Source organism: Ranitomeya imitator, chromosome 3 (assembly GCF_032444005.1).
Source record: "Ranitomeya imitator isolate aRanImi1 chromosome 3, aRanImi1.pri, whole genome shotgun sequence".
Lineage (NCBI taxonomy): Eukaryota > Metazoa > Chordata > Amphibia > Anura > Dendrobatidae > Ranitomeya > Ranitomeya imitator.
This window is the reverse complement of record NC_091284.1, coordinates 27747008-27864115: the sequence shown is the minus strand read 5'-3', so window position 1 is coordinate 27864115 and position 117108 is coordinate 27747008. Positions and strand designations below refer to the sequence as shown.

The window sequence follows — 117108 nt, the reverse complement described above, 5'->3', positions numbered from 1 at the left end:
TCACCATTTTGCTGAATTCGTGCAGACCTGTAGTACAAAAAATCCACATTCTGAAGAAAAAAATTTTTTTTTTTTTTTTTTTTAAGATTAAAGTAAAATTCAATTCCAATTAAATAAATTTGCCGGTCTCTTATTTATAATGAAACAAGAATTAAAGATTGTACCGAAAATTCCATTGATTCCTGACCAGCGATTTTATAAATGATCGACACTAAAAGAATTTACAAATCTTTACTGAAGAAAATACAAATTTACAGGTAGAGAAATTAAAGAAAAATAAGTAATGATGAGAGTTTCAAGAAAAGATCATCCGGGATCATTTAACCCTCCGTCACATACAACTGATCTGACAGGCGCTTCTCTTTTACTTTCATTTCTCCTTCCTCACCAGATTGTGAGGAAACCCCCTCCCTCCAGGTAGTCTCCTGTCTCTTGAAGGTCTGTGAAACCTGATATCACAGTTGGATTTCAAAGCTTCAGGGGAGAGGATATAGCTGAACAGATCTCTCAGGCTCAATGTATGTGAATACGTCACATTCAGTAAGGTTGGTATTTTATGTTTTTATTCATCACAATAGTTTATTTAGCTTGTTTTATGAATGTATAGCACAAAATGTGAGGATATTTCATAGAAATAAGGGAGATTTTATAAAAGAAAGTGTGCTGCTCAGGCATATACAGTAGTTCCCTAACATATTCCTTCTCTTGCTTCAGATTATCTGCTGAAATGGAGAGGAAAATGTACAATTTATCCAAACAACTTGATGTTGAGGAAGTAACAAACATGCTGTTAGATGATAGAGACCTCACACTTCATGATGATGCTGCCATCGATCCTGGGACTGGGGCAGAAAAAAAACCGGAGATAATTACATTTTACAATGCCACCAAAGGGGGTGTGGATACAGCAGATCAGATGTGCTCCACTTTCAACGTCAGCAGAAACATCAAACGCTGGCCAATGGTCATATTTTTTGCTATGTTGAATTTGGGTGGTATAAATTCACAAGTAATTTATCTTGAAAACAAGCTTGAACCACTCCGTAGACGATTGTATCTGAAAAAATTGGCCCATGAACTAGTACTTGGAGAGCTACGCAGGAGAAGCGTGAAAACAATCGGTATCCCCTCTCGCCTTCAAGTTCAGCTCAAAAGGTTCCGCCCAGAAGATGATGGTGAAAAGTCACCATCTGCACCACCTCACAAAAGAAGGAGATGCACCACCTGCCAAACGGAAAGCGGAACCAGAAGGCTTTCAAATTATGAATGTCTCAAATGTCATAAAGCAATTTGCCTGACACATGCAAAAATGGTGTGTAATTCTTGCTATTTGCTCTGCAAGTGTGACTTTTCTGGGGAAACCTCAGCATCTACTTCTGATTGAATATGTTTTTAATAGTACTTAAGGTACCTTAAAATTAAGTTTGTGTTCAAAAATTTTCTTTGTACATTTTTTTGAGAGAGTCGAACTGGGGACTATTTGGCGGGAGTTTTGATAAGTTTGTATTTCATAGTTATTAGTTTTACGTTAAGTAAATGGTTTTTTTTTGCAACTGATTATGTGTAGTCTCTTTTATTACATCCCTATGAAGGTCACTGATCACTTTTAGAGCACTAAAATTGCAAACATTAGATATTATAGGTATTTTTCCAGCAGGCGCCTGACAGGCACATTGTATGTGAACTCGTTAGTCCGAATATTGTATGTGACGGAGGGTTAATGTCTCGATAGAATAGATTTCCTTATTTCTTATCATCAGTCTTCATTACTTTCATCTCCAGGAATATTTTATCCCTTTAAAAAGAAAAAAATATATAATTTACTCAATGTAATAGTAAGAAAGATTTTATGAAATGAGAAGAATGGTAACAACATTCAAATTTGCGTACAATAATAGATATCGATGAAAAAGTAAATTATGTCAGAAATATCTGAGCTCTGAGCACTCTATATGAATAGAATAGAAGATCCGCAAGTATGGAGGCAAGAAGACGTGTCAAAATGAGGCTGCTGAGGTCACCGTCTTCCCCAGCCCCCAGTGTCCCAATGGGACCCAGCGGTCACTGCTCTAAAAATTAATGGAAAACATAAATCACACGTTGGATCTTGATAAACGAAAGATTAAAGTTGAAAATCTTTCCCGATATAACTTGTGTAATTCATTATCAGAGGTCAATAAAAATCAGGAATTTAAATCATCAAAATCATTCAATTTACGAGAATTTCATCACGGCAATTTATCACGTGTATTGTGTATGGCCCCCACATGGCTATGTGAATGTTTGTGCATGCTCCTGATAGGACCTATGATGGTGTCCTGGGGAATCTCCTCTGAGATCTGGATCAGGACGTCAGAGGCTCTTGATCTGTGGTCTTACATAGTAATATTGGATGAACTGATGCATAAAGTCCTAGAGGTTCCCAATTGGATTTGTGTTTGGGAAATCTGATCAACAGTACAAGGTATCAATGCTTTCATCATCCCTCACACATGAGCCCGGGCATTTTCCTGAACCAGGAGGACCCAGGCCACTGCACCAGTGTAAGTTTTGACAATGTTTCTGTTGATTTGATTACATTTGTCAAGGTATGGTTGGCCACGAGATGGAAGTTTATGTGACCCTACATGAATGTGGCCTGCGTCATGTATTTTCTCCTTGCTCTTGAGATTGTCTGAGTCAGACAGTCTTCTTATGATGCCACTTATGGATGGAGATGGACTCGAAACTTGAGCAACAGTCAATGGCATCAATATTTCAATCATCCTTGAACTGCCTAAACACTTTGACCACATGAGGCCGGGCATTGTCCTGAACCGGTAGTGTGAGATGTGACAATGGCTCTGTGGATTTGATTACATTTGTAAAGGTACCGTCCTCCAAGAGCATCAGAGAGGAAGCTAGCTGACAGCTCCAGCTCCAAGCCTTCACAAGGAAAAAAGTGAATATCACCGGCGACTCCTTGAAGCAGGCTGGGAGTTTATAAACACCAAGGTCCAGGTGTGTCAACTAGAGCCAGAGGGAGGTTGCCGCTGGGTCCAACAGTCAGAAGGATTAAGAAGGCGTCTGCAATGCCAAATGCAGAGACCTTCTGCAGCCAGATATAGAGCGACTGCCTGTGGCATCTGACACACCCGTGACATTAGTAGATAGTCTTGAAGATTAAATTATAGTCTGATATTTTCAATCAATGGGATGACAATCAAATGTGAGTGGGCGACCTGTTTTATTTAAAGAACTAGAGAAATTCAGAATACACGTTTGTGGAATTGTATCAGGGCTGGTTAGAAAGCCATCGCTAAAGAGTTTCGACTCCAGCAATCCACAGTCAGAGGAAATTAAAAAGGTTGCCCAATAAATAAAATGCCCTTACTAAATATCTATATTTAAGCCCAAAGACTTATGTAATTTGCATTATTATAAAATTGCAAACAGTTCTCTTTGTACAGCTGAACCTTATGTCTATAGTTTTTTCTTTACAAGTCAATGTGCCGGACTAATCAACAATTACCGGAAACATTTAGATTCAGTTATTGCTGCACAAGGGGTCACATCAAACACCGAGAGCAAAGGTTCACATACTTTAACCACTCATAGACACATAGACATTTGATTTTGGATCCTTTTCCTCATTTAAAAAAATTTCATTTGTTTGAATTTGTTCTCTTTGTATAGTTTTCGAATCTGATGTAATTTTGGGACAAATTTGTGCAGAAAAATACAAAATTTTGAAGGGTTCACAATCCTTCAAGCATCACTGTAAGCATTAAAGCATTCCCCCTAGACTGTGATATTATGTTGGGTTGTTCCATCATTATATCAATACTTAGTATGATAATATTAGTACCTGGCACGTGATTTTCAGGTACAGAAGAATTCCCGCGGAGAGTGCGGTGATGACAACTGTGACGATTATTAACAAGATGTTATCAAATCGAAGTTTATATCCTAGAAGCCAAGAAAAAATGCATTTATATATTGTGAGGAAAGACAGTGTGTGGATATCTGATGATTTTTCTGATTTTACTCTAAACGTATCATTAAGGTTGAAACTCGAGTCAGCAGCCCTAAAATTATTATGCTCCTGCACTGACGCCTGCAGCAGTCAGACACACAAAGATGGCGCAGAATGGTGGAGGAGAGGAGGAGCTGTGCAGCAGGGAAAACTGCCTGAACCATATCTAGGTAGCAAATGATGGTATCTAAATGAGCAAATCCTTGAAAATTTGAATTCAGCAGACTCTCTCAAAATGGGCCAGGAAATTTGCAAAAAAAAATATTCTATGGAAAAATTGAATAGCCATTAAAAACAGCAGTTTGTTAAGCTCTGAGGGCTGGAAAGCATAATAAAGAGATAGTCTGAGAAGGGGTTAAAAAACACTAAAAATTAATTCTCCCCTAGTTCCTCACCTGTCGTTACCGTTCCTCCACTGGTCTTCTCTGCCCCCTAGTGGGGCAGTACACATCATGGTGTCAGAAAGTGCATCATGACCTAGCCGGCACCTTCAACACCAACGGGGGACTCGAAGTCCAGCACAGCAGATAGGACACGTAAGAGGATGGCTGACTATGAACTTTTTGTTCTTTAAAGGGACACTGTCACCTGAATTTGGAGGGAATAATCTTCAGCCATGGAGGCGGGGTTCTGGGGTTTTTGATTCACCCTTTCCTTACCCACTGGCTGCATGCTGGCTGCAATATTGGATTGAAGTTCATTCTCTGTCCTCCGTAGTACACGCCTGCACAAGGAAATCTTGCCTTGCACAGCGCAGGCGTGTACTATGGAGGACAGAGAATGAACTTCAATCCAATATTGCAGCCAGCATGCAGCCAGCGGGTAAGGAAAGGGTGAATCAAAAACCCCAGAACCCCGCCTCCATGGCTGAAGATTATTCCCTCCAAATTCAGGTGACAGTGTCCCTTTAAAGGGAAGGTACCGCGTTTGTAGATCATTAATTAATCAATGTAATGTAGCATAACATGCTGTTATAACCCAGATTTGAATGCATGTAAAACAGATTCCGTGTGTTATATGAGTAGAAAGAATGCACTCGTGGCTGACATCTTGGTTTTGCAGCAGTAGCACGTCACTATCAGTGTCAGATTACGGCACCCCATGGACATAGGGTCCGAGCCGGTCTATTATCTCCTATCTGTAACATTGCAGCAGCATTAGCAGTGAGCTGGGCATGCCACTGTGGGCTGCACAACTCACTGCTGTAGGTGTGACTAGCTGCCATTTTATTAGAGCCCTGTGCTATCTGCCGAGCTCCACTTACTCTCTATCACAGGAGAGAAGAAGCCCTGACTGCTCCTCTGTACTCCAGGCACTGCAGGTTCTGGGCAGACATCCTCTGCTCTCACACTCTGCCATGTGCTTCCCCCTGCTCTGTCTCCGCCTCCCCACTTGCACAGAGTCCCAGTGATCTCCGGTAAATTGCACTCTCCCCCTGTGTCGCTCTCCCTCTCTGTGCGGCGTGGGGGGGTCTCTGTGCGGCGTGGGGGGGTCTCTGTGCGGCGTGGGGGGTCTCTGTGCGGCGTGGAGAGGTCTCTGTGCGGCGTGGGGGGGTCTCTATGCGGCGTGGGGAGGTCTCTGTGCGGCGTGGGGGGGTCTCTGCAGCGTCGGGGGGTCTCTGTGTGGCGTGGGGGGTCTCTGTGTGGCGTGGGGAGGTCTCTGTGCGGCAAGAGGGGGTCTCTGTGCGGCGTGGGGGGTCTCTGCGGCGTGGGGGAGTCTCTGTGCAGCGTGGGGGGTCTCTGTGTGGTGTGGGGGGTCTCTGCGGCGTGGGGAGTCTCTGTGCGGCGTGGGGGGATCTCTGTGCGGCGTGGGGAGGTCTCTGCGGCGTGGGGGGTCTCTGTGCGGAGTGGGGGGGTCTGTGCGGCGTGTGGGGGTCTCTGCGGCGTGGGGGGGTCTCTGTGCGGCGTGGGGGGATCTCTGTGCGGCGTGGGGGGGTCTATGTGCGGAGTGGGGGGGTCTGTGCGGCGTGGGGGATCTCTGTGCCGTGTGGGGGATTTCTGTGCGGCGTGGGGAGGTCTCTGCGGCGTGGGGGGGTCTCTGTGCGGAGTGGGGGGGTCTGTGCGGCGTGTGGGGGTCTCTGCGGCGTGGGGGGGTCTCTGTGCGGCGTGGGGGGATCTCTGTGCGGCGTGGGGGGGTCTATGTGCGGAGTGGGGGGGTCTCTGCGGCGTGGGGGGGTCTCTGTGCGGAGTGGGGGGGTCTGTGCGGCGTGTGGGGGTCTCTGCGGCGTGGGGGGGTCTCTGTGCGGCGTGGGGGGATCTCTGTGCGGCGTGGGGGGGTCTATGTGCGGAGTGGGGGGTCTCTGCGGCGTGGGGCAGTCTCTGTGCGGCGTGGGGGATCTCTGTGCGGCGTGGGGGGTCTCTGTGCGGCGTGGGGAGGTCTCTGTGCGGCGTGGGGGGTCTCTGCGGCGTGGGGGAGTCTCTGTGCGGCGTGGGGGGATCTCTGTGCGGCGTGGGGAGGTCTCTGCGGCCCAATTGAAACCAACAAAATGGCGGCCAGGTCTTCACTATTTTATTAGATTCATGCAAATCTAATACCCCAAAATTTATTTTGAGAAATTCTAAATGAATTTGATTTGTTTAGAATCGATTCACTGACTCTTGGTAGTGAGTAGCACTTGATATTATGGAGCACTCGTTTGGGCTAAGTAAGGGCCATAGAAGCTTGTTTAGAAGTCCATCCTGAGCTGAAGCCAGTCCACCCCTCCTACATGTGAGTACCACCATTAGAAGAACTGCCACAGCCGAGGGGTGTATTGCGGCTTATTATGACTGTACATCAACTAGATAAGAAGTTGGATGCCCATGAGTGAGAACAAGTCATTAGAGACAGGTGGAGACTGATGCCTGAGTGTGAAGGACTGTCATGCAGCATCTGTGCTGAGTAGACCACAAGAGTGCAAACAATCCACAAGGAAGATTGCTTGTAGGTGGCCTAAATAAAAAGTAGGACCAAAATATGAAGTATTTCATAAAGAAATGGTTCAATAAAAAGGAGTCTTATGTTATAAGAAACTATCAAGGTATACAACCAATATCTATCCTGAGACAAATTTGTTAAAAAAGAGATTGTACGTTCAGCATACTTTATGTCTTATGAGAGTCATAGGCTTCTTTCTCCACTTAGCAGCCTCCCCCCTGTCTCCTTAACTCCTAAACTCCCCATCCACTCATAAACAGCTCATGTGTATCTTGCTCAAGGCAAGACAAGCAAATTGGACTGCCACGTCAGTGAAGTGTCATGGGAGATTATTATACTGTACTAGATGGTGGCCCGATTCTAATGCATCGGGTATTCTAGATATGTATGTAGTTTATTTATGAAGATTTCAGAATAATGCAATGAATACACAGGATTCAGCCGGCCGGGTGCGACCAATTAGCGAAGCGTGGTTCAAATCCCGCGCCAATTCGCGGCCGGACTGCGTCTGTCGCTGATTGTTTGCGGCCGGCCACGTAGTATATAGCACAGTTACATAGTATATAGCACAGCCACGTAGTATATAACAGCCCACGTAGTATATTGCACAGCCACGTAGTATATTGCACAGCCATGTAGTATATAGCACAGCCCACGGAGTATATAGCACAGCCACATAGTATATAGCACAGCCCACGGAGTGTATAACAGCCCACATAGCATATAACACAGCCACGTAGTATATTGCACAGCCCATGTAGTATATTGCCCAGCCCACGTAGTATATTGCACAGCCCACGTAGTATATTGCCCAGCCCACATAGTATATTGCACAGCCCACGTAGTATGTTGCACAGCCCACGTAGTATATTGCATAGCCCACGTAGTATATTGCACAGCCCATGCAGTATATTGCCCAGCCCACGTAGTATATTGCACAGCCCACGTAGTATATTGCACAGCCTACGTAGTATATTGCACAGCCACATAGTATATTGCACAGCCCATGTAGTATATTGCACAGCCCACGTAGTATATAGCAATGTGGGCACCATATTCCTGTTAAAAAAAAGAATTAAAATAAAAAATAGTTATATACTCACCTTCCGTTGGCCCCCGGATCGAAGCAGTTACCGACGCTCCTCGCGCGCTCCGGACTGAAGAGTGCATTGCGGTCTCGCGAGATGATAACGTAGCAGTCTCGCGAGACCACTACGCCATCATCTCGCGAGATCGCAATGCATGGAGCGGTCACCGGAGAGTTGCAAGGAGCAGGAAAGGCCTGTTCTGGATCCGAGGGGCTGACGGACGGTGAGTATATAACGATTTTTTATTTTTTTTTAATTATTTTTAACATTAGATCTTTTTACTATTGATGCTGCATAGGCAGCATCAATAGTAAAAAGTTGGTCACACAGGGTTAATAACAGCGTTAATGGAGTGCATTACACCACAGCATAACGCGGTCCATTAGCGCTGCCATTAACCCTGTGTGAGCGCTGACTGGAGGGGAGTACGGAGCGGGCACTGACTGCGGGGGTAAGGAGCGGCCATTTTGCCGCCGGACTGTGCCCGTCGCTGATTGGTCGTGGCTGTTTTGCCACGACCAATCAGCAACTTGGATTTCCATGACAGACAGAGGCCGCGACCAATGAATATCTGTGACAGACAGACAGACAGAAAGACGGAAGTGACCCTAGGACAGTTATATAGTAGATTGGTGGAGGAGTGAAGAGCAGGGTAAGAAAAAAAGCCAGAAAGACACAGAAAGATGGTGTTGAGCTTTCTAACAAGTCTTTTACCTCTGCTTTCAAATCTATATTGCTTAGTACTTGAATAATCTTCTCCATCCCTTTGTTGCTTCTCTCTATGTGTCAACTAAGGAATTAAGATCAGGAATTTCTCTCTGTGTGTATTGTGCGGCAGACATTATAGTAGTTTAATCTCCACCCACCAGCTCTGAGTTAACAGCAAATGAAGAACCTACAGAGTAGAAAATGCAGGATGTAAAGTGATATCATGGCCAGAAATAGTGTTATTATTACCCATGCCTAACAGCTTATTCTGAAAACTTACTCATAAGTACAGTTACTTTTTAACTTTACTCCTCACATTATGAACCTCACATTATGATTCAATTCCCAAAAATTTTCTGATTTTTCTTTCCTGTAATTTTTTGTTATAGATGTAAAATGTTATAAAGTGGAGATTTGCTATAATCCACACACCCACACACATATATATATATATAGTATATACTTACCACTTAGTGTAATGTCTGCTTTATGTGGAATTACAAATGTTGGATGAGACACAGCACAAGTCACTGACGTCTCGGACACTCTCCTAATACTGATTGTGCTGATCACTGACCACGTCCCGTCCGGATCTTCCAATTTTGTAATGTTTATATCATCTGCATTTGGGATCCAGGAGATTTCCGCAGGTGGATTCCCACCGATGGCTCCACATTCTGGAGATCCGTCACTGCTTAAATTTAGGTAAGTAGATGGCTGAGCTGGAAAAAGGATGAAAGGCTCTTTTATTAAGCTGTTAGAGACTATATGTCACTAGAGAGCAGTCATGGAAAAATTGTTCATAATCTCAGTGCTTCAGGTATGGGTGAATCCAATGGGAATCACACCCAGAACTGACTCATTGCTTGGTCAATCTTGGAGTAAAATCTGAACAGTACAGAGTGGTGATATTGTTAGGGTTATTTACGTCACCTCTCACCAATGTCTGCTTTACAACCTCCTTCCCCTCAGCAAGCAATCTGTCATGATCCGTTCCGGAGTTTAGTCCTGTCTGCTCTTTCTCTGGTTGGATCAAGTCAAGGGTTAACTTTGATCTGCCTCATTCTGGGCTCGGGTTTGCTACTTAGCTCCCAGGTATCCTGAGGGTGGTGTCAGCTATAGCTCTGTCTTTGGCGTGTGAACCTGACTCTGGAAGCCCTTGGTTTGTCCTACTGTGAACCCTGACCCCTACTGTGCCCCTGTCCTGTGTCTGTTATCTCCCCCTGCCTGCCCTTTCCCAGTGTCTCTTTGTTTGTTTGTATATCTGCTTGACTCCCTGGTTATGATCTTGGCTTGACTCTTTGACTCTGTTTCAGTTTGTCGCTATTGTACCGTATTTTGCCCATCCTGGTTTACTTATCCCTTGCCATGTCCTGACTATTCTTTCTGTCTAACTCCATTTGTACTATTGTGCGGTCTTGTAATCTGACTCGGCTTTCCTGACCTTGCTCTCGCCACTAGGTGGCGTCTGTTCAGTTGCTCTGTATGTGCAGTCTGGCTTCCCTACCAAGCTCCCCCTGGTGGAGGTTGTGCTGTACTGCACTGCAGCTGCATGACACAATCACCTGTGATGTCAGGCATTAGGTTCTTATAGGCTGGCTTAGGCGCCACTACCTGAGTATTCAGGTAGTTTGGTATCTGCGCTAGTACCATATTGTTGGTCTCTACGACCTGACATACCCAAACCTGCTACAACCAAAGGGATCTACTACAATGTTACCATAGCCACACTCACTTGTTACTGAGGTAGATTTTAAAAAGATTTATTTCAAATATAACGTATGAAGGAAACCCAGAGTACATTGTAACTGAGATCTGTGCCATCGCTTAGCTGCCAAACATTTCAATTTCTCACCCACAAACAGACAAAAAAATGCTATTTATTTATAAGAAGCATTGCACCTCTTGGAAAATGTCTGTAACTTCATTTACACTATGCTTTAGGATTTCATTTACTACATTTATGGGAGCACGTGAGAGGCACAACATACAGTGGGTGCGGAAAGTATTCAGACCCCTTTAAATTTTTCACTCTTTGTTTCATTGCAGCCATTTGGTAAATTCATAAAAGTTCATTTTTTCTCTCATTAATGTACACTCTGCACCCCATCTTGTCTGAAAAAAGAGAGAAATGTAATAATTTTTGCAAATTTAAAAAAAAATAAAAACTGAAATATCACATGGTCGTAAGTATTTTCTTATCATTCCACCAACAATTGTCTCCTTCCCACCCAGCGTCTTACTTATGGTTTTGTAGCCCATTCCAGCTTTGTGCAGGTCTATGATCTCGTCCTTGACGTCCTTATAAAGCTCTTGGGTCTTGCCCATGTTGTAGAGGTTAGAGTCTGACTGATTAATTGAGTCTGTGGACAGGAGTCTTTTATGAAGGTGACTATGTAAGACAGCTGCCTTTACGCAGGCAACGAGTTGAGGGATCAAATATCTATTTCCTTCACTGTAGTGTCCGTGCATGGGCCATGAACACAAACTTCTCCTGGAAGTCTGTGTTACTGTTTGGGTTCGGCAGCTCAATCATCAGGTGTTTTCCACGCTTTAATCTGTGTGGCAGCGCAAGAAACACCGACTCTGATCAGCAGTAATTTAATACCGCCAGTCAGAGAACTGCTGTTCCTACACTGTCATACAGATGACAGCATGTGAGTCAGAATTCTGATGGTCGGTCACAGGCATCAGCCAATGAGAGTACTACTCTCATCATGCTCATCATCAGCCATTTCTTTTATTATTTATTTAAATTATTTTAAAAAGCGACATGGCGAACAACCTTATTTTTGACAACCAGCCAAGATAACACTGACAGCAGAGGGCTTTTGGTTTTGCCTGTGCTGGTGGTCAAAAATCGAGGGGTCAGCAGATAATATTTTTTTATTATTTATTTATTAAGTGCCCACGCGCCGGCTGGTGAATACTCCCATTATCGTACACCTGCTCTCGCTGTTATCAGCGAGACCAGGTGTAGCATGATGAAAGTAGTGCTCACATCAGACTCTCAGCCAGCACTTTTTACTGCTGGTCACAGCTGTTGCCTCACACATTGTCATCTGTGTGACAGCGTGGGAACCGCAGCGTTCTGACCGGCAGTAGCGAACTAACCACCGGTCAGAGCCTGTGTTTCTTCTTCTGTCACACAGATGACTGAGTGGTAAGCACCCGATGTTCATTTGAATGGGGTCCGGGTTCAGGTTCGAGCTCGGGTACCATTCTCAAATTTTTTTTAAATTTTCGGCCTAACCCACCAGACCCAAACATCCAGACGTTCGCCCATCTCTAGTCCTCACTGGCCTCCCAGCCACACTCCAGAGATGCTGCTCTGAGTGCCACCCTGCTGTGAACACAGCTGTTCCTCCTCCTCCTTATCCTCCAAAACTGTGCCCTGGCTGGACACTTGTGTTCCTGTCCGCGATTGGTATAACAACCCACCCTCCGAGCCATGGGTGGAAAACAATGAAAATGGTCACTGTTCCTCTTTCTCCTTTTCCTCCTGTGCCACTACCTCATGCATCGTGGCTTGAAGTGACGTTTCCAGTAGGCATACAAGTGGTATTATAACGTTGAGGATGGGGTCATCAGCGCTGGCCATGTTGCTCGAATATTCCAAGCAGCGCAACACATCACACATATCCTGCATGGAGCCCCACTCATTGGTGGTGAAGTTGGGTTTTCGTGCTGGAGCTAAAACTCTGCTATTGTCTGCTGCTGCTCACACATTCCCTTTTAATTTTCCTAACCAGCTGAGGTAAAGTCGGCAGCGGGGGGCTGGTGTCATTATTGGGGCAGAAGGCCTGAAGCTTTGTAGGATATTAATATTAGATAACAGCTGTCTGCATAGCCTTTACTGGTTATTAAAAATGGGGACTCCACTGTTTCTGGGGTGGCTGCAGGCTGCTATATTTAGGCTGTGGAGGGCCAAATATCCATGGACCTTCCCAGCCTTAGAATACCAGACCCCAGCTGTTTGCCTTAGCTTGGTTGCTTATAAAAAATGTGGAAACTAAACACTGTTGTTTTTAAATTTATTTAAATAAAACAGCATTGGGTCCTTCTTATTTTTAATAACCAGCAAAGGCTAAACAAACAGCAACAAGCTGATGTTAAATGGCTTGGAAGGGGCCATAGATGTTGGCCCCCTACCAGTCTACTAACACAAACCTTCAGCCGTCCCAGAAATGGCGCATTTATTAGATGCACCAATTCTGGCTCTTAGCCTTGGCTCTTGTCACGTGCCATAGTGCGTTGACAAGTGTGGGAAATGGTTTTGGGAATCGTCATGGGTCATCAGCATTATGGATTATCGGCAGACAGGTGAATATCAATGTGATGTTTTATTTTTATTTTTACATTAATAAATGGGTAAAAGAGGGTGTGGATACACAGGGGGTCAACAGGTGCCCTAGTCCACTAGCCGAAACCACATGGACCATCCCACCTAACGCCGGCTCTCCTTTTACTGAGGGCGTAATACTACTTAAACAATACAGGGTAAGGGTAAAACAGTGTGGTAATACTTTATTGAACCATAAAACCGGCAAATAACAGATAGAACAGTCCCAGCTAAATGTCCAAGATGGTGCAAAATTACAGAGTCTGAACCTTCCGCTGACTCAAACATCCATTGTTCAATGACACTGCATCACTGTCTTACAAAGGCAGCAGACGATAAGTTGTAGGAGCTTACTTTTGATTATGAGGTTAGTAATGGGGGTGTCTAATGGACTCCTCTCTATTACTAACCCTTGGGCTTGGTGTCAGCGGACATAAAACAGCTGACATCAACCCCAAAACTATTACCCCACTTGCCAGCGCACCAGGTCAAGTGGGAAGAACCAGGCAAAGTGCCAGAATTACTGCATCTTATGGATGCGCCTTTTTTGGGCTGCAATTTTTAGGCTGGGGAGGGCCAATATCCATGGCCCATTCCCAGCCTTAGAATACCAGCCCCCAGCTGTTTGCTTTCGCTCAGCTAGTTATCAAAAATTAAGGTGACCTCACGACATTTTTTTAAAATTATTTATTTAAATCATTTTAATAAAACGTCATGGAGACACCTCTATTTTTGTTAACCAGCCGAGATAAAGCTGACAGTTGCAGGCTGCAGCCCACATTTGTCGGCTTTACCTGTGCTTGTTATCAAAAATAGAGGAGACCCCACGTCTTTTTTTTTATTATTTATTTTTTTACATACTGCGTCAGCCAATCACAATCATGCTAATACTTGACAAGCTTTGTTTGTGCTGCCGATTCTAAACAGGAACGCAGCGTCCTGGAAAAGTCTGTGTTCGGACTCTGAGTATCGAGTACGGACCCCGAACTTTGCCGTTTGGGCTTGCCCATCATTACTAAAGAATACTCACACTATTCTCATGACAGTGGGAAGTTTCCATGGACAAGAATTATTATAGAATATTATTTACACAGCGGATGATGATGTATTCTGCGACGTGTACAGGAATGATCCTATCAAAGGCAAAATGTGCGACAGCCTTATAGTACAAGGAATGGCACCAGGTCTTACTCACCTAATACTTGTAGTAAAAAGTATTGGGTAATTTTGGCAAAATCATTCACCACTTGACAAGTGTACGTCCCTTCATCCGATATCTCAGTGTTATTTTTTTTTTAATTATTTTTTTTTTTTTTAAGTTTCCCAAACAGCATTTTTTTTTTTTTGCTCGTTTGTGCCTTTCTCCCTTGCATTCAGATGCCACAGCTCCAGGCGTGGGTACATATAAGATACACTTCTTGCTGTGTCAATTTTCAAGTTGCCGCAATTCCATAATTCCCTGTGCTGGATCTTAAGCCGATTATTTGCTCCTTTCATCCCACCGCACTGCTGCCTTTCTAATCCCCCCCACTCCCCCTCCAGTTACTCTATGGCGCCGGCACAAGATAGCGCCTCTTTATAACAAAGGTATCACAGGAAGTGTCCAAAACTCAAAGTTCTCAGACAACAAGACCGAGAAAAATGTTATGGTGGGGAAGAAAAAAAAAAGCTTGAATGGATTTTTGGAGAAGAAATAGAAAACATCTTTATAGGTAAACCCTATACTATGTAATGAAACCTCTAATCAGTGTGTTGTGTGATTAAATGTCATTATAAAAGGCAAAGGAGGAGGTGAGCTGTGACATCACCCAATGTGAATGGTGGATCCTGTGTTATCTACTGTATATAGAGGTGTTATGAGTGATTATACAGGAGGAGGAGGTGAGCTGTGACATCACCTATTTTGAATGGTGGATCCTGTGTTATCTACTGTATATAGAGGTGTTATCAGTCATTGTACAGGAGGAGGAGGTGAGCTGTGACATCACCTATTATGAATGGTGGATCCTGTGTTATCTACTGTATATAGGTGTTATCAGTCATTTTACAGGAGGAGGAGGTGAGCTGTGACATCACCTATTGTGAGTCGGGTATCCTTTGTTATCTACTGTATATAGAGGTGTTATCAGTCATTGTACACGAGGAGGAGGTGAGCTGTGACATCACCTATTGTGGATGGTGGATCCTGTGTTATCTACTGTATATAGAGGTGTTATCAGTCACTGTACAGGAGGAGAAGGTGTGCTGTGACATCATCTATTGTGAATGGTGGATCCTGTGTTATCTACTGTATATAGAGGTGTTATCAGTCATTGTACAGGAGGAGGAGGTGAGCTGTGATATCACCTATTGTGAATGGTGGATCCTGTGTTATCTACTGTATATAAAGGTGTTATCAGTCATTGTACAGGAGGAGAAGGTGAGCTGTGACATCACATATTGTGAATGGTGGATCCTGTGTTATCTACCTTATATAGAGGTGTTATCAGTCACTGTACAGGAGGAGGAGGAGAGCTGTGACATCACCTATAGTGAATGGTGGATCCTATGTTATCTACTGTATATAGAGGTGTTATCAGTCATTGTACACGAGGAGGAGGTGAGCTGTGACATCACCTATTGTGGATGGTGGATCCTGTGTTATCTACTGTATATAGAGGTGTTATCAGTCACTGTACAGGAGGAGAAGGTGTGCTGTGACATCATCTATTGTGAATGGTGGATCCTGTGTTATCTACAGTATATAGAGGTGTTATCAGTCATTGTACATGAGGAGGAGGTGAGCTGTGACATCACCTATTGTGAATGGTGGATCCTGTGTTATCTACTGTATATAAAGGTGTTATCAGTCATTGTACAGGAGGAGGAGGTGAGCTGTGACATCACATATTGTGAATGGTGGATCCTGTGTTATTTACTGTATGTAGAGGTATTATCAGTCATTGTACAGGAGGAGGAGGTGAGCTGTGACATCACATATTATGAATGGTGGATCCTGTGTTATCTACCTTATATAGAGGTGTTATCAGTCACTGTACAGGAGGAGGAGGAGAGCTGTGACATCACATATAGTGAATGGTGGATCCTATGTTATCTACTGTATATAGAGGTGTTATCAGTGATTGTACAGGAGGAGAAGGTGAGCTGTGACATCACCTATTGTGAATGGGGGATCCTGTGTTATCTACTGTATATAGAGGTGTTATCAGTCATTGTACAGGAGGAGGAGGTGAGCTGTGATATCACCTATTGTGAATGGTGGATCCTGTGTTATCTACTGTATATAGAGGTGTTTTCAGTCATTGTACAGGAGGAGGAGGTGAGCTGTGACATCACATATAGTGAATGGTGGATCCTATGTTATCTACTGTATATAGAGGTGTTATCAGTCATTGTACAGGAGGAGGAGGTGAGCTGTGACATCACGTATTGTGAATGATGGATCCTTTGTCTTCTACTGTATATAGAGGTGTTATCAGTCATTGTACAGGAGGAGGAGGTGAGCTGTGACATCACCTATTGTGAATGGTGGATCCTGTGTTATCTACTGTATATAGAGGTGTTTTCAGTCATTGTACAGGAGGAGGAGGTGAGCTGTGACATCACCTATTGTGAATGGTGGATCCTGTGTTATCTAATGTATATAGAGGTGTTATCAGTCATTGTACAGGAGGAGGAGGTGAGCTGTGACATCACGTATTGTGAATGGTGGATTCTGTGTTATCTACTGTATATAGAGGTGTTACCAGTCATTGTACAGGAGGAGGATGTGAGCTGTGACATCACCTATTGTGAATGGTGGATCCTGAGTTATCTACTGTATATAGAGGTGTTATCAGTCATTGTACAGGAGGAGGAGGTGAGCTGTGACATCACCTATTGTGAATGGGGTATCCTGTGTTATCTACTGTATATAGAGTTGTTATCAGTCATTGTACAGGAGGAGGAGGTGAGCTGTGACATCACCTATTGTGGATGGTGGATCCTGTGTTATCTACTGTATATAGAGGTCTTATCAGTCACTGTACAGGAGGAGAAGGTGTGCTGTGACATCACCTATTGTGAATGGTGTATCCTGTGTTATCTACTATATAGAGAGGTGTTATCAGTCATTGTACAGGAGGGGGTGAGCTGTGACATCAACTATCGTGAATGGTAGATCCTCTGTTATCTACTGTATATAGAGGTGTTATCAGTCATTGTACAAGAGGGGGAGGTGAGCTGTGGCATCACCTACTATGAATGGTGGATCCTGTGTTATCTACTGTATATAGAGGTGTTATCAGTCATTGTGCAGGAGGAGGAGGTGAGCTGTGACATCACCTATTGTGAATGGTGGATCCTGTGTTATCTACTGTATATAGGGGTGTTATCAGTCATTTTACAGGAGGAGGAGGTGAGCTGTGACACCACCTATTGTGAATGGTGGATCCTGTGTTATCTACTGTATATAGAGGTGTTATCAGTCATTCTACAGGAGGAGGAGGTGAGCTGTGACATCACCTATTGTGAATGGTGGATCCCGTGTTATCTACTGTATATAGAGGTGTTACTAGTCATTTTACAGGAGTAGGAGGTGAGCTGTGACATTATCTATTGTGAATGGAGGATTCTGAGTTATGAGCGAGGTATAGAGGTGTTATCAGTCATTGTTTTCCCACATGTTGTGATAATGATACTGTTAAAAACAGGAAGCAAAGATAAAAATAACTCCCAATGGTCGATATTTCTTCCTTCGCCTCTCAGACCCCAGGAAATTGAAGCCAGTGACCACAGAAAGGCAGAACTCTGTAGAGAAGCGAGGACAGTGACGATCTGCACATGTCTGTAATTTCATGTACGCAGCCTGACATCACACACGGAGGATCAAGGAGATCGCTTTACAAACAGAGGTGTTGTGACTCGCTAAGCATTAAAATAAGCTGTGGAGGCGCTGTTTCTCTCCCAGGACCGGAGGGCATGTATGAGTTATACATACCCCCTACCAGTGGGTGTAGACTCACTCTGTTTATGGAGTGAGGCAGCACAGTCTAGTCAGACACGCCCACTGGCCAGCGATGCAGTGCACTCTAGTCAGACATGCCCACTGGCCAGCGAGGCAGTGCACTCTAGTCAGACACGCCCACTGGCCAGCGAGGCAGTGCACTCTAGTCAGCCACGCTCACTGGCCAGCAAGGCAGCACACTATTGTCAGACACGTCCACTGGCCAGCGAGGCAGTGCACTCTAGTCAGACACACCCACTAGCCAGCAAGGCAGCGCACTCTAGTCAGACACGTCCACTGGCCAGCGAGGCAGTGCACTCTAGTCAGACACGCCCACTGGCCAGCAAGGCAGCACACTATTGTCAGACATGCCCACTGGCCAGCGAGGCAGTGCACTCTAGTCAGACACGCCCACTGGCCAGCAAGGCAGCACACTATTGTCAGACATGCCCACTGGCCAGCGAGGCAGTGCACTCTAGTCAGACACGCCCACTGGCCAGCAAGGCAGCACACTATTGTCAGACACGTCCACTGGCCAGCGAGGCAGTGCACTCTAGTCAGACACACCCACTAGCCAGCAAGGCAGCGCACTCTAGTCAGACACGCCCACTGGCCAGCGAGGCTGCGTACTCTAGTCAGACATGCCCACTGGCCGTCCACGTCACTAGATGGGCCGGGGCCTTGGCTCAATACAAGTGTATGGAACAAGGCCACACCCACTGGCGGGGGATATGTATACCTCATACATACCATCCGGTCTCTGGTCTGAAACCAGCGAACAGTGCCTGCACTGGGGGGATTCTTAAGTCTGCAGTCACACAGAGCGACTGCAGTCTTATCAGTTTTAACGGGACAACCCCTTTAGGACCGGATTTCTGCACACCTGCCTTGAAGAAGAGCGCGCTGGAGTAAGAAGCACAAATTAATTCAGAATGAAGCGCCACTTAATGAATTTGCTGCATCTTTCAGCAGCTGTGAGTCCAGGTCTGGAGAACATTTCTGTTATAGCTTATGTCACATTTTTAACATAAATTCTGATGGTTTGATGGTTTTGTCAGCTGGAATTAGGCATTGCCCATCTCACCAACTTTTATAAAACCAGTAAAGGCGTATAAATGGCAAAAGTTGTTATTTTTTGCATTTTTGTGACATTTTTAGCAGTTTTTCACCTGAAAACTCCCCAAAAACAGTTTGACGAACACGGGCAAAAAAGGTCTAATTTACTAGAAGAATAAAATAAGGACTATATCAATAATAAGGAGAAAAATTTACAGCAATAAATGTTCCCGCGTGTGAGACACAAGTTTTACCACCTCCCATCCGCACATAGAGGACACTTACCGGAGGAATCAGCTCCCGGATACAAGAGAACCAGAACCATCAGAGGACGGACTGATCGCAGAGGCTCCATCTCTGAAATCTGCGGTGGGAGGAAAGAGAAAAGCAGCAAATACGGTAACTGAACTTCCTGTCGAGCAACCTTAATATAAAGTACAGCAGCCCACAAATATCAGGTATCCGGCTCTCGGTTCCTCAGTTGCATTTAAAGGATGATGCTGAAAGTATTTCCGAAACTTTTTGACATTTTCATGTAGTAACTTTAGTAAGTGGGACATACACCCGATATAGGGCCCAGCAGGACAGGGTAGCCTTAATGGTCGGTGCTGCGGGGATCTGGTGCCGGATAGTCACAGTAAAATCCTGCCTAGAGGGTTTATTCATAAGGCAATTCTCCACTTCATAAAGTGTGACAAGGACCATATTCTCACGCAAATTTCATAGGATGTGAAACTGTCACTCAAAAGGCCTGTGTGTACAGGTGGAGAGAAAACTCAACTTTAGTGACCAGTGTCAGGCAGCTGCTGCCAAGGCTAATGAAATAATGGGATGCATGAAAAGAGGCAGAGACGCTCAATAACATATTGAGCACTTACTTAAAACTGGACATAGGTGAAAAAGAGCTGGTGCAGACCCAAAACAGGTTGTCGAACTTGGTGTTATTGAGTTTTTTGGGAAAAAACAGTGTAAGTGTCACCTAACCTATATATGTATATATATCTATATATATAATTGCCTAAGGGGTACTTCCGTCTTTCTGTCTGCAACTTCCGTAACGGAAATCCCGCATCGCTGCTTGGCCTCGCCAGCTGCCTGTCATGGCTGCCGCGACCAATCAGCGACGGGCACAGTCTGATTAGTCCCTCCCTACTCCCGTCCAATCAGTGCCCGGCGCCCGCTCCATACTCCCCGCAGTCACCGCTCACACAGGGTTAACTGTGGGCTCAATGTGACTGGATTCCTAACTGTACGAGCCTTCAAACTATAGATCCTTTATTGTACAAGGAGTGAGACTGTCAAATCTCTTACAAAAATTGATGTATTAACTACTGTGCAAGTAGTGAGACAATGGATTCTTTACTTTACGAGCAATAACACTATGGAGCTCACTGTTACAACATAATGTAATAGTCGATTCACTGAACAAGTTCAAGAGTGCCCGGACGCCTTTCTCAAAAAATATAATAGCGATGGTTAAGAGGATCTGATTGTGTGATACGGTGTTGATTCAGGGATTTATTCTGTTTTCCATATCTGGAAATGGGAAGGAGTTTTTCCCTCAATATGTGGCAAATAATCTCAGCTTCATGCTATTTATTTCCACATGTAGTGGAGCATACATGAATATACAGGTGTAATACAGCTGTGCTCAAAAGTTTACATACCCCGGCAGAATTTTTGCTTTCTTGTCCTTTTTTCAGAGAATATGAATGATAACACCAAAACTTTTTCTCCACTCATGGTTAGTGGTTGGGTGAAGCCATTTATTGTCAGACTACTGTGTTTTCTCTTTTTAAATCATAATGACAACCCAAAACATCCAAATGACCCTGATCAAAAGTTCACATACCCCATTTCTTAATGCCGTGTATTGCCCCCTCTAACATCAATGACAGCTTGAAGTCTTTTGTGGTAGTTGTGGATGAGGTTCTTTATTTTCTCAGATGGTAAAGCTGCCCACTCTTCTTGACAAAAAGCCTCCAGTTCCTGTAAATTCCTGGGCTGTCTAGCATGAACTGCGCGCTTGAGATCTCCCCAGAGTGGCTCAATGATATTGAGGTCAGGAGACTGAGATGGCCACTCCAGAACCTTCATGTTCTGCTGTAGCCAATGACAGGTCAACGTGGCCTTGTGTTTTGGATCGTTGTCATGTTGGAACATCAAAGTACATCCCATGCGGAGCTTCCGGGCTTATAAGTGCAAATTTTCACCCAGTATTTGCTGATAATGTGCTGCATTCATTTTTCCTTCAACTTTGACCTAGTTTCCTGTGCCTTTGTAGCTCACATGTAACACTCCAGGTTCCTGGTTGTTACAATGGCATTGCTTTCCTTATAGGGAGAGTGATGTCATGCCAGGAAGCGAAGAAAGATCTCTTTTATGAGGTAATCACAAGCATACGACATGTTCTTACTCCAGGCCAGAAGGGGGAGCTCTGATCCAGTTTATATCCCCTATATATATGTTCTGGCTGGAGGGAAAGTATGGTCAGTCAGTCAGTCAGTCAGTCTGTCAGAGAGACAGAGGAAAGGGGGCGTGCAGATGAGAGGATCTGCAGCTCCTTTGAGGAAAGTGTGGGGCCGTGCAGCCACGTGAGGTGCTGCAGCTCCTAGAAAGCAGAGAAAAAAAGGAAGGAACGAGCTGTAGAGAGCGTGAAGGAGGAAAAGAAGCAAAGGAGAGTAAGGAGCTGGAGGAGAGCTGCGAGTGGGCTCCGTCCGAGCTAAAGCGCAGATACTGGTAGCCGGAAGACCGAGGTTGTGCAGTACATCTCACAGCAGAAACCGGCATGATAGCAGGACTTCAAGTCACCTGACAACCTCAACACCCAAAGACACAGTGGCACAGAGAGCCTGGGTCGTGTTAGAGATTCTGTAAAAAGGCTTGAGCCACCTGTCATAAGGGTTAGTGTCCTACCTGCAAGGGGGGCAGAGAGAAACGTGAGGACCTTGAGAGAGGCCTAAGGCACCAAGGGACTACACCACAGCACTAGTAGGAAGGCTTCCAACCCCACCTAGTAAGTGAGATTCCCAACTCGCTTCCAAGCCGGCCGGCCCATACCAGCACCTGTGATCCGGTACCCTGGACTGTGGCTGCCTGAATACTACAGTAAAGAGGTAAAGAGACTGCAGCTTGGGTCCTCCGTTTCTTGCTACACCATCTACCATCTTACTACTAAAAAGTTCTATCCACGTATCTTACAGTATATAAATATGCAGTTGGATGAAAATGTGTTTGCCCCCTTTCTGATTTCCTATTCTTTTGCATGTTTGTCACACTTAATCAGTGGCAGTAATCACTCAGGTCTGTGTATGGATAGTGAATTGGAACTCAGCTTTCCAAAGATGTGATAAACCACAGTTAATTCATGGTTTAAGGGGGTGGGGTGGCAAGTACTTTTTACACAGGGCCCTGTAGGTTTGGATTTCTTTTTATCTTAATAATAAAGGCCTTCATTTATAAACTGTATTTTGTGATTGTGTTATCTTTGTCTAATATTTACGGTATATATGTTTGGTGATCTGAAACATTTAAGTGTGACAACCATGCAAAAGAATAGGAAATCATCAAGGGGGCAAAAACTTTTTCCCACAACTGTATATTTGTGAGTTATTCTGTTAGAGGAAGTGATGAGATCCAGTAGAGATCTTCTTGCTTATTGGAGGTGTTGTTGTCATTGGGGTTCTTTGGGTAGAACCCTCAGGTCATTAGCGCGTAATTTTTTAATTTCTCTGGGCAATGAAAATCTAGAACCATTCAATATTTCATCAAGAATTTAAAGAAGGACTAAAAGGATAAAATCCGACCAAAAGAGTATGAGAAAAACTTTACTAAAAGAAAATAAAAAAATTTACAACAAAAACAAGAAAAAGACAATAAGATTTAAGAAGTTAAAAAAAATTGTAAAATCCATTTCTGATAATCCAATCAATAGAAACATCATCAATCCGTGTTTCTTGTTATCGGTCTTCAGTCTTTTGCTCTCCGGGAATATTCTGTCAGTTATAAAACATAAAAATATTAATCATTCAATGCAATAATAACAGAGTTCTTATAGAATCAGGAGCACAAGAAAGAAATGTTGATTTTTCTAGTACATCAAATATTAATTGATCGAAGGTTCTCTGTGTTGTTGAATAGAACATAAAGCAGTAAAATAATCCTGTGTGATACATAATTACAACATATCGGATCGGTGAGCTCGAGACTAACATTGGGGGATGCCGAGACTGCAGTCACATCCAGGACCTGGAGTCTGATGGTCTCACCGACCCTCTGGAGTCTCACAGACCCTCTGCCTTATCTAAGGACACCAGTATTATAGATGGTCCATAGTCTTATTTTTACTCTTGCAATAATTTCCAGGATCTTCTATTTTTGTCTGGAGGCGTTTACTATAGTACACGTAAAGAAAGTGAATAAATGCAATAATAGCTCCCTCCAGAGTCTGAAGAGAGCAGTGCATCTGCAGCGCCCCAGAGATCTGGTCGTTGCAGTAATGTCGCTCTGCCGCTAAGGGGAGTGATGGTACGTCTGATGGCACTAAAGGAATTCTCCTAACCAGGTATCACCAGAACACATTACACTTCACACTCCGGCCACTAGGGGGAGCAAAAGGCTTTATTTATTGGGCCACTCCTCACACTGGTAAAACTAGAGGTTGGGGAGGAAGTTAGTCAGAAGCTGACTGGGTTGGATTCAGGCAACATCCTGTGGCAGGGGGTGTTGCAGGGAGAAGACACAGGGGGGTCCCTGTCAGGCATGGGAACCTGGCAGGTGCCTAGCGAACAGAGCAGAACGTAATGGAACCGCGCCTGCACTTCCTTGCGGCGGTATCCTAAGAAAGAGACAAGAAGGGAAGGATATTGTGGAACAGTGTAAACGAGATCAAGCAAAAAGGAGAACCAGTAGGAGTCGTGCCGTGAGACCGAGGCAACATCCTACTGAGGCGCGTAGCCGGTGGCCGGAACACCGCGGGAGTAACTGACTCTAGGCCTTACTTCGAACTCCGCAGGACAGTTAATTATAGGTTGGCTATCTACCTTAAATTTCCTAAGAAGACATAGGGGGCAACAGTGGGAGAGGGGTGTCTCTAGGGTCCTGGAAGACCTCCTGGCCTTCCCGTCATACGGGTGCGTCCTAGCAAAAAACATACTGGGGGACGAGAAACTAGCAACATCTGGAACTAAAGAGAGAGAGAGAGCTGTAGAGAATGACAAACGAGAACAGCAGTTGTGAGGACTATTCCGAATGCTCAGCAGGGTAGGACTACAACACACAGGCGCTAGTGGTAGGCACTGATTTCCATCTGCGAAGGAAACTCTGGATGTGCCCATCAGACCGGCCGGTCTCAGATAGCCCTGTTAAACGTGCTCTGGGTACTGTTGTGAATTCTGCTCTTGGGCTCCCTCCGGTGGTTATGAGTGGTAGTGCTGCGGTAGTTGGATCGCAGCATTTATCAGGTGTATCTATTTTTTGCAATTTGGGCTGGGCTATATAGCCTTGCTTGATCCTTTAGTCAGTGCCAGTTGTCCATTGTTTTTGGAGGATTCACATCCCTTCTGGTCTCTCCTGTTTGCTGTGCTTTTCTTCAAAGATAAGTTCTGGCTTTGTTTTTGCTGTCCACCTGCTGTGGACCTTATAGTTCTGTGCATTTTCATGTTTTTGTCTTGTCCAGCTTAGTCTGTGAAGGATTTTTTGCAGTCAGATGTGGTGTTTTGTATTTTCTGTGGTGGATATTTTCTAGTGTTTTAATACTGACCGCATAGTACTCTGATCTATTCTTTCTTTTTAGCTAGTATGGCCTCCTATGCTAAATCCTGATTTCATTTCTGCGTATGTTATTTCCCTCTCTTCTCACAGTCAATATTTGTGGGGGGCTGTTTTTCCTTTGGGGATTTTCTCTGAGGCAAGATAGGTTTCCTGTTTCTGTCTTTAGGGGTAGTTAGATCTTAGGCTGTGTCGAGGGGTCTAGGGAGTGTTAGGTACCCCCCACGGATACTTCTAGTTGCGCTGTTAAGTTCAGGGTTTGCGGTCAGTACAGGTTCCACCTTCTCCAGAGTCCGTCTCATGCTGCTCCAAGGCCGCCAGATCATAACACCCGTCCCCACACATCAAATTGTACCTGGTAGAAGTCAAGGCAAGATCTTTGAAAATGATGAAAATGACCATACATTTAATTGTGTTTACAGAGAACTTTTAACTTAATTTATGTTTTGTTAGGATATTTGTTTAGATGCTGGAATGAATAAACAATGACCATCTTACTGAAGTTTGTTTTTGATTTTACACTGTGAATAAGCGTTAGCTGGCTGGAAACACCTAGTATGAGTATAATATAAGTACCTGGCACTTGATCTTTAGATATAGAAGAAATCCTATGAAGAGTACAGTGAAGATTACGGTGACAATCAATCTCATAATGTTATCAAATCGAAATTTATATCCTAGAAATCAAGATAAAAGGTTATATAAACAATGAAGTACGACAGGTGGCCGGTATCTGAAATGGCGTATGAGAAGCTATTTGATTGGGAACTGGAAGGTTTTGTGCAGCAAGGAAAGTCCAGAGGCCCACTACGGTATGAGAAGAGTCAGAAGAATTTGTGAGAGGTGTTAGTTGGCTAAAAAAAATGCGTGAATTAATACTAAGACTTGCTCAGCAGGGACACTGGGGTAAGCTGCTGGCACAACATTCTCCCGATATATCGCATGCAGGCGTGGTAAGCGCCTTACCCCCTACTCCGCCATTATTGTTTGTGTCCCACACAGAAGAATAAATGTATGTATACATAAGAATGTACAGTCAGTACGGAAAGTATTCAGACCCCTTTAAATTTTTCACTCTTTGTTTCATTGCAGTCATTTGGTAAATTCAAAAAAGTTCATTTTTCCTCATTAAGGCTACGTTCAGATTAGCGTTGCGCGCCGCTGCGTCGGCGACGCAACGCACGACGCACGCAAAAACGCTGCGTTTTTTGATGAAAATCGGACGCAAGAAAAATGCAACTTGTTGCGTTTTCTTGCGTCCGACGCTAGCGTCAAAAACGACGCACGTGTCGGAAAACGCAACAAGAAAAACGCATGCGTCCCCCATGTTAAACATAGGGGCGCATGACGCGTGCGTCGCCGCTGCGTTTCCCGACGCAGCGTCGGGAAACGCTAATCTGAACGTAGCCTAATACACTCTGCACCCCATCTTGACTGAAAAAAAAACAGAAATGTAGAAATTTTGCAATTTTATTGAAAAAGAAAAACTGAAATATCACATGGCCATAAGTATTCAGACCCTTTGCTCAGACACTCATATTTAAGTCACATGCCGTCCATTGCCTTGTGATCCTCCTTGAGATGGTTCTACTAAACTGATAGGACTTGATTTGGAAAGGCGCACACCTGTCTATATAAAGGTACCTTCACACTGAACAACTTTACAACGATATCGCTAGCGATCCGTGACGTTGCAGCGTCCTGGATAGCGATATCGTTGTGTTTGACACGCAGCAGCGATCAGGATCCTGCTGTGAGATCGCTGTCGGAGCTAGAAGGCCAGAACTTTATTTTGTCGCTGGATCACCCGCTGACATCACTGTTATGTCTGCTAATGAAAGGTGTTATGAAGGCAATCCAGAGACACAGTGCGCCTAGCGATCAGAGCGCACACAGTGATCTGACAAATACCCAAAAACAAAGAAACGAGCTCTGAGACGTGGAAACTCTGTAGACCACACACCTGATCCTATCCTAAACACAACTAATAGTGGCTGTGGATTGCGCCTAACAACTACCTAGGCAACTCGGCACAACCTAAGAAACTAGCTAGCCTGAAGACAGAAAAATAGGCCTGACTTGCCCCCAGAGAAATACCCCAAAGGAAAAGGCAGCCCCCCACATATAATGACTGTGAGTAAGATGAAAAGACAAAACGTAGGGATGAAATAGATTCAGCAAAGTGGGGCCCGATAATCTTAGACAGAGCGAGGACAGTAAAGCGAACTTTGCAGTCTACAAAAAACCCTAAAGCAAAAACCACGCAAAGGGGGCAAAAAGACCCACCGTGCCGGACTAACGGCACGGCGGTACACCCTTTGCGTCTCAGAGCTTCCAGCAAAACAAAAGACAAGCTGGACAGAAAAAAAAACAACAAAATAGCAAAAAAGCACTTAGCTATACAGAGCAGCAGGACACAGGAACAATCAGGAGAAGCTCAGATCCAACACTGGAACATTGACTAGGAGCAAGGATAGCAGCATCAGGTGGAGTTAAGTAACGAAGCAGCTAATGAGCTCACCAGAACACCTGAGGAAGGAAGCCCAGAAGCTGCAGTACCACTTGTGACCACAGGAGTGAATTCAGCCACAGAATTCACAACAGTACCCCCCCCTTGAGGAGGGGTCACCGAACCCTCACCAGATCCCCCAGGCCTACCAGGATGAGCCGCATGAAAGGCACGAACAAGATCGGGAGCATGAACATCAGAGGCAAAAACCCAGGAATTATCTTCCTGAGCATAACCCTTCCATTTAACCAGATACTGGAGTTTCCGTCTAGAAACACGAGAATCCAAAATCTTCTCCACAATATACTCCAATTCCCCCTCCACCATAACCGGGGCAGGAGGCTCAACAGATGGAACCATAGGTGCCACGTATCTCCGCAACAACGACCTATGGAATACATTATGTATGGAAAAGGAGTCTGGGAGGGTCAGACGAAAAGACACAGGATTGAGAATCTCAGAAATCCTATACGGACCAATAAAACGAGGTTTAAATTTAGGAGAGGAAACCTTCATAGGAATATGACGAGAAGATAACCAAACCAGATCCCCAACACGAAGTCGGGGACCCACACGGCGTCTGCGATTAGCAAAAAGTTGAGCCTTCTCCTGGGACAAGGTCAAATTGTCCACTACCTGAGTCCAGATCTGCTGCAACCTGTCCACCACAGAATCCACACCAGGACAGTCCGAAGACTCAACCTGTCCTGAAGAGAAACGAGGATGGAACCCAGAATTGCAAAAAAATGGAGAAACCAAGGTAGCCGAGCTGGCCCGATTATTAAGGGCGAACTCAGCCAACGGCAAAAAGGACACCCAATCATCCTGGTCTGCAGAAACAAAACATCTCAGATATGTTTCCAAGGTCTGATTGGTTCGTTCGGTCTGGCCATTAGTCTGAGGATGGAAAGCCGAGGAAAAGGATAGGTCAATGCCCATCCTACCACAAAAGGCTCGCCAGAACCTTGAATCAAACTGGGAACCTCTGTCAGAAACAATATTCTCAGGAATGCCATGCAACCGAACCACATGCTGAAAGAACAAAGGTACCAAATCAGAGGAGGAAGGCAATTTAGCCAAGGGCACCAGATGGACCATTTTAGAAAAGCGATCACAGACCACCCAAATAACTGACATCTTTTGAGAAACGGGAAGGTCAGAAATGAAATCCATCGAAATATGTGTCCAAGGCCTCTTTGGGACCGGCAAGGGCAAAAGCAACCCACTGGCACGAGAACAGGAGGGCTTAGCCCTAGCACAAATCCCACAGGACTGCACAAAAGTACGTACATCCCGTGACAGAGATGGCCACCAGAAGGATCTAGCCACTAACTCTCTGGTACCAAAGATTCCAGGATGACCAGCCAACACCGAACAATGAAGTTCAGAGATAAGTTTATTAGTCCACCTATCAGGGACGAACAGTTTCTCCGCTGGACAACGATCAGGTTTATTCGCCTGAAATTTTTGCAGCACCCGCCGCAAATCAGGGGAGATGGCAGACACAATGACTCCTTCCTTGAGGATACCCGCTTGCTCAGATAAACCCGGAGAGTCGGGCACAAAACTCCTAGACAGAGCATCCGCCTTCACATTTTTAGAGCCCGGAAGGTACGAAATCACAAAGTCGAAGCGGGCAAAAAATAACGACCAACGGGCCTGTCTAGGATTCAAGCGCTTGGCAGACTCGAGATAAGTCAAGTTCTTATGATCAGTCAATACCACCACGCGATGCTTAGCTCCTTCAAGCCAATGACGCCACTCCTCGAATGCCCACTTCATGGCCAGCAACTCTCGGTTGCCCACATCATAATTACGCTCAGCGGCCGAAAACTTCCTGGAAAAGAAAGCACATGGTTTCATCACTGAGCAATCAGAACCTCTCAGCGACAAAACCGCCCCTGCTCCAATCTCAGAAGCATCAACCTCGACCTGGAACGGAAGAGAAACATCTGGCTGACACAACACAGGGGCAGAACAAAAACGACGCTTCAACTCTTGAAAAGCTTCCACAGCAGCAGAAGACCAATTAACCAAATCAGCACCCTTCTTGGTCAAATCGGTCAATGGTTTGGCAATGCTAGAAAAATTACAGATGAAGCGACGATAAAAATTAGCAAAGCCCAGGAACTTTTGCAGACTTTTCAGAGATGTCGGCTGAATCCAATCCTGGATGGCTTGGACCTTAACTGGATCCATCTCGATAGTAGAAGGGGTAAAGATGAACCCCAAAAATGAAACTTTCTGCACACCGAAGAGACACTTTGATCCCTTCACAAACAAAGAGTTAGCACGCAGGACCTGAAAAACCATTCTGACCTGCTTCACATGAGACTCCCAATCATCTGAGAAGATCAAAATGTCATCCAAGTAAACAATCAGGAATTTATCCAGGTACTCACGGAAGATGTCATGCATAAAGGATTGAAACACTGATGGAGCATTGGCAAGTCCGAACTGCATCACTAGATACTCAAAATGACCCTCGGGCGTATTGAATGCAGTTTTCCATTCATCTCCATGCCTGATTCTCACCAGATTATACGCACCACGAAGATCTATCTTAGTGAACCAACTAGCCCCCTTAATCCGAGCAAACAAGTCAGATAACAATGGCAAGGGATACTGAAATTTAACAGTGATCTTATTAAGAAGGCGGTAATCAATACACGGTCTCAGCGAACCATCCTTCTTGGCTACAAAGAAGAACCCTGCTCCCAGTGGTGATGACGATGGGCGAATATGTCCCTTCTCTAGGGATTCCTTCACATAACTGCGCATAGCGGCGTGTTCGGGCACGGATAAATTAAATAATCGACCTTTAGGGAATTTACTACCAGGAATCAAATTGATAGCACAATCACAGTCCCTATGCGGAGGTAGGGCATCGGACTTGGGCTCTTCAAATACATCCTGATAATCAGACAAGAACTCTGGGACCTCAGAAGGGGTGGATGACGAAATCGACAAAAATGGAACATCACCATGTACCCCCTGACAACCCCAGCTGGATACCGACATGGAATTCCAATCCAATACTGGATTATGGGTTTGAAGCCATGGCAACCCCAACACGACCACATCATGCAGATTATGCAACACCAGAAAGCGAATAACTTCCTGATGTGCAGGAGCCATACACATGGTCAGCTGGGCCCAGTACTGAGGTTTATTCTTGGCCAAAGGTGTAGCATCAATTCCTCTCAATGGAATAGGACACTGCAAGGGCTCCAAGAAAAACCCACAACGTTTAGCATAATCCAAATCCATCAGATTCAGGGCAGCGCCTGAATCCACAAACGCCATGACAGAAAACGACGACAAAGAGCATATCAAGGTAATGGACAGAAGGAATTTGGACTGTACAGTACCAATGACGGCAGACCTAGCGGACCGCTTAGTGCGCTTAGGACAATTAGAAATAGCATGAGTGGAATCACCACAGTAGAAACATAGCCCATTCAGACGTCTGTATTCCTGCCGTTCAACTCTGGTCATAGTCCTATCGCACTGCATAGGCTCAGGTTTAACCTCAGGCAATACCGCCAAATGGTGCACAGATTTATGCTCGCGCAAGCGTCGACCGATCTGAATGGCCAAAGACAAAGACTCATTCAAACCAGCAGGCATAGGAAATCCCACCATGACATCCTTAAGAGCCTCAGAGAGACCCTTTCTGAACAAAGCTGCCAGCGCAGATTCATTCCACTGAGTGAGTACTGACCATTTCCTAAATTTCTGACAATATACTTCTATATCATCCTGACCCTGGCACAAAGCCAGCAAATTTTTCTCAGCCTGATCCACTGAATTAGGCTCATCGTACAGTAATCCGAGTGCCAGGAAAAACGCATCGACACTACTCAATGCAGGGTCTCCTGGCGCAAGAGAAAATGCCCAGTCTTGAGGGTCGCCGCGCAAAAAAGAAATAATAATCAAAACCTGTTGACTAGGATTACCAGAAGAATGAGGTTTCAAGGCCAGAAATAGCTTACAATTATTTTTGAAACTTAGAAACTTCGTTCTATCTCCAAAAAACAAATCAGGAATAGGAATTCTTGGTTCTAGCATATATTTCTGATCAATAGTATCTTGAATCTTTTGTACATTTATAACGAGATTATCCATTGAAGAGCACAGACCCTGAATATCCATGTCCACACCTGTGTCCAGAAACACCCAAATGTCTAGGGGAAAAAAAAAAAGTGAACACAGAGCAGAGGAAAAAAAAAAAAATGATGTCAGAACTTTTTCTTTCCCTCTATTGAGAATCATTAGATGGCTCCTAGTACTGTTATGTCTGCTAATGAAAGGTGTTATGAAGGCAATCCAGAGACACAGTGCGCCTAGCGATCAGAGCGCACACAGTGATCTGACAAATACCCAAAAACAAAGAAACGAGCTCTGAGACGTGGAAACTCTGTAGACCACACACCTGATCCTATCCTAAACACAACTAAAAGTGGCTGTGGATTGCGCCTAACAACTACCTAGGCAACTCGGCACAACCTAAGAAACTAGCTAGCCTGAAGACAGAAAAATAGGCCTGACTTGCCCCCAGAGAAATACCCCAAAGGAAAAGGCAGCCCCCCACATATAATGACTGTGAGTAAGATGAAAAGACAAAACGTAGGGATGAAATAGATTCAGCAAAGTGGGGCCCGATAATCTTAGACAGAGCGAGGACAGTAAAGCGAACTTTGCAGTCTACAAAAAACCCTAAAGCAAAAACCACGCAAAGGGGGCAAAAAGACCCACCGTGCCGGACTAACGGCACGGCGGTACACCCTTTGCGTCTCAGAGCTTCCAGCAAAACAAAAGACAAGCTGGACAGAAAAAAAAAACAACAAAATAGCAAAAAAGCACTTAGCTACAGTTAGGGCCAGAAATATTTGGACAGTGACACAAGTTTTGTTATTTTAGTTGTTTACAAAAACATGTTCAGAAATACAATTATATATATAATATGGGCTGAAAGTGCACACTCCCAGCTTCAATATGATAGTTTCCACATCCAAATCGGAGAAAGGGTTTAGGAATCATAGCTCTGTAATGCATAGCGTCCTCTTTTTCAAGGGACCAAAAGTAATTGGACAATGGACTCTAAGGGCTGCAATTAACTCTGAAGGCGTCTCCCTCGTTAACCTGTAATCAATGAAGTAGTTAAAAGGTCAGGGGTGGATTCCAGGTGTGTGGTTTTGCATTTGGAAGCTGTTGCTGTGAGCAGACAACATGCGGTCAAAGGAACTCTCAATTGAGGTGAAGCAGAACATCCTGAGGCTGAAAAAAAAGAAAAAATCCATCAGAGAGATAGCAGACATGCTTGGAGTAGCAAAATCAACAGTTGGGTACATTCTGAGAAAAAAGGAATTGACTGGTGAGCTTGGGAACTCAAAAAGGCCTGGGCGTCCACGGATGACAACAGCGGTGGATGATCGCCGCATACTTAATTTGGTGAAGAAGAACCCATTCACAACATCAACTGAAGTCCAGAACACTCTCAGTGAAGTAAGTGTATCTGTCTCTAAGTCAACAGTAAAGAGAAGACTCCATGACAGTAAATACAAAGGGTTCACATCTAGATGCAAACCATTCATCAATACCAAAAATAGACAGGCCAGAGTAAAATTTGCAGAAAAACACCTCAAGAAGCCAGCTCAGTTCTGGAAAAGTATTCTATGGACAGATGAGACAAAGATCAACCTGTACCAGAATGATGGGAAGAAAAAAGTTTGGAGAAGAAAGGGAACGGCACATGATCCAAGGCACACCACATCGTCTGTAAAACATGGTGGAGGCAACGTGATGGCATGGGCATGCATGGCTTTCAATGGCACTGGGTCACTTGTGTTTATTGATGACATAAGAGCAGACAAGAGTAGCCGGATGAATTCTGAAGTGTACCGGGATATACTTTCAGCCCAGATTCAGCCAAATGCTGCAAAGTTGATTGGACGGCGCTTCATAGTACAGATGGACAATGACCCCAAGCATACATCCAAAGCTACCCAGGAGTTCATGAGTGCCAAAAAGTGGAACATTCTGCAATGGCCAAGTCAATCTCCAGATCTAAACCCAATTGAGCATGCATTTCACTTGCTCAAATCCAGACTTAAGACGGAAAGACCCACAAACAAGCAAGACCTGAAGGCTGCGGCTGTAAAGGCCTGGCAAAGCATTAAGAAGGAGGAAACCCAGCGTTTGGTGATGTCCATGGGTTCCAGACTTAAGGCAGTGATTGCCTCCAAAGGATTTGCAACAAAATATTGAAAATAAAAATATTTTGTTTGGGTTATGTTTATTTGTCCAATTACTTTTGACCTCCTAAAATGTGGAGTGTTTGTAAAGAAATGTGTACAATTCCTACATTTTCTATCAGATATTTTTGTTCAACCCTTCACATTAAACGTTACAATCTGCACTTGAATTCTGTTGTAGAGGTTTCATTTCAAATCCAATGTGGTGGCATGCAGAGCCCAACTCGCGAAAATTGTGTCACTGTCCAAATATTTCTGGCCCTAACTGTATACAGAGCAGCAGGACACAGGAACAATCAGGAGAAGCTCAGATCCAACACTGGAACATTGACTAGGAGCAAGGATAGCAGCATCAGGTGGAGTTAAGTAACGAAGCAGCTAATGAGCTCACCAGAACACCTGAGGAAGGAAGCCCAGAAGCTGCAGTACCACTTGTGACCACAGGAGTGAATTCAGCCACAGAATTCACAACACATCACTGAATCAGCGTGTGTGACACCGATTCAGCGATGTCTTCACTGGTAACCAGGGTAAACATCGGGTTACTAAATTTGCTGACTCTTCTGAGAGTTCAGGTCACCTATTTTTAGGAATTTTTTAGTGGAATTTATCAGAGCAGTGGAAAACATGAAGATATCTACTGCTCCCATTGTGTTCCCTAAATGCTGACTACAAGATACAGCTAGCTCCTCCTTGTGCTGGTTGTCTACAGTGGTCAACATAAATGATTACACCCCTTTAAAAAATAATATTTTAATAAATATGTCACTAAACATAAGAATAATTTCCAAATTATTGACAAGATTGAGTTTCATAGAAAAATGTTTAACCCATAACATGAGAGTAAGGTTAATAATATAACTTTCATTAGAAAATCTTTAGTTTTACTCAACTTACTTGATGCCAAAAATGAGTACAGCCCAGATCAAAAACTACCACATCTACTATTTTGTAGACCTCCATGATTTTTAAGGACAATGCCAAGTCTTTTAGGACTAGAAGGAACAAGTTGGTGATGTATTGCATTCTTCAAGAGTGACCTCTTTTAGAGCTTGGACGCTGGATGGAGAGTGATGATGACAACTTGTCTCTTCAGAAATCCCCATGGGTGTTCGGTTGGGGTCAGATCAAGAAACACTTGACCACTCAATTTCATTGATGGTATTGTAAAGTCACAGATGTACTACTCCATATTGAATGAGAAGATGCCACCAACACTCTGGGCCCTTGGTAGATGTGCACATTTCCAACATGACAATGAAAACATCTGTTGCATCTCCGAAGAAGAATGAGGTGAAAGTGATTCAGTGGCCAATTATCTCCTGATCTGAAACCAATTGAACATCTATGGAGATCCTGAAGAGACAAGTTGTCATCACTCTCCAGCATCCAGGCTCTAAAAGAGCTCATTCTTGAGCATGAAAAAAGATGATGCAGTATGTCACCAACTTGTTCTTTTCACATCCAAATAATCTAAAAGGATCTAAAAAGAAAAATACTAGAAGTAGTTGTTTTTTTCCATTAACTAATTTCAGTAAAACTAAAGGTTTTGTAATGAAAGTTATGTTATTACCTTAGTTTCACTCTATGGATTAAAAAATGTTCTATGGAAAATCAGTCTAGTCAAAGTTTTAGAAACTCTTCTTGCTTCTTAATTTTCAAAGGGGGTCTACTTATTTATGCTGAGCACTTTTAGATATTAGTTTCCTAAAATAAAGAAAAAATATGATGTAAATACTTACCACCACTCAACGAAATGTCTTCCTTCCATGGATTTCTTAACGTTGGATGAGACACAACACAAGTCACCGACGTTCCATTAATTCTCTTTTTCATGAATGTGCTGATCACTGACCATGTCCGATCCGGATCTTCCAGTTTTGTAGTGTTTATATCATCTGAATGTGGGATCCAGGAGATTTCCGCAGGTGGATTTCCTCCGATGGCTCTACACTCAGGAGATCCGTCATTGTTTAATTTCAGGAATGTAGATGGCTGAGCTGAGGAAGAACATGACATTTGGGTATTACTACAATGAGATTTGTGAACATCAGATGAAGGGGTTGTATCTTTGCCCTGTTTCTAAAGATCTCCATGAATAAGTAAGCCATCCATTGGATGTGCTGCAAAATATAGGTTATAAATAACCAGGGTACCGCTGAAAACGTGATCTTGTCCCGCAAAAAAAGAGCCGCCATACAGCATCATAAGCAAAAAAATAAAAAAGTTATAGTCCTCAAAATAAAGCGATGCCAAAATAATTATTTTTTCTATAAATAGCTTTTATTGTATAAAAGCGTCAACACATAAAAAAAATGATATAAATGAGGTATCGCTGTAATCGTACTGACCCGAAGAATAAAACTGCTTTATCCATTTTACCAAACGTGGAACGGTATAAACGCCTCCCCGAATAGAAATTCATGAATAGCTGGTTTTTGGTCATTCTGCCTCACAAAAATCGGAATAAAAAGCGATCAAAAACTGTCACGTGTCAGAAAATGTTGCCAATAAAAATGTCAACTCGTCCCGCAAAAAACAAGACCTCACATGACTCTGTGGACTCAAATATGGAAAAATTATAGGTCTCAAAATGTGGAGACGCAAAAACATTTTTGCTATAAAAAGCGTCTTTTAGTGTGTTACAGCTGCCAATCATAAAAATCCGATATAAAAAAAACAATATAAAAGAAAATCAAACCCCCCTTCATCACCCCATTAGTTAGGGAAAAATAATAAAATTAAAAAAAATTATTTATTTCCATTTTCTCATTAGGATTAGCGTTAGGGTTAGGGCTAGGGTTAGGGTCAGGGCTAGGATTAGGGTTGGGGTTAGGGTTGGGGCCAAAGTTAGGGTTAGGGTTGGGGCTAAAGTTAGGGTTAGGGTTAGGGTTGGGGCTAAAGTTAGGGTTAGGGTTTGGATTACATTTACGGTTGGGATTAGGGTTGGGATTAGAGTTAGGGGTGTGTCAGGGTTAGGGGTGTGGTTAGGGTTACCGTTGGGATTAGGGTTAGGGTTGTGTTTGGATTAGGGTTTCAGGTATAATTGGGGGGTTTCCACTGTTTAGGCACATCAGGGCTCTCCAAACGCGACATGGCGTCCGATCTCAATTCCAGCCAATTCTGCGTTGAAAAAGTAAAACACTGCTCCTTCCCTTCCGAGCTCTCCCATGCGCCCAAACAGGGGTTTACCCCAACATATGGGGTATCAGCGTACTCGGGACAAATTTGACAATAACTTTTGGGGTCCAAGTTCTCTTGTTATCCTTGGGAAAATAAAAATATGGGGGGCTAAAAATCATTTTTGTGGGGAAAAAAAGATTTTTAATTTTCACGGCTCTGCGTTATAAACTGTAGTAAAACACTTGAGGCTTCAAAGTTCTCACAACACATCTAGATAAGTTCCTTGGGAGGTCTAGTTTCCAATATGGGGTCACTTGTGGGGGGTTTCTACTGTTTGGGTACATCAGGGGCTCTGCAAATGCAACGTGACGCCTGCAGACCAATCCATCTAAGTCTGCATTCCAAATGGCGCTCCTTCTCTTCCGAGCTCTGCCATGTGCCCAAACAGTGGTTCCCCCCCACATATGGGGTATCAGCGTACTCAGGACAAATTGGCCAACAACAGTTGGGGTCCAATTTATCCTGATACCCTTGTGAAAATACAAAACTGGGGGCTAAAATATCATTTTTGTGAAAAAAAAATTTTTATTTTCACGGCTCTGCGTTATAAGCTGTAGGGAAACACTTGGGGGTTCAAAGCTCTCAAATCACATCTAGGTAAGTTCCTTAGGGGGTCTACTTTCCAAAATGGTGTCACATGTGAGGGGTTTTAATGTTTAGGCACATCAGGGGCTCTCCAAACGTGACATGGTGTCTCATCTCAATTCCAGTCAATTTTGCATTGAAAAGTCAAACGGCGCTCCTTCCCTTCCGAGCTCTGCCATGTGCCCAAACAGTGGTTTACCCCCACATATGGGGTATCAGCGTACTCAGGACAAATTGTACAACAACTTTTGTGGTCCATTTTCTACTGTTATCCTTGGTAAAATAAAACAAATTGGAGCTGAAATAAATTTTGTGTGAAAAAAAGTTAAATGTTCATTTTTATTTAAACATTCCAAAAATTCCTGTGAAACACTTGAAGGGTTAATAAACTTCTTGAATGTAGTTTTGAGCACCTTGAGGGGTGCAGTTTTTAGAATGGTGTCACACTTGGGTATTTTCTATCATATAGACCCCTCAAAATGACTTCAAATGAGATGTTGTCCCTAAACTAAAATGGTGTTGTAAAAATGAGAAATTTCTGGTCAACTTTTAACCATTATAACTAGGGTTGAGCGAAACGGGTCGAACATTTTCAAAAGTCGCCGACTTTTGGCTAAGTCGGGGTTTCATGAAACCCGATCCGACCCCTGTGCGGGGTCGGCCATGCGGTACGCGACTTTCGCGCCAAAGTCGCGTTTCAATGACGCGAAAAGCGCCATTTCTCAGCCAATGAAGGTAAACGCAGAGTGTGGGCAGCGTGATGACATAGGTCCTGGTCCCCACCATCTTAGAGAAGGGCATTGCAGTGATTGGCTTGCTGTCTGCGACGTCACAGGGGCTATAAAGGGGAGTTCCCGCCGACCGCCATCTTACTGCTGCTGATCTGAGCTTAGGGAGAGGTTGCTGCCGCTTTGTCAGAAGCAGGGATAGCGTTAGGCAGGGTCCATTAACCACAAAACCGCTTGTGCTGCAGCGATTTGCACTGTCCAACACCACCCTCGGTGTGCAGGGACAGTGGAAGTTTTTTTTTTTTTTTTTTTCCCCTCAGCGCTGTAGCTCATTGGGCTGCCCTAGAAGGCTCCCTGATAGCTGCATTGCTGTGTGTACGCCGCTGTGCAAACCAACTGCTTTTTTCAAAGCACAAATCCTCTTGTTCCTTCCTTTCTGCACAGCTATCTTGTTTGTTTGTCCACACTTTTTATTTCATTTGTGCATCAGTCCACTCCTTATTGCTGCCTGCCATACCTGGCTGAGATTACTGCAGGCAGGGAGATAGTAATTGTAGGACATTCCCTGTTTTTTTTTTTTTTTTTTTTTTGGTGGGAGATTAAGATTGGCAATTTGGCATTTCTGCTAGAGTGCCATCCCTGTGTGTGCCATCTCTCTCACATAGTGGGCCATAGAAAGCCTTTTCATTTTTCTGTATTTTTTTTTGTGGGGTGTATAAATTCTCCCTGATAAAAATACAGTGGGAGATTAATATTGGCCTTTGGGCTTGTGTGCCAGTCCTGAGTGTGCCATCTCTCTCACAAATAGTGGGCCATAGAAAGCCTATTTTATTTTTTTTGGGGTTTTATAAATTCTCCCTGAAAAAAAGGGAGATTAATATTGGCCTCTGGGCTTGTGTGCCAGTCCTGAGTGTGCCATCTGTGCCAGCCCTGAGCGTGCCATCTCTCTCACAAATAGTGGGCCATAGAAAGCCTATTTATTTTTTTTTTTGGTTTTATAAATTCTCCCTGAAAAAAAGGGAGATTAATATTGGCCTCTGGGCTTGTGTGCCAGTCCTGAGCGTGCCATCTGTGCCAGCCCTGAGCGTGCCATCTCTCTCACAAATAGTGGGCCATAGAAAGCCTATTTAATTTTTTTTTTTGTTTTATAAATTTTCCCTGAAAAAAGGGAGATTAATATTGGCCTCTGGGCTTGTGTGCCAGTTGTGAGCGTGCCATCTGTGCCAGTCCTGAGCGTGCCATCTCTCTCACAAATAGTGGGCCATAGAAAGCCTATTTAAATTTTTTTTTGGTTTTATAAATTCTCCCAGAAAAAAAGGGAGATTAATATTGGCCTCTGGGCTTCTGTGCCAGTCCTGAGCGTGCCATCTGTGCCAGTCCTGAGCGTCCCATCTCTCTCACAAATAGTGGGCCATAGAAAGCCTATTTTATTTTTTTTGGGGGTTTTATAATTTCTCCCTGAAAAAAAGGGAGATTAATATTGGCCTCTGGGCTTGTGTGCCAGTCCTGAGCGTGCCATCTGTGCCAGCCCTGAGCGTGCCATCTCTCTCACAAATAGTGGGCCATAGAAAGCCTATTTATTTTTTTTTTTTGTTTTATAAATTTTCCCTGAAAAAAGGGAGATTAATATTGGCCTCTGGGCTTGTGTGCCAGTTGTGAGCGTGCCATCTGTGCCAGTCCTGAGCGTGCCATCTCTCTCACAAATAGTGGGCCATAGAAAGCCTATTTAAATATTTTTTTGGTTTTATAAATTCTCCCAGAAAAAAAGGGAGATTAATATTGGCCTCTGGGCTTCTGTGCCAGTCCTGAGCGTGCCATCTGTGCCAGTCCTGAGCGTCCCATCTCTCTCACAAATAGTGGGCCATAGAAAGCCTATTTTATTTTTTTTTTGGGTTTTAGAAATTCTCCCTGGAAAAAAAAAGGGAGATTAATATTGCCCTTTGGGCTTGTGTGCCAGTACTAAGCGTTCCATCTCTCTCTCTCTCTCTCTCTCTCAGTCAGTGGGCCATAGAACGCCTATTTTTGGTTTTATTTGTTTTATAAATTCTCCCTGAAAAAATCATTTTATTTTATTTGGTTTCTAAATTCTTCCTGATAAAATCTTTTTTTTTTTATTATTTTTTTTTCTAAAGTCTCCCTGAAAAAAAAAAAAAAAAACAGTGGGAGATTAATATTGGCCTTTCTGCTTGTGTGCCAGTCTTGACTCCTGGGTGTGCCATCTCTCTCTCTCTCTCTCTCTCTCTCTCTCTCTCTCCAATTGTGGTCCATAGAAAGCCTATATTTTTTTTCCTTGATTTGGGTTCTAAAATCTACCAGAGAAAATAACTACATCAATCATTGGTAGAAAAATATTGGCCTCTGGGTTTGTGTGCCACTCCTGACTCCTGTGTGCGTCATCTCTCAGTCAGTGGGCCATAGAACGCCTATTTTTGTTTTTATTTGTTTTATAAATTCTCCCTGAAAAAATCATTTTATTTTATTTGGTTTCTAAATTCTTCCTGATAAAATCATATTTTTTTTATTATTTTTTTTTCTAAAGTCTCCCTGAAAAAAAAAAAAAAAAACAGTGGGAGATTAATATTGGCCTTTCTGCTTGTGTGCCAGTCTTGACTCCTGGGTGCGTCATCTCTCAGTCAGTGGGCCATAGAACGCCTATTTTTGGTTTTATTTGTTTTCTAAATTCTCCCTGAAAAAATCATTTTATTTTATTTGGTTTCTAAATTCTTCCTGATAAAATCACATTTTTTTTATTATTTTTTTTTCTAAAGTCTCCCTGAAAAAAAAAAAAAAAAACAGTGGGAGATTAATATTGGCCTTTCTGCTTGTGTGCCAGTCTTGACTCCTGGGTGCGTCATCTCTCAGTCAGTGGGCCATAGAACGCCTATTTTTGGTTTTATTTGTTTTCTAAATTCTCCCTGAAAAAATCATTTTATTTTATTTGGTTTCTAAATTCTTCCTGATAAAATCACATTTTTTTTATTATTTTTTTTTCTAAAGTCTCCCTGAAAAAAAAAAAAAAACACAGTGGGAGATTAATATTGGCCTTTCTGCTTGTGTGCCAGTCTTGACTCCTGTGTGCGTCATCTCTCAGTCAGTGGGCCATAGAACGCCTATTTTTGTTTTTATTTGTTTTATAAATTCTCCCTGAAAAAATCATTTTATTTTATTTGGTTTCTAAATTCTTCCTGATAAAATCATATTTTTTTTATTATTTTTTTTTCTAAAGTCTCCCTGAAAAAAAAAAAAAAAAACAGTGGGAGATTAATATTGGCCTTTCTGCTTGTGTGCCAGTCTTGACTCCTGGGTGTGCCATCTCTCTCTCTCTCTCTCTCTCTCTCCAATTGTGGTCCATAGAAAGCCTACATTTTTTTTCCTTGATTTGGGTTCCAAAATCTACCAGAGAAAATAACTCCATCAATCATTGGTAGAAAAATATTGGCCTCTGGGCTTGTGTGCCACTCCTGATTCCTGTGTGCGTCATCTCTCACTCAGTGGCCCATAGAAAGCATATAGTTTGTTACATTTGTTTTCTAAATTCTCCCTGCAAAAATCTTTTTTTTTTTTTTGGGGGGGTTTCTAAAGTGTTCCTGAAAAAAATAAAAATAAAAAAAAAATAATAGTGTGACATTAATATTAACATTTGTGCTTCAGTGACAGTCCTGCGTGTGGGGCATCTCTCTAATTTGCAGCCACCAAAAAAAGAGTGTGTAACATTGGGCCTGATTTTCGCTGTGGTCTCACCAACCTGTAAAGGGGTAGCTAAATCATACTGAAGTTATAGCTCACCGTGTAAGTTGTGTGACTACAACAAATAACGTTAGTTTGGTTACATTTTTAAAACAATGAGGAAGTCTAGTGGAAGAGGTCGTGGCCGGGGGCGTTCATTGTCAGCTGGTAATGAGGGTAGTGGTAGTGGTGGAGCATCAGGTGGTCGTGGGGGAAAAAATATTGCACCTAAGTCTGGAGCTGTGGAGCCAGGTTCGTCGTCCGGCTACACAAGGCCTCGAACGCTCCCTTTTCTGGGATTAGGAAAACCGCTTTTAAAGCCGGAGCAGCAAGAGCAAGTTTTGGCTTATCTTGCTGACTCAGCCTCTAGCTCTTTTGCCTCATCTCGTGAAACTGGTAAAAGTAAAAGCAGCGCGTCGTTAGTGGATGTTCACGGTCAGGGACAAGTCACTTCCTTGTCCTCTTCAGCAAAAACAACAACAGAGAAGAATGCAGCAGGCGACACAACGGGTTACTCCATGGAGCTCTTTACACATACCGTCCCTGGCTTAGAAAGTGAAGTAGTTAACAGTCCATGCCCATTACAAATTGAATCTGACATGGAGTGCACTGACGCACAGCCACAGCCAGACTACTATGCTGGTCCTTTGACTCAGACCACAACATTGCCCTCGCAGGGTGCTGATCAAGAATCAGACCCTGATGAGACTATGTTGCCCCATCACGAACGCTATACCACCGAACGACACGGTGACACAGACGAAGTTGCGCAGGAGGTACAAGAAGAGTTATTAGATGACCCAGTTCTTGACCCCGATTGGCAGCCATTGGGGGAACAGGGTGCAGGCGGCAGCAGTTCTGAAGCAGAGGAGGAGGAGGGGCCGCAGCAGGCATCAACATCGCCACAGGTTCCATCTGCCGGGCCCGTATCTTGCCCAAAACGCGTGGCAAAGCCAAAACCTGGTGGAGGACAGCGTGGCCATCCGGTTAAAGCTCAGTCTGCAATGCCTGAAAAGGTATCCGATGCTAGAAAGAGTGCAGTCTGGCATTTTTTTAAACAACATCCAATTGATCAGCGCAAAGTCATCTGTCAAAAATGTTCTACTTCCTTAAGCAGAGGTCAGAATCTGAAAAGTCTCAATACTAGTTGCATGCATAGACATTTAACCACCATGCATTTGAAAGCTTGGACTAACTACCAAACGTCCCTTAAGGTTGTTGCACCCTCGGCCAATGAAGCTAGTCATCAACGCAACATCCCTTCCGGCAGTGTAGGACCACCATTTAGCGCACCACCTGCTGTATCTGTGCAGGTATCTTTGCCAGGCCAAAGCAGTCAGGGTCAGGGAATCACCAGTTTCGTAGTAGGAAACACTGCATCTAGGGCACCGGCGGCAACAATACCATCTCCCACCGTCTCTCAGTCTGCCATGTCCACCGGCACCCCCGCTAGTTCCACGATCTCCAGCTCTCCAGTCCAGCTCACCCTACATGAGACTATGGTTAGAAAAAGGAAATACTTAGCCTCGCATCCGCGTACACAGGGTTTGAACGCCCACATAGCTAGACTAATCTCGTTAGAGATGATGCCCTACCGGTTAGTTGAAAGCGAAGCTTTCAAAGACCTGATGGACTACGCTGTACCACGCTACGAGCTACCCAGTCGACACTTTTTTTCCAGAAAAGCCATCCCAGCCCTCCACCAGCATGTTAAAGAGCGCATCGTCCATGCACTCAGGCAATCTGTGAGCACAAAGGTGCACCTGACAACAGATGCATGGACCAGTAGGCATGGCCAGGGACGTTACGTGTCCATCACGGCACACTGGGTAAATGTGGTGGATTCAGGGTCCACAGGGGACAGCAAGTTTTGGACAGTTCTGCCTAGCCCACGGTCTAGTAAACAGTTGTCTGTAGCCGTTCGCACCCCCTCCTCCTCCTCCTCCTCCTCGTCCTCCTGCAGAAGCAAGAGCTCGTCCACAGACCGCAGTCGCACAAACACTCCATCCGCACCTGCCACTGTTGCACACCAGGTCTCCCATTATGGGGCAGCTACTGGCATACGTCAGCAGGCTGTATTGGCTATGAAGTGTTTGGGCGACAATAGACACACCGCGGAAGTTCTGTCCGAGTTCTTGCAGCAAGAAACGCAGTCGTGGCTGGGCACTGTAGATCTTGAGGCAGGCAAGGTAGTGAGTGATAACGGAAGGAATTTCATGGCTGCCATCTCCCTTTCCCAACTGAAACACATTCCTTGCCTGGCTCACACCTTAAACCTGGTGGTGCAGTGCTTCCTGAAAAGTTATCCGGGGTTATCCGACCTGCTCCTCAAAGTGCGTGGACTTTGCGCACATATCCGCCGTTCGCCTGTACACTCCAGCCGTATGCAGACCTATCAGCGTTCTTTGAACCTTCCCCAGCATCGCCTAATCATAGACGTTGCAACAAGGTGGAACTCAACACTGCACATGCTTCAGAGACTGTGCGAACAGAGGCGGGCTGTTATGTTTTTGTGGGAGGATACACATACACGGGCAGGCAGTAGGATGGCAGACATGGAGTTGTCAGGTGTGCAGTGGTCGAAGATTCAAGACATGTGTCAAGTCCTTCAGTGTTTTGAGGAATGCACACGGCTGGTTAGTGCAGACAACGCCATAATAAGCATGAGCATCCCCCTAATGCGTCTGCTGATGCAAAGTTTGACGCACATAAAGGATCAGGCGTCTGCACCAGAGGAAGAGGAAAGCCTTGATGACAGTCAGCGATTGTCTGGTCAGGGCAGTGTACATGACGAGGTACCGGGCGAAGAGGAGGTGGAGGATGAGGAGGATGATGGGGATGAGTATATTTTTAATGAGGAAGCTTTCCCGGGGGCACGGGAAATTGGTGGCGTGGCAAGGCCGGGTTCTGGTTTTTTGAGGGACACAAGTGACGTAGATTTGCCTGCAACTGCCCCTCAACCAAGCACAACCGCAGATTTGACAACGGGAACTTTGGCCCACATGGCGGATTATGCCTTGCGTATCCTCAAAAGGGACACACGCATTACAAAAATGATGAACGATGACGATTACTGGTTGGCCTGCCTCCTTGATCCTCGCTATAAAGGCAAATTGCAAAATATTATGCCACATGAGAACTTGGAACTAATATTAGCAACAAAACAATCAACTCTTGTTGACCGTTTGCTTCTGGCATTCCCTGCACACAGCGCCCGTGATCGTTCTCACACGAGCTCCAGGGGCCAGCAGACCAGAGGTGTTAGAGGGGCAGAAATCAGAAGTGGCGTTGGCCAGAGGGGTTTTCTGACCAGGTTGTGGAGTGATTTTTCTATGACCGCAGACAGGACAGGTACTGCAGCATCAATTCAAAGTGACAGGAGACAACATTTGTCCAGTATGGTTACAAACTATTTTTCATCCCTTATCGACGTTCTCCCTCAACCGTCATTCCCATTTGATTACTGGGCATCCAAATTAGACACCTGGCCAGAATTGGCAGAATATGCATTGCAGGAGCTTGCTTGCCCGGCAGCTAGTGTCCTATCAGAAAGAGTATTCAGTGCTGCAGGTTCAATACTAACAGAAAAAAGGACTCGTCTGGCTACCCAAAATGTAGATGATCTAACCTTCATTAAAATGAACCACAACTGGATTTCAAAATCTTTTGCCCCACCCTGCCCGGCTGACACCTAGCTTTCCTATGAAAAGGTCTTGCCTGTGGACTATTCTGAATGACTTTTCCAATCTCGTAATTTTCTTCACCTGATTGTCCAGCATACGACATGTTTCCACCTCACGAAATGGCCAAACTCCCCACACGGGCCCGTGCTATCGCCACTTTGCGCTTGGACCCTTGAGAGTGCTGTTTGTCTGAAGAGGTGGGTGTGGCCGCTTTTGGTCGACGGCACTGCCACTGGGTCCCTCATAGTACAATAAAGTGTCTCTGGCGGTGGTGGTGCGCACCCAACGTCAGACACACCGTTGTAATATGAGGGGCCCTGTGCCTGTAACGCCGGCCACAAGACAGTTCCCCCCCCCAGCTCAAACAGTGCTCTACCACTAGCAAAATTATCTCTCACAGCTTCACCAATGTGTAGTCTAGGCGCTGACATCCTTCAATGCCTGGCACTGACAATACCATTGTTTTGACATTTTTGTTATGTTAGGCCTTCGAAGCCTGTCTGCGGTCCCTTCTTTCTACAACTACTACACTGACCAGGCCACTGCTGGCCGTGTTACCCTGGAACCAATTTAAAAGTGCCTACAGTCAGCCCAATTTTGTTATGTTAGGCCTTCGAAGACTGTCTGCCGTCACTCCTTCCACTAGACTTCCACTGACCATACACTGCTGCCCATGTACCCCTGGAACCAATTTAAAGTGCCTACAGCCAGCCCAATTTTGTTATGTTAGGCCTTCGAAGCCTGTCTGCGGTCACTCCTTCCACTAGACTTCCACTGACCAGACCACTGCTGCCCGTGTACCCCTGGAACCAATTTAAAAGTGCCTACAGCCAGCCCAAGTTTGTTATGTTAGGCCTTGGAAGCCTGTCTGCGGTCACTCCTTCCACTAGACTTCCACTGACCAGACCACTGCTGCCCGTGTACCCCTGGAACCAATTTAAAAGTGCCTACAGCCAGCCCAAGTTTGTTATGTTAGGCCTTGGAAGCCTGTCTGCGGTCACTCCTTCCACTAGACTTCCACTGACCAGACCACTGCTGCCCGTGTACCCCTGGAACCAATTTAAAAGTGCCTACAGCCAGCCCAAGTTTGTTATGTTAGGCCTTCGAAGCCTGTCTGCGGTCCATTCTTTCAACTACTACTACACTGACCAGGTCACTGCTGCCCGTGTACCCCTGGAACCAATTTAAAAGTGCCTACAGCCAGCCCAAGTTTGTTATGTTAGGCCTTGGAAGCCTGTCTGCGGTCACTCCTTCCACTAGGCCTCCACTGACCACACCACTGCTGTCCGTGTACCCCTGGAACCAATTTAAAATTGCCTACAGCCATGTGTTATTATTTTAGGCCTTCGATGCCTGTCTGCGGTCACTCCTTCCACTAGGCCTCCACTGACCACACCACTGCTGTCCGTGTACCCCTGGAACCAATTTAAAATTGCCTACAGCCAGCCCAATTTTTTTATTTTAGGCCTTCGATGCCTGTCTGCGGTCCATTCTTTCAACTACTACTACACTGACCAGGTCACTGCTGCCCGTGTACCCCTGGAACCAATTTAAAATTGCCTACAGCCATGTGTTATTATTTTAGGCCTTCGATGCCTGTCTGCGGTCACTCCTTCCACTAGGCCTCCACTGACCACACCACTGCTGTCCGTGTACCCCTGGAACCAATTTAAAATTGCCTACAGCCATGTGTTTTTATTTTAGGCCTTCGATGCCTGTCTGCGGTCCATTCTTTCAACTACTACTACACTGACCAGGTCACTGCTGCCCGTGTACCCCTGGAACCAATTTAAAAGTGCCTACAGCCAGCCCAAGTTTGTTATGTTAGGCCTTGGAAGCCTGTCTGCGGTCACTCCTTCCACTAGACTTCCACTGACCAGGTCACTGCTGCCCGTGTACCCCTGGAACCAATTTAAAATTGCCTACAGCCATGTGTTATTATTTTAGGCCTTCGATGCCTGTCTGCGGTCACTCCTTCCACTAGGCCTCCACTGACCACACCACTGCTGCCCGTGTACCCCTGGAACCAATTTAAAATTGCCTACAGCCAGCCCAATTTTTTTATTTTAGGCCTTCGATGCCTGTCTGCGGTCCATTCTTTCAACTACTACTACACTGACCAGGTCACTGCTGCCCGTGTACCCCTGGAACCAATTTAAAATTGCCTACAGCCATGTGTTATTATTTTAGGCCTTCGATGCCTGTCTGCGGTCACTCCTTCCACTAGGCCTCCACTGACCACACCACTGCTGTCCGTGTACCCCTGGAACCAATTTAAAATTGCCTACAGCCATGTGTTTTTATTTTAGGCCTTCGATGCCTGTCTGCGGTCCATTCTTTCAACTACTACTACACTGACCAGGTCACTGCTGCCCGTGTACCCCTGGAACCAATTTAAAAGTGCCTACAGCCATGTGTTATTATTTTAGGCCTTCGATGCCTGTCTGCGGTCACTCCTTCCACTAGGCCTCCACTGACCACACCACTGCTGTCCGTGTACCCCTGGAACCAATTTAAAATTGCCTACAGCCAGCCCAATTTTTTTATTTTAGGCCTTCGATGCCTGTCTGCGGTCCATTCTTTCAACTACTACTACACTGACCAGGTCACTGCTGCCCGTCTACCCCTGGAACCAATTTAAAATTGCCTACAGCCATGTGTTATTATTTTAGGCCTTCGATGCCTGTCTGCGGTCACTCCTTCCACTAGGCCTCCACTGACCACACCACTGCTGTCCGTGTACCCCTGGAACCAATTTAAAATTGCCTACAGCCATGTGTTATTATTTTAGGCCTTCGATGCCTGTCTGCGGTCACTCCTTCCACTAGGCCTCCACTGACCACACCACTGCTGTCCGTGTACCCCTGGAACCAATTTAAAATTGCCTACAGCCAGCCCAATTTTTTTATTTTAGGCCTTCGATGCCTGTCTGCGGTCCATTCTTTCAACTACTACTACACTGACCAGGTCACTGCTGCCCGTGTACCCCTGGAACCAATTTAAAATTGCCTACAGCCATGTGTTATTATTTTAGGCCTTCGATGCCTGTCTGCGGTCACTCCTTCCACTAGGCCTCCACTGACCACACCACTGCTGTCCGTGTACCCCTGGAACCAATTTAAAATTGCCTACAGCCAGCCCAATTTTTTTATTTTAGGCCTTCGATGCCTGTCTGCGGTCCATTCTTTCAACTACTACTACACTGACCAGGTCACTGCTGCCCGTGTACCCCTGGAACCAATTTAAAATTGCCTACAGCCATGTGTTATTATTTTAGGCCTTGGAAGCCTGTCTGCGGTCACTCCTTCCACTAGACTTCCACTGACCAGACCACTGCTGCCCGTGTACCCCTGGAACCAATTTAAAATTGCCTACAGCCAGCCCAATTTTTTTATTTTAGGCCTTCGATGCCTGTCTGCGGTCCATTCTTTCAACTACTACTACACTGACCAGGTCACTGCTGCCCGTGTACCCCTGGAACCAATTTAAAATTGCCTACAGCCATGTGTTATTATTTTAGGCCTTCGATGCCTGTCTGCGGTCACTCCTTCCACTAGGCCTCCACTGACCACACCACTGCTGTCCGTGTACCCCTGGAACCAATTTAAAATTGCCTACAGCCAGCCCAATTTTTTTATTTTAGGCCTTCGATGCCTGTCTGCGGTCCATTCTTTCAACTACTACTACACTGACCAGGTCACTGCTGCCCGTGTACCCCTGGAACCAATTTAAAATTGCCTACAGCCATGTGTTATTATTTTAGGCCTTGGAAGCCTGTCTGCGGTCACTCCTTCCACTAGACTTCCACTGACCAGACCACTGCTGCCCGTGTACCCCTGGAACCAATTTAAAATTGCCTACAGCCATGTGTTATTATTTTAGGCCTTCGATGCCTGTCTGCGGTCACTCCTTCCACTAGGCCTCCACTGACCACACCACTGCTGCCCGTGTACCCCTGGAACCAACATCAGAAAATATAAAAATAAGTATTTTGCTTATAAAAAAGAAAATACTGGTGAGATATCAAATGCAGACATTTTAACATTAAAAACAAACACACAACTAAAATCTGGTACAGTACTAAAAATGGCCACCAGCTACAATTACTTTCTCCTGCAAGTAGTTAACTGAAAGTTTTTTTAAATTGAAAACACACATATGGCATCCACCGAGTGTTGTCCTGTCGCGTCTTCTTTATATTATTGCCGAGAAGATGCAAAATAATGAAAATAATAAAATCATTAATTACCAAAATAATAGAGAAAGTCAACACCACATTGCAAATAAACATTCATTCCAAATAAAGAAGCAGGGCGCGTCCGAGGGTGAGTATATACCTAATAAGAATCTAATCACCCTCGGACGCGCAATGCTTATTTCCAACAGCCTTCCTTCCTAAGAATCATCCCTTCCGTGGTGTAGAGAGACGTTGTGTTACACTCCAAGGTGTTCCCCAGGTTGCCTTTCCTGAGCTTCGATCTACCGGCTCTCGTTTAGTAGTTGTTGGAAACTACGCTGCATTAGGCCTTCAAATTGGGTATGGGGTGTAGAGAGATGGTGTGTTCCACTCCAAGGTGTTCCCCAGGTTGCCTTTCCTGAGCTTCGATCTTCCGGCTCTCGTTTAGTAGTTCTTGGAAACTACACTGCATTAGGCCTTCAAATTGGGTATGGGGTGTAGAGAGAGGGTGTGTTACACTCCAAGGTGTTCCCCAGGTTGCCTTTCCTGAGCTTCGATATTCCGGCTCTCGTTTAGTAGTTGTCGGAAACTACGCTGCATTAGGCCTACAAATTGGGTATGGGGTGTAGAGAGAGGGTGTGTTACACTCCAAGGTGTTCCCCAGGTTGCCTTTCCTGAGCTTCGATCTTCATGCTCTCGTTTAGTAGTTGTCGGAAACTACGCTGCATTAGGCCTACAAATTGGGTATGGGGTGTAGAGAGAGGGTTTGTTACACTCCAAGGTGTTCCCCAGGTTGCCTTTCCTGAGCTTCGATCTTCCGGCTCTCGTTTAGTAGTTGTTGGAAACTACGCTGCATTAGGCCTTCAAATTGGGTATGGGGTGTAGCGAGAGGGTGTGTTACACTCCAAGGTGTTCCCCAGGTTGCCTTTCCTGAGCTTCGATCTTCCGGCTCTCGTTTAGTAGTTCTTGGAAACTACACTGCATTAGACCTTCAAATTGGGTATGGGGTGTAGAGAGAGGGTGTGTTACACTCTAAGGTGTTCCCCAGGTTTCCTTGCCATTGCTTCGGTCTTCCGACTCTCGTTTAGTAGTTGTAGAAAAGTACACTGCATTAGGCCATACAAAATGGGTATGGGGTGGAGAGAGATGGTGTGTTACACTCCAAGGTGTTCCCCAGGTTGCCTTTCCTGAGCTTCTATCTTCAGGCTCTCATTAAATTGTGGTTAAATGGAACAACTGCATTTGGCGTACTAGTTGGTTTGGGGCCTACTATCGGTGTCTGCCACTCCTTGCTGTTCTCCTCCACTGAACAAAGCTGTGCCGCCTGTTTACTACGGTTGCCAATTTTGAACTGCATTTCGACTACTTACTGATTTGGCCCTACTCTCTGTGTCAGCCTCTCATTCCAGTTGTCCTCCACTGCAATGCCCCCTGGTTATTCCTGTGTTACCAATTTTGAACTGCATTTAGCCCACTTTCTTCTTTGGGCCTATATCTGTGTTTCCACTTCATCGTGCCCATTGCCCAGCCAGTGATAGATGAGTCTGCTGGTACATTGACCCATAACGCAACATTCCCCGTGCACGCTACACAACAACATTGTGACCCTGCTGAAAGTCAGGTTGCTCTTCCCGCATACCATACCACCTTACACGGGGACAAAGAGGAAGGTGCAGATGAAAGTGCAGGTTCCTTCATCAGGTGGGGGGAGGAATACTAGTTGGCGACGTCACTGGCACAGGGCCTCTCATAGTACGCAAAAGTGTTGCTGCCGGTGGGAGGCGCCCCCGCCGTGCAAACACACCGCTGTACTTTGAGGGGCCCTGTGCCAGTGCCAATGCCAACGAGTGGGCCCCCCCTGCTTGCTCAGGTTCACAGCACTTGCAAAGTTGAAATACTTACCTCTCCCTGCTCCACTGCCGTGACGTGGTCCAGATTTCCTGGGCCCACTAATTACTTGAACCAGCCCTACCCCCCACAACTTTAGCCAAATGACCCCCAATTTCAAATGCCTTCCAATTATTATAAGGTAAATTACGCTTGACAAGCTTCATTAAGAAGAATGGATGGTTTTGACATTAAAATGGGCACTGTAGGTGTTTTCCTGGCCCCCACTCACTGCCGACTATGCTGCCCCATTGACTTGCATTGGGTTTCGTGTTTCGGTCGATCCCGACTTTACGTCATAATCGGCCGATTTCACTCGACCCGACTTTGGACATAGTCGGGTTTCGCAAAACCCGGCTCGACTCTAAAAAGGTCAAGGTCGCTCAACTCTAATTATAACTCCCTAACAAAAAAAAAATTTGGGTTCCAAAATTGTGCTGATGAAAAGTAGACATGTGGGAAATGTTACTTATTAAGTATTTTGTGTTACATATCTCTGTGATTTAAGGGCATAAAAATTAAAAGTTGGAAAATTGCGAAATTTTCAACATTTTTGCCAAATTTCCATTTTTTTCACAAATAAACGCAAGTTATATCGAATAAATTTTACCACTATCGTGAAGTACAATATCTCTCGAGAAAACATTGTCAGAATCGCCAAGATCCGTTGAAGCGTTCCAGAGTTATAACCTCATAAAGAGATAGTTGTCAGAATTGTAAAAATTGGCCCGGTCATTAACGTGCAAACCACCCTCGGGGCTTAAGAGGTTAAGTAAATTGTTCGAGTTCGACGAACGACTCGAACACCGCTCAAAACAGCTCGAATTTGAAATTGGCGAGCAGTTTGACTCGAACACCGCTCATCTCTAGTCAGGGGATAACGTTCTCCTGGAATCACCAAACCCAGACTCCTCCATCAGACGCAGATAGAGAAGTGTGATCTATCAATGCACAGAACACGTCTCCTCCAGAGTCCCGTTATTCTTGGTGATGTAAGGCTACATGCCACTGCTTGGCCATTAAAACCCATGCCATGAAGTCAGTACAGATTTGGAGCTTTGAAACTTTGAGAAAAGCGGAAGAGAAAGTGGTCAGGATGTAACCGCAAATATGCAAATCACATATAAGTGGTCAGTGCAGTAGGTGTTAAACACAAAAGAGGTTGCCTCTATACCTCATGTATCTCACTATATATATATATATATATATATATATATATATATATATATATATATATATATAAATATATATATATATATATATATATATATATATATATATATATATTTGAAGAGTATGTAGAGGACTGTGCAAAAGTTTTAGGCAGATGTAGAAAAAGTGCTGTAAAAATACGCTCTAGAATAGAAGTGTTACTAGTTCATTTTTATCAATTAACAAAATGGAAAGTGAATGAACGTAACAGAAGTCTAAATTACATTAATATTTGGTGACTGCTTTTTTGCCTTAAAAACAGCATAAATTCTAGGTAACCCTGCAGAGAATCAGGGATTTTGTAAGATTATAGTCAGGTGTATGAGTAACCAATTATACCAAACAGGTGATAATGATCAGTGATGAGCCCTAGGGCCCCTACTTTTTTCCATCTATACCCTTGGCCTAGGACAACTCATAAAGTCCCCTGGCTTCCAGTACCACCTGTATGCGGACGACACTCAGATCTACCTCTCTGGCCCAGGTGTCACCTCTCTGCTGTCCAGAATCCTGAAGTGTCTGTCAGCCATATCCTCCTTCTTCACCTCTCGCTTCCTAAAACTCAATGTAGACAAAACCGAACTCATCATCTTTCCCCCACCTCACGTATCCCCCCTACCTGACCTATCTATTATGGTAAATGGCATCACGTTCTCTCCCGCACCTGAAATCTGCTGCCTCGGGGTAACTCTCCACTCTGCCCTGTCCTTCAAATCTCACGTCCAAACTCTTGCCACCTCCTGTCACCTCCAACTCAAAATTATTGCCGGAATCCGTTCCTTCCTCAGCCCACAATCTACCAAAACTCTTGTGCATGCTCTCATCATCTCCCGCCTCGATTACTGCAACACCCTCCTCTGTGGCCTCCCAGCTAACTCTCTTGCACCACTCCAGTCTGTCCTCAACTCTGCTGCCCGGCTAATCCACCTCTCTCCTCGCTACTCCCCTCTGCAAATCCCTCCACTGACTCCCAATTCCCAAATGAATCCAGTTCAAACTACTAACACTGATCTACAAAGCCATTCACAACCTGTCCCCTCCCTATATCTCTGAACTAATCTCCCAATATCTTCCCACACGTGATCTCCAATCCTCCCAAGACCTGCTACTCTCCTCCACACTTATTCGTTCCTCACACAACCACCTCCAAGATTTCTCCAGATTATCCCCCATTCTCTGGAATTCCATGCCTCAACACATCCGATTATGCACCACCCTCGGATCCTTCAGACAGAACCTGAAACTGAAAACCCATCTCTTCAGAAAAGCCTACAGCCTACAATAACCAAGCAACCGCCTTTGATAATAATAACATGATCAAAAAAAGTGTTATCCGAGTATGCTCGGGTGCTAACAGATGTTTGTACATGAATACATGTAGGGATTGCCTGTTTGTTAGACCATCCCTGCAGATGTTGCTCCTGTCGAACAGCCACAATCCATGCAGCCACGTGGATTCGAACATATTTTTCGAGCATGTAGAACATACTCGGTTAGCACCCGAGCATGCACAAATAACACCTTTTCCGAGGACGTTCAATCATCACTATCAAAGATCAATTCATTAAATTACAGTTAAGGGGGCTTAAAACTAGGTGAGGAATAGGCAACTCTATTACAAAGGTGAAGTAATGTAAGATGATTTTATGACACAGTTCATAATCCGTGGCAAGGCTAAGCACAAAATCAGATAGATGGTAGTTGAACTGCATCAGTGAGGTCTCTCCCAGCCAAAGATTTTAAAAAAAGACTGGGGTTTCAAGATGTGCTGTTCAAGTTCTTTTTGAAGAAGCTCTAAAAGATGGACAACATTGAAAACCATAAACATAGTGGCCATCTGGCCATCCAAGGAACCCTAGGGCAATAGACGAAAGACACATCGCACTTAATTCTGTTCTTATCATGATCTGTTCCATGGTTTAATCCTGTCTTCCCTTTTTCCGGGCGGATCATGTCAAGGGTTAACTTTGCTCTGCCTCATTCTGGTTCAGGTTTGCTATTTAGCTCCGATGCATCCTGCTGGCAGTGTCAGCTATAGATCTGCCTTCGGCGTGTGTACATGACTCTGGTAGCTCTTGATTTGTCCTGCTGTGATGCCTGACTTGCCCTGTGTCTGTTGACTCCCTCTGCCTGCCCTTTTTCCAGTGTTTCCCTGTTTGTTGGTTTGATTCTCTGGTTTTTGACTTGGCTCGTTTTCGGACTTGCTTCTGCCTTCTGTCTTTGTCTTATCTGCTTCTGACCATTGCTGAACCCCCTGGCTTGTTCCTGACCACGTGTACCGCTGCTTATTTTAGTACTTCTGCATCTGACTGTTTTTGACTCGGCTTGTCTGACCACTCTCTCGCCACTTGGTGGCATCTTTGCTGCTGCTCTGTGTATGCAGTCTCACTTCCCTCTCAAGCTCCCCTTGGTGGAGGTTGCGCTATACTGCACTGCAGCAGCATGACAGTTCTCTTCGAAATCAGTAGATGTCTAGGCAGTGCCATTAATTCAGAACTGGTTGAAAATAAATGTCTATAAGAACAAATGTGTATTCCTATATTTTTCAATTGTTTTCTATTACTTTGGGGAAAAAAAATTAATTAACTACTTTTAAGAATGAGACAACAGCAAAAATACAAGTTTTTCATTGACTATCAAACACACCATGGATACTGAGAGTGATTACTATGTGAACACCTCTCGCCCGCGACCCATGTGCCTCGGATGCTACTCTACAGGGCGCTCTGTTTTCAACACTTACTCGTCCACTCACCTATCGCAATAGACTGACCATGAGCTGAGCGCACCCCACAGCCAGTTCAAACATCCACACCACACTTTTTTCTGCCACCACTTGCCATTTTGACAGGCCAGCTAGACACCTGCATGGGGTCATACACAAGCACACCCAGCTTTATGAAGCACCTGATGGGCACTCTTCTGGCAGTCCTGCATACCCAGGGTGACACAACCAAGGTCTAAGCATCCTCTTCATGATTTGTAGGTACGTTTATAGCAGCAACGATCAAACTGGTTAAATGTTAGATTTAATATACAAAAAGAAGTACTTAAGAAGGTTAAAAAACATGACATAATAAAACGAGATACAAACAGCCCAAAACAGTATAAAATAAGAAATAAAATACAGATACATCTAATGAATTGGATCCACGCGCTTTCGGCGGAGGAGAATGCCGCAGGAAATATAGACAGACCTGCAATGCTCGGTGCTTCACTTTGGGGATTAACAATGATACTCTGTAGATGAGATGTTATAAGGGGTCTACGCAGACCCTTCACTCGTCCATCAGCTGAGGTAAGAGTAGAATGTCTGAATGAATGAATGAGATTAAACCTTAGTTTTGTCCCGACTTCTACTCTGGGTCATATTCAAGAATTCTATCCACACAAGACATAAACATGATATATCCATAATTCTGAAGATATTGCTTTTTTGTAGGTCTCCAGCTATCAACACTTTTGTGATTTTACCCACGGATATCAATATGTTCCCCGATCATGGATCCATGAAATGTGTTAAACTCGTTTTTATTACAAAGATAACGTTAAAATAATGTTTTTTCTTACGTCATGTGGACCTCCCGTCACTACAGAGCTATGATAACTGGGTTTATTGACCCCTTATTCCTCTACTTTTTTTCTACATTGATATTATCTGCTCAGAACTGACAACAACCAGTGGGAACCAGCTACATCCATCTACTGTTTGATAAAGTGTGACTGGAAGTCATCTTCATGGAAGAATTCCTGCTAAAAATCCTACCTTCTTCAAGGAATCGATGACAAGTGACTCAACTATGGTTAAAAACATACAGAACTGAAATGCTGTAACTGTAGAAGGTTTTTTCCTGAAAGGCTGGAGAGCAGCATAATAATGAAGGTCTACAGGCAACAGTGAAGCATGGTGGAGGGTCCTTCAAGGTTGTGGCTGCATTTCAGCAAATGGAGATGGGGATTTGGTCAGGAATAATGATGTCCTCCTCAATGCTGAGAAATCCAAGTATATACTTACTCATCATAATGAAATACCATCAGAAGGCATCTTATCGGCTCCACATTTGTTCTTCAGCCGGACAACATCCCCAAACATACAGCCAATGTCATTAAGAAAACGGAGTCCCAGAAGTGATGATCTGGCCTCCATAGAGCCCTTACATCATCCAGTCTTTCAGAAGAAACAGAAGGATCTGCACAAGTGACATCCACAAAGGGTCTGTGGTTAGTTTTCTGAGATGTTTGGACCTCTGTTATGAACAGGTGATTCAGAACCACAATGGACCTTGTAGTTCAGAGCACACAAAGTGACCTGACAATTACCAAAAACATAGGACGAGCTCTGAGACATGGGAACTCTGCTGACCGCAATCCCTAATCCTATCCAACCACACTAAAGGTAGCCGTGGAGCGCTCCTGACCAGTCCTATGCGCCTCGAGCACAGCCTGAGAAACTAGCTAGCCCTAAGAAAGAAAAATAAGCCTACCTTGCCTCAGAGAAAAACCCCAAAGGAAAAGGCAGCCCCCCACATATAATGACTGTGTTAGGGCTAGCGGAACGCACCAAATAATAAGACTGATAGTGTATGGTGCGTTCGCAGCCCGGGGTCCACCGTGCAGAGATGGAACCTGCTGCTAAGTAAGGACGGACTATATGGCGGTACTCATAAGAATACACACGTGGGTTAAACCTCACCCAACGTGAAGGAAGCGATCCTGTTGCGTCACAGGATCGCGGTACCGCACATAGAAGGCGAGCAAGCAGTCAGCGAACTTAACCCCAACTAGGATTGAAGTCCGATTCGACCCTTGCTGGCACAACACCTCAACTGGGTGTGTAAAGGCAACACTTATAATTAGAGTACCGAAGTGCGAACTGTGCCGTGCTGGCAGGCACCACTAAGCACCCAGACGTGGGTCAGGAAGCGCACTACTGGCGCGTGGCGCCGCACTGGCGGTCACAGCAATAGACGCTGATATGTGTGTGACACGTTGAGTGATTTGTCGGGCGCTAGATAGCAGCCATACTCCATACGCGAACAGTCATACAATAGGGTAGGGGTATTTAATGAACGACTTGCACTCACAACAAACACACGTATTCAATTGTACACTAGCGCATGGCCGTGCGGTCATGCGCAGTTTATATAGTTGCAGCACAGGAAGTGGCCACGGAAACTTTGCCCTTCCAGGACCTGCCAAGAGGACCAATGGAATGTGCTGCAGAGCCTGAGCACATGACCCTCGATCTCCAACGGGAGATCTTGCCCTGGGCATGCTCAGTGTGTGCAGACAAGGACTTAGTCCCAGAGAAGTCCGCTCGCTGCTGACCAGCACTGGGTTTAATGGCCGAAGCTGAAGAAGCAGCAGTAACTCTCTGTACAGAGTGAGACTGAGCAAGACGCTGGTACCGACGTCCCTGCTGAGCAGACTCCACTGCGGCTGGATAAGAATGGGGGACCGCAGCGGAGATGGCTCGAGATTCCCCCTGTGCAGAAGCGGGAATTCGAGACCTAACAGACTGTGAGTTGAGATGAAAATACAAACGCAGAGATGAAATAGATTTAGCAAAGTGAGGACCAACTTACTGAACAGACCGAAGATAGGAAAGATTGCTTTGCGGTCAACACAAAACCCTACAAACAACCACGCAGAGGGGGCAAAAAGACCCTCCGCACCGACTAACGGTACGGAGGTGCTCCCTCTGCGTCCCAGAGCTTCCAGCAAGCAAGAAAAACCAATATAGCAAGCTGGACAGAAAAAATAGCAAACAAAAATAAAACAAGCAAAACTTAGCTTATGCAGGATAGACAGGCCACAGGAACGATCCAGGAAAAAGCAAGATCAATACTGGAACATTGACTGGAGGCCAGGATCAAAGCACTAGGTGGAGCTAAATAGAGCAGCACCTAACGACTTAACCTCATCACCTGAGGAAGGAAACCCAGAAGCCGCAGTACCACTCCCATCCACCAAAGGAAGCTCATAGACAGAACCAGCCGAAGTACCACTCACGACCACAGGAGGGAGCCCGGCCACAGAATTCACAACATACCTCTGTTTGGACCTCTGTTATGAACAGGTGATTCAGAACCACAATGGACCTTGTAGTTCAGAGCACACAAAGTGACCTGACAATTACCAAAAACATAGGACGAGCTCTGAGACATGGGAACTCTGCTGACCGCAATCCCTAATCCTATCCAACCACACTAAAGGTAGCCGTGGAGCGCTCCTGACCAGTCCTATGCGCCTCGAGCACAGCCTGAGAAACTAGCTAGCCCTAAGAAAGAAAAATAAGCCTACCTTGCCTCAGAGAAAAACCCCAAAGGAAAAGGCAGCCCCCCACATATAATGACTGTGTTAGGGCTAGCGGAACGCACCAAATAATAAGACTGATAGTGTATGGTGCGTTCGCAGCCCGGGGTCCACCGTGCAGAGATGGAACCTGCTGCTAAGTAAGGACGGACTATATGGCGGTACTCATAAGAATACACACGTGGGTTAAACCTCACCCAACGTGAAGGAAGCGATCCTGTTGCGTCACAGGATCGCGGTACCGCACATAGAAGGCGAGCAAGCAGTCAGCGAACTTAACCCCAACTAGGATTGAAGTCCGATTCGACCCTTGCTGGCACAACACCTCAACTGGGTGTGTAAAGGCAACACTTATAATTAGAGTACCGAAGTGCGAACTGTGCCGTGCTGGCAGGCACCACTAAGCACCCAGACGTGGGTCAGGAAGCGCACTACTGGCGCGTGGCGCCGCACTGGCGGTCACAGCAATAGACGCTGATATGTGTGTGACACGTTGAGTGATTTGTCGGGCGCTAGATAGCAGCCATACTCCATACGCGAACAGTCATACAATAGGGTAGGGGTATTTAATGAACGACTTGCACTCACAACAAACACACGTATTCAATTGTACACTAGCGCATGGCCGTGCGGTCATGCGCAGTTTATATAGTTGCAGCACAGGAAGTGGCCACGGAAACTTTGCCCTTCCAGGACCTGCCAAGAGGACCAATGGAATGTGCTGCAGAGCCTGAGCACATGACCCTCGATCTCCAACGGGAGATCTTGCCCTGGGCATGCTCAGTGTGTGCAGACAAGGACTTAGTCCCAGAGAAGTCCGCTCGCTGCTGACCAGCACTGGGTTTAATGGCCGAAGCTGAAGAAGCAGCAGTAACTCTCTGTACAGAGTGAGACTGAGCAAGACGCTGGTACCGACGTCCCTGCTGAGTAGACTCCACTGCGGCTGGATAAGAATGGGGGACCGCAGCGGAGATGGCTCGAGATTCCCCCTGTGCAGAAGCGGGAATTCGAGACCTAACAGACTGTGAGTTGAGATGAAAATACAAACGCAGAGATGAAATAGATTTAGCAAAGTGAGGCCCAACTTACTGAACAGACCGAAGATAGGAAAGATTGCTTTGCGGTCAACACAAAACCCTACAAACAACCACGCAGAGGGGGCAAAAAGACCCTCCGCACCGACTAACGGTACGGAGGTGCTCCCTCTGCGTCCCAGAGCTTCCAGCAAGCAAGAAAAACCAATATAGCAAGCTGGACAGAAAAAATAGCAAACAAAAATAAAACAAGCAAAACTTAGCTTATGCAGGATAGACAGGCCACAGGAACGATCCAGGAAAAAGCAAGATCAATACTGGAACATTGACTGGAGGCCAGGATCAAAGCACTAGGTGGAGCTAAATAGAGCAGCACCTAACGACTTAACCTCATCACCTGAGGAAGGAAACCCAGAAGCCGCAGTACCACTCCCATCCACCAAAGGAAGCTCATAGACAGAACCAGCCGAAGTACCACTCACGACCACAGGAGGGAGCCCGGCCACAGAATTCACAACATACCTCTGTTTGGACCTCTGTTATGAACAGGTGATTCAGAACCACAATGGACCTTGTAGTTCAGAGCACACAAAGTGACCTGACAATTACCAAAAACATAGGACGAGCTCTGAGACATGGGAACTCTGCTGACCGCAATCCCTAATCCTATCCAACCACACTAAAGGTAGCCGTGGAGCGCTCCTGACCAGTCCTATGCGCCTCGAGCACAGCCTGAGAAACTAGCTAGCCCTAAGAAAGAAAAATAAGCCTACCTTGCCTCAGAGAAAAACCCCAAAGGAAAAGGCAGCCCCCCACATATAATGACTGTGTTAGGGCTAGCGGAACGCACCAAATAATAAGACTGATAGTGTATGGTGCGTTCGCAGCCCGGGGTCCACCGTGCAAAGATGGAACCTGCTGCTAAGTAAGGACGGACTATATGGCGGTACTCATAAGAATACACACGTGGGTTAAACCTCACCCAACGTGAAGGAAGCGATCCTGTTGCGTCACAGGATCGCGGTACCGCACATAGAAGGCGAGCAAGCAGTCAGCGAACTTAACCCCAACTAGGATTGAAGTCCGATTAGACCCTTGCTGGCACAACACCTCAACTGGGTGTGTAAAGGCAACACTTATAATTAGAGTACCGAAGTGCGAACTGTGCCGTGCTGGCAGGCACCACTAAGCACCCAGACGTGGGTCAGGAAGCGCACTACTGGCGCGTGGCGCCGCACTGGCGGTCACAGCAATAGACGCTGATATGTGTGTGACACGTTGAGTGATTTGTCGGGCGCTAGATAGCAGCCATACTCCATATGCGAACAGTCATACAATAGGGTAGGGGTATTTAATGAACGACTTGCACTCACAACAAACACACGTATTCAATTGTACACTAGCGCATGGCCGTGCGGTCATGCGCAGTTTATATAGTTGCAGCACAGGAAGTGGCCACGGAAACTTTGCCCTTCCAGGACCTGCCAAGAGGACCAATGGAATGTGCTGCAGAGCCTGAGCACATGACCCTCGATCTCCAACGGGAGATCTTGCCCTGGGCATGCTCAGTATGTGCAGACAAGGACTTAGTCCCAGAGAAGTCCGCTCGCTGCTGACCAGCACTGGGTTTAATGGCCGAAGCTGAAGAAGCAGCAGTAACTCTCTGTACAGAGTGAGACTGAGCAAGACGCTGGTACCGACGTCCCTGCTGAGCAGACTCCACTGCGGCTGGATAAGAATGGGGGACCGCAGCGGAGATGGCTCGAGATTCCCCCTGTGCAGAAGCGGGAATTCGAGACCTAACAGACTGTGAGTTGAGATGAAAATACAAACGCAGAGATGAAATAGATTTAGCAAAGTGAGGCCCAACTTACTGAACAGACCGAAGATAGGAAAGATTGCTTTGCGGTCAACACAAAACCCTACAAACAACCACGCAGAGGGGGCAAAAAGACCCTCCGCACCGACTAACGGTACGGAGGTGCTCCCTCTGCGTCCCAGAGCTTCCAGCAAGCAAGAAAAACCAATATAGCAAGCTGGACAGAAAAAATAGCAAACAAAAATAAAACAAGCAAAACTTAGCTTATGCAGGATAGACAGGCCACAGGAACGATCCAGGAAAAAGCAAGATCAATACTGGAACATTGACTGGAGGCCAGGATCAAAGCACTAGGTGGAGCTAAATAGAGCAGCACCTAACGACTTAACCTCATCACCTGAGGAAGGAAACCCAGAAGCCGCAGTACCACTCCCATCCACCAAAGGAAGCTCATAGACAGAACCAGCCGAAGTACCACTCACGACCACAGGAGGGAGCCCGGCCACAGAATTCACAACATACCTCCCTGTTGAGTTGACTCAAAAACTGTGTACAAGTGAGAATTGACTGAGGAGAATTGATGTTGTCTTGAAAGTAAATGGCGGTCAACATATATTCATCAGATTTTGATTTTCTTTTATTAATTATATTTGGATTTTGTTAATTGATAAATACTAGTATCACTTCTATTTTGTCAAAATTCTTTGGAGCATTTTTTTTCACACTTGTCTAAAACTTTTGCATAGTACTGCATAAAACTTTGGTGAATGTCTTCAAGCAATGTCTGTCACGCCGTTAATGGAGATAAAGGGGCAGGATGGCCTACTGGGACCCGCACCTGTCCCTGCCACTATAATGGGGTCCTGGCTTTCCCTTATCTCAGGGGTACCTATGATGGTTAGGAGGCATGAGCCACCAGCGTATCCCTGTCTCCTGTGCAGGCCCTATCAGTGGCCCCCTCTCCACCCAAGGGAGGTGGACTGCACCAGTATATAAATACAACAATAAACAGGGTATACAGATAACTAAAAGTCTCAAACTCACCAAATGCTCACACAACCAGAGAGGAAACACAGAGAAGGGAAGAGAAGGGAAAAAACTAGGAAGGAAAACAGGTTTAACATGCAACCAAAACAGCAGACATCAATCTCTGTAAATAAACCTCGAAGCTCCAACACTGCGCTCCTTCACACTCCAAGCCAGGCAGCAGAACTGATCACTGACAACAGTTGTAGAGAAAGCTGAGTCTATATAGGAGCGGAGATTACCAAAAGCAAATCAGCTGAGAGACATAGCTCTCAGTAACTTCAGTAACAAGGTTTAACTCCTGCCCTGCTGGCAGAAGACAGCCAGGTCAGAACTCAGGAGAAGAGCTTCTGTTCATTGTGTGTGAATGAGGCCCAAAGCGCTGCGGTTCTCTGGAACCTCTCTGTCGCGGTAGCCCCGTGACAATGTCATTCCATCAACCATCTTTCACCCTTAGACACCTAGTTTAAAAAAGGTATCAAAAGCCCAATCATGAGGGTGTGCAATAGATGAACATTACAACTCACCTAATACTTGTAGTGAAAAGTTTCTGAAGAACGTGTAATTATCATTCGCCACTTCACAAGCGTACGTCCCTTCATCTGATATCTCAGTGTTACTGATGGCCAGTGATAAATGGTCACTTCTCATCCTTGTGCTGCAGGAGCTGTATGACGTCTTTATATTATCCTCCTCTATTTTATATGATATTACACAGGATGAATCATATAGACGAAGCTTCCATGTAACTACTAGTAATGTGTCTCCAGGATCAACCTCACACTGCAGAACAGCAGGATCACCTCTTCTCACCGTCACCATGCCTGGAAGTGAAAGAAGGTGATTACGGTTGTTGTTAACATTTTTATGAGATTATTAATGATCACCGTATACAAGAACAGCTATAATGAGGCACAGATACATTGTGTTTTATGCTTTTATACAATATTATTACAGCTGAAGGTCAATGTTTTTTCATCATTTACGGTATACATTGATGTGGGATATGTTGAAATACACAGTAATTGCAGTCTCATGATAGGTGGACACCAGATGGTGCCAAGTTGAAGACCTTTCCCCAAATTTTTCATGTTGAACTGGACACATGATGTGATAATGGCTTCTTTTTTACCATTTATTTTCCCTGTCCATTACAGAGATATTAGCAATAGTGATGAGTGGACGTGCTGGGATAAGATGTTATCCGCCATGCTCGTGTGCTAATAGAGTACCTTCGACATTCTCGAATATTATGTTCGCGTCCCCACGGCTGCATGTCTTGCGGCTGTTCAACAGCGCCAATACAGTCAAGGATTGACTAACAAATAGGTAATCCATGTGTTGCAACTGTTGAAAAGCCATGAGACGTGCAGCCGCAGGGACTCGAACATAGTATTCGAGCATGCCGAAGATTCTCTATTAGCACATGAGCATGGCGGATAATACCTTATCCAAGCACTTTCGCTAGTTAGCAATCATTTGGTATTTGGCACTTAGTGAGTTAACTTTTGCTAAGTCCAAGTCACTTAGTCACAAGCATGAATGCTATATTTAAGGCCAGGTTCAGACGAGCATATGAAAAATCCATTACTTTTCATCACAAAAAAATTGATAATTTTTCATCTGTGTGTTATTTTTATGAGCATTTTTCTCAGTATGACCTTTGCTTTATACATCAACAATTAAAAAGAAATAACAGATTACAGATAGTTTCCTAACAGGTGAGGATGTTACCTTTAGTAGCCATTCAAACCCATTTGTGTCAACTTCTATGCATGTTATCAGGCCAAAATCACCAGGGTATGTGAACTTTTGATCAGGGTCATTTGGATGTTTTGGGTTGTCATTATGATTATGATAAAAAGTGAAAACACAGTAGTCTGACAATAAATGGCTTCACCCAACCACTAACGATGAGTGGAGAAAAAGTTTTGGTGTTATCATTCATATTCTCTGAAAAAAAGGCCAAGAAAGCCAAAATTCTGTCAGGGTATGTAAACTTTTGAGCACAACTGTATGTACAGATTGTCTGTATGTGCTATCCAGCTTTACTTCTTGGCCCCTTCTTGTAATAATACCCCCTTCATCCAGGCCCCCATCCTATAACAATGTCCCCCATCCTTGGCTCCTTCCTGGTACAATGTCCACCATTCCTTGGCCCATTCCAGCAATAATGCTCCTTGTGCTCCTTGTGCTTTTCCAACACATTTTAAATTAAATAAACGACTCTTCTTACCTTCCTCTGCTCCTATGATGTCGATGCAATCTTCTATAGTTTCAGCAGCAGACTTTGGCAGGTGAGAATGAGGAGCACATGACGTGAAGGACAAGCCGAGGTTAACTGCCGGCCTCTGATTGGCTGGTAGCATGTATTGCGGTGCAGGGAGCCAATGGGTCCTTCAGGGTATATTTCAGCTGCATGTGCCTCCTAGGTTGTGGAGCGCCCCCAAGGGCTAGGGGTACTCTGAACTGGGTCCTTCGGTTCCCAAGGGGGATGTCATGGTGTCTGACCCGGTCCCTGGCCTTCAGGAGGTCCGTTGAAATAAGTGAAAGGTCTTTAAAGGAGAAATGTTTGTGACGCTACCTGTGGTATTCGGTCAGGGTGACCGACGCTGTTTAGGGGTCCACTGGGGTGATGTTATGGCAGCTAGATGGTATACCTTCCCACAGGTGAATTATGTCCCCAGGGCTTCCCAGTCTGTAGGTAGTGAATGGTGTGAGGCACAGAGAAGGACGAGGACACAAGGTTGCAGTCTCTTTACCTTTTACTGATGGCTTCAGCATCCACAGTCCAGAGCACCAGATCACAGGGCAGGCAGAGTCCGGCCAGTGTGGAGGCAAATCCAGAGTCCCCTTATCCAGGTGGAAATCAGTAGCCTTCCTCTAGTGCATGAGTGTTGTAGTACCTTACTGCTGAGCCTCTCATAAGGTCCTCACAACTGTTGTAGATGTTCTAGATGTTGTGTCTCTCTCTGTCCCCCAGATGGATAGGACATAACCCGTGTGACCGGTGACGTGAGGCTTTTTACAGGGACTCTAGCACGCCCCAGCCTCTCGTGGGTGCCGCTTTGCCTCCTGGGTATAGGGCGGGCAGGTAACATGGAATTAGCTGTCCTGCCGGTCTCTGGAGCAAGGCATAAAGAACTGTTGCTCCCTCGGTGTTCCGGCTACCGGGATCCGGCGCCTCAGAAGGAGGCAGCCAATGTAGGGCAGAACTCCTTCTGGTTCCCTCTCCTTTTGCTATGACTTCTTCTCACAATACAGTTCTCCGTTCGTGTCTCTTTCTGGAAGCTGCCGCACGTGGGGCAGGCGCAGCTCCGTGGCCTTCTGTCTAGGCCTCTGACAGGGTCCTGTTATGACCTGGTGGTTAGGACAAGAATGGACCTGATGGTCAAGAGCACCCGGAAAGACCTGATAGCTACAAAAATACAGGGCAAGCTCTGGGAAGTGGAAACTCTGCTGACTGCAATCCCTAATCCTATCACACACACTAGAAATAGCCGTGGATTGCTCCTAACGCTCCCTATGCAACTCGTCACAGCCTCAGAACTAGCTAGCCCTAAAGATAGGAAATCCAAAATCTTCTCCACCACATACTCCAACTCCCCCTCAACCAACACCAGGGCAGGAGGATCAACGAATGGAACCACAGGCGCCACGTATCTCCGCAATAACGACCTATGGAACACATTATGGATGGCAAAAGAAGCTGGAAGGGCCAAACAAAATGACACAGGATTGATAACCTCAGAAATCTTATACGGACCAATGAAACTAGGCTTAAACTTAGGAGAGGAAACCTTCATAGGAACATAACGAGATGACAACCAAACCAAATCCCCAACACGAAGTCGGGGACCCACACAGCGCCGGCGGTTAGCGAAACGTTGAGCCTTCTCCTGGGACAATGTCAAATTGTCCACCACATGAGTCCAAATCTGCTGCAACCTATCCACCACAGTATCTACACCAGGACAGTCCGAAGACTCAACCTGCCCTGAAGAGAAACGAGGATGGAAACCAGAATTGCAGAAAAACGGCGAAACCAAAGTAGCTGAGCTGGCCCGATTATTAAGGGCGAACTCAGCCAACGGCAAAAAGGACACCCAATCATCCTGATCAGCAGAAACAAAGCATCTCAGATATGTTTCCAAAGTCTGATTAGTTCGTTCGGTTTGGCCATTTGTCTGAGGATGGAAAGCCGAGGAAAAAGACAAATCAATGCCCATCCTAGCACAAAAGGATCGCCAAAACCTCGAAACAAACTGGGAACCTCTGTCCGAAACGATGTTCTCCGGAATACCATGTAAACGAACCACATGCTGGAAAAATAATGGCACCAAATCAGAGGAGGAAGGCAATTTAGACAAGGGTACCAAATGGACCATCTTAGAAAAGCGATCACAAACCACCCAAATGACCAACATCTTTTGAGAGACGGGGAGATCCGAAATAAAATCCATATAAATATGCGTCCAGGGCCTCTTTGGGACCGGCAAGGGGAAAATCAACCCACTGGCACGAGAATAGCAGGGCTTAGCCCGAGCACAAGTCCCACAGGACTGCACAAAAGAACGCACATCCCATGACAAAGACGGCCACCAAAAGGATCTAGCCACCAAATCTCTGGTACCAAAGATTCCAAGATGCCCAGCCAACACTGAACAATGAATCTCCGAGATAACTCTACTAGTTCATCTATCAGGGACAAACAGTTTCTCCGCTGGGCAACGGTCAGGTCTATCAGCCTGAAATTTTTGCAGCACCCGCCGCAAATCAGGGGAAATGGCAGACAAAATTACCCCCTCTTTGAGAATACCTGCCGGCTCAGGGACACCCGGAGAGTCAGGCACAAAACTCCTTGACAGGGCATCAGCCTTCACATTCTTAGAGCCCGGAAGGTACGAAACCACAAAATCAAAACGGGAGAAAAATAACGACCATCGAGCCTGTCTCGGATTCAACCGTTTGGCAGACTCAAGATAAGTCAAATTCTTGTGATCTGTCAAGACCACCACGCGATGCTTGGCTCCTTCAAGCCAATGATGCCACTCCTCGAATGCCCACTTCATGGCCAACAACTCTCGATTACCAACATCATAATTGCGCTCAGCAGGCGAAAACTTTCTAGAAAAGAAAGCACATGGCTTCATCACCGAGCCATCAGAACTTCTTTGCGACAAAACAGCCCCTGCTCCAATCTCAGAAGCATCAACCTCAACCTGAAACGGGAGCGAAACATCTGGCTGGCACAACACAGGGGCAGAAGAAAAACGACGCTTCAACTCCTGAAAAGCCTCTACAGCTGCAGAAAACCAATTGACCACATCAGCACCCTTCTTGGTCAAATCAGTCAACGGTTTAGCAACACTAGAAAAATTAGCGATGAAGCGCCGAGAAAAATTAGCAAAGCCCAGGAATTTTTGCAGGCTCTTCACAGATGTCGGCTGAGTCCAATCGTAAATGGCCTGGACTTTAACAGGGTCCATCTCGATAGTAGAAGGGGAAAAAATGAACCCCAAAAATGAAACCTTCTGAACTCCAAAGAGACACTTTGACCCCTTCACAAACAAGGAATTCGCACGAAGGACCTGGAACACCATTCTGACCTGCTTCACATGAGACTCCCAATCATCCGAAAAGACCAAACTATCATCCAAATACACAATCAGGAATTTATCCAGGTACTCTCGGAAGATGTCATGCATAAAGGACTGAAATACTGATGGAGCATTGGAAAGCCCGAATGGCATAACCAGGTACTCAAAATGGCCCTCGGGCGTATTAAATGCTGTTTTCCATTCATCGCCCTGTTTAATACGCACAAGATTATACGCCCCTCGAAGATCTATCTTGGTGAACCAACTAGCTCCTTTAATGCGAGCAAACAAATCAGACAGCAACGGCAAAGGATACTGAAATTTAACTGTAATTTTATTAAGAAGGCGGTAATCAATACAAGGTCTCAAAGAACCATCCTTCTTGGCCACAAAAAAGAACCCTGCTCCTAACGGTGATGACGACGGGCGAATATGGCCTTTCTCCAAGGATTCCTTTATATAACTCCGCATAGCGGCGTGTTCTGGCACAGATAAATTGAACAATCGGCCCTTAGGAAACTTACTACCAGGAATCAAATTAATTACACAATCGCAATCCCTATGAGGAGGTAGGGCACTGGCTTTGGGCTCATCAAATACATCCCGATAATCCGACAAAAACTCTGGAACTTCAGAAGGAGTGGAAGACGAAATTGACAAAAATGGAACATCACCATGTACCCCCTGGCAACCCCAGCTGGACACAGACATAGATTTCCAGTCCAATACTGGATTATGAACCTGTAACCATGGCAACCCCAAAACGACCACATCATGCAGATTATGCAAAACGACCACATCATGCAGATTATGCAACACCAAAAAGCGGATATCCTCCTGATGTGAAGGAGCCATGCACATGGTCAATTGGGTCCAGTACTGAGGCTTACTCTTAGCCAAAGGCGTAGCATCAATTCCTCTCAATGGAATAGGATACTGCAAGGGCTCCAAGAAAAAACCACAGCGCCTAGCATACTCCAAGTCCATCAAATTCAGGGCAGCGCCTGAATCCACAAATGCCATAACAGAATAGGATGACAAAGAGCAAATCAGAGTAATGGACAATAGAAATTTAGACTGTACCGTACCAATGGTGGCAGACCTAGCGAACCGCTTAGTGCGCTTAGGACAATCGGAGATAGCATGAGTGGAATCACCACAGTAAAAACATAGCCCATTCCGACGTCTGTGTTCTTGCCGTTCAGCTCTGGTCCAAGTCCTATCGCATTGCATAGGCCCAGGCCAATGCTCAGATAGTACCGCCAAATGGTGCACAGCTTTACGCTCACGCAAGCGTCGATCGATCTGAATGGCCAAAGACATAGACTCATTCAGACCAGCAGGCATGGGAAATCCCACCATGACATCCTTAAGGGCTTCAGAGAGACCCTTTCTGAAGATTGCTGCCAGGGCACATTCATTCCACTGAGTGAGCACAGACCACTTTCTAAACTTCTGACAATATATCTCCGCTTCATCCTGACCCTGACACAGAGCCAGCAAGATTTTCTCTGCCTGATGCACTGAATTAGGTTCGTCATAAAGCAATCCAAGCGCCAGGAAAAACGCATCAACATCACGCAATGCCGGATCTCCTGGCGCAAGGGAAAATGCCCAGTCTTGAGGGTCACCACGTAACAAAGAAATAATGATCTTTACTTCTTGAACAGGGTCACCTGAGGAGCGAGGTTTCAAGGCAAGAAACAATTTACAATTATTTTTGAAATTCAAGAACTTAGATCTATCACCAAAAAAACAAATCAGGAATTGGAATCCTAGGCTCTAATATAGGATTCTGACCCACAAAATCTAGAATGTTTTGTACCCTTGTAGTGAGATTATCCATCAAAGAGGACAGACCTTGAATGTCCATGTTTACACCTGTGTCCTGAACCACCCAGAGGTAAAGGGGAAAAGAGAGACAAAACACACTGCAAAGAAAAAAAAATGGTCTCAGAACTTCTCTTATCCCTCTATTGAGATGCATTAATACTTTGGGCCAGCTGTACTGTTATGACCTGGTGGTTAGGACAAGAATGGACCTGATGGTCAAGAGCACCCGGAAAGACCTGATAGCTACAAAAATACAGGACAAGCTCTGGGAAGTGGAAACTCTGCTGACCGCAAGCCCTAATCCTATCACACACACATGAAATAGCTGTGGATTGCTCCTAACGCTCCCTATGCAACTCGTCACAGCCTCATAACTAGCTAGCCCTAAAGATAGGAAAATAAAGCCTACCTTGCCTCAGAGAAATTCCCCAAAGGAAAAGGCAGCCCCCACATATATTGACTGTGAGTAAGATGAAATCACAAACACAGAGATGAAATAGATTTAGCAAAGAGAGGCCCGACTTACTGAACAGACAGAGGATAGGAAAGGTAACTTTGCGGTCAGCACAAAAACCTACAAAAAGCCACGCAGAGTGAGCAGGGAAAAAAAAACCTTCCGCACCGACTCACGGAGCGGAGGCGCCCCTCTGCGTCCCAGAGCTTCCAGCAAGCAAGGCAATATTCACAATAGCAAGCTGGACAGAAAAAATAGCAAACAAGAAAATAGCAAAGAGGAACTTAGCTTCTGCTGGAATAAACAGGTAGCCCGAACGATCCAGGAGCAAACTAGACCAATAGTACAACATTGACAGCTGGCATGGGGCAAAGATCCAAGTGGAGTTAAATAGAGCGGCCCACTAACGACTTAGCCTCGTCACCTGTGGAAGGAAACTCAGAAACACCCACAGCCACCAGAGGAAGTCCATGGACAGAACCAGCTGAAGTACCATTCATGACCACAGGAGGGAGCCTGACAACAAAATTCACAACAGGGTCCCACCCCTGTCAAGGACCAACTACCTGAGCCGAAGCTCAGCCAGCAACTGCCTGAGCGAAGCTCAGCTAGCATCTGCCTAACTTTCTATCCAGACCACCCGTTTTACCTAATTGTGAAGAGTGCCCTAATAAATAGGAGCATAGCTCCCCCTGGTGGACTGGAGTATGAGATGTGTTGTGTGTTGGTGTTACCTGGTAGTGAGATGTCCTTTATTGCCTCCAAACGTAGCATTACTCCCCCCTAGAGGAGAATGATATTACTGCAAAGACCAGGACCCTGGGGCGCTGCACTTGCATATCCAGATGAAATAGGCGTTAGGGTCTGAGGACCCCCTCCCACAAGGGATCGGTCGTACCCTCTGCCTCCACGATCATTACGCCTGTGTTTCCTTCATTTTCTCCCTATATCACATGTCATTGGCTAAAAAAGTGAGAGTATGATATTTTAATAAACTCCATTCCAGCATAGCTTATCTGGAGCAGAAATGTGTTTTTTTTTTAGGTATTACATTATTTGCAGCGTCATAAATGAAATATGTGACTGTAACTGAAACTCCACAAACAATACCTACTGGTTTACATATGCCCACACATCTCCTTAGATGCGATGTGCAGTATTTTTAGTTCTGACGAACAGTCATCTAGAGATTAGAGAAATCCTTTTCGATACCCGGGCTGTAATCTTCACAACAACCTTCCACCGACTCACCTTCACGCTGCACCTACAGCTTACAAGAATTGCAGCTTGCAGCGGAGGACGGCTTGTGGAGCAGATAGGTGACATGAACCATGGGATTTTTTATATTTAATTTCCATGTGATTGATATAGCAAAGTGAACATTCAGCTTTCTGTATGACTAACCTGTAATATTTACCACTAACACTTATATTTACTGTAATTATGCAATGAGCGAAACCGCAGCTTAAAAGGAAAAATGTGCTCCCTTCAGCTTCAATGCGTGGAGAGCAACTAATGCTTATGTTAGGGAGACGACGCTAGGAGGACAGTATGTGGTGCTATATGTCCTATGTATGGCATTTTCCACCACTGGAAATCGGAGATGGGATCTGTATTTATACATACAATTATAGCCAATCCTGTAAATATGCCAATAATGTATAAATTGGAAATACATAATAATAGAAGCAAAGGATCTCATCTACTTAGAGGCTTTAACTTCCTTCACGACCTATAAAGCCCTGCTATATGGAGCACAAGCAATAAGACGATCACAGCTGCAAGTCTCCTAAGGAGACTATTGAAGGAATTAAAAAGTGTAAAAAAAAGTTTATAAATTTTTTTTAAAAAACATAAAAAGTTTAAATCACCTTCTTTTGACCTACAGTATTCAAGAACCAGAAACACATGGGCTACTTGCACAATGAACAAGTCTGTAGGAACCTGTTCACACACCACCAAGAAACTTGAAGACACAAAAGAGCACAGGGAGGTCAAAAATACTCTGTTGTAAAAAAAAAATCACAGTAATAAGCAAGTGCTAGTCAAAAGATGGAAAAACAGGGTATTTAGTTGATACTTTTTTTGCAAAAATAATGTATACTAAGCTGCTCCACCAATCGTCAAGGTATACCCATATAGAGCAGTCCTACCTAATGTATATAATCCCTATCTGATGTATTTAAAAACCTGATCATCTGTATAGGGAGTCCACCACTCCTTATGGGTCATTTGCATCAAAGCTATTCCATCCAGCATGTCCACATGGATATTCCCTCTCTGAACCCTGCTTATACAGGTACTATACTGATGATCAGGTTTTTAAATACATCAGATAGGGATTATATACATTAGATAGGACTGCTCTATATGGGTATACCTTGACGATTGGTTTAGCAGCTTAGTATACATTTTTTTGCAAAAAAACGTATCAACTAAATACCCTGTTTTTCCATCTTTTGACTAGCACTTGCTTATTACTGTGATTCTTTTTACAACAGAGTATTTTTGACCTCACTGTGCTCTTTTGTGTCTACAGTATTCAAACTAAAATAATAAAAAAAAATACACATATTTGGTATCGCCAAGTTCAGAAATTCCAAATTTATTAAAATCTAAAAAGAATTAATTAAATCGATAAACGGCGTAATGAGAAAAAAATCTAAACACCAGAATTGCAGTTCTTTGGTTGCCGTAACAATTCATTCAAATGCAATAGAACGGGCGATCGAAACATCTTATCTACCCCAATACGGTATAAAAAAAAATCAGCTCATCGCAAAAAAAATAATCCCTCAACCAGCTCCAGTTCACGAAAAACTGGAGATGCAACTGGAATCGTAAAATGGTGAATTTTTATTTTTTACAAACTTTTTTTTTTTTCTTCACAACTTAAATGCAAAAGAATACATACAAGTTTGGAATCTGCAAATTCATAATGACCTGGGGAATCATAATGGCAGGTCTGTTTTAGAATTTAGTGAACATGGTAACAAAAAAAAAACGATTGTGGAATTGCACTTTTTTTTGCAATTTCTACGCTTTTGGAACTTTTTTCCTGTTTTCCAGAGTACTTTATAGTAAAATCAAGAGAGTCTTCCAAAAGTACCAATCATCCTGCAAAAACAAGCCATCACACTGCGATATTGAAAGAAAAATAAAAACTGGATAGGAAGGAAGAACGTCCTAAAATGTCTAATATTTCCAAAATGTATCTACGTTTTTAGCATGCTTCCAATTTAAATACTCATCTCATTTTTAACTAGTTCATTCCCTGTTCTTCAACTACATTTGGCAAAAGTGTAAACCGCGAATTAACTCTAAATCCCTTACCTTACCAAAGGATATGGGCAGGATGGGTGCACCGGACATTGTTAAATACTACCAGGCAGCTCATTTAACTAGAACAATCTTTTGGATCAGGAACGCAGAGAATAAACAGTGGCTAAACATAGAAGAAGCAATGTTTCCTCTACCCTTGCTCTCTATATTACTAGGACACAATGGAGACCCGTCTCCAATCGAATACAATAATATACACACATTAGCTACAATTAAAACCTGAAAGAAACTGGGCAGTGCCTTAGCTCCTCCTTTCTCCCCATTAACTAAAGTCACCGGCCTAATAGACTCCCTCCCTCTCCGCGCCACACATATCCAGATTGAGCAATTATTTGAAGACTAGATGGTGGCCCGATTCTAACGCATCGGGTATTCTAGAATATGTATGTATGTATATAGCAGCCACATAGTATATAGCACAGGCCACATAGTATATAGGAGTACTACGTGGCCTGTGGTATATACCATGTGGCTGCTATATACATACATATTGTAGAATACCCGATGTGTTAATATAGGCAACGCAGTAAATAACACAGCCCACGTACTATATAACACAGCCCACACAGTATATAGCAGCCACGCAGTATATAGCAGCCACGCAGTATATAACACAGCCCACGTAGTATGTAACACTGGCCATATAATATATGACACAGCCCACGTAATATATAGCACAACTGTGAGAAAGAAGAAAGAAAAAATGCAGCACTCAGCCACGATCTTCATCAAAAAATGTGTGTCCTTTATTTAGCACAAACAGCCATTATGGACATAACGCGGCATCGGCAGAGTTGTAGTAGGGAGTGGGAGCGTGGAGAGACCGGACGACGGCCGTTTCGCGCAAAAGCGCTTCTACGGATCCAGTATAGAATACAGCCCACATAGTATCTAACACTGGCCAGGTAGTATATAGCAGCCACGCAGTATATAACACAGCCCACATAGTATTTAGCAGTGTGGGCACCATATCCCTGTTAAAAAAAATAATTAAAATAAAAAATAGTTATATACTCACCTCCGGGATCCAGCGTAGATCCAGCGAACCTCTGGCGATGCGCGCGTGGTTGCCACCATCTTGCGTTCCCAGGATGCATTGCAAAATTACCCAGATCACTTAGCGGTCTCACGAGACCGCTAAGTCTTCTGGGTAATTTCGCAATGCATCTCTGGGACCGGAAGCTGGCGGCAGGCGCGAGCGCATCGTCGGACTACGGAGGGTGAGTATAGCAGGTTTTTTGTTTTTTTTATTATTTTTAACATTAGATCTTTTTACTATTGATGCTGCATAGGCAGCATCAATAGTAAAAACTTGGTCACACAAGGTTAATAGTGGCGGTAACGGAGTGAGTTACCCACGGCATAATGCGGTCCGTTACCGCTGGCATTAACCCTGTGTGAGCAGTGACTGGAGGGGGGTATGGAGTGGGCACTGACTGCGGGGAGTATGGAGTGGGCGCCGGGCACTGACTGCAGGGGAGTAGGGAGGAACTAATCGGACTGTGGCTGTCACTGATTGGTCGCGGCAGCCATGACAGGTAGCTGGCGAGACCAATCAGCGACTTGGATTTCCATCACAGACAGAGGCCGCGACCAATGAATATCCGGGACAGACAAACAGATGGAAGTGACCCTTAGACAATTATATAGTAGATGGGACGCTTCTCTCCCTGATAGAACTACACAAAGTCCCTGGGCTATCGGGCCTCACTTTCCTTCAACATGGAAAACTCTCCCGTCTTCTTTGCCAACGGAATCATCCAATTGATTTACATAGACCTTTAACCCCCTATGAGGTTTTGTTTGCCGAGTCGAAGACCCCTACCAAAATTATCTCAACAATTTGTCAATCCTTACTCAAAATGGATATACCTCTGAAACGCCCAAACCTCTAGCCCATTGGGAAAGAGACATAGGCTCCCTCTTTTCTGAACTACAGATCAAACATATTTTTAAAAACTCTCATGGCCCTTCGAACTGTGTTCGTATCCAGGAAAACTCTTACAAAATTATTACCAGGTGGTACATCACACCTAAGCAGATCCACAAATGGTACCAGGCTTCAACTACTGACTGTTGGAGATGTGGAGCTAACGATGGAAGCTATATACACATCTGGTGGTCGTGCCCGATGCTTGGTCTGTTTTGGAATGAGGTGTCCCCGATGATACAAAAGTTTCTGGGCAAGCGTGTCACTTTGAAACCGGAGAACGTTTTTCTAAATCTTCCATTTTGGCCTAATGATAGATGTGCCACTAAGATAGCTCAGTTCATTATGGCGGCTGGGAAATCATTGATCCCGTCAAATTGGAAATCAACTATAATACCCACCACCCAACAACTGTACTCCAAAATTGAACAGTTGTACCATGTAGAAGAATTAGCTGCAAAGATCAATCACACCTCTGCTAATTTCCTTAGCGTCTGGACGCCATGGACCCAGTTCAGATCACAGACAACCTTTTTTGCAGCAATTTCTGCATAATTATTTATTCATCCCATGGTGCCTCCACAACACTCCCCACCTGTCTACCCCCCCCCCATCTTTTCCCTGTTCTCTCTATCTCACACACCTTTAATTTTTTCTGTTTGTTCCTCTTACTGTGATGTTAATGATATCTTACAACAAATTGAAAGTAACCGTAAATTATAAATGTACAGTAATTCAGTTTTTATGTGATAGACACTAGATGTTTACTTTACCTGTAATGCATTCAAATAACTGTATTTTGTTATGGTTCTTTCATGAAAATATATGTAATATGTTATTTCTCAATAAAAAGAACATTGAAAGAAAGAAAAATAAAAAAAGTTATGTCTCTGGGAAAAAGAAAACGCAAAGCCAGGTCCCTAGAATTAGGAGCATCCTGTTCTATCCCAGTCCCTGAGATTACTCCTGAAAGTGGAGATAACGGGTTCTCATACCTTGCTATGCTCCTATATCTACCCTGGTCTATCCCTTTTGAAGCTGATGAGTATAGAAACACACTAACCACACAAACAGGGAAGACAAACAGTGATAAATCAAAATGCAATCATACAAAATACTCACATCAAGCAACAGAATGGGACACAGGGGAGTTAAAGAAGGGAGAAACCAAACAGGAGAGGATGTGCATAGAAACAAAACTCCAGGCAACAATCTCCTGAACAATTTTGAAATACTAAATCCAATCACAAACTACACCTCCAGCTCCAGAACCAGGCAGTAAGAGCTAGCACTGGCAATTCCTAAGTGCCAGTGCATATATAGCAAAGGGAAGTGGCCAAGACTGAACAGCTGAGAAAATCCAAATAGGAAATCTCCAGAGCTTCAACTGAACTGATTAAACCTTGCACTGCTGGTAAAGACAAAACCTGCACTGTTTAATGCGATGTTGTAGAGCTAACCAGTGCAGGAGTGCATGAAACCTGACACCGCGGTCTTCTGGCCCCTCTCTGTCATGGTATCACCATAACACCGACTCTCTGTGAAGACCGGAAGATGCTTTCTCAATTTAAGTCTATGACAGCCTTGATATGAGTCTTATAGTCTTATACACTTGCCTAAAATATATAAATTGTCTCTTCAGAGAGGAAGAGGACTTAAACTCTAGTGCCACCTATTGGAAATAGTAATCCTAAAAGTCAATATCCAGCCTTTAACGAGCCTTGCCATATGACTTAGAATAAAAGCCAAAACAGAATCTCAATTTGCAGACAAATTCGAGAAATTGAAACTACCCAGTACTAAAAATTATTTGTCATGATTAAAAGTAGAGATGAGTGAATTTTGCGAAAATTGATCTAGAGGATCCAAAGAGTGACGACAGAAGAGAAGATTGGTGTGGTAGAGAGGACACAAGCCAGAAGAGGACCAAGTGGGAAGCTGCTGTGCCAGGAAAAGTGAGAGATGAGTAAAATATACAGTACAGACCAAAAGTTTGGACACACCTTCTCATTTAAAGATTTTTCTGTATTTTCATGACTATGAAAATTGTACATTCACACTGAAGGCATCAAAACAATGAATTAACACATGTGGAATTATATACTTAATAAAAAAGTGTGAAACAACTGAAAATATGTTTTATATTCTAGGTTCTTCAAAGTAGCCACCTTTTGCTTTGATGACTGCTTTGCACACTCTTGGCATTCTCTTGATGAGCTTCAAGAGGTAGTCACCGGGAATGGTCTTCCAACAATCTTGAAGGAGTTCCCAGAGATGCTTAGCACTTGTTGGCCCTTTTGCCTTCACTCTGCGGTCCAGCTCACCCCAAACAATCTCGATTGGGTTCAGGTCTGGTGACTGTGGAGGCCAGGTCATCTGGCGTAGCACCCCATCACTCTCCTTCTTGGTCAAATAGCCCTTACACCGCGAGGAGATGTGAAAATACAGAAAATTCTTCAAATGAGAAGGTGTGTCCAAACTTTTGGTCTGTACTGTATATAAAAAAGTTTAACCCCTTAAAAGAAACGAGCAGGTCACTATTTTGTATTCTGGATAATCTAAATATTTAATGAAATTCAAATAAAATTTGCCGCAGTCATCTCTAAATAGACGATATATCTAGTGGCATACGTACACTGCTTCATTGAGGCTGGCGGACATTTAATAGATTCTATAGACCGAGAATTATGATTCATAAGTAACCTCGTTTTTAAGTGGTTTTGCTAGTTAGTTGGGTGATTGCCAGGCTGTTTAGAAAGGACAATAATTGAAAAATTAACATTTCCAGTTTCACTCATTTCACAATTGTCTTCCTCTGTAGCCAGCATCTTAGGCTAGGGTCACATTGCGTTATGTGACCGCGTTTAATGGACTACGTTACACCGCGGCATAACGCAGTGTAACGTAGTCCGTTAACGCCGCCATTGCCTGTAATGGCGAATGCATCGCTAGCGCACGCCCACATTGGGCGTGCGCTAGCGATGTGCCATCATTTGAATGACGGACCGCGAACGCTGCTCGGCTAACGCGATCCCTTTTGGGACATTGCATTAGCGTAGTCCATTGCCCTAATGCAATGTGACCCTAGCCTAATAAAGAGGCAGTTCAGTTTTTTGTGAATCTTCATTTTGCATTGGTTCTTCCGACTCAAAGTAGGGCCTCTTATGTCAGGACACATGTACTGAAGTCTCTAAAAGCAGACCAGAGACACTTGCTGGGCATCACATTGAGATATCTGAGGCCTAATTGAATCTGGAAACCCCTATGTAGATCTCTTCAAGATGCTTGAAGAAGACATCATGCGCTGGACAAGTGAGCAACGAGTTAAGTATCTATTTTTTTAACCCCTTTCCCAGGCCCCTACAAATCAGCAAAATAGCAGTCATTTTCTAATGACACATTCCCTTAAGCAGAGAAAACACAAAATGTTATAATATTTACATTTTCCTAATTCTAGTCCACAGTTGCCAGTCTGGTGTTACCCATTTGCACCAGTAGTCATCAAATATTAATGTCTACTTTTGATTGATATAGCAATGTCACCAACATAGATATTTTTGCTATCTTGGCCTTTTTTCAGAGAATATGAATCATAGCACCAAATCTTTTTCTCCACTCATGGTTAGTGGTTGGGTGAAGCCATTTATTGTCAAACTACTGTGTTTTCTCTTTTTAAATCATAATGACAACCCAAAACATCCAAATGACCCTGGTCAAAAGTTCACATACCCTGGTGATTTTGGCCTGATAACATGCACAGAACTTGACACAAATGTGTTTGAATGGCTACTAAAGGTAACATCCTCACCTGTGACCTGTTTGCTTGTAATCAGTGTGTGTGCAAAAAAGTTGAGTGAGTTTCAGAGATCCAGATAGACTCTTGCATCTTTCATCCAGACACTGATGTTTCTGGATTGTCATGGGGAAAGCAAAATAATTGCCAACAGATCTATGGGTAAAGGTAGTTGAACTGTATAAACCAGGAATGGGATACAAAAATTTATCCAAGGAATTGATAATGCCAGTCAGCAGTGTTCACACTGTGATTAACAAATGGAAAGTCAGGGACTCTGTAAAAACAAAACCACCATCAGGTAGACCAACAAAAATTTCATCCACAACTGCCAGGAAAACTGTTCGGGATGCAAAGAAACATCCACAAATAACATGAGCTGAAATACAGGACTCTCTGAAAACTAGCGGTGTGGCTGTTTCAAGATGCACAATAAGGAGGCGCTTGAAGAAAAATGGGCTGCATGGTCAAGTCACCAGGAGAAAGCCATTACTGCACAAATGCCACAAAGTATCTCGCCTACAATATGCAAAACAGCACAGAGACAAGCCTCAAAACTTCTGGAACAAGGTAATTTGGAGTAATGAGACCAAAATTGAACTTTTTGTCCACAACCATAAACTTTACATTTGGAGAGAGGTCAACAAGGCCTATGATGAAAGGAACACCATTCCTACTGTAAAGCATGGAGGTTGATCGCTGATGTTTTGGGGACTTGTGAGCTACAAAAGCACAGGGAACTTGGTCAAAGTAGAAGGAAAGATGAATGCAGCACGTTATCAGCAAATACTAGAGGCAAATTTGTAATCATCAGCCCGGAAGCTGCGCATGGGACGTACTTGGACGTTCCAACATGACAACGATCCAAAACACAAGGTCAAGTCGACCTGTCGCTGGCTACAGCAGAACAAAGTGAAGGTTCTGGAGTGGCCTTCTCAGTCTCCTGACCTCAATATCATTGAGCCACTCTAGGGAGATCTCAAGCGCGCAGTTCATGCTAGACAGCCCAGGAATTTACAGGAACTGGAGACTTTTTGCCAAGAAGAGTGGGCAGCTTCACCATCTGAGAAAATAAAGAACCTCATCCACAACTACCACAAAACACTTCAAGATGTCATTGATGTTAGAGGGGGCAATACACGGCATTAAGAAATGGGGTATGTGAACTTTTTATAAGGGCCATTTGGATGTTTCGGGTTGTTATTATGATTTTAAAAGAGAAAACACAGTAATTTGACAATAAATGGCTTCACACAACCACTAATCTTGAGTGGAGAAAAAGTTTTGTGCCATCATTCATATTCTCTGAAAAATTGCCAAGAAAGCAAAAATACTGTTGGGGTATGTTAACTTTTGAGCACAACTGTATATAAAACCACAAATATGATATCAGCACAATATACAGTATTCTTGATGGCGCTCTGAGACACTGGCAACCTTACACACCAACATACTCAGCTCCGCCATGTCTAGTGTATATACTGTATATCATATAGAACACAAAGCAATGTAAAGCTTATACAATATACTGTAATAATAATAATAATGAAATCTTGTGCTATTGTATATGTGAGCCCTGGATTTTACAGGAGTCAGTACAGAGCGGTTGTCACCAAAAGCTCATTATCTTACCTGCTTTGAGGACCATACTGCTGAGAATCGGCACTACGAGCAGCAAGAGAAGCATGCTCATGGTAGAAGCTGCATGTCAAGGTTCTTCTGCACAGGGTCTGTGGCGTTAATACTTCTCTTGAACGAGTAAACCTACTTTCATTTGTTCCATGGACTGGTTCCTATTTTCACACTGCAGTCTTTGGCTTCCTGTTTGTATAGGCGAGCTACAAATGAAACATACATATATAACCTATCTATATTAGAAGAAAATACTTAGAATGTAAGGACGCCAGTGAGCGTAGGATAGAAAAAGCCACAATCGACTAGCACGCAAAGAAAAAGTGAACACTAACCAGAAAGATACACAAAAATGTAGGCATGTTAAAATAAAAAAAACGTTAGTAATAAACAATTGAACATCGAAAATGTTTAAAAAAATAAGACAAAAGGACATAAGGTTAAAAATGGCTGAAAAAAGGGAAGAGGAACAGTAAGATGCAATAATATTCAACTGTTCCTAATAAAGTAGATACATGCAGTAATTGTATGAAGAATAAAAAAAAACAATATAGAAGGGTAACATCTAGAGATGAACGAATCGACTTTCAGTTGAATTTCATGAAATTTTCTTGCTCTGGCATTCGTCGACACAAATATATTCTGCTACTCAAGTATTGCATAACTAAACTAAATTGCTGCTGGAAAGTGTATCCTGTCTGATTAAGCAAATGTGTTGCTGCGCTCCAAAAAGGACAATTTTTTTTGCATTGCTGTTGAAACAGTAAACTTCTTCGTGCTCTCATAAAGTATAATTTTTAGACAGCTTGGTAAAAAGCCAATATATGTTTAATTTACAACTGCAAATTTGTTGCTGATCCTAAAATACCGTAATAGGGATAATTTTTCCAATGGCTTCAAATTTAAAACAAGAAACCTGTTCATACTCCCTAAATAAAGGGATCATTTTCACATGGTTTAACAAAACACCATTTTTCCTCAATTTGCAAAAGGTATAATTTTTAGACAGCTTGGTAGAAAGCCAATATTTCATTAATTTGCAATTGCAAATTTGTGCTGATCCTAAAATTCCGTAATAGGGATAATTTTTCTATGGTTTCTTGAGCAGCCAAAACATTTTAAAACAGGAAACCTGCTCCTACGCCCTAAATAAATGGATCATTTTTTCATAGTTTAACAAAATACCATTTTTCTACAGTTTGCAAAAACCAAACTTTCGACTTTAAGACGCACTTCAAAAATAAGGTAGACCAAACAAGGCAAGTCTTTGTTGTCAAACCACTACAACCCCTTTGTATACCAGACCAATGCCCTAACCCCATAACTTCCCTCTCCAAAATCACTGAAGGGGAGCTTGCTCATATTCTCTCAAAATCACGCCTCACCACTTGTGCGCTTGACCCCATCCCATCCCACCTCCTCCTCAACCTCACCACTATACTAATCCCATCCCTAACTGGTACCTTCCCTTCTGCCTTCAAACATGCCACAATCACACCTATCTTCAAAAAGCTATCCCTTGACCCGAGCGCTATGTCCAGCTATCAACCCATATCTTTGCTCCCATTTGCTTCCAAACTCCTTCAGCAGCGCGTCCATGCTGAACTTTCCTCTCACTTTGCATCTAACTCTCTCTTCGACAACCTACAATCTGGCTTCCGTCCCCACCATTCAACTGAGACTGCCCTGACCAAAATTACTAACGACTTACTTACAGCCAAAACTAGCAGACAATTCTCTATACTCCTCCTTCTAGACCTGTCCTCTGCCTTTACTTCAGAGAAAAAAGACAGCGCCACAATGGATGGTGAAAAAATAGAGATTCACATTTATTCTGCCTTCTGTAGCGACGTTTCGGTCAACAGACCTTTATCAAGCACTGCACAGAATAAATGTGAGTCTCTATTTTTTCACCATCCATTGTGGCGCTGTCTTTTTTCTCTGAAGTCTTGGTACGTTGTCCGGGATGGGCTCCCTGGCTCTGGACGTGTTCCCCTGTGTCCGCTGAGACATTAAGAAAAAAAAGGGTGCGGTTTTGACTTTTTTCTTTCTTGACTCTGTCCTCTGCCTTCGACACAGTTGACCACTGCCTCCTACTACAGATCCTCTCTTCCTTTGGTGTCAAAGACCTCGCCCTCTCCCGGATCTCCTCGTACCTTACCAACCGCACATTTAGCGTTTCTTACTCCCATACTACCTCTTCATCTCGCCCCCTCTCTGCCGGTGTCCCTCAAGGCTCTGTACTAGGGCCATTACTCTTCTCAAACTATACACTCGGCCTGGGACAACTCATAAGGTCCTATAGCTTCCAGTACCATCTATATGATGATGACACTCAGATCTACCTCTCTGGCCCAGATGTCACCTCCCTGCTGTCCAGAATCCGAGTGTCTATCAGCCATATCCTCCTTCTTCTCCTCTCGCTTCCTCAAGCTCAATGTGGACAAATCTGAACTAATTATCTTTCCTCCATCTCGCATATCTTCCCTACCTGATCTATCTATCAAAATAAATGAAATCACACTTCACGCCTCTGAGTTCTGCAAACGGCCTCACCTCATCAAACAAATGCCAAGCACTCATGATACACCACTAAAGATACCTGTCTTTCACTAGGGGGACTACCTGTCTTTCACACTAGGGGGACTTGTCAGGGAGTCACAAAAACACTGAACTTTAGGAAGGCAAAGTTTGACCAGCTTAGAGATGCCCTTAATCTGGTAGACTGGGACAATATCCTCAGAAATAAGAATACAGATAATAAATGGGAAATGTTTAAGAACATCCTAAATAGGCAGTGTAAGCGGTTTATACCTTGTGGGAATAAAAGGACTAGAAATAGGAAAAACCCAATGTGGCTAAACAAAGAAGTAAGACAGGCAATTAACAGTAAAAAGAAAGCATTTGCACTACTAAAGCAGGATGGCACCATTGAAGCTCTAAAAAACTATAGGGAGAAAAATACTTTATCTAAAAAACTAATTAAAGCTGCCAAAAAGGAAACAGAGAAGCACATTGCTAAGGAGAGTAAAACTAATCCCAAACTGTTCTTCAACTATATCAATAGTAAAAGAATAAAAACTGAAAATGTAGGCCCCTTAAAAAATAGTGAGGAAAGAATGGTTGTAGATGACGAGGAAAAAGCTAACATATTAAACACCTTCTTCTCCACGGTATTCACGGTGGAAAATGAAATGCTAGGTGAAATCCCAAGAAACAATGAAAACCCTATATTAAGGGTCACCAATCTAACCCAAGAAGAGGTGCGAAATCGGCTAAATAAGATTAAAATAGATAAATCTCCGGGTCCGGATGGCATACACCCACGAGTACTAAGAGAACTAAGTAATGTAATAGATAAACCATTATTTCTTATTTTTAGGGACTCTATAGCGACAGAGTCTGTTCCGCAGGACTGGCGCATAGCAAATGTGGTGCCAATATTCAAAAAGGGCTCTAAAAGTGAACCTGGAAATTATAGGCCAGTAAGTCTAACCTCTATTGTTGGTAAAATATTTGAAGGGTTTCTGAGGGATGTTATTCTGGATTATCTCAATGAGAATAACTGTTTAACTCCATATCAGCATGGGTTTATGAGAAATCGCTCCTGTCAAACCAATCTAATCAGTTTTTATGAAGAGGTAAGCTATAGGCTGGACCACGGTGAGTCATTGGACGTGGTATATCTCGATTTTTCCAAAGCGTTTGATACCGTGCCACACAAGAGGTTGGTACACAAAATGAGAATGCTTGGTCTGGGGGAAAATGTGTGTAAATGGGTTAGTAACTGGCTTAGTGATAGAAAGCAGAGGGTGGTTATAAATGGTATAGTCTCTAACTGGGTCGCTGTGACCAGTGGGGTACCGCAGGGGTCAGTATTGGGACCTGTTCTCTTCAACATATTCATTAATGATCTGGTAGAAGGTTTACACAGTAAAATATCGATATTTGCAGATGATACAAAACTATGTAAAGCAGTTAATACAAGAGAAGATAGTATTCTGCTACAGATGGATCTGGATAAGTTGGAAACTTGGGCTGAAAGGTGGCAGATGAGGTTTAACAATGATAAATGTAAGGTTATACACATGGGAAGAAGGAATCAATATCACCATTACACACTGAACGGGAAACCACTGGGTAAATCTGACAGGGAGAAGGACTTGGGGATCCTAGTTAATGATAAACTTACCTGGAGCAGCCAGTGCCAGGCAGCAGCTGCCAAGGCAAACAGGATCATGGGGTGCATTAAAAGAGGTCTGGATACACATGATGAGAGCATTATACTGCCTCTGTACAAATCCCTAGTTAGACCGCACATGGAGTACTGTGTCCAGTTTTGGGCACCGGTGCTCAGGAAGGATATAATGGAACTAGAGAGAGTACAAAGGAGGGCAACAAAATTAATAAAGGGGATGGGAGAACTACAATACCCAGATAGATTAGCGAAATTAGGATTATTTAGTCTAGAAAAAAGACGACTGAGGGGCGATCTAATAACCATGTATAAGTATATAAGGGGACAATACAAATATCTCGCTGAGGATCTGTTTATACCAAGGAAGGTGACGGGCACAAGGGGGCATTCTTTGCGTCTGGAGGAGAGAAGGTTTTTCCACCAACATAGAAGAGGATTCTTTACTGTTAGGGCAGTGAGAATCTGGAATTGCTTGCCTGAGGAGGTGGTGATGGCGAACTCAGTCGAGGGGTTCAAGAGAGGCCTGGATGTCTTCCTGGAGCAGAACAATATTGTAACATACAATTAGGTTCTGTAGAAGGACGTAGATCTGGGGATTTATTATGATGGAATATAGGCTGAACTGGATGGACAAATGTCTTTTTTCGGCCTTACTAACTATGTTACTATGTTACTATGTTACTATTATCGTTGCTAAAGTGAGGAAAATATTTTCGTGGCAACGCAAATATTTTCCTGCACTTTTACCGAACGTTACCGATTTTTTTACCGATTTTATGAAATTTTGCTCAGATTTATGATCACGAATCCGAATATTCATGCCAAATTTATGTGTGGCGATCATTTTTCGAACAAATTCACTCATCTCTATTCATAACTAAAGAGTAACCTCCAACTCAGACATCAAACTCATGAGTATCTCCGATCTCCACAGGAAACAGGATGTTTATTTGGTTGTTTTTTTTTTTTAAAGATGCTCGGTAAGAGGTTCCACCGTCTAACTCAGAATGGAGACATAGTAATAGCAGTATTAGTGATTGCAGTGATAATAGTTATAGTAGTCATAATAAAATAATAATAATAATAATAATAATAATAATAATAAAATAATAATAATGATCATTGTGAAGTCCTGGTGGTGCCCATAAAATAAGGAATAATAAAACAGTACAGTAAAAAGAAGAATATTCGTAGGAATAGTATTAGTAGTTTTAACAGTGAAGATAGTAGCAATAGTAAGTACCGTAACAATAGAAGTAGTAATATTACTATTAACCATATTACTAATATCAAATTAACCCTTCAGCACAAAAATACGTAAATATACATAAATGCCAGGGTCCACATGTGTAGAAGGGGTTCAGAAGATACCACATGTGGTAGGGGCTGGTCGGGTTACATAGATGGTAAAATAGGTGGGCATTGCATGATGGCGTTATTCCATCGACCACACAGCACAACCATGTTGATACCGTCCACCAATATTGTGCCGCTGGTTTGAAACGAGTCATCCTTTCTCTAATTTTTCATGTCCCCTTTTCTAATTCCTCTTCAAAATGTTTTGAATTGATTTTCTTTTGATATGTAACATTTTTTCATTTGGGATTGCTAGATTTTTTTTTTGCTATTGCTCTTATAACAATATTGTACCGCTCGTATCCAGTGGAGCAAATCGTTGAAGAAAGATTGTTATATAAAATCGATTTCTTCTTGAGCAACAATGATTGAAAAAAAAAAAACCAATCAAACACAAAACTTTACTGAAGAAAAATACCAAATCTACAGAAAAAAAAACCTAAGAAAATCAGACAATAATAATGAGCTGTTCAATAAAACGCAAAGTACACCCCGGATGATCACTACCATGTAATTCCAAATTTTTCAGTCTTCATAAATTTGATTGTGGAATAATTTGTCCCTTTAAAAATTAATTCACAAAATGCAGTATTAGACAATTCTTATATTATAGGACCTGGAAAAAGCTTTGGAAAATAAAATATGAGATTAATCCTATGATGCATTGTTGAAAAAAAACTTTGGTGAGGGCCAGTGTGAAGGGAATACAATTTTGCTGGACTTGAGCAAATTGAAACCCAATGTTAGTGAATCCGAATTTGTAAAATTCAAAGCGAGTTTGATTCGCTCATCACTAGTCAGGTTTCATGTTCTCCATCGTTTTTGGCTGAGAAAACAAGAGTATGGCAGGACTGGTCGAATGCGACTGATGGTTGAACACTTTCAACTAATCTACTCTACATCCTAATCTGTCAGTGGGTCCTTTGTATGAATGATCCTATGGACTCAATCTGGCCAATCATATTCCTATTTGCATAGCCAGATTATAGGGAATCTGTCATCTTATTTTGGCCCTATAAGATGCGGCCACCACCATCAGGGGCTTAGCTACAGCATTCTGTAATGCATTCTGTAATGCTGTAGATAAGCCCCGGATGTAACCTGAAAGATAAGAAAAACAAGTTAGATAATACTCATGCAGGGGCGTAAAGTACTGCAGTGCGCAGGTGCCGGGAAAGGTCAGAGGGGCCCAGCGCCTGCAGTACTTTACGCTGCCCTCAACAGGGCAGATAATTACGCCTGCGCAGGAGCCGCGACAGAAGCAAGGAGGATGACGACATCATATGAAGATGGGAGGCGGTAGACCTGGACCTACGACGCCCATCAGACCCGAACCGGGACCGCGCCCTGGTGAGCATAATCTAACATGTTTTTCTTATCTTTCAGGTTACATCTAGGGCGTATCTATAGCATTACAAAATGCATTACAGATTGCTATAGATAAGCCCCTGATGGCAGTGGCCGCAGCTTATAGGGCCAAAATGAGGTGACAGATTCCCTTTAAGCTTATTCAAACAAAATCCTATAGGATATCTTTTTTTATTATTATTATTATTATTTATTATTATTATTATAGTGCCATTCATTCCATAGCGCTTTACATGTGAGAAGGGGTATACATAATAAAAAAACAAGTACGATACTCTTAATCAATAGAAGTCACAACTGGTACAGTAGGAGAGAGGACCCTGCCCACGATATCTTTTTTTATATCAATACAAAGTCTAACAGGTACCTGGCACCTGATCTTTACACACAGAAGAAGTCCTCCCATGAGTACGATGAAGATCACTGTGGTGATTATTCTCCAGCTAGAAACACAGAGATGAAATAGATATAGCAAAGAGAGGCCTGACTTACTGAACAGACAGAGGATAAGAAAGGTAACTTTGCGGTCAGCACAAAAAACTACAAAAAGACCACACAGAGGGCGCAAAAAGACCCTCCGCACCGACTCATGGTGCGGAGGCGCTCCCTCTGCGTCCCAGAGCTTCCAGCAAGCAAGACAAAAATCAAAATAGCAAGCTGGACAGAAAAATAGCAAACAAGAGAAAAACAAGCAGGAACTTAGCTTCTGCTGGGAAGACAGGTCACAAGAACGATCCAGGAGCGAACTAGACCAATACTAGAACATTGACAGGTGGCATGGAGCAATGATCTAAGTGGAGTTAAATAGAGCAGCCAGCCAACGAATTAACCTCGTCACCTGTGGAAGGAAACTCAGAAGCCGCAGCCCCACTCACAACCACCAGAGGAAGCCCATGGACAGAACCAGCCGAAGTACCATTCATGACCACAGGAGGGAGCTTGACAACAGAATTCACAACATGTGTTTAGTTTTGCCTCCCATTGAATTCAGTGGGGTTCAGATATGTTCGACAAACCATTTGGTAAACCGTTCAGTGAATATCGGGCTGTTTGCCGAATCCAAACCGAACCTTGAAAGGTTCGCTCATCTCTAAACGTTACGAATCTCATAAAATGGTGGAAAAAGAAAATGTCTTTTTCCTGAATATAAGATTTTTTTCTCACTTTCCGGTGCATTATATTATGAAATCATTGAAAAGTACAACTCATTCCACAATAAACAAGTCTTCATGCGGTCATGTGGATGGAAAAGTAAAAAAGTTATGGCTCTTGGAAGGAGTGGAGGAAAAAACTAAAATGAAAAAAAATGAAAATAGCCCGATCAATAAGGGGTTTTGAATGTATGCAGCAGTGCTGGATTAGTGGAAAAACCAAGATCACGTGAGATCTCGCTCTTTCACCACGAGAGCAGCCACATTGATGTTGTGAGATTCCACTCCACATGCCGGAATTCCACAACACAGAAATTTTGGCCCAACTTTGCTATAAAGTCAGGTCCTTTCAGAGTACATTACAGCTGCTTCAGAGAGGTTTTGTTTTAATTTGCTTTACGGCTGAGGCACCTGGTGGTTGTACGACCATGAACAGTCAGTCAGTAGGTGACCAGCCCAGAGGGCATCTGCCACTCGGCTCCCTGGCTCAACCACACTTTCTTACTGTTGTGAGTTGCACCTTTACGCTAGGCTAAAAGTCCCGGCTTTGACCAGGCTTGGGAAACCTTGCGCATGCACATGGTCATCTTCAGCCTAGTGGCAGCCAGAAGTCCAGACCTAAAGAGTGTGTTGTAAAGTTGTGACACATGTCGTGACATTATGTAGCAGAGGGAAGGCCCAGCTGAAAGTGTGCAACTCCGTACGTAACGTCAATGTCCATGCCCATTGTAAACTTGCAGTGACATTTTGCAACAAATAGACTCAAGATGACCCTGCCCACTTGTGGTGTTGTTCGGAAAAGAGTTGTGGCCAGATTTCCCGGTGAAGTTGCAGAGAGCGCCAATGGTAACAAGATATGTTCTAGACTGACTAGTGGAACCCAAGCAGAAGAGGTGTCCGGAACGGAGAGCTGTGAAAGAATTGTTTTACCTTTTGCTGGCCAGTCACCATTTTGCTGAATTCGTGCAGACCTGTAGTACAAAAAAATCTACATTCTGAAGAAAAAAAAACTTTCTTTTCTTTTTTTTTTTTTAAAGATTAAAGTAAAATTCAATTCCAATTAAATAAATTTGCCGGTCTCTAATTTATCATGAAACAAGAATTAAACATTGTACCGAAAATTCCATTGATTTCTGACCAGCGATTTTACAAATGATCGACACTAAAAGAATTTACAAATCTTTACTGAAGAAAATACAAATTTACAGGTAAAGAAATTAAAGAAAAATAAGTAATGATGAGAGTTTCAAGAAGAGATCATCCGGGATCATTTAATGTCTCGATAGAATAGATTTCCTTATTTCTTATCATCAGTCTTCATTACTTTCATCTCCAGGAATATTTTATCCCTTTAAAAAGAAAAAAAAGATATAATTTACTTAATGTAATAGTAAGAAAGATTTTATGAAATGAGAAGAATGGTAACAACATTCAAATTTGCGTACAATAATAGATATCGATGAAAAAGTAAATTATGTCAGAAATATCTGAGCTCTGAGCACTCTATATGAATAGAATAGAAGATCCGCAAGTATGGAGGCAAGAAGACGTGTCAAAATGAGGCTGCTGAGGTCACCGTCTTCCCCAGCCCCCAGTGTCCCAATGGGACCCAGCGGTCACTACTCTAAAAATTAATGGAAAACATAAATCACACGTTGGATCTTCATAAACGAAAGATTAAAGTTGAAAATCTTTCCCGATATAACTTGTGTAATTCATTATCAGAGGTCAATAAAAATCAGGAATTTAAATCATCAAAATCATTCAATTTACGAGAATTTCATCTCGGCAATTTATCACGTGTATTGTGTATGGCCCCCACATGGCTATGTGAATGTTTGTGCATGCTCCTGATAGGACCTATGATGGTGTCCTGGGGAATCTCCTCTGAGATCTGGATCAGGACGCCAGAGGCTCTTGATCTGTGGTCTTATATAGTAATGTTGGATGTACTGATACATAAAGTCCCAGGGGTTCCCAATTGGATTTGTGTTTGGGAAATCTGATCAACAGTACAAGGTATCAATGCTTTCACACATGAGCCCGGGCATTTTCCTGAACCAGGAGGACCCAGGCCACTGCACCAGTGTAAGTTTTGACAATGTTTCTGTTGATTTGATTACATTTGTCAAGGTATGGTTGGCCACGAGATGGAGGTTTATGTGACCATACATGAATGTGGCCTGCATCATGTATTTTCTCCTTGCTCTTGAGATTGTCTGAGTCAGACAGCCTTCTTGTGATGCCACTTATGGATGGAGATGGACTCGAAACTTGAGCAACAGTCAATGGCATCAATGTTTTAATCATCCTTGAACTGCCTAAACACTTTGACCACATGAGGCCAGGCAATGTCCTGAACCGGTAGTGTGAGGTGTGACAATGGCTCTGTGGATTTGATTACATTTGTAAAGGTACCGTCCTCTAAGAGCATCCGAGAGGAAGTTAGCTGACAGCTACAGCTCCAAGCCTTCACAAGGCAAAAAGTGAATATCACCGGCGACTCCTTGAAGCAGGCTGAGAGTTTATAAACACCAAGGTCCAGGTGTGTCAACTAGAGCCAGAGGGAGGTTGCCGCTGGGTCCAACAGTCAGAAGGACTAAGAAGGCGTCTGCAATGCCAAATGCAGAGACCTTCTGCAGCCAGATATAGAGCGGCTGCCTGTGGCATCTGACACACCCGTGACATTAGTAGATAGTCTTGAAGATTAAATTATAGTCTGATATTTTCAATCAATGGGATGACAATCAAATGTGAGTGGGCGACCTGTTTTATTTAAAGAACTAGAGAAATTCAGAATACACGTTTGTGGAATTGTATCAGGGCTGGTAAGAAAGCCATCGCTAAAGAGTTTCGATTCCAGCAATCCACAGTCAGAGGAAATTAAAAAGGTTGCCCAATAAATAAAATGCCCTTACTGAATATCTATATTTAAGCCCAAAGACTTATGTAATTTGCATTATTATAAAATTGCAAACAATTCTCTTTATACAGCTGAACCTTATGTCTATAGTTTTTTCTTTACAAGTCAATGTGCCGGACTAATCAACAATTACCGGAAACATTTAGATTCAGTTATTGCTGCACAAGGGGTCACATCAAACACCGAGAGCAAAGGTTCACATACTTTAACCACTCATAGACACATAGACATTTGATTTTGGATCCTTTTCCTCATTTAAAAAAATTTCATTTGTTTGATTTTGTTCTCTTTGTATAGTTTGAGAATCTGATGTAATTTTGGGACAAATTTATGCAGAAAAATACAAAATTTTGAAGGGTTCACAATCCTTCAAGCACCACTGTAAGCATTAAAGCATTCCCCCTAGACTGTGATATTATGTTGGGTTGTTCCATCATTATATCAATACTTAGTATGATAATATTAGTACCTGGCACGTGATTTTCAGGTACAGAAGAATTCCCGCGGAGAGTGCGGTGATGACAACTGTGACGATTATTAACAAGATGTTATCAAATCGAAGTTTATATCCTAGAAGCCAAGAAAAAATGCATTTATATATTGTGAGGAAAGACAGTGTGTGGATATCTGATGATTTTTCTGATTTTACTCTAAACGTATCATTAAGGTTGAAACTCGAGTCAGCAGCCCTAAAATTATTATGCTCCTGCACTGACGCCTGCAGCAGTCAGACACACAAAGATGGCGCAGAATGGTGGAGGAGAGGAGGAGCTGTGCAGCAGGGAAAACTGCCTGAACCATATCTAGGTAGCAAATGATGGTATCTAAATGAGCAAATCCTTGAAAATTTGAATTCAGCAGACTCTCTCAAAATGGGCCAGGAAATTTGCAAAAAAAATATTCTATGGAAAAATTGAATAGCCATTAAAAACAGCAGTTTGTTAAGCTCTGAGGGCTGGAAAGCATAATAAAGAGATAGTCTGAGAAGGGGTTAAAAAACAATAAAAAATAATTCTCCCCTAGTTCCTCACCTGTCGTTACCATTCCTCCACTGGTCTTCTCTGCCCCCTAGTGGGGCAGTACACATCATGGTGTCAGAAAGTGCATCATGACCTAGCCGGCACCTTCAACACCAACTAAAACGAGGTCATCACCAAAGCAGAACGGGGGACTCGAAGTCCAGCACATCACATAGGTCACGTAAGAGGATGGCTGACTATGAACTTTTAGTTCTTTAACATCTTCCTGGCCCAATTGAATCCAACAAAATGGCGGCCAGGTCTTCACTATTTTGTTAGATTCATGCAAATCTAATACCCCAAAATTTATTTTGAGAAATTATAAATGAATTTGATTTTTTTTAGAATCGATTCACTGACTCTTGGTAGTGAGTAGCACTTGATATTATGGAGCACTCGTGTGGGCTAAGTAAGGGCCATAGAAGCTTGTTTAGAAGTCCATCCTGAGCTGAAGCCAGTCCACCCCTCCTACATGTGAGTACCACCATTAGAAGAACTGCCACAGCCGAGGGGAGCTTTGCCCATAATTTTGACCGTACATCTACTAAATAAGAAGTTGGATGCCCAAGAGTGAGAACAAGTCTTTAGAGACAGGTGGAGACTGATGCCTACGTGTGAAGGACTGTCATGCAGCATCTGTGCTGAGTAGACCACAAGAGTGCAAACAATCCACAAGGAAGATTGCCTGTAGGTGGCCTAAATAAAAAGTAGGACCAAAATATGAAGTATTTCATAAAGAAATGGCTCAATAAAAGATGTCTTATGTTATAAGAAACTATCAAGGTATACAACCAATATCTATCCTGAGACAAATTTGTTAAAAAAGAGATTGTACGTTCAGCATACTTTATGTCTTATGAGAGTCATAGGCTTCTTTCTCCACTTAGCAGCCTCCCCCCTGTCTCCTTAACTCCTAACTCCCCATCCACTCATAAACAGCTCATGTGTATCTTGCTCAAGGCAAGACAAGCAAATTGGACTGCCACGTCAGTGAAGTGTCATGGGAGATAGACTATTATACATTACTAGATGGTGGCCCGATTCTAACGCATCGGGTATTCTAGAATATGCATGTTCACGTATTATATTGCACAGCCCACGTAGTATATTGCCCAGCACAGAGCCACATAGTATATTGCCCAGTCACGTAGTATATTGCCCAATCACGTAGTATATTGCCCAGCTACGTACTATATTGCCCAGCTACGTACTATATTGCCCAGCTACGTGGTATGTTGCCCAGTGACGTACTAATATAAATTATCTTTATTAACACAATACAAAATATAACAATCATAAAAACTTTGGACAGTAATGGTACACGGTGACTCACTGGTGGCGATAGACCCAACAAGCCGCCGCCATACAAAAGGACGTGCAGACCGGAAAAAACCCACACAGGCTACCATAAAAAGGCACACATATATACTGATAGATGGGTACACAAGAAAAGCTGGTAGAAGTGTGACTTGTGCATAGTACATTGACACGCTACCTCTGCTCTAAAATGCCAAAATAAATTTAACCTAGAGTGTCTCTCAGTGGAATACCATCATCAGGCATTAGAGCAGTACCAACCATAATATACCAGCACTATTCCTGTAAAACCGCAGTGGAAGTGCGTGTAAAACGAGCTTACCCATATGTGTGTCCCTCCCCCATGGCCACAAAGAGCCGTCCGACCCCTGATACAACTGCCCAGGGATAAACCGGGCTAGCCGCTGCAAGTGCAGCTGAACTTTACCTGTCACAGAGGGGCACTTAAAGGATAGCCTGGGTCCGGTCCCGCACGTCCACCCGACGCACGTTTCGGAGCGGATGCTCCTTCGTCAGGGGGCGTGATGTTTTTTTTTTTTTGTGGTTTCCACAATCCCCCCCTATTTAGTTCTTGCACGACTGGGTTTTAATTTAATCCGTTATACGGCAACATATTAATATATATATATATGAGTGACCATCGTAATGTTGCTATCTAATACCTTCACTATCCCAGTGACATGCTGTAGTATATTGCCCAGCCACATAATATATTGCCCAGCCACGTACTATATTGCCCAGTCATGTAGTATATTGCCCAGCCATGTAGTATATTGCCCAGCTACGTACTATATTGCCCAGCTACGTGGTATGTTGCCCAGTGACGTAGTATATTGCCCAGCCACATAATATATTGCCCAGCCACGTACTATATTGCCCAGTCACGTAGTATATTGCCCAGTCACGTAGTATATTGCCCAGCCACATAGTATATTGCCCAGTCACGTAGTATATTGCCCAGCCACGTAGTATATTGCTCAGTCACGTAGTATATTGCCCAGTCACGTAGTATAATACCCAGCCACGTAGTATATTGCCCAGTCACGTAGTATAATACCCAGCCACGTAGTATATTGCCCAGTCACGTACTATATTGAGCAGCTACGTAGTATATTGCCCAGCCACATAGTATATTGCCCAGCCACATAGTATATTGCCCAGCCACGTAGTATATTGCCCAGCCACGTAGTATATTGCTCAGTCACGTAGTATATTGCCCAGTCACGTAGTATAATACCCAGCCACGTAGTATATTGCCCAGCCACATAGTATATTGCCCAGTCACGTAGTATATTGCCCAGCCACGTAGTATATTGCCCAGCTACGTAGTATATTGCTCAGTCACGTAGTATATTGCCCAGTCACGTAGTATATTGCCCAGTCACGTAGTATAATGCCCAGCCACATAGTATATTGCCCAGCTACGTAGTATATTGCTCAGTCATGTAGTATATTGCCCAGCCACGTAGTATAATGCCCAGTCACGTAGTATATTGCCCAGCCACGTAGTATATTGCCCAGTCACGTAGTATATTGCCCAGCCATGTAGTATATTGCCCAGTCACGTAGTATATTGCCCAGCCATGTAGTATATTGCCCAGCCACATAGTATATTGCCCAGTCACGTAGTATATTGCCCAGCCACGTAGTATATTGCCCAGCTACGTAGTATATTGCTCAGTCACATAGTATATTGCCCAGTCACGTAGTATATTGCCCAGTCACATAGTATATTGCCCAGTCACGTAGTATATTGCCCAGCTACATAGTATATTGCTCAGTCATGTAGTATATTGCCCAGCCACGTAGTATAATGCCCAGTCACGTAGTATAATGCCCAGCCACATAGTATATTGCCCAGCTACGTAGTATATTGCTCAGCCACGTAGTATATTGCCCAGCCACGTAGTATATTGCCCAGTCACGTAGTATATTGCCCAGCCATGTAGTATATTGCCCAGCCACGTAGTATATTGCCCAGTCACATAGTATATTGCCCAGCCACGTAGTATATTGCCCAGTCACGTAGTATATTGCCCAGCCACATAGTATATTGCCCAGCCACGTAGTATATTGCCCAGTGACGTAGTATACAGCACAGAGCCATGTAGTATATTGCACAGCGACGTAGTATACAGCACAGAGCCACGTAGTATATTGCCCAGCCAGGTAGTATATTGGCCAGTCACGTAGTATACTGCCCAGTCACATAGTATATTGCCCAGCAACGTAGTATATTGCCCAGCCAAGTATGTCACAGGTTAAAAAATAAAAAATATACATATGTTCACCTTCCGAGGGAGCCCTTGTAGTCATGTCGCCTGTGAGTGCAGTGCATTCGGCAGCTTCCGGTCCCAGGGCTGGTAGCGCAGGACCCGTGATGACGTCGCGGTCACATGAGCGTGACGTCAAGTCAGGTCCTTCTCGCGCGGGACCTGTGATGAGGTCGCGGTCACATGACCATGACGTCATGGCAGGTCCTTGTCGCATACCATCCTTGCCACCGGAACCTGCCGCTTGCATGGAGCGGTTACCGGAGCGTCACGAGGAACGGGAAAGGCGGCGGAAGGTGAGTATATAATGATTTTTTAATTTTTTATTATTTTTAACATTAGATCCTTTTACTATTGACGCTGCATAGGCAGCATTAATAGTAAAAACTTGGTCACACAGAGTTAATAGCGGCGGTATCGGAGTGAGTTACCCACGGCATAATGCGGTCCGTTACCGCTGGCATTAACCCTGTGTGAGCGGTGACTGCGGGGAGTATGGAGTGGGCGCCGGGCACTGACTGCAGGGGAGTAGGGAGGGACTAATCGGACTGAGGCCGTCGCTGATTGGTCGTGGCAGCCATGACAGGCAGCTGGCAAGACCAATCAGCGACTTGGATTCCATGACAGACAGAGGCCGCGACCAATGAATATCCGTGACAGAAAGAAGGACAGACAGAAGGACAGACAGAAAGACGGAAGGGACTCTTAGACAATTATATAGTAGACTAGATGGCAGCCCGATTCTAAAGAATCGGGAGTCTAGAATCCATATATACTTGAAATTCGGCAGGAGCTTGAAGAGCAACGTCACTGGGCCCGCCTCCACGCAGTAGAAACTTGCTGTGAGGTAAAAATTCAAAAATCACACCAAAATGGCGGGCGGAGTGTGTCACAGTACGGCACGTTTCTGATTGGTCGCTCGCAGCAGGCGGCAACCAATCAGACACTGGACACTGTTGACGTCACTTATCTCCGGACATTAGCTCCGGACATTAGCTCCGGACATTAGCTCCGGACAAAGCCACGGAAGTTGGCACAAATTGCAGGAAGTAGTATTCTAGGCAATTATATATAAGACTAGATGGTGGCCCGATTCTAATGCATCGGGTATTCTAGAATATGTATGTAGTTTATTTATGAAGATTTCAGAATAATGCAATGAATACACAGGATTCAGCCGGCCGGGCGCGACCAATTAGCGAAGCGTGGTTCAAATCCCGCGCCAATTCGCTGCTGGACTGCGTCTGTCGCTGATTGTTTGCGGCCGGCCACGTAGTATATAGCACAGCCACATAGTATATAGCACAGCCACATAGTATATAACAGCCCACGTAGTATATTGCACAGCCACGTAGTATATTGCACAGCCATGTAGTATATAGCACAGCCCACGGAGTATATAGCACATCCACATAGTATATAGCACAGCCCACGGAGTGTATAACAGCCCACATAGCATATAACACAGCCACGTAGTATATTGCACAGCCCATGTAGTATATTGCCCAGCCCACGTAGTATATTGCACAGCCCACGTAGTATATTGCCCAGCCCACATAGTATATTGCACAGCCCACGTAGTATGTTGCACAGCCCACGTAGTATATTGCATAGCCCACGTAGTATATTGCACAGCCCATGCAGTATATTGCCCAGCCCACGTAGTATATTGCACAGCCCACGTAGTATATTGCACAGCCTACGTAGTATATTGCACAGCCACGGAGTATATTGCACAGCCCATGTAGTATATTGCACAGCCCACGTAGTATATAGCAATGTGGGCACCATATTCCTGTTAAAAAAAAGAATTAAAATAAAAAATAGTTATATACTCACCTTCCGTTGGCCCCCGGATCGAAGCGGTTACCGACGCTCCTCGCGCGCTCCGGACTGAAGAGTGCATTGCGGTCTCGCGAGATGATGACGTAGCAGTCTCGCGAGACCACTACGCCATCATCTCGCGAGATCGCAATGCATGGAGCGGTCACCGGAGAGTTGCAAGGAGCAGGAAAGGCCTGTTCTGGATCCGAGGGGCTGACGGACGGTGAGTATATAAAGATTTTTTATTTTTTTTAATTATTTTTAACATTAGATCTTTTTACTATTGATGCTGCATAGGCAGCATCAATAGTAAAAAGTTGGTCACACAGGGTTAATAACAGCGTTAATGGAGTGCATTACACCGCAGCATAACGCGGTCCATTAGCGCTGCCATTAACCCGGTGTGAGCGCTGACTGGAGGGGAGTACGGAGCGGGCACTGACTGCGGGGGGTAAGGAGCGGCCATTTTGCCGCCGGACTGTGCCGGTCGCTGATTGGTCGTGGCTGTTTTGCCACGACCAATCAGCAACTTGGATTTCCATGACAGACAGAGGCCGCGACCAATGAATATCTGTGACAGACAGACAGACAGAAAGACAGAAAGACGGAAGTGACCCTTAGACAGTTATATAGTAGAAAGTAGAAAGACACAGAAAGATGGTGTTGAGCTTTCTAACAAGTCTTTTACCTCTGCATTCAAACCTATATTGCTTAGTACTTGAATAATCTTCTCCATCCCTTTGTTGCTTCTCTCTATGTGTCAACTAAAGAATTAAGATCAGGAATTTCTCTCTGTGTGTATTGTGCGGCAGACATTATAGTAGTTTAATCTCCACCGCCCGAGTTTTACAATTCATACCTAAAAGTACTGAAGGGGTCAATTTGACCCCATACATAAAAGGAGTAGAAGGCAAGTCTCCTAATAACAAATACATATGAGACTACTCTGATGAAGAATGGTGACATCAGTCACCATTATCAGTCATTGTACAGGAGGAGGAGGTGAGCTGTGACATCATCTATTGTGTATGGTGGATCCTGTGTTATCTACTGTATATAGAGGTGATATCAGTCATTGTACAGGAGGAGGAGGTGAGCTGTGATATCACCTATTGTGAATGTGGATCCTGTGTCATTGACTGTATATAGATGTGTCATTAGTCATTGCACAAGAGGAGGAGGTGAACTGTGATATCACCTATTGTGAATAGTGGATCCTGTGTTATCTACTGTATATAGAGGTGTTATCAGTCATTATACAGGAGGAGGAGGAGGTGAGCTGTGACATCACCTATTGTGAATGTTGGATCGTACGTTATCTATTGTATATAGAGCTGTTATCAGTCATTGTACAGGAGGAGGAGGTGAGCTGTGACATCACCTATTGTGAATGTTGGATCGTATGTTATCTACTGTATATAGAGGTGTTATCAGTCATTGTACAGAAGTAGGAGGTGAACTATGACATCACCTATTGTGAATGGTGGACCCTGTGTTATCTACTGTATATAGAGGTGTTATCAGCGATTGTACAGGAGGAGGAGGTGAGCTGTGACATCACCTATTGTGAATGGTGGACCCTGTGTTATCTACTGTATATAGAGGTGTTATCAGCGATTGTACAGGAGGAGGAGGTGAGCTGTGACATCACCTATTGTGAATGGTGGATCCTGTGTTATCTACTGTATATAGAGGTGTTATCAGCGATTGTACAGGAGGAGGAGGTGAGCTGTGACATCACCTATTGTGAATGGTGGATCCTGTGTTATCTACTGTATACAGAGGTGTTATCAGTCATTGTACAGGAGGAGGAGGTGAGCTGTGACATTATCTATTGTGAATGGTGGATTCTGAGTTATGAGTGAGGTATAGAGTTGTTATCAGTCATTGTTTTCACACATGTTGTGATAATGGTACTGTTAAAAACAGGAAGCAAAGATAAAAATAACTCCCAATGGTCAATCTTTCTTCCTTCACCTCTCAGCCCCACAGGCAATTGAAGCCAGTGACCACAGAAAGGCAGAACTCTGTAGAGAAGCGAAGACAGTGACGATCTGCACATGTCTGTAATTTCATATATGCAGCCTGACATCGCACATGGAGGATCAAGAAGATTGATTTACATACAGAGGTGTTGTGACTCGCTAAGCATTAAAATAACCTGTGGAGGCGCTGTTTCTCTCCCAGGACTGGAGGGCATGTATGAGTTATACATACCCCCTACCAGTGGGTGTAGACTCACTCTGTTTATGGAGTGAGGCAGCGCAGTCTAGTCAGACACGCCCACTGGCCAGCGAGGCAGTGCACTCTAGTCAGACATGCCCACTGGCCAGCGAGGCAGTGCACTCTAGTCAGACACGCCCGCTGGCCAGCGAGGCAGTGCACTCTAGTCAGACACGCCCACTGGCCAGCAAGGCAGCGCACTCTAGTCAGACACGCTCACTGGCCAGCGAGGCAGTGCACTCTAGTCAGACACACCCACTAGCCAGCGAGGCCTCGCACTCTAGTCAGACACGCCCACTGGCCAGCAAGGCAGCGCACTCTGGTCAGACACGCCCACTGGCCAGCAAGGCAGCGCACTCTAGTCAGACACGCTCACTGGCCAGCGAGGCAGCGCACTCTAGTCAGACACGCCCACTGGCCAGCAAGGCAGCGCACTCTAGTCAGACACGCCCACTGGCCAGCAAGGCAGTGCACTCCAGTCAGACATGCCCACTGGCCAGCAAGGCAGTGCACTCTAGTCAGACATGCCCACTGGCCAGCAAGGCAGCACACTATAGTAAGACACGTCCACTGGCCTGCGAGGCAGTGCACTCTAGTCAGACACACCCACTAGCCAGCGAGGCCGCGCACTCTAGTCAGACACGCTACTGGCCAGCAAGGCAGCACACTCTAGTCAGACATGCCCACTGGCCGTCCACGTCACTAGATGGGCCGCGGCCTTGGCTCAATACAAGTGTATGGAACAAGGCCACACCCACTGGCGGGGATATGTATACCTCATACATACCATCCGGTCTCGGGTCTGAAACCAGCGAACAGTGCCTGCACTGGGGGGATTCTTAAGTCTTCCTGTCGAGCAACATTAATATAAAGTACAGCAGCCCACAAATATCAGGTATCCGGCTCTCGGTTCCTCAGTTGCATTTAAAGGATGATGCTAAAAGTATTTCCGAAACTTTTTGAAATTTTCATGTAGTAACTTTAGTAAGTGGGCCATACACCCGATATAGGGCCCAGCAGGACAGGATAGCCCTAATGGTCGGTGCTGCGGGGATCAGGTGCCAGATAGTCACAGTAAAATCCTGCCTAGAGGGTTTATTCATAAGGCAAATCTCCACTTCATAAAGTGTGACAAGGACCATATTCTCATGCAAATTTCATAGGATGTGAAACTGTCACTCAAAAGGCCTGTGTGTACAGGTGGAGAGAAAACTCAACTTTAGTGACCAGTGTCAGGCAGCTGCTGCCAAGGCTAATGAAATAATGGGATGCAGGAAAAGAGGCAGAGACGCTCATTAACATATTGAGCACTTACTTAAAACTGGACATAGGTGAAAAAGAGCTGGTGCAGACCCAAAACAGGTTTTCGAACTTGGTGTTATTGAGTTTTTGGGGAAAAAACAGTGTAAGTATCACCTATATATGTATATATATCTATATGTATAATTGTCTAAGGGGTACTTCCGTCTTTCTGTCTGCAACTTCCGTAATGGAAATCCTGCATCGCTGATTGGTTTCGCCAGCTGCCTGTCATGGCTGCCGTGACCAATCAGCGATGGGCACAGTCCGATTAGTCCCTCCCTACTCCCGTCCAGTCAGTGCCCGTCACCCGCTCCATACTCCCCGCAGTCACCGCTCACACAGGGTTAATGGCGCGGTAACGGACCGCATTATGCCGCGGATAACGCACTCCGTTAACGCTGCTATTAACCCTGTGCCTGTGATTGATGCCTATGCAGCACCAATAGTAAAAAGATGTAATGTTAAAAATAAAAAAGAAATAAAAAACCTGCTATTCTCACCTTTTGTAGTCCGCTGAGCCGCGCGCGGCTCCCGCCAGCTTCCGTTCCCAGAGATGCATTGCGAAATTACCCAGAAGACTTAGCAGTCTCGCGAGACTGCTAAGTCATCTGGGAAATTTCGCAATGCATCCTGGGAACGGAAGATGGCGGCAGCCGCGCACGCATCGCCAGAGCTTCGCTGGATTGGATCTTGGTGGGTGAATATATAACTACTTTTTATTTTAATTATTTTTTTTAACACGTGGGCTGTGTTATATACCGTGTGGCTGCTATATACTACTTGGCTAGTGTTAGATACTATGTGGGCTGTGTTATGTACTGCGTGGGCTGTGTTATATATTACTTGGTCAGTGTTATATACTGCGTGGGCTGTGTGATATACTGCGTGGCTGCTATATACTACCTGGCCAGTGTTAGATACTATGTGGGCTGTGTTATGTACTGCATGGGCTGTGCTGTATATTACGTGGCCAGTGTTATATACTGCGTGAGCTGTGCTATATATTACGTGGCCAGTGTTATATACTGCGTGGGCTGTGTTATATATTATGTGGCCAGTGTTATATACTGCGTGAGCTGTGCTATATATTACGTGGCCAGTGTTATATACTGCGTGGCCTGTGTTATATACTACATCGCCTGTGTTATATACTGCGTGGCTGCTATATACTGCATGGGCTGTGTTATATACTGTTTGGGCTGTGTAGTATACTGCGTGGCCACTGTTATATATTGTGTGGCCTGTATTAACGCATCGGGTATTCTACAATATGTATGTATGTATATAGCAGTCGCATAGTATATAGCACAGGCCATGTAGTATTTGTCTGCTATATACTACATGGCTCCTATATACTACGTGGCCTGTGCTATATACTCTGTGGCTGCCATATACATGCATAAATACATATTCAAGAATACCCGATGCGTTAGAATCGGGCCACCATCTACTATATATATGTGTATATATATATATATATATATATATATATATATATATACAGTACAGAGCAAAAGTTTGGACACACCTTCCCATTTAAAGATTTTTCTGTATTTTCATGACTATGAAAATTGTAAATTCACACTGAAGGCATCAAAACTATGAATTAACACATGTGGAATTATATATTTAATAGTGATGAGCGAATATACAGTACTTGTTACTCGAGATTTCCCGAGCACGCTCGGGTGACCTCCGAGTATTTTTTAGTTTTCATCGCTGCAGCTGAATGATTTACATCTGTTAGCATAAGTACATGTGGGGGTTGCCTGGTTGCTATGGAATCCCCACATGTAATCAAGCTGGCTAACAGATTTAAATCATTCAGCTGAGGTGAGGAAAACTAAATTTCCGAGCACTAAAAAATACTCGGAGGTCACCTGAGCGTGCTCGGGAAATCTCTAGTAAAAAGTATATTCGCTCATCACTAATATTTAACAAAAAAGTGTGAAACAACTGAAAATATGTATTATATTCTAGGTTCGTCAAAGTAGCCACCTTTTGCTTTGATGACTGCTTTGCACACTCTTGGCATTCTCTTGATGAGCTTCAAGAGGTAGTCACTGGAAATGGTTTTCACTTCACAGGTGTGCGCTGTCAGGTTTAATAAGTGGGATTTCTTGCCTTATAAATGGAGTTGGGACCATGAGTTGTGTTGAGCTGAAGTCTGGTGGATACACAGCTGATAGTCCTACTGAATAGACTGTTACAATTTGTATTATGGCAAGAAAAAAGCAGCTAAGTAAAGAAAAACGAGTGGCCATCATTACTTTAAGAAATGAAGGTCACTCAGTCTGAAAAATTGGGAAAACTTTGAAAGTGTCCCCAAGTGCAGTGGCAAAAACCATCAAGCGCTACAAAGAAACTGGCTCACATGAGGAACGCCCCAGGAAAGGAAGACCAAGAGTCACCTCTGCTTCTGAGGATAAGTTTATCCGAGTCACCAGCCTCAGAAATCGCAGGTTAACAGCAGCTCAGACTAGAGACCAGGTCAATGCCACACAGAGTTCTAGCAGCAGACACATCTCTACAACAACTGTTAAGAGGAGACTTTGTGCAGCAGGCCTTCATGGTAAAATAGCTGCTAGGAAACCACTGCTAAGGACAGGCAACAAGCAGAAGAGACTTGTTTGGGCTAAAGAACACAAGGAATTGACATTAGACCAGTGGAAATCTGTGCTTTGGTCTGATGAGTTCAAATTTGAGATCTTTGGTTCCAACCACCATGTCTTTGTGCGACGCAGAAAAGGTGAACGGATGGACTCTACATGCCTGGTTCCCACCGTGAAGCATGGAGGAGGAGGTGTGATGGTGTGGGGGTGCTTTGCTGGTGACACTGTTGGGGATTTATTCAAAATTGAAGGCATACTGAACCAGCATGGCTACCACAGTATCTTGCAGCGGCATGCTATTCCATCCGGTTTGCGTTTAGTTGGACCATCATTTATTTTTCAACAGGACAATGACCCCAAACACACCTCCAGGCTGTGTAAGGGCTATTTGACCAAGAAGGAGAGTGATGGGTGCTACACCAGATGACCCGGCCTCCACAGTCACCAGACCTGAACCCAATCGAGATGGTTTGGGGTGAGCTGGACCGCAGAGTGAAGGCAAAAAGGGCCAACAAGTGCTGAGCATCTCTGGGAACTCCTTCAAGATTGTTGGAAGACCATTCCCGGTGACTACCTCTTGAAGCTCATCAAGAGAATGCCAAGAGTGTGCAAAGCAGTCATCAAAGCAAAAGGTGGCTACTTTGAAGAACCTAGAATATAAGACATAATTTCAGTTGTTTCACACTTTTTTGTTAAGTATATAATTACATATGTGTTAATTCATAGTGTTGATGCCTTCAGTCTGAATGTACAATTTTCATAGTCATGAAAATACAGAAAAATCTTTAAATGAGGTGTGTCCAAACTTTTGCTCTGTACTGTGTATATATATATATACAAAGAACAGTACATAGATATATTCCTAACTATCTGTTTACAACTAGGTCTGCCATGATGACAAGGCATCCTGTATGTCTAAAAGACAGGGTTAACCATCATCATAAACAGGGATTCCTACCATGCGAGCAGTGAGACTATTGGTTCTTTACTGTACAAGCAGTGAGACAATGGATTATTTGCTGAAATTAGCAGTGAAACTAGAGATTCTCTACTGTGGCGTTGTTTTATTGGATTCCTTACCGTGTGTGCCTTGAGACCATGGATTCTTTACTGTATGAGCATTGAGATTGTGGATTCTTTACTGTATGAGCAGTGAGACTGTGGATTCTTTATTGTGGTACTGTGGATTCATTACTGTACAAGCAATAAGACAAATAGTTCTATACTTTACAAGTAGATAGATAATGAATTATTTACTGTACAAGAAATTAAACATAAGATTCTTTGCTGTACATGCAGGGTGATTGGATTCCTTACCGTGTGCACCTTGAGACTATGGATTTCTTACTTTATGAGCAGTGAGACTGTAGATTCATTACTGTACAAGAAGTGAGGCTGGATTCTTTAATTGTACAAATGTTGGAACTATGGATTCATTACTGTACAAGCAGTCAGACAATGGCTTCTTTTCGAGCAGTGAGGCTATGGATTATATGCAGTACAAGCAATGATACAATAGATTCTTTACTGTGTACTCAATGTGACTGGATTCCTTACTGTACGAGCCTTCAAACTATAGATCCTTTATTGTACAAGGAGTGAGACTGTCAAATCTCTTACAAAAATTGATGTATTAACTACTGTGCAAGTAGTGAGACAATGGATTCTTTACTTTACGAGCAATAACACTATGGAGCTCGTTGTTACAACATAATGTAATGGTCGATTTACTGAACAAGTTCAAGAGTGCCCGGACGCTTTTCTCAAAAAATATAATAGTGCAGGTTAAGAGGATCTGATTGTGTGATACGGTGTTGATTCAGGGATTTATTCTGTTTTCCATATCTGGAAATGGGAAGGAGTTTTTCCCTCAATATGTGGCAAATAATCTCAGCATCTTGCTATTTATTTACACACGTAGTGGAGCATACATGAATATACAGGTGTAATACAGCTGTGCTCAAAAGTTTACATACCCCGGCAGAATTTTTGCTTTCTTGGCCTTTTTTTCAGAGAATAAGAATGATAACATCAAAACTTTTCCTCCACTCATGGTTAGTGGTTGGATGAAGCCATTTATTGTCAAACTACTGTGTTTTCTCTTTTTAAATCATAATGACAACCCAAAACATCCAAATGACCCTGATCAAAAGTTCACATACCCCATTTCTTAATACCGTGTATTGCCCCCTCTAACATTAATGACAGCTTGAAGTCTTTTGTGGTAGTTGTGGATGAGGTTCTTTATTTTCTCAGATGGTAAAGCTGCCCACTCTTCTTGACAAAAAGCCTCCGGTTCCTGTAAATTCCTGGGCTGTCTAGCATGAACTGCGCGCTTGAGATCTCCCCAGAATGGCTCAATGATACTGAGGTCAGGAGACTGAGATGGCCATTCCAGAACCTTCATGTTCTGCTGTATCCAATGACAGGTCGACTAGGCCTTGTGTTTTGGAACGTTGTCATGTTGGAACATCCAATTACATCCCATGCGCAGCTTCCGGGCTGATAAGTGCAAATTTTCCCCCAGTATTTGCTCATAATGCGCTGCATTCATCTTTTCTTTAACTTTGACCAAGTTTCCTGTGCCTTTGTCACTCACATGTAACATTCCAGGTTCCTGGTTGTTACAATGGCATTGCTTTCCTTATAGGGAGAGTAATGTCATGCTTGGAAGCGAAGAAGGATCTCTTTTATGAGGTAATCACAAGCATATGACATGTTCTTACTCCAGGCCAGAAGGGGGAGCTCTGATCCAGCTTGTGGGTGGCTCCCCTATGTATATGTTCTGGCTGGAGGGAAAGTATGGTCAGTCAGTCAGTCAGTCTGTGAGAGAGACAGAGGAAAGGGGACGTGCACACGAGAGGATCTGCAGCTCCTTTGAGGAAAGTGTGGGGCCGTGCAGCCACGTGAGGTGCTGCAGCTTTTAGAAAGCAGAGAAAAAAAGGAAGGAACGAGCTGTAGAGAGCGTGAAGGAGGAAAAGAAGCAAAGGAGAGTAAGGAGCTGGAGGAGAGCTGCGAGTGGGCTCCGTCCGAGCTAAAGCGCAGATACCAGTAGCCGGAAGACCGAGGTTGTACAGTACTGTACGTCTCACAGCAGAAACCGGCATGATAGCTGGACTTCAAGTCACCTGATGACCTCAACACCCGAAGACACAGTGGCACAGAGAGCCCGGGTCGTGATAGAGATCCTGTAAAAAGGCTTGAGCCACCTGTCATACTGGTTAGTGTCCTACCTGTAAGGGGGGCAGAAACGTTAGGACCTTGAGAGAGGCGTAAGGCAGCAAGGGACTACACCACAGCACTAGTAGGAAGGCTTCCAACCCCACCTGGTAAGTGGGATTCCCAACTCGCTTCCAAGCCGGCCGGACCATACCAGCACCTGTGATCCGGTACCCTGGACTGTGGCTGCCTGAATACTACAGTAAAGAGGTAAAGAGACTGCAGCTTGGGTCCTTGATTTCTTGCGACATCATCTACCATCTTATTACTGAAAAGTTCTATCCACCTATCTTATGTAAATATGCAGTTGGATGAAAATGTGTTTGTCCCCTTTCTGATTTCCTATTCTTTTGCATGTTTGTCACGCTTAATCAGTGGCAGTAATCAGGTCTGTGTATGGATAGGGAAATTGAACTCAGCTTTCCAAAGATGGGATAAACCACAGTTAATTCATGTTTTAAGGGGGTGGGGTGGCAATTACTTTTTACACAGGGCCCTGTAGGTTTGGATTTCTTTTTATCTTAATAATAAAGGCCTTCATTTATAAACTGCATTTTGTGATTGTGTTATCTTTGTCTAATATTTACGGTATATATGTTTGGTGATCTGAAACATTTAAGTGTGACAACCATGCAAAAGAATAGGAAATCATCAAGGGGGCAAAAACTTTTTCCCACAACTGTATATTTGTGAATTATTCTGTTATAGGAAGTGATGAGACCCAGTAGAGATCTTCTTGCTTATTGGGGGTGTTGTTGTCATTGGGGTTCTTTGGGTAGAACTCTCAGGTCATTAGCCTGTAATTTTTTTTTTTTTTTTTTTCTCTGGTCAATGAAAATCTGGAACAATTCATAAATAGTTTGTCAAGAATTTAAAGAAGGACTAAAAGGTGAAAATCAGCAGCTGGCCAACCAGAAATCTGTAATAAAATGATCAAACATGCAAAAGAGTATGAGAAAAACTTTACTAAAAGAAAATAAAAAATTTACAACAAAAAGAAGAAAAAGACAATAACATTGAAGAAGTTAAAAAAATGGTAAAATCCATTTCTGATAATCCAATTAATAGAAACATCATCAATCCGTGTTTCTTGTTATCGGTCTTCAGTCTTTTGCTCTCCGGGAATATTCTGTCAGTTAAAAAACATAAAAATATTAATCATTCAATGCAATAATAACAGAGTTCTTATAGAATCAGGAGCACAAGAAAGAAATGTTGATTATTTTAGTACAACAGAGATTAATTGATCGAAGGTTCTATGTGTTGTTGAATAGAACATAAAGCAGTAAAATAATCCTGTGTGATACATAATTACAACATATCGGATCTGTGAGCACGAGACTAACATTGGGGGATGCCGAGACGGCAGTCACATCCAGGACCTGGAGTCTGATGGTCTCACCGACCCTCTGGAGTCTCACCGACCCTCTGCCTTATCTAAGGACACCAGTATTATAGATGGTCCATAGTCTTATTTTTACTCTTGCAATAATTTCCAGGATCTTCTATTTTTGTCTGGAGGCGTTTACTATAGTACACGTAAAGAAAGTGAATAAATGCAATAATAGCTCTCTCCAGAGTCTGAAGAGAGCAGTGCATCTGCAGTGCCCCAGAGACCTGGTCGTTGCAGTATGACACTCTGCCGCTAAGGGGAGTGATGGTACGTCTGATGGCACTAAAGGAATTCTCCTGACCAGGTATCACCAGAACACATTACACTTCATACTCCGGCCACTAGGGGGAGCAAAAGGCTTTATTTGTTGGGCCACTCCTCACACTGGTAAAACTAGAGGTTGGGGAGGAAGTTAGTCAAAAGCTGACTGGGGTGGATTCAGGCAACATCCCGTGGCAGGGGGTGTTGCAGGGAGAAGACACAGGGGGGTCCCTGTCAGGCGTGGGAACCTGGCAGGTGCCTAGTGAACAGAGCAGAATGTAATGGAACCACGCCTGCACTTCCTTGCGGCGGTATCCTAAGAAAGAGACACGAAGGGAAGGATATTGTGGAACAGTGTAAACGAGATCAAGCAAAAAGGAGTACCAGTAGGAGTCGTGTCGTGAGACTGAGGCAACATCCTACTGAGGCGCGTAGCCGGTGGCCGGAACACCGCGGGAGTAACTGACTGTAGGCCTTACTTCGAACTCCGCAGGACAGTTAATTATAGGTTGGCTATCTACCTTAAATTTCCTAAGAAGACATAGGGGGCAACAGTGGGAGAGGGGCGTCTCTAGGGTCCCGGAAGACCTCCAGGCCTTCCCATCATACGGGTGCGTCCTAGCCAAAACATACTGGGGGACGAGAAACTAGCAACATCTGGAACTAAAGAGAGAGAGAGCTGTAGAGAACGAACGAACAAGAACAGCAGTTGTGAGGACTATTCCGAATGCTCAGCAGGGTAGGACTACAACACACAGGCGCTAGTGGTAGGCAATGATTTCCATCTGCGAAGGAAACTCTGGATGTGCCCATCGGACCGGCCAGTCTCAGACAGCCCTGTTAAACGTGCTCTGGATTCAGGATCCTGAAGTCTTCAGTAAAGAGGTAAAGAGACTGCAACCCTGTGTCCTCGTTATTGTCTGCACCTCACACCATCACCATCCACCTTACTGGGAAGCCCTGGGGACATACTTCACCTGTGGGAAGGTATACCATCCAGCTGCCATTCCATCACCCCAGCGGACCCCACAGCAGCGTCGGTCACCCTGACCGAACACCACAGGTGGCGTCACGAATCCCTGACAGCCTGTACCACCTTTATTGGACGCCCCTTAGCAGGGTCATGGACTGAGTCTAGCCACCGTGACAGCCTCAGAACTGAACCAGAGAGGCCCAGTACCGGGAACTCGTGGCCCTGTGTCCACATCCAATCTATGGAACAATCATTAGAGATGATCAAATCTTTTGAAATCCTAATTCACCACCTTCACCAAATTTTGCCAAGAATTTCGATCTTTTGCAAATTGAAAGTACTCCGATGTCTCCTATTCCCTGAAATTATGTGTATGACAGTCTGTTTTTTTTCTCTTCTAATTTATAAAACTGTATTATTCTCTTTTCCTCATACACTTACAGCCACATATTATCTGTAAAGTTTACTCACTGTTTTATAACTTTCTATCCATCTTTCTAATCTGTCATCTGAGACGTCGGCTCACTACCCAGATTCACCCCAACATGACTGCTGCATTCCCTGCCTTGGCTTTTATTCAGGCTATGATATACCTTCCAGATTATTTGACAAGAAAAAGTGTACGCATAGAGATTGGGATCACCACAACAATTCTCTTAAAATATCAAAATCTTTATTTGGGAACAATACACAAAGGAACATTAAAAACATTTAAAAACCCAAAACGTGAGTTAGGGTAATGGATCCACAACAGTAATAGGTAAGTACCAGAAAAATATGCATATCACACAGCTAGTTATTACAATAGAGTACAGTTTAGCATAGACAGATCACATATGCCCATCAATGACCCATAACATGCATGTAAGAAAACTGTGTATGCTACTACTAGATAAGAACAATCTGGTTGGTAAATACGTGGGAACCACTATAACCCGTGGTCTCACCAACAAATAACCCCCAGAGAGGGAACTGCAGAATTGGCAACATATAATGTTAGTTGCACTCGCTTTACCCCCTAGGTCCCAGGGAGACTTTTACCCAACCTAGCGCAGTAAGCATACCCTATGGTCATGGAATAACAGGCCCATCGGATCTATAGAGCTGTATGAGTGCTAAGACCCACGCGTATCGACGCTCAAAGCGTCTTTCTCAAGGTCAATATAGTGAAAATCAGTACGCTCCCAAGTTTTTATAGCAAAAAATAATACTATAGCACCTACCAGGTGTGTAGGAACATGGCGGTGCCGGTACATCATCCCGACGTGGTAGTGTGTTAGCTGCGCAGGCGCTGGAAAGTTTCACATAGTCCTGGCCGCGGCGATCCACGCATGCGCCGAGCGCCAATGCCGTAACCCCAGTTTCCAAGGAATCATCAATCTCCGCCCCTAGCTACGGCGTTATGCTTGGATCAGTCCAACTACCTTCCAGATAACAAGGGAGCAGAAAACAGCGCAGTAGGGTCCTAACAATTAAATATTTAAAAAAAAGGTTTTGCTAACCTGATCCGGCTATATTCACACAACATTGTGATGGAATGGAAATCCATTTGCTGGAGGTCAAATGAGTCCTCAGACCGAAGAAATCACCGGAAAAGAAAATTGTGGATGATCCGAGCTGCTGGTAATCGAAATGGTACATCCAGGTCCACACAAGAGGGTTTGCATTGTTTTATTTGGTCAATGCGTCTTGAAATGCTACACTCTTCTTCAGCAGCAGAAAAAACATTTTTTTCTTGTCCTGATGAAGAAGTGTATAGTACTTTGAAACTCGTTGACTAAATAAAAAATTGCTAACCCACTTGTGTGGACCTGGATGTACCATTTCGATTACAGCGCGGATCATCCACAATTTTCTTTTCCTGTGATACCTTCCAGACTGACTTTGCTATACCATGTGATGTGATAGCTGCAAAGGATTATGGTAATTTCATCTTTTGCAATGGTTAAAATGGTGATGGTCATCTTAGGCGAATCGCGTGAAGCCAATCATATCATTCTAATTCAGTGAATTATTAAAAATTCTACTTAAATTTGATTCACATCAAATTAATTCTTATATTCCTGATGAATATCATTGATTTGTGATAATTTATTATTATTTATTATTATACATATTTTTAGCACCATTTATTCCATGGCGCTTTACATGTGAAAAGGGGGCAAATATAGACAAATACATTAAACATGAACAAAAACAAGGCACTAACAGGTACATAAGGAGGCAGGACCCTGCCCGCGAGGGATCATAGTCTGCGGGATTGGTGAGGATACACTAGGAGAGGGTAGAGCTGGTTGTGCGGCGGTTCAGTAAGTTCAGGATCACTGCAGGTTGTAGGCTTGTCGGAAGAGGTGAGTCTTCAGGTTCTTTTAGAAGGTTTCTATGGTAGACGAGAGTCTGATGTGTTGTGTTAGAGGGTTCCAGAGTAGGGGGGAAGCACGGGAGAAGTCTTGTATACGATTGTGGGAAGAGGAGATAAGAGGGGAGTAGAGAAGGAGATCTTGTGAGGATCGGAGGTTGCGTGCAGGAGAGTACCGGGAGACCTTGTCACAGATGTATGGAGGAGACAGGTTTTGGATGGCTTTGTATGTCATTTTAGGAGTTTTATACTGTAACCCTACGTAAATGGAGACTACAGGATGTATCACCCTCATCTATATATAAGAGGCATCGTGATTACTCGCTAATCCCGCCCCTGCACAGTAGCTCCGCCTCGCACCCCATCACCACACACAATACCGCCCCCCACCCCATCACCACCCATAATCCGGCCCCCCACCCCATCACCACCCATAATCCCGCCTCCCACCACATCACCACCCATAATCCCACCCCCCACCCCATTACCACACATAATCCCACCCCATTACCACACATAATCCCACCCCCCACCCCATCACCACCCATAATCCCACCCCCCCACCCCATCACCACCCATAATCCCGCCATCCACCACCACCCATAATCCCACCCCCCACCCCATTACCACACATAATCCCACCGCATTACCACACACAATCCCACCCCCCACCCCATCACCTCTCATAATGTCGCCCCCCCACCCCATCACCACCCATAATATCGCCCCCCACCCCATCACCACCCATAATCCCGCCCCCCACCCCATCACCACCCATAATAACGCCCCCCACCCCATCACCACCCATAATCCCGCCACCCACCCCATCACCACTCATAATCCCGCCCCCTACTACATCACCACACATAATCCCGCCCCCACCACATTACCACACACAATCCCTTCCCCCACCCCATCACCACCCATAATCCCGCCCCGACACCACATCACCACACATAATCCCGCCCCCCACCACATCACCACACATAATCCCGCCCCCACCACATTACCACACATAATCCCGCCCCACCACATTACCACACACAATCCCATCCCCCACCCCATTACCACACAAAATCCCATCCCCACCACATAACCACACACAATCCCGCCCCCACACCACATCACCACACATAATCCCGCCCCCCCACCACATCACCACACATAATCCCATCCCCCACCCCATTACCACACATAATCCTGCCCCCACCACATTACCACACACAATCCCATCCCTCCCATTACTACACACAATCCCGTCCCCACCACATCACCACACATAATCCCGCCCCCCATAACATTACCACACATAATCCCACCCCCACCACATTACCACACATAATCCCGCCACCACATTACCACACACAATCCTGTCCCCACCACATCACCACGCACAATCCCTTCTGTTGTGAATTCTGCTCTTGGGCTCCCTCCGGTGGTTATGAGTGGTAGTGCTGCGGTAGTTGGATCGCAGCATTTATCAGGTGTATCTATTTTTTGCAATTTGGGCTGGGCTATATAGCATTGCTTAATCCTTTAGTCAGTGCCAGTTGTCCATTGTTTTTGGAGGATTCACATCCCTTCTGGTCTCTCCTGTTCGCTGTGCTTTTCTTCAAAGATAAGTTCTGGCTTTGTTTTTGCTGTCCACCTGCTGTGGACCTTATAGTTCTGTGCATTTTCATGTTTTTGTCCAGCTTAGTCTGTGAAGGATTTTTTGCAGCCTAGCTATTTCTTTGGAGATGCAGATATACCCTCCATGTCTTTAGTCAGATGTGGTGTTTTGTATTTTCTGTGGTGGATATTTTCTAGTGTTTTAATACTGACCGCATAGTACTCTGTTCTATTCTTTCTTTTTAGCTAGTATGGCCTCCTATGCTAAATCCTGATTTCATTTCTGCATATGTTATTTCCCTCTCCTCTCACAGTCAATATTTGTGGGGGGTTGTCTTTCCTTTGGGGATTTTCTCTGAGGCAAGATAGGTTTCCTGTGTCTGTCTTTAGGGGTAGTTAGATCTTAGGCTGTGTCGAGGGGTCTAGGGAGTGTTAGGTACCCCCCACGGCTACTTCTAGTTGCGCTGTTAAGTTCAGGGTTTGCGGTCAGTACAGGTTCCACCTTCTCCTGAGTACGTCTCATGCTGCTCCAAGGCCACCAGATCATAACACCCGTCCCCACACATCAAATTGTACCCGGTAGAAGTCAAGGAAAGATCTTTGAAAATGATGAAAATGACCATACATTTAATTGTGTTTACAGAGAACTTTTAACTTAATTTATGTTTCGTTAAGATATTTGTTTAGATGCTGGAATGAATAAACAATGCACATCTTACTGAAGTTTGTTTTTGATTTTACACTGTGAATAAAATGTATTATTAGTATTATTCAGATTTTAATGATTTTTGTTAATAACTTCATTTTAAGTCAATTTACCACCTGCGTAAGCGGTATTGAATGTTGTCATTATTTACTTTAGTTTAATCACCAACAGATAATTAGAGAGCAATGAGCGTGCCAAGCGTTAGCTGGCTGGAAACACCTAGTATGAGTATAATATAAGTACCTGGCACTTGATCTTTAGGTATAGAAGAAATCCTATGAAGAGTACAGTGAAGATTACGGTGACAATCAATCTCATAATGTTATCAAATCGAAGTTTATATCCTAGAAATCAAGATAAAAGGTTATATAAACAATGAAGTACGACAGGTGGGCGGTATCTGAAATGGCGTATGAGAAGCTATTTGATTGGAAACTGGAAGGTTTTGTGCAGCAAGGAAAGTCCAGAGGCCCATTACGGTATGAGAAGAGTCAGAAGAATTTGTGAGAAGTGTTAGTTGGCTAAAAAAATGCGTGAATTAATACTAAGACTTGCTCGACACTGGGGTAAGCTGCTGGCACAACATTCTCCCGATATATCGCATGCAGGCGTGGTAAGCACCTTACCCCCTACTCCGCCATTATTGTTTGTGTCCCACACAGAAGAATAAATGTATGTATACATAAGAATGTACAGTGGGTACGGAAAGTATTCAGACCCCTTTAAATTTTTCACTCTTTGTTTCATTGCAGTCATTTGGTAAATTCAAAAAAGGTCATTTTTCCTCATTAATACACTCTGCACCCCATCTTGACTGAAAAAAAACCAGAAATGTAGAAATTTTTGCAATTTTATTGAAAAAGAAAAACTGAAATATCACATTGCCATAAGTATTCAGACCCTTTGCTCAGACACTCATATTTAAGTCACATGCCGTCCATTGCCTTGCGATCCTCCTTGAGATGGTTCTACTAAACTGATAGGACTTGATTTGGAAAGGCGCACACCTGTCTATATAAAGGTACCTTCATACTGAACAACTTTGTAACGATAACGATAGCGATCCATGACGTCGCAGCGTTGTGTTTGACACGCAGCAGCGATCTGGATCCTGCTGTGACATCGTTGGTCGGAGCAGGAAGGCCAGAACTTTATTTCGTCGCTGGATCTCCCGCAGACATCGCTGAATCGGCGTGTGTGATGCCGATTCAGCGATGTCTTCACTGGTAACCAGGGTAAACATCGGGTTACTAAGCGCAGGTTTAGTAACCCGATATTTACCCTGGTTACCATTGTAAATGTAAAAAAAAGACAAACAGTACATACTTACATTCCGGTGTCTGTCGTGTCCCCTGGCGTTCTGCTTCCCTGCACTGTGTCAGCGCCGGCTGGCCATAAAGCAGAGCACAGTTGTGAC

At 44.1% G+C, this 117108-nt stretch overlaps 1 protein-coding gene and 1 long non-coding RNA gene across 3 annotated transcripts; both read right to left on the bottom strand.

Moving 5' to 3' along the window:
- Positions 1-22929: 22929 nt before the first annotated feature.
- Positions 22930-81699, bottom strand: LOC138672547 (cell surface glycoprotein CD200 receptor 1-B-like). 2 transcript variants are annotated; one of them, XM_069760630.1, is made up of 5 exons: positions 81604-81699; positions 63547-63843; positions 35387-35644; positions 25455-25555; positions 22930-23104 (listed from the first exon to the last, which is right to left on the bottom strand). In XM_069760630.1, the coding sequence occupies exons 1-5, from the start codon at positions 81662-81664 to the stop codon at positions 23069-23071; spliced, it is 753 nt and encodes a 250-aa protein (XP_069616731.1). In that variant the 5' UTR covers positions 81665-81699; the 3' UTR covers positions 22930-23068. The 2 variants fall into 2 exon arrangements, with proteins under 2 accessions (XP_069616731.1, XP_069616732.1); XM_069760631.1 differs by lacking the exon at positions 25455-25555.
- A 9152-nt stretch (positions 81700-90851) lies between these two features.
- On the bottom strand, positions 90852-99863 carry LOC138671895 (uncharacterized). Its single transcript, XR_011319472.1, has 3 exons — positions 99721-99863; positions 93069-93169; positions 90852-91025 (listed from the first exon to the last, which is right to left on the bottom strand). It is a non-coding gene; the product is annotated as an uncharacterized lncRNA (long non-coding RNA).
- Between the last annotated feature and the right edge of the window lie 17245 nt (positions 99864-117108).

Bases quoted from the DNA above. Each gene is read 5' to 3' on its own strand.
- LOC138672547 (XM_069760630.1), bottom strand. From the start codon at position 81,664: ATGAGCATGCTTCTCTTGCTGCTCGTAGTGCCGATTCTCAGCAGTATG. The intron at 35,645-63,546 runs GTGAGTTGTAAT...GTTCTTCCTCAG, and splicing joins CTTTTCACTACAAGTATTAG to CTCAGCCATCTACATTCCTG. The intron at 25,556-35,386 runs GTAAGTATTTAC...CTTGATTTCTAG, and splicing joins AGACATTTCGTTGAGTGGTG to GATATAAATTTCGATTTGAT.